Here is a 144,179-nt window from a genome sequence, read left to right on the forward strand (position 1 = left end):
GTGTCAGCCTGGATTTTTGTGCTCAAGTCCCTGGAGTGAGACTGGAACACACAACGTTCTCACTCAGAGGCAAGGGTGCTGCCCACTGAGCCATGGCTGACACTCCATGACCTAATTGTTGAATGAATGGCTGAGCAATCTGGAGGGGCTGAATGGCCTCCTCCTGTTGCTATAAATCAAACAGATTGTTTCTACATAACTCTCTCACCCGCTTTCAATCCAGTACGATAGCAAAATACTGCGGATGCTGGAAATCCGAAATAACAACAGAAAATGCTGGAAAAACTCAGCAGGTCAGGCAGCATCCGTGGAGAGAGAAATAGAATCAACGTTTCGGGTCGAAACCCTTCTACAGAACTGAGAGAAAAGGCAGGAAATGAAACAAAAGGCAGTTTGGGGGCTGGTAAATTGGGGAGGGGATGAAAGAAGAGACATTAAGAGATATTCAAGGTGAGACGAGATAGTAATAGGACAGGTAACGAAACAGACAATGGCTCTGGATGAAGTGTGAAATGCGCTGGCAGAGTGAAAGACAGCTACCATGTGGGAGAGAGAAAAAAAAGGAAAAGCCACCAGCCAAAAGTGTGGATAAAAAATATAAAAATATAATAGGGGCTGAGGTTATGGTCTGAAGTTGTTTAACTCGATATTGAGCCCGTAAGGCTGTAAAGTGCCTAATCGGAAGATGAGGTGCTGTTCCTCGAGTTTACGGTGAGCTTCCGTGGAACAATGCAAGAGGCCAAGGACGGTGAGGTCTGAGTGGGAATGGAGCGGTGAATTGAAATGACAGGCGATCGGATCCAGTATCCTTTTTCAATGCTACTGTGGGAGCACCTGCTGCATTGGTCATGAGGCCACGGGTTAAATTGCAGGTTTATTGGTGGTGCCCCTTTAAGAAGGGGACGGGGCACTTGCTGTCTACCAATTGGTCACGGCACCTGCCAATCAAGTGAAGGAATCAGCCAACGAGAAGTAGCCGCGAGGCCAGGTGGCGGTGAACCCCGCCCCCTTCCATTGTGTGCCACCGGTCACCAGGGAAACGGCCCCGCCCCGCCCACGGTTTTTTTTAAAACGCGTGACGTCAGCCCGCACAGCACTCAAACGTCTCGGGGAGGGGGGTGGGGAAAAAAAAACATGGCGCTCAACAGGAATCACTCGCAGAGCGGCGGCGTCGTCATTAACAACGGCGAGAGGTAAGAAGCTGGGCTCCCTTTCCCCCGCCTCACCTACCCCGGTCACCGCGGCTAGATTGCTACCGCCGGCGAATCTCGCACAGCGCCTGCGGCCTGCTCACTGTTCAAATACCCCGGGGCCTGCCTCCTTAACGCCCTTTTGGCGAACGTATGCCGCTTAAATTGGCGTTTAATACCCGAAGGTTTTAGCCCCCGACGGGCGGGGAGGAGGGGAAAGGGTTTCAATTCTGCGCCCGTGAACATTGTAATCTCCCTCCCACCGCCCGCCCCCATTTTAACCCGGTTTGCCCCCCCCGGGGCGGCGAGCTCGTCCCCGTCAATCAATCCTCCGCCGCGCCCCTCACCCTCTCTCGACTCCTGACTGGCCGCCTTCAGACCGGCCCGCGGCTCTATTGGCGGAGGCGGCTGTCCATCAGAACGCTGTCCCGCCCACCCTGCAAAGATGTAAACATCAGCTGGGGATGTTGTCATCAGGCTGGTGCTTACAAGAGACTTGCTTTTTGGGGGGGGCTGGGGTGCCTGTCCTAATCGGATTTTATTCTATTATTTGCCCAAGTATTTTGTTGCTGAATGAAAGGATTTTGATCTTTTTGACTTTAAATTAAATATTAGAGAATAATACGGTGGCATAGTGGTTAGCACTGTTGCCTCACAGCGCCAGGGACCCGGGTTCGAATCCGGCCTCGGGTGACTGTCTGTGTGGAGTTTGCACATTCTCCCCGTGTTTGCGTGGGTTTCCTCCGGGTGCTCCGGTTTCCTCCCACAGTCCAAAGATGTGCGAGTTAGGTTGATTGGCTATGATAAATTGACCCTTAGTGTTAGGGGGATTAAATACGTGGGGATAGGGTGGGATATGTGTTGGTGTAGGGGTTACGGGGATCGGGTGGGATATGTGCCGGTGCAGGCTCGATGGGCCGAAATGGCCTCTATCTGCACTGTGGGGTTTCTGTGATTCTGTGAATACAGTCAGCGTGACTTTGTGACTGTGATAAAGGTAAACTATCCCTCCTCGTCCTCCTTGACTTGTCTGCAGCCTTTGACACGGTTGACCGCTCCATCTTTCTCCAATGCCTATCCACCGTCGTCCAGCTGGGTGCTCTCGTCTGGCTCCATTCTTACCTATCTAATCTCAATGAGTACTTTGTATCGGTGTTTACTAAGGCGGTGGATGTTGACAAAATATCGGTAGAAGTGGAAAAGGTAGAAGCAATGGAAGGGCTGAAAATTGATACAGGCTGTACTGAAACGGCTGGGTATGCTTAGAGTGGATAAGTCGCCTGGACCAGATGGCTTGCATCCCAGGTTGCAAAGGGAATTGGGGGAGGAGATAGTGGAAGGGCTTGCCATAATTTTCCAATCTTCCCTAGATGCGGGGGAGGTGCCTGAGGATAGGAAAGTGGCAAATGTGACGCCATTGTTCAAGAAAGGGTGCAAGGACAATCCTAGTAACTACAGGCCGGTCAGTTTAACATCAGTGGTGGGTAAAGTTTTAGAAAAAATAATCAAGGAAAAAATTAACGGGTACTTGGAGAGGTTTAAGCTAATTAAGAGCCAACATGGATTTTTAAAAGGCAGATTGTGTTTGACTAATCTAATTGAATTTTCTGATGAAGTAATAGAGAGGATTGATGAAGGGAATGCAATGGATGTTGTCTACATGGATTTTTGGAAGGTGTTTGACAAAGTACCACATAAAAGGTTGGTTAACAAAATTGAGGCTAGTGGAATAGGTGAGTCAGTGGCAGCTTGGATAAGGAATTGGCTTAAGGATAGAAAACAGCGAGTTCTGGTAAATGGCTGTTTTTCAGACTGGAGGATGGTAGATAGCGGTGTTCCCCAAGGGTCAGTGTTGGGGCCACTGCTTTTTTTGATATATATAAATGACCTGGATATTGGAATACATAGTAGAATTTCTAAATTTGCCGATGACACCCAACTTGGGGGTGTGGCAAACAGTGATGATGATACCAATCGACTGCAACAGGACATAGAAAGGCTAGCAGAATGGGCAGACAAGTGGCAGATGGAATTTAATAGAGAAAAATGAGGTGATGCATTTTAGCAGAAGGAACAGGGAGAGGCAATATACACTTAATGGCACAGTTTGAAAGAGTGTGCAGGGACAGAGAGACCTGGGAGTTAATGTGCATAGGTCCCTGCAGGTGGCAGGACATATTGAGTGGTTAGCAAACCATATGGGATCTTGGGCTTCATAAATAGAGGTATTGAGTGCAAAAGTAGAGAAGTCTTGCTGAACCTTTATAAAGTGCTATTTAGGCCACAGCTGGAGTATTGCGTCCAGTTCTGGTCACCACACTTTAGGAAGAATGTGAAGGCCTTTGAGAGGGTGCAGAGGAGATTTATCAGAATGGTTCTGGGGATGGGGGGATTTTAGCTACAAGGACGGGTTGGAGAAGCTGCATTTGTTTTCATTAGAGCAAAGGAGGTTGAGGGGTGATTTGATCGAGGTGTACAAGATTATGACGGGTTTGGATAGGCTAGACTGGGAAAGGCTGTTCCCACTAGTTGATGGTACAAGGACTAGGGGACACAGATTTAATTTTTTGGGCAAGAGATACAGGGGGGATGTGAGGGAAAACTTTTTTACGCAGCGAGTGATGAGGACCTGGAACTCGCTGCCGATGGAAGTGGTGGAAGCGGAGACACTCAATGTTTTCAAGGGGAGACTGGATAGGCACTTGAGGGAAATAAACTTGCAGGGCTACAGGGATAGAGCGGGGGAATGGGACTGACTGGATTGCTCTACAGAGAGCCGGCACGGACTCGATGGGCCGAATGACCTCCTTCTGTGCCGTTATGACTAATCGTAGCCAGAGAATCACCTGCAATGGCTTTTCTTCCCACTCCCGCATCGTTACCTCTGGTGTCCCCCAAGGATCTATCCTTGGCCTCCTCCTCTTTCTCATCTACATGTTGCCCCTTGGCGAAATCATCTGAAAACACAGCGTCAGTTTCCACATGTACGCTGACAACACCCAGCTCGACCTCACCACCACTTCTCTCGATCCCTCCTTGGTCTCTGAATTGTGAGACTGCTGGTACGACATCCAGTTTTGGATGAGCAAAAATTTTCTCCAATTAAATATTGGGAAGACCGAAACCATTGTTTTCCATCCCTGCAACAAACTCCGTTCCCTAGCCACTGACTCCATCCCTCTCCCTAACATCTGTCTGAGGCTGAACCACACTGTTCGCAACCTTGGTGTCATATTTCACCCTGAAATGAGCTTCCAACCGCACATCTGCAGCATAACTAAAAACGCCTATTTCCACCTCCGTAACATTATCGTCTCCGCCCTTGCCTCAGCTCATCCGCTGCTGAAACCCTCATCCATGTCTTTGATACCTCTAGACTTGACTATTCCAACACATTCCTGGCTGGCCTCCCACATTCTACCCTCCGTAAACCTGAGGTCATCCAAAACTCGACTGCCCGTGTCCTAACCCGCACCAAGTCCCGTTCGCCCATCTCCCCTGTGCTCGCTGACCTACATAGGCTCCCGGTTAAGCAGCGCCTCGATTTCAAAGTTCTCATCCTTATTTTCAAATCCCTCCGTGGCCTCGCCCCTCCCTATCTCTGTAATCTCCTTCAGCCCCACAACCCCCCGAGATATCTGAGCTCCTCCAATTCTGCCCTCTTGAGCAATCCTGATTATAATCGCTCAACCATTGGTGGCCGTGCCTTCTGCTGCCTAGGCCCTATTCTTTAAGACGCTCCTTAAAACCGACCTCTTTGACCAAGCTTTTGGTCACCTGCCCTAATATCTACTTATGTGGCTCGGTGTCAAATCTTTTGTCTTTAATCCTCCTCTGAAGTGCCTTGGGATGTTTTACTATGTTAAAGGCACTACATAAATACAAGTTGTTGTTGATACAGAACGTTAGGAGGCCATTCAGCCCACCGTGCCTGTGCCTGCTCTCTGAAAGAGCTATCTAATCAGTTCCACTCCCCACAACCCTGCAAATTTACCCCCTCCAAGTGTTTATCCCATTCCCTTTTGAAAGTTATTATTGAATCTGCTTCCACCGCCCTTTCAGGCAGTGCATTCCAGATCACAACGACTCGCTGCGTTTATTAAAAAAAAACCACAAAAAAAACCTGTAAATACCAGAAACGTGAAAAAAAGACTCTGAACTTTTCGAAAATCTCTGGTGCTACATAGTTTGAAAACCGCTCCCCCTCATAGGTAGAAAGTGACTGCAATTGGTGGCTAGGAAGGAGTGTTTGGTGAACAATAATACTTGTGTTCATTATGATGTTTATGTCTCGTTGAATACCCCTGACCGGTTCTTGATTTTTACATTTATATTATGCGTGGCTGTTTTACTAGGTGCAGTAAAATATAACTTGACTCTAGGGGAATCGAGGGATGCGGGGATCAGGCGGGAAGGTGGAGTTGAGGTCGAAGATCAGCCATGATCTTGTTGAATGGCAGAGCAGGCTCGAGGGGCCGTATGCTGTATATTGGAGCAATCCTGTAAACCGAATTCAGAGTTTGTAATTGATACTGCAAGTAATGTTTTAGCCTCTGAAATAGCTCGTCCTTTCATTGCCTGTCAAACTGAATTGCAGTAGGTTGAACCGCCAATCCCCCATTGCCCAAGGGCTAGTTAACATGTTGAATGTAGACAATGAATGTCAGTGGGTTGTTTGAACATAGAGCAGGGATTCACGACCAAGCCCAATCCTATCCTCAACTGACATCTACACATGCTTTCTGACGGGGGCCACTGGATAGCGATTGGGATCAGGAACCATAGCTGCTGATTTTATATATACACGAACCTCCATTACCTGCCTTCATCTCCATTCTCCCTGTAGTTAATTGACCGATAGTTGAGAGTGCCCAGATTTTATATCTTGCACGTATGGGTTAACAATACCTAGATGTGGAATGACGCTAATACAATAGAAATAACATGAACTGAATTTAATCTCTCTGTGACTTTGAGGTTGATTTATTGTTGTATAAGAGGAGCTTGCTGTTAGCGGACTGTAAAATGAGGCTTTCACTTGTGCGAGGCTTTATTCTCCAGAAATTCTCGGAGGATAACTGGGGATAATGAACAGTTCCGCTGTACCATATTGTATAGGGTTGTTAAGTAGGCATTAGCTGGTTCTGGGGGAGGTGGGACCAGTTCAAACCGGACGGTTTGCACCTGGGCAGGGCTGGAACCGATGTCCTAGGGGGGAGTGTTTGCTAGTGCTGTGGGGGAGGGTTTAAACTAAAATGGCAGGGGGTTGGGACCCTGAGCAGGGAGACAGAGGAAAGGGAAACGAGGATAAAAGCAAAAGATAGGAAGGAGAAAAACAAAAGTGGCAGTCAGAGAAATCAACGGTTTAAATCAAACATGGCCACAGTAAATAATAATTCTAATAGGTCTAAGAGCATTTAAAAAAAACAAGCCTGAAGGCTTTGTGTCTTAATTCGGGGAGCATTTGTAATCAGGTGGATGAATTGGCTGCGCAAATAGAGGTAAACAAATACGATTTGGTTGGGATTACGGAAACGTGGCTCAAGGATGGCCAAGACTGGGAACTCAACATCCAGGGGTATTCGATATTCAGGAAAGATAGGCAAAAAGGAAAGGGAGGTGGGGTAGCATTACTGGTTAAAGAAGGGATTAACACAATTGTAATGAAGGATATTGGCTCTGATGATGTGGAATCTGTATGGGTAGAATTGAGAAATACTAAGGGGGGAAAAAAACGTTAGTGGGAGTGGTATATAGACCTCCAAACAGTAAGGCGGAGGTTGGGGATGGCATTAAAAGGGAAATTAAAGAAGCGTGCAATAAGGGCACAGCAGTCATCATGGGTGACTTTAATCTACATATAGATTGGGCCAACCAAATTAGTAACAATACTGTGGAGGAGGAATTCCTGGAGTGTTTGCGGGATGGTTTCCTGGACCAATATGTCGAGGAACCAACCAGAGATCAGGCCATCTTAGACTGGGTATTATGTAACGAGAAAGGATTAATTAGCAATCTTGTTGTACGAGGCCCCTTGGGTCGGAGCGATCATAATATGATCGAATTCTTCATTAAGATGGAGAATGAAGTCGTTGACTCCGAGACAAGGGTCCTCAATTTAAATAAAGGAAACTACGATGGTCTGAGGAGCGAGTTGGGTAGGATTGATTGGGGAATGGCACTCAAAGGGTTGACGGTGGATAGGCAATGGCAAACATTCAAAGACCGAATGGATGAGCTACAGAATTTGTTCATCCCAGTTTGGCATAAAAATAAAACAAAAAAGGTGACTCAACTGTGGCGAACAAGGGAAATTAGGGATACCATAAAATCCAAGGAGAGGACATATAAATTGGCCAGAAAAAGCAATAATCCTGAGGATTGGGAACAGTTTAGGATTCAACAAAGGAGGACAAAGGGATTAATTAAGAAAGGGAAAATAGAATATGAGAGTAAGCTTGCTGGGAACATAAAAACTGACTGTAAAAGCTTTTATAGATATGTGAAGAGAAAAAGATTGAAGTCAAGCGTAGGTCCCTTGCAGTCAGAATCAGGGGAATTTATAATGGGGAACAAAGAAATGGCAGACCAACTAAATACATATTTTGGTTCTGTCTTCACAAAGGAGGACACAAATAACCTCCCAGAGATGCCGGGGAACATAGGGTCTGATGAAAGGGTGGAACTGAAAGAAATCAGTATTTGTAGGGAAATGGTGTTAGGAAAATTGATGGGACTGAAGGCCGATAAATCCCCAGGGCCTGATAATCTACATCCCAGGGTACTTAAGGAAGTGGCCCTAGCAATAGTAGATGCATTGCTGGTCATCTTTCAGAACTCGATAGACTCTGGAACAGTACCCATGGATTGGAGGGTAGCTAATGTTACCCCACTTCAAAAAAGTTGGTAGAGAAAAAGCGGGGAATTATGGACCGGTAAGCCTGACATCGGTAGTGGGGAAAATGCTAGAGTCCATTATAAAAGATGTAATAGCAGAGCACTTGGAAAGCAGTGACAGGATAGGACAAAGCCAACCTGGATTTAGAAAAGGTAAATCATGCTTGACTAATCTACTGGCATTTTTTGAGGATGTAACTGGTAAAATAGTTAAGGGAGAACCAGTGGATGTGGTGTATTTGGACTTTCAGAAGGCTTTCGATAAGGTCCCACATAAGAGATTTGCATGCAAAATTAAGGCACATGGGATTGGGGGCAAGGTATTGACTTGGATAGAGAACTGGTTGGCGGACAGAAAGCAAAGAGTTGGAATAAACGGGTCATTTTCCGAGTGGCAGGTAGTGACTAGTGGGGTACCGCAGGGATCGGTCCTTGGACCCCAGCTATTCACAATATATATTAATGATCTAGACAAGGGAACTAGATGTAATATCTCCAAATTTGCAGATGACACAAAGCTGGGTGGGCGTGTGTGCTGTGAGGAGGATGCCGAGAAACTCCAGGATGATTTGGACATGTTGGGTGATTGGGCAGAAACATGGCAAATGCACTATAATGTGGATAAATGTGAGGTTATCCACTTTGGTGGCAAAAACAGGAAGGCAGATTATTATTTGAATGGCAATAGATTGGGAGAAGGGGAAGTGCAGAGAGACCTGGGTGTCCTTGTGCATCAGTCGCTGAAGGTAAGCATGCAAGTGCAGCAGGCGGTTAAGAAGACAAATGGTATGTTGGCCTTCGTAGCAAGAGGGTTCGAGTACAGGAACAAGGATGTCTTGCTACAGTTGTACAGGGCCTTGGTGAGACCACACCTTGAGTATTGTGTGCAGTTTTGGTCGCCTTACCTGAGGAAGGACGTTCTTGCCATGGAAGGAGTGCAGCGAAGATTCGCCAGACTGATACCTGGGATGGCAGGAATGACGTATGAGGAGAGATTGTGTCAATTGGGCTTATACTCACTGGAGTTTAGAAGATTGAGAGGGGATCTCATTGAAACCTATAAAATTCTGTCAGGCCTGGACAGACTAGATGCAGGAAGGATGTTCCCGATGGTCGGGGAGTCCAGAACCAGGGGTCGCAGTCTAAGGATAAGGGGTAAGCCATTTAGGACTGAAATGAGGAGGAATTTCTTCACCCAGAGAGTGGTGAACCTGTGGAATTCTCTGCCACAGAGGGCGGTGGTGGCCAGTTCATTAAATATATTCAAGACGGAGTTGGATATATTTCTTAAGGCTAAAGGGATATGGGGAGAAGGCAGGGACAGGGTACTGGGTTTGGATGATCAGCCATGATCTCATTGAATGGCGGAGCAGGCTCGAGGGGCCGAATGGCCTACTCCTGCTCCTATCTTCTATGTTTCTGAGAGTTTTGGATTTTTCATTTGATCTGCTGGGAGACCGGCGCGCAGAATCCTATTGCTATGCTTGAAAAGTCTCAACAAAAAAAAAAGCGAGTGAGAAATTTCAACGTGAGCCACTGTTTTCCCAATATGGAGTACACTTTGGCAAATCTGCATTTATTGCCCATCTCTAGTTGCCATAAGAAGGTGGTAGTAGTGAGCCTTCCTGAATCACATCAGTCCTTGTGCTGATGGTGTTCCGACAATGGCATTAGATAGGGAATTCCAGGATTTTGACCCAGTGGTGATTAAGGAATGGTGGTAGATGTCCAAGTGACGATGATGTGTGACTTGGAGGTGGTGGTGTTCTCATGGTCTTGCTGCTCTCGGCCTCTTCAGCGGTAGAGGTCAAGGGACTGGAGTGTACTGTATGGCATCCTGCAGATAGTACATATTGAAACCACAGTCTACTGTGGTGGAGGGGGTGGATATTGAGTCCAGTGGTGGGGCACCAGTCAATTGGACTACTCCATTCGGAGTGGTCGTGAGTGTTGTTGCAGCTGCTTCAATGGAGGCGAGTATTTCATCACACCTGACTTGAGCTTTGTAAATGGTGCAGGGAGGTGAGCCACTTGTTGCTTCTGCTCAGTGGTGAGCCCCCAGGCTGTTGGTAGTCATGTCTGACTAAACTAGTCTTTTTCTGAGGAGGTCACTAGCATAGTGGATAGAGCAGTGTCTGTGGATGTTGGCTATATGGACTTCCAGAAGGCATTTGATAAGGTTCCGTACACGAGATTATTAGCAAAAATGAAAGTGGTTAGCACTGTTGCCTCACAGTGCCAGGGACCCGGGTTTGAATCCGGCCTCGGGTGACTGTGTGGCGTTTGCACATTCTCCCCGTGTTTGCGTGGGTTTCCTCCGGGTGCTCCGGTTTCCTCCCACAGTCCAAAGATGTGCGGGTTAGGTTGATTGGCTATGATAAATTGACCCTTAGTGTTAGGGGGATTAAATACGTGGGGTTACGGGGATCGGGTGGGATATGTGTCGGTGCAGGCTCGATGAGCCGAAATGGCCTCTATCTGCACTGTGGGGTTTCTGTGGGTTTCTGTGGGAAAGCGCACTGCATTGGTGGTAACCTTGTGATATGGAATGGTAATTGGTTGGGAGGCAGTGATAGAGATTAGGGGCAAAGGGTTCATTCTCTGGTGGGATGTGACAAGTGGTGTTCCCCAGGGTCCTGTACCGGGGCCTCAGCTTTTCACTATATATTCATGACTTGGATGACAGAATAGAGCGTTGTATATCCAAGTTTGCAGATGACACTATGTTAGGAGGCACAGTCAATAATGTAGATGGGAGCAGGAAGTTATAAAGGGAGTGGGGAAAACTGTGGCGAAGTGGATGTTCATCCATTTTGGATCCGAGAAAGACAAATCGGAATATTTTCTTTAATGGTGAGAGACTCGGGGCTCTGGAGGAGCAAAGGGGTTTAGGTGTCCATGTACACAAATCACTAAAAGCGAGTACACAGATACAAAAAGTAATAAAAATAGGCTAATGGTATATTGGCCTTTATCCCAAGGGAGCTGGAATACAAAAGTGAGGAAGTGATTTGAGTTGCACAGAGCTTTGGTCAGACCCCATCTAGAATGCTGTGCTGCACCACAGGAAAGATATACAGGTAGACTATCCTTTATCCGAACTTCCGAAAACCTCTAAAAACCGAAAGTTTTTTCGTTCAGTGTAAGTCGTGCGCACGACCCCGACCCCCCGCCGACCCCCCCCCCCCCGCCGACGCCGACCCCCACCCCCGACAAATTTCCCAGTCTTATAAAATACCTTCTGAAATCCGAAATTTTCTGAAAACCGAAACACGGCTGGTCCTGAGGTTTTCGGATAAAGGATAGTCTACCTGTATTAACGATTTACTAGAATGATACTAGGACTTAAAGGTTAAATTATGAGGATAGGCTGTATAAACCTGCCTTGTATTCCCTTGAGTTTAGACGGTTACGGAGCGATCTAATTGAAGTCTTTTAAATGATAAAGGGATCTGATAGGATAGATGCAGTTAAAACTATTTCTTCTGGTGAGGGAATTGGAGCTAGGCTATAGGATTGAAATCAGAAAGCACTTTTTCACACACGGTAGTGGAAGTCTCGAACACTCTCCCCCAAAAGGCTGTGGATGCTGGAGCTTTCAAGACTGAGATTGACAGATTTTTGTAGGCTAGCAAGAGATTGTGGAGCAAAGGCAGGTAAATGAGTTGAGGTACAGATCAGCCATGATCGAATTGAATGATGGAACATTTAGGTGCAGGTTGACCATATCCATGGTTTCGGGACCCCCCCCCCCCCCCACATGTGCGCAGGAGTACTGCTGGAGTTTAATGGGCTTTTCTAAAAGCTTGTAAATCTACACAGTTTTTCCTTTTAGGCAACAAATCCACCTCGCAGCTTATCGTGTAGATAATGAGAAATGGAGTTCAGTTGATGTAATAAACAGAAAGCTTTGGTCAGTTTTGCAATGTCATCCGAACTGGAGCACGTTACTCAAAAAGCAAAGTACAGTTGGATTATGTCGGGCTGGTTTATTATGATTGTGGATGGCAGATATCAGCGTAGAGAGTGACGGTTGGAAGACTCTGTGTTTAGAACAGGCAATTTGCCCTACAGTAGTGATCTGACTTTGTTTCACTGCTTGCATATTTAGATTTATCACAATAATATAGGATGCTCTTTTTATCAGAAGTTGGAAAGGGGTGTGGTGTCTTTGGACCTCTAATGGTTTTGAATAGCCACGGCAGCTCTGCATTTTAATCCCAATTCCTTGCCCTTCTCCACATTCCTTAATACCCTTACTTTCCCAAGTGTGTATCTATTTCCCTCTTGAACACCTCCATTGACATTGCCGCTATACCCTGCTCGGTCAGTGCATTCCAAATTCGCAACGATTTGTGTGAATTTTGTTTCTGGATTTCCTTTTAACTGGCTGAGCTAGAAAGGTTATATCCCCTAGTAACAACAGAAAATGCTGGAAAAACTCAGCAGGTCAGGCAACATCCGTGGAGAGAAATTTGAGTTGACGTTTATATCCCCTAGTTCTGGATTCTCCTATTAGAAGTAAGAGGTTTTTTTCCTATGTATTGCTGTCAATCCTGTTCATTGTTTTAACAGTTTAAAAACTGTTAACCTCTAACATCTTCCAGTTCTGACGAAAGGTCATTGACCTGAAGTAGTAACTGTTTCTCTCTCCACAGATGCTGCCTGACCTGCTGAGTATTTTCCAGCATTTTCTGTTTTTATTTCAACATTTTAATACTTCAATTTGATCACCCCGTCTGTCTCCAGGAAATGTAACCCAAGTTTTCCGAGTCTCTCATTAGAATTCAGTCCCTCCATCCCCAATGTCACCCTGGTGAATCATCACTGGACCTTCTCCAAGGCCAGGATATCCTTCCTAATGTGGGGCACTCAGAACTGAACTCTAACACTCCCAATGTGGTTTAAATAACACACTGTATAATCATAACCATCTTAATTTTATATTTTAAACTGCGTGTGATGAAGCCCTGCATCACATTAGCCTTTTTTGGTTGCTTTTCGCACCTGTAAAATAGCTTTTGATGACTTGTATACCTGGACACACACACAACACACCGTCAGTCTCCATTAGCTTATATTCACAACTGCCAGTTTTGCTTGCAAAGTGTACTACATTGTTAAGTTAAACAGCGTCTGGCATAATTCTGCCCACTTAATCTATCCGTGTCCGTTTGCAGGTTCTGGGTAATTCTCCCTATGAACTGTATTTGCTATCTGGCTGCAAAGCCTTATTCCATATGTCAGAAATCAAAACCTGTGGCGTTGCTTAGGAGCTAAGGTGACAGCCACCCTTAGCGAGCATTTTAAATGAGGTGCACACTTGTTACCATTTCATGGGGTATTCGATATTCTGGAAAGATAGGCAAAAAGGAAAGGGAGGTGGGGTAGCATTACTGGTTAAAGAAGGGATTAATACAATTGTAATGAAGGATATTAGCTCTGATGTGGAATCTGTATGGGTAGAATTGAGAAATACTAAGGGGAAAAAAACATTAGTGGGAGTGGTATATAGACCTCCAAACAGTAAGGTGGAGGTTGGGGATGGCATTAAAAGGGAAATTAAAGAAGCGTGCAATAAGGGCACAGCAGTCATCATGGGTGACTTTAATCTACATATAGATTGGGCCAACCAAATTAGTAACAATACTGTGGAGGAGGAATTCCTGGAGTGTTTGCGGGATGGTTTCCTGGACCAATATGTCGAGGAACCAACCAGAGATCAGGCCATCTTAGACTGGGTATTATGTAACGAGAAAGGATTCATTAGCAATCTTGTTGTACGAGGCCCCTTGGGTCGGAGCGATCATAATATGATCGAATTCTTCATTAAGATGGAGAATAAAGTAGTTGACTCGGAGACAAGGGTCCTCAATTTAAATAAAGGAAACTACGATGGTCTGAGGAGCGAGTTGGGTAGGATTGATTGGGGAATGGCACTCAAAGGGTTGACGGTGGATAGGCAATGGCAAACATTCAAAGACCGAATGGATGAGCTACAGAATTTGTTCATCCCAGTTTGGCATAAAAATAAAACAAAAAGGTGACTCAACTGTGGCTAACAAGGGAAATTAGGGATACCATAAAATCCAAGGAGAGGACATATAAATTGGCCAGAAAAAGCAATAATCCTGAGGATTGGGAACAGTTTAGGATTCAACAAAGGAGGACAAAGGGATTAATTAAGAAAGGGAAAATAGAATATGAGAGTAAGCTTGCAGGGAACATAAAAACTGACTCAAAGCTTTTATAGATATGTGAAGAGAAAAAGATTAGTGAAGTCAAGCGTAGGTCCCTTACAGTCAGAATCAGGGGAATTTATAATGGGGAAACAAGGAAATGGCAGACCAACTAAATACATACTTTGGTTCCGTCTTCACAAAGGAGGACACAAATAACCTCCCAGAGATGCCGGGGAACATAGGGTCTGATGAAAGAGAGGAACTGAAAGAAATCAGTATTTGTAGGAAAATGGTGTTAGGAAAATTGATGGGACTGAAGGCTGATAAATCCCCAGGGCCTGATGGTCTACATCCCAGGGTACTTAAGGAAGTGGCCCTAGAGATAGTAGATGCATTACTGGTCATCTTCCAGAACTCGATAGACTCTGGAACGGTACCCATGGATTGGAGGGTAGCTAATGTTACCCCACTATTCAAAAAAGGTGGTAGAGAAAAAGCGGGGAATTATAGACCGGTAAGCCTGACATCGGTAGTGGGGAAAATGCTAGAGTCCATTATAAAAGATGTAATAGCAGAGCACTTGGAAAGCAGTGACAGGATCGGACAAAGTCAACATGGATTTACAAAAGGTAATCATGCTTGACTAATCTACTGGAATTTTTTGAGGATGTAACTGGTAAAACAGATAGGGGAGAACCAGTGGATGTGGTGTATTTGGACTTTCAGAAGGCTTTCGATAAGGTCCCACACAAGAGATTAGCGTGTAAAGTTAAGGCACATGGGATTGGGGGCAAGGTATTGACTTGGATAGAGAACTGGTTGGCGGACAGAAGGCAAAGAGTTGGAATAAATGGGTCGTTTTCCGAGTGGCAGGCAGTGACTAGTGGGGTACCGCAAGGATCGGTCCTAGGACCCCAGCTGTTCACAATATATATTAATGACCTGGACGAGGGAATTGGATGTAATCTCTCCAAATTTGCAGACGACACAAAGCTGGGCGGGAGGGTAAGCTGCGAGGAGGATGTCGGGGAAACTCCAGTACGATTTGGACAGGTTGGGTGATTGGGCAGAAACATGGCAAATGCACTATAATGTGGATAAATGTGAGGTTATCCACTTTGGTGGCAAAAACAGGAAGGATTATTATTTGAATGGCAATAGATTGGGAGAAGGGGAAGTGCAAAGAGACCTGGGTGTCCTTGTGCACCAGTCGCTGAAGGTAAGCATGCAGGTGCAGCAGGTGGTTAAGAAGGCAAATGGTATGTTGGCCTTCGTAGCAAGAGGGTTCGAGTACAGGAACAAGGATGTCTTGCTACAGTTGTACAGGGCCTTGGTAAGACCGCAGCTTGAGTATTGTGTGCAGTTTTGGTCACCTTACCTGAGGAAGGACGTTCTTGCCATGGAGGGAGTGCAGCGAAGATTCACCAGGCTGATACCTGGGATGGCAGGAATGACGTATGAGGAGAGATTGTGTCGATTGGGCTTATACTCACTGGGGTCTAGAAGATTGAGAGGGGATCTCATCGAAACCTATAAAATTCTGTCAGGTCTGGACAGACTAGATGCAGGAAGGATGTTTCTGATGGCCGGGGACTCCAGAACCAGGGGTCATAGTCTAAGGATAAGGGGTAAGCCATTTAGGACTGAAATGAGGAGGAATTTCTTCACCCAGAGAGTGGTGAACCTGTGGAATTCTCCGCCACAGAGGGTGGTGGAGGCTAGTTCATTAAATATATTCAAGAAAGAGTTGGATATATTTCTTGAGGCTAAAGGGATATGGGGAAAAGGCAGGGACAGGGTACTGAATTTGGATGATCAGCCATGATCACATTGAATGGCGGAGCAGGCTTGAAGGGCCGAATGACCTACTCCTGCTCCTATCTTCTATGTTTTATTGGAACTGTGTTTCCTGTAAATGGACTTGATCCCCTGTGATCTGCAAACTGACCTTACTGGAGATGCATGCCCTAAGGATTTACAATGATCCTACTTGCAGTAATCTGCTTACTGACTTTACTGTAGTCTCACACAATGCTATTCAATCGGTGGATATTAAAGACTAGTGGCTTACAGACAAAAGCAATTAGTATATTACAATTAAATAAAGATATGAATTACAAAAATTCAGCAAATACATGTAAATATTCAGCCACCTTCTGTACAAACATTTTGGATGGAATAGGAAGTTATTTATTTTCAAGATGAAGTTGAGATGGTTTTATAATTTTGGAAAACATTCTGTAATGATATGCATTGTAGCATAACCTATATGTCACTGGATCAGTCAGGCTAGGACAGGCATGGAGTTATTTGGTACAAACACATCAAAAATTTGGAAAGAAACATTGAACTAATATAATCTCCTGGTTGAAGTCATCCATTGTGAGAAATCTCAATTGCTGCCTTTCCCGCCCAGATTAATGTTCAAAGACTTGCATATTTACAATGCAAATAGTAATATCTTAATTGTAATGGAAGAATTATTTGATCTCAGTGGGAGACCTTCAATTGACTGAAAAGAGGGGAAAAAATCAGCCATGTTTCCTGCTCCTGATTACTAACTAGTGCATCGGCAGTTTCAGCCCCAGCTGTGATGTTCCCACTGTTTCTCTCACACACTTGAAATATGGCGACCAGCATTATTGAAAGGTGGTTCTGGCTCCAGTAAGAAGCCATGTTCCCGTGAGAGGAAGGGAGTAAAGGAAAGAAAGTCTTGCATTTATAGAGCAACTTACACAACCTCAGGCCGTCCCAAAGCACTTTACAACCAATTAAGTACTTTGAAGTACATTTACTGTTGCAATGTAGGAAACGCGGCAGCCAATTTCCACACCGCAATGAAATAAATGACCGGATAATCTAGTTTAAGTCTTGGTTGAGGGATAAATGTTAGCCAGGACGCTGGGAGAACTCCCCATCTCTTCAAATAGTGCCATGAGATCTTTTACATTAACCTGAGAAGGCAGACAGGACCTCGGTTTAACATCTCATCTGAAAGACGGCACCTCCGACAGTGCGGCACTCCCTCAGTACTGCACTGGAGTGCCATTCGAGATTTTGTGCTCTAGTCTCGAGAGTGGGACTTGAACCCACAACCTCTGACTCGGGCGAGAGTTCTACCAACTGAACCTAGGCTATTGGGAGCAATTGAAGAATTAGGAGAAATTGTAATGCAGGGAAGTCAGATTTGGCAGATGGAATACAATACTGGAAAGTGTGAGGTTATGCACTTTGGCAGGAAAAATCATAGAGCAAGTTATTATCTTAATGGCAAGAAACTGGAAAGTACTGTAGTACAAAGGGATCTGGGGGTCCTGGTGCACGAAACACAAAATGTTAGTATGCAGGTGCAGCAAGTGATCAGGAAGGCCAATGGAATGTTGGCTTTTATTGCTAGGGGGATAGAATATAAAAATAGGGAGGTATTGCTTCAGTTGTACAAGGTATTGGTGAGACCACACCTGGAATACTGCGTACAGTTTTGGTGTCCATACTTAAGAAAAGACATACTTGCTCTCGAGTCAGTACAAAGAAGGTTCACTTGGTTAATCCCGGGGATGAGGGGGTTGACATATGAGGAGAGGTTGAGTAGATTGGGACTCTACTCATTGGAGTTCAGAAGAATGAGAGGCGATCTTATTGAAACATATAAGATTGTGAAGGGGCTTGATCGGGTGGATGCGGTGAGGATGTTCCCAATGATGGGTGAAACTAGAACTAGGGGGCATAATCTTAGAATAAGGGGCTGCTCTTTCAAAACTGAGATGAGGAGAAACTTCTTCACTCAGAGGGTGGTAGGTCTGTGGAATTTGCTGCCCCAGAAAGCTGTGGAAGCTACATCATTAAATAAATTTAAAACAGAAATAGACAGTTTCCTAGAAGTAAGGGGAATTAGGGGTTACGGGGAGCGGGTAGGAAATCGGACATGAGGCTAGGTTCGGATTGGTCAAGGCCCTGTGGGTGGCGGAGTGGGCCCAGGGGCCGTGTAGCCTGGTCCTGCTCCTACTTCTTGTGTTCTAATTCTGTGTTAGATTTCAGGAGATGGTTCTATTCACAGGGATTAGTGGAGACCTTGAACAGGCTGCCAGCTAGGAGTCCTTCAAGAGTAAATTGGGCCTGTTCCTGGCTGGGGTGGAGATCATCTCTTACAGAAGGTAAATACTGTAGGAAATACAGGGACAGAGTGATCTCCTGGATGAGTTTCGATCGCCTAGATGGGTTGGAGAGGAATTTCCCAGATTTTTTTCTCCCAAATTGGCACATTGGGCTTTTTATCTGGTTTTTTGCCTCTCCCGGGAGATCACATGGGTTCGGGTGGGATGGAGAGTGAAAGTAGATTTGAAGTTAGGATCAGATCAGCCATGATCTTATTGAATGGCGGAGCAGGCTCAAGGGGCCGATTGGCCTACTCCTTCTTATGTTCTTATGTCAAGTGAGCAGAGTGGTAGCATGTAGACAGGAAAGTTTGGTGGATGTGGACTGGGGGTGAGATGGATCAGTCTTTGATACAGAAACATCCAGTAACTTGTATATGCGGAGCAATACTGTTTGATGTATATAAACTGGAAAGGGGATTGGTGTTGCAAGCAATGCGCTTCACTTACTACAAGGTTAAATTTGCTCTGATCTAATGGGAACTTAGAACTGAGTCTTTTCATTTTGGAGCTCAAAGGCAAACAAGGTCACTTAAAAAAAAAATATATTTTCTGTTGTGATATCTTGAGACACAGCATATATAAGAACATAAGAATTAAGAGCAGGAGTAGACCATACAGCCCCTCGAGCCTGCTCCACCATTCAATAAGATCATGGCTGATCTTCAACCTCAACTCCACTTTCCCGCCCGATCCCCATATCCCTTGATTCCCCTAGATTCCAAAAATCTTGTCTCTCAGCCTTGAATATACTCAAAGACTCAGCATTCACAGCCCTCTGGGGCAGAGAATTCCAAAGATTCACAACCCTCTGAGTGAAGAAATTCCTCCTCATCTCAGTCTTAAATGGCCAATCCCTTATCCTGAGACTGTGACCCCTAGTTCTAGACACTCCAGCCAGGGGAAACAACCTCTCAGCATCTACCCTGTCAATCCCCTTTCAGAATCTTGTATGTTTCAATGAGATCACACCTCATTCTTCTAAATTCCAGAGAATATAGGCCCATTCTGCACAATATATACAGCAGTACAACATGGCTTCCGGTAAGAACTGTACTGCACATGGCTTTATTATTATATACATCAGTAGTCCACCAGGTGGCTCTATTACACTTCTCCCTCCTTGTTGAAGAAGTTAATCACAGCAAATAATCACTGTACATGACTTGCATGGTATACACAGCTCTTGGTGTACATTTCTCAAATGGAACCCATTTTATATTTCCAAATTCTACTATAGAATTCTGTAACACAAACAAGATACAAATTAATTTTCCATATTTACAGATTAAACGTAACCACTGGTTTTCTGTTTTGAAGAGGATACCTTCTTTCTTGAATAGAACTTTCAGATCTTGTTGTAGGACTTTGACTCATTCTAGGCTGAGCCTGCGGAGAATTTTTCTCCAAGGGCTGACCTTGATCGACATTTGGATTCTCTACACTTTCAGACTGTTTGTCTGCCTGACTCGGGCTCAGACTTAAATTCTGACTTTGTCGTGGACTTGGTTTCTGGTACGTCTGATGTAGGATTTTCTACTGGTGCTCTACTTGTAACAAGACTATCTGACTCATCAGAATAAATTGAATCATCCCAGCTTTCAACTCCTTCCACATCTGTAGGTAAGATATGATTAACGTGAACAAACCTAACCTTTCCATGATCAAACATCTTGACCAAATATGTGCGAGGGCCACATATCTTCACTACTCTTCCTGGTAACCACTTTAACCATTTATGATGGTTCTTCACTCTAACCTTCTGGTTCAACTTCACACTTCTCTCTCTAACTCTATATCTTTATCATGACTCTCTCTTTCTGCCTTAATTGTTTCTCTTCTACGGATTGTGCCAAGTTTGGCTTTAACAACGAGAACCTGGTTCGTGGCTGTCGTTTGAGAAACAACTCTGCTTGTTTTCTACCACTAGTGGTATGAGGAGTATTCCGATAGGTAATCAGAAAATTTGCCAGATTGTGGTCCAACGACAACTGACGTTTCTTTGGATTTGGATCCAACATTTGCTTGATGAGGGCACGTTTGACAATTTGTACTGTGCGCTCTGCTGCACCATTTGAAGCAGGGTGGTACGGTGGAACTTTGGTATGCTTCACACCGTTTCTGCTCATGAACTGTGTGAACTCTTCTGAACAAAATTGCGGCCCATTCTTCCCAAATTGTCTAGTGTTTTGCTGGTTATTATCTGTGTCGGAAATACCTCTACCCACTTCGAGTGACTATCCCTATGAACAATTGCTGTCCTCCTAGCTCAGCTAAATCTACATGTAACCTTTGCAACACTCTGGGAGGCCATTTCCATGGCTGTAATGGTACTGATGGTGGTTTCTTGCTCACCGATTGACATGTTGTACACTGACTGACTGCGTACTCTATCTCTTTATCTAAGCCTGGCCACCATAAGTAACTGCGTGCAAAGGCCTTGGTCAAGCACATTCCCAGGTGCTGGTCATAAAGATCTCCTAACAATTTAGTCCTGAACCTATTTGGGATAACCACTCTTGCTCCCCACATGATACAATCTTTATCCACTGACAATTCATTCCTACAAACGAAGTATGGATGGATATCTTCCTCTGATACCCAATTTGGCCATCCATTTGCTATGTAATCATACACCTTTGACATAATTGGGTCACGTTTGGTTGCCCTAACAATCTCTTCAGCTGTGACTGGCAGCTCATCAATGTATGAGAAATAGAACACTTCTTCCTTATTGGGTGTAACTTGTGATGGGGATGGCAACCTGGACATAGCATCAGCATTATTGTGATCAGCTGATTGTCTGTACTCAATGCCATAGGTGTACGCTGACAAAATCAAAGCCCATCTCTGCATTTGGGCTGCAGCTAAGGTTGGAACTGGGGACTTTGGATGGAGGATTGCTGTCAGGGGCTTATAGTCAGTAATTATGGTAAACTTATGACCAAACAAGTATTTCTGAAACTTCTTGACCCCAAAAATCAATGACAAAGCTTCCCTTTTGATCTGCGTATAATTCCGCTCACTGGCACTGAACTGAGTGTGTGAAGCAAAAGCAATTGGTCTCTCCTCCCCACTATCTAGTACATGAGAGATCACTGCCCCAACTCCATACAGAGAGGTGTCACACGCTAGCTTGACCTCCTTAGATACATCATAGTGAACTAACATGGTACTCTCTACTAACTGGCTTTTACACTCTTTGAATGCTGCGTCACATTCTTTTGACCACTTCCAAGGGACCTGTTTTCTCAACAGCTCATTCAGTGTAGCCAAGTTTGGGAGGAACTTTCCGTAATAATTCAAAAGACCAAAAAATGATCGGAGTTCAGAGACATTCTCGGGAGTGGGTGCATTTCTGATTGCGTCCAGCTTTTCCTTGGTTGGATGTGAACCATCTTTGTCTACTCTGTGCCCTAAGTACTCCACTGAGTTTTGAAACAACTCGCTTGTGAGCTGTCACTTGTACTCTGTGCTTCTCTAGCCGTTTGAACACTTCATTCAACACCTCATCATGGATTTGCCTGTTTGGTGCTGAAATGAGTATGTCATCCAAATAATACACTTTAATCCCTTGCAAAATTTGGTTCATCATCCCCTGGAATATGTTGGGGGCAGTAGACACTCCAAATGGTAGCCTATTGAACTGATCTAGGCCTCGGTGAGTATTCATAGTCAAGCATGACTTGGACTCTTCGTCTAACTCAAGTTGTAGGTAGGCATTTGTTAGATCTAACTTCGAAAAGATTGGGCCACCTGTCAGCGTTGTGAACATATCTTCCACATTTGGCAACATATTGAGTAGATTACACTCTAGAACCTGGTTTGCGGTTACCTTATAATCACCACACAACCTTAGCTTACCATCTGACTTAGGTACAACAACAATGGGTGTAGCCCAATTACTCAGATCTACCTTAGCGATAATGTTCTCAGTTTCTAGTCTTTTGAGTTCTTGCTCAACTTTCTCCTTGAGTGCGTATGGTACGGGACGTGGCTTGCAGTAAGCTGGTCTTGTGTCCTTGTGCACTCTGACACTCACCTTGAAGTCTTGGATCGGACTGCCCGTTTCACTGAACACCTTCGGATACTGCTTGATGACATCATCTTTCGATGCAAATTTCGCTTCCACACAAGAAATCACATTCCAATCCAGCTTCAGTGATCCCAACCAATTTCTACCTATCAAGGCAGGCTGTCTCCTGCCACTAGTGAGAGGCAAGCTCGGACACTGATGCTTGTATTTCACTGGCATGGTGACACTTCCTACTACAGGGATTTACTCTCCTGAGTAGCCTCGCAGCTCTACCTTCGATTTCTCTAGTCGATAATCACGCAACTTGTCGCGATATAGTGATTATGCTCACGGATGCACCAGTGTCGATTTCCATGGGTATCCTGGTTCCTGCGACATCTACTTGGATGACGATACCTTGCGAATCACTGTTAGATACCTTCGTGCTCCTGGTGAGATAATCTCCAGAAACTCCTCGTCCTGCTGTTTCTCCAACGGTATGTAACGTCTGGCGATTTCTACTTCTAGCATTGCCAGTCGGTTTACTCTTCTGCCGGCATGCCTTCGCAAGATGTCCAGTTTTCTTGCAGTAGAAACACTCTGCCTTCACATATGGACAGCTTTGAGCGATGTGTTGTCCCAGGCACCGATAGCACGACTTCAATGCACTGTTACCGTGGCCAGTTGCCGAGGCCTTGAGGCCCAACTGCCTTTTACTTTTAGCCTGCAGCCGATTCACCTCGGTTGGCTGATGACTGGAAATGGCGGGGAACTCTCGGGAGTGTTGGTCGGCCATATCCATCGACATGACTTTTGCCTTAGATTGTCAGACAGCTAAGTTAGGAGTTGTCAACAATTGACTTCTGATGCGTTCATTTTTGAACCCATGAACAAAGCAGTCACGCAAAGCTCATTCCTGAAAGTTTTCGAAATGACAGTGAATGGGTAGCTTTTTTAAAGCTACAATGTACTCACTGATGCCCTCGTCATTTAATTGATCGCGTGTTCCAAAACAATAACTTTCAGCAATTTCCAGGGGCTCAGGACTGTACTGCTGTTCTAACTTGGTTAGCATGTCCTTCGGCTTGGCGGAAACGAGCACATTTTTCAGGATTTCATACACCTCGGGGCCTGCTTCAGTCAAAAAATAGCCCGTTTCATTTCTAAAACCGCCTGGTTACGATTTGCAACATCGGGGACTTCGACGATACTATTCGGTGAAAAACATTTCTAGCTGCTCCACATACGCTCTGAAAGTGCCTTGGTCGCAATGGAACTCCTCCAAGCGCCCTTTTATTCCCATAGGCGCGGCCATCTGGACTCTGGCAGCGCCGACAGTTCAGCCACGTGTGCTGGAAATTTACCTCCTGATTTTTACGTTTTTCCGCCAAACAAAGGACCTCTAACAGTCCCTCCGTCGGTTGGCAGGATTATCCTCCCAACAAAAATTTCAGCTAGGGAATCCGCAATCGCATCTTCATCGCCAATTCTGTGATATCTTGAGACACAGCATATATATACAACAGCACAACATAGCTTTCGGTAAGAACTGTACTGTACATGGCTTTATTATTATATACATCGGTAGTCCACCAGGTGGCTCTATTACATCTGTCTTTTACTGAATGTGGGAACTAGTCCAAAAAATCCACTTCTTTCAGAATATCTAACTGCTGGCAATTGGTATTACTGTGATGCCAGTAAGAAAATATGGCACTCTGAGTATCTCTAATTTAGATTGATATAATCCGTTGTTTCTCTTTTTGTTTAAATTGATATTTGCCAGTAAGCGTCTGGCAGTATAACCAGGAATGTAGACTAAATTCCGGGTCAGACCAAGTGAACCCCAGCCACTCTATAAACCTGTCAGTAGTTCCTTTTTGTGCCCACCTACTCCATTACTAACTAGGGAAATGTATAAAATACATAATAATTGGGGAGGGGGGGGGGTGCGGGGAAGTCTGCTGCTGCTGCAGATACAATATTTTGTATCTCTCATTTTGATTTTAAATGTTCCTCAGGGTAGGAAGGGGAGCTGTATAGGCGGGTGGGTAGATAATGGCAGTAATCCCTGTCAGAGTTTCTGCAATTTCTAAATGTGAAAGTAGCTCAATATAGAAGTTTAAAATAACGTAATTAAATAGTCAGATTGAACATTAAAAAAAAATCTGTTGGATGCATTATTTATCCGGTGAGTGGATCCAACAGAATGACGAGCTAATGGTTCAATGCACCACAGTCTTTCTGTGATGAACAATGACTCCTGTTTACTAGACGATACTTCATGTTGTCAATAATGAAGTTCTCGTATGGAATTGGGTGTTGCTTTTTAGATTTGTTGAAGTTGGAGCCATGGGAGACCTGGGGAGGGTGTCTTCTGACTAAACAATTAGGAATTTAGACCAGTTGTCTGAATGTATATATCTGTAGAGCCAAACAAGGGTATCATTGAACCAAGTTTTTCAAGATATTAGTTGGCTGAAATATAGCCCAAGTTATTTTCAATTGTCTGTCTTTGCAGGAGGCCCTGTCTTTTGCAGAGTTATCATTCCATGAGCACCAGCAGCCTTGCCAATGTGGTCATCCTTCATCAATGATCCTGAGCAATGGATCTCTGGAAGCTTTTTGACTGGAAGCTATCCAGGCTGAGCCCTGATGCTTTCTGTGTACACACTCTCTCCAGCAGTGGCCACTCGAGTGGGTACCATGGCTGATTTTCGTCCCACCCCCCAACTACCTTACCACCTCCTGCCTCTGTCACCGTTCTAGAGGGGGTGTTGAGGCCAACTGTAGTTCTTCTACTGCTGCTCTGTCTGACATCGGCTAACTTAGCACAGAATGGTAATCTAACAACGCTACACCGAATGGTTTCATCCATTAGGCTATTGGGAAAGAAAACCTGACCTGTATCTCTGTGTACTGAGGCAGTCGGTCCCTCTTGGAGTAACATTATCTGGTGCTGTGCCGTCACAGGGGAACGTCCCATCTTGCCCTTCCCACTAGGTGCATCTCCCAGTGGATGTCACCAAAAGCAGTTTTGGCAGAGGCCATGACCGGTTGGGAAGGGGTGGGTAGATCAGTTGAAAGTTTAAGAAAAGATTAAATCTCTCGCGTTACACGTGATATTTGTTGGGTCTTTGAAGTCAAATGTATGTTTGCTCATTCTTGTCTTGTTTTGCAGCTTTTTAAAGGAGTGTAAAGATGTGGAGCTCTCGTTCAGTGATTTGGCTGCTAAGTCTGATTTCTTTAAGGGGACCAAGAAGGGGACGCTGTATTTGACACCATACAGGGTAAGGTCCTTTTCACAGAGCAATAGTCTCTGTTGCAGTGCTCACAAATAACTGGTCTGACTGCGCAGTTTCCTTCACAAACTAATTTATTACAATTTTTGTCTCCAAAGCGAATGCCAGTGGTGCAGTGAGCATCTTATTCAGCTATTGCTCACTTCAGGTATATAATGCAATGTAAAGCAGAGTCAGCATGGTTTTATGAAAGGGAAATCATGTTTGACAATTCTGCTGGAGTTCTTTTGAGGATGTAACGAGCAGGGTGGATAAAGGGGAACCAGAGGATGTGGTGTATTTGGATTTGCATTTGATAAGGTGCCACATAAAAGGTTACTGCACAAGATAAGAGCTGACTGGGTTAGGGGTAATATATTAGCATGGCTAGAGGATTGGCTAACTAACAGAACAGGGACGGGGTACTGAATTTGGATGATCAGCCATGATCTCATTGAATGGCGGAGCAGGCTCGAGGGGCCGAATGGCCTACTCCTGCTCCTATCTTCTATGTTTCTATGTAAAACAGAGAGTCGGGATAAATGGGTCATTTTCCAGTTGCCACAGGGATCAGTGCTGGGGCCTCAACTATTTACAATCTATATTAATGACTTGGATGAAGGGACCGAGTGTAATGTAGCCAAATTTGCTGATGATACAAAGATAGATGGGAAAGCAAGTTGTGCAGAGGACTCAAAGAATCTGCAAAGGGATATTAGACAGGCTAAGTGAGTGGGCAAACATTTGGCAGATGGAGTATAATGTGGGAAAGTGTGAGGTTATCCACTTTGGTAAGAAAAATAAAAAAGCAAATTATTATTTAAATGGAGAGAGATTATAAAATGCTGCAGTACAGAGGGACCTGGGGGTCCTTGTGCATGAAACACAAAAAGTTAGCATGCAGGTACAGCAAGTAATCAAAAAGGCAAATGGAATGTTGGCCTTTATTGCAAGGGGGTTGGCGTATAAAAACAGGGAAGTCCTGTTACAACTGTACAGCGTATTGGTGAGACCACACCTGGAGTACTGCGTACAGTTTTGGTCTCCTTATTTAAGGAGGGATATACTTAGGCAGTTTAGAGAAGGTTCACGAGGTTGATTCCAGAGATGAAGGGGTTGACTTATGAAGAAAGGTTGAGCAGGTTGGGCCGATACTCATTGGAGTTTAGAAGAATGAGGGGTGATCTTATTGAAACATATAAGATACTGAGGGGGCTCGACAGGGTAGATGCAGAGAGGATGTTTCCCCTCGTGGGGGAATCTAGAACTAGGAGGCATAGTTTCAGAATAAGGGATTGCCCATTTAAAACTGGGATGAGGAGGAATTTCTTCTGAGGGTTGTAAATCTGTGGCATTCTCTGCCCCAGAGAGTTGTGGAGGCTGGGTCATTGAATATATTGAAGGTGGAGATAGACAGATTTTTGAACAATAAGGGAGTGATGGGTTATGGGGAGCGGGCTGGGAAATGGAGCTGAGCCCAAGATCAGATCGGCCATGATCTCATTAAATGGTGGAGCAGGCTCGAGGGGCCAAATGGCCGACTCCTGCTCCTATTTCTTATGTTACTCTGCCTAACATGCTCTTGAATATTTTTGCCCGGAAATGGCTTCACAACTCCCTGATTGGTTCTACAGTACCTTATTAGCCCATTTAGTTGTATTATTATTAACCAAAAGTAGAAGTTTTATTTTTCCTTCCTCAAAAATAACACACATAGCAAATATATCTCATAGATACTATATAATAGATAATATAGAAAGTTGAACGTTAACAACCCAACTGCTTAACTCAACTGATATGAAAAGGCTAGCCGCAGACTGGGTCCTTATGTATTACAATGTGTAGTTAGTTGCCAAGTGTTCTTTTTGTATGTGAAGGTGTAACAACAAAGGTTTCTCTTTCTCCCATCCCTTGTCCCTGGTGTAGGTGAAATGGTAGCTGGTTGTGCCATCTGATGACCAGGCTTGCAGCTTTCAGGTGCTCTAAGGTTAGGACTTGAATAGTCCTACAAACATACAAAAGAGAATAGAAAAGGACCAACTAGTCCATTTTAGCCTGTCCCATCCAGACATAATGCAATCTATCAAACCCTCCCCCCACCCACCCCCAAACCCAGTTATGTTTTTCTGCACCTGGCAGATGCAGAAAAACACTGGGCCAATTTAGGGACATTTAGTTCTGGGGAAATTCTCCTCTGACCCCCAAAAGCAATTAAGCAGGCTCCAGAGATTGCAGTAAATCATATAAATAGTTATAGCTACCCTTCACCTACCTTCTAGAACTCCCAGGTGTTTTTTGCTCTCTGAACTCATCCAGATTCCTTTTGAAATATTGTCAATGGATACATATCTTTGTGGCTGGCATAAAGACACGTGCTCTTTAAAAGAATTTCCCCACCTGGATCAGTTGGCCATGACTAAACTCCCTTTGTTCCTCAGATCTGTTGCATTTTATTTTGTTTAAACAGGGACTATTGTGTAACCGAGTCTGACAATTCAGCTTTGTTGCATGGCCATATCCTTGATGGTAAACTATCCTTGGGCAGTTGAGTTAAAAGCTTGGGACACAGAATCGTTGACCTGATTCTAATAATTCAATCTCAGTATGTTGTTTAAGCTAATCATTACTATTTATATAAAGTTAATTGTAATCCTTTGCAACTTATACTTGATTTAAAAAGATGGGTCTCGATGATGTTCCGCCCAAATTTTTGCTATGTTTTCAGACCAGATTCCTACTCGGATTGCAGTTCGTGATCTCTGCTGGAAGCACACATGTATAGACATGGAGGACAGGATCAGGCTCAGCTGTGATGCTCACCATCCATGTGGTTGAATAATCCACCAGCACTTGTGCTAAAAGTTATGCTGAGCCGATATAAAACACTAGTTCGGCCCCAGCTGGAGTATTGTGTCCAATTCTGCGCACCACATTTTAGGAGGGAAGTGAAGGCTCTGGAGAGGGTACAGAAGAGATTTACTAGAATGGTTCCAGGGATGAGGGATTACAGTTACGTGGATAGACTGGAGAAGCTGGGGTTGTTCTCCTTGGAGCAGAGAAGGTTGAGCGGAGATTTGACAAAGGTGTTAAAAATCATGAAGGGTTTAGATCGAGTAAATAAAGAGAAACTGTTCCCAATGGCTGAAGAGTCGATAACCAGAGGGCACAGAGTTAAGGTGATTGGCAAAAGAACCAGAGGTGACCTGAGGAAAAACTTTTTTACACATCGAGTGGTTCGGATTTGGAATGCACTGCTTGATAGGGCGGTGGAGGCAGATTCAATAGTAGTCTTCAAAAGGGAATTGGATAAATACTTGAAGGAGAAAAAATTGCAGGGATATGGGGAGAGAACGGGGGAGTGGGACTAACTGGATCGCTCTTCAAAAGAGCTAGCGCAGACTCGATGGGCCGATTGGCCTCCTTCTGTGCTGTACTATTCTATGATTCTACTTACTTGCTAGGGCTGCACTTGAAGAATGGGCACTTGGGCAAAGTACTGGCGAACTGCCAGCATCTTTGGTACTGAACCCAGCAACAACCTGTCTCCAGGAGAGGTGAGAAAATTGGATGTGGGAATTTTCTTTTTTAAATGTGAGACTTCTTGCTTTCACTGTTTGTATTCATTTGTGTAATGAGAACAAAGTAAAGGTGTAGGGGCTTAACATGGACACTGGAAGCTTGCAGTCAACTAGTACTGTGACCACTCTTGCAGTGTGCACTGAGGCAGTAACTGCTAGTAGATTATTCAACCACGGGGGTGAGGAGCATCACAGCTGTGCCTGACCCTGTCTCTGTGTCCTTACAGTGGAGCGCCTGCGTGGATCCTGAACAAGGACCTAAATGACAAGATGGACTCCACTCCATTTCTTTCCCTAACGTCCTCATGTTCTTTGTGTAAAGGCGCTGCTGAAAAGCTTAAGAGCATGGTCACGACCAGCAAGCCGTTGCTAAATCCCCCTCTTTGTTTCAGATGATCTTTCTGGCGAAAGGGAAGGACCCTATGCAGTCGTTCATGATGCCCTTCTACCTTGTGAAAGGATGTTCCATTGAGCAGCCTGTCTTCTCTGCTAATTATATCAAGGGAACTGTTCGGGCTGAACCTGGCGGTATGTAAAATAATTGAGAAGTTCAGCACTGGGAAGGATTGTGTTGCACAATGTTTTTTTGCTGAGAGAGGAGAAATTGCAGGACATTGAAGTTGAAGGCAAAGTAATCCATTTATGTAAGTTAATAAAATCTAAAGTTCAAACTGACTGTCAATTATCCATATTTCAGATTAACTGACTTGAAGAATAAACCCCCCTTCTCTCCCTCTTTCCCCCCTCCCCCCACATCTCAAAAGTAAAATTGTTATCTGAAACTTTAAAACACATATTTCCTATAAATATAAGATGGTCACTAATAAATCCAATAAAGAATTTGGGAGAAAATGCTTTACTCAGTGGTTAGAATGTGGAACTCACTTCCACATGGAGTCGTTGAGGTGACTAGCATCAATGCCTTTAAGGGGAAGCTAAATAAGCACATAAGGGGAAAAGGAATAGAAGGCTATGCTGATGGGGTTTCTGTGCTGTAAATTCTATACAGTTCTGTAGTTATGCTCGAGTCATGCATCGTATCCAGGATAAAAGAGTGAGTGGAAGGTGAGGTGTGCTAATGCCATGCTTGGGCTGGGCATGAGAAGGTACGTGAGTGACTTGATGGTGTTCCTTGTCTGTGGAGAAGCACGTGATCTGCATTTGGCACCTAGGTGGAGGGGTGGTGTTAGTGGGCAGAGATGGGCAATGTTGCAGAGATGAAAGTAAGCGGTCTTGTTGATGAATAGGATGTGGGGTTTAAAGGTCTGCTCCAGGTCAAACAAAACACAAGTTGTATACAATCTGACTCCGCCGAGAGTGGTTGGGAAGGCGGTGGGTTCAGCAGCAAAGCACATTTTGCCGGGGGCCGAAGATGCTGGCTTTGGAGAAAGTTGTCTGTTCTAGGACTTAGAAAAAAGACATTTTCTCCATTTATAAACTGTGGATGGTTCTTCCAGTGGTTCAGTAGGTAAATGCATTGGGCTAGATTTTCAGTTGCTTGCGCCAGCAGTTAGCGCCTTAAGAGAAGTGATTTCCGGGCGCTATGCGTGTAGCGCCCGGGCGCAGCGCAGTTTGCGCCCCGCCCCAAATTAAGTTGCCCGTTAGCGCCGGCGCAAAGTTTAGCGCCCGCCCGGATGCGCGCGCAGAAAATGACGTCACATCCTCGTGCAACGCCCTTTGGCCGCCCCGATTGCAAACTTCAGTCGGACCGCCCCATTGTGCGGCGGGCGGCCGGAGCGTTTGGAAAAAGGAACGCAACACAACCAGCGCGGGCCCCGGGGGGCGCTAATTAAAGGGAACGTCCTCTCCAGTATAAAGGCCATCCATTATTTCAGAAAACAGTCTTGTGCAACGCATTTCTGGAGACACAACAAGGAGGATAGCTAACTGGTTTCAAGCAGCAAGAGCCAGGTATTTTTGGACTCAGGCAACAGCGCTGCAAGTGGCCATTTGGAAATTAGAGTGTTTGCCAGGATTTGATGGGGGTTGCATGGGGTGCCAACGCGGAGCTGCAGCTCCATGTCCGTAGGGCTCGCAGACGCATTGTGAGAGGGGCAGCCCTGGCTAGAGGCAGAGGGGGCTACAGGCGTCGGCCACGTAGGCCTTACCCAGTCAGGCTATACCGCCAGCAGCGCTCCTACCTAAACATGAGTGCCGCGCGATGTGTTAAAAGGCTCCGATTCCGGAAGGGGGTGATTGCAGAGATCTGCCACCTGCTTCGCCGAGATCTGCGGCCAAAGCTCAGGTGCAGGACGTCTCTGTCGGTGGAAGTGAAGGTGACAGTGGCATTGAACTTCTATGCCACCGGCTCCTTCCAATACGCTGCTGGGGACATAGCAAACATCTCCCAGTACGGCGCGCATCGCTGCATCCGCCAGGTGACCGAAGCACTGTTCAGAAGGAGAAGCCAATTCATCTCCTTCCCCATGGCCCTGGAGAGCCAGCATCAGCGCGCATTGGGATTTTCCAGACTCGGGGAATTCCCCTTGGTGCAGGGCGCCATTGACTGTACGCATGTGGCTTTGCGGGCCCCTCTGGAGCATGGCGAGCAGTATCGCAACAGGAAGGGCTACCATTCTCTGAATGTGCAGCTGGTCTGTGACCACAAGCAGCGCATCATGGCAGTCAATGCCAGCTTCCCAGGCAGCAGCCACGATGCCTTTATCCTGCGGCAGAGTACTGTGCATGACATGTTCCAGGCACAGCCTCCCCCAAGAGGATGGCTACTCGGGGACAAAGGCTATCCTTTGTGCACCTGGCTCATGACCCCGCTCCGCGCGCCCAGGACCGCTGCTGAAGAGGCCTACAACGAGAGCCATCAAACCACCCGCAACATCATCGAGCTAACTATTGGGGTCCTCAAGCAGCGGTTCCGCTGCCTTGATCGCTCCGGAGGAGCTCTCCAGTATTCGCCGGACCGGGTCTCCCAATTTGTGGTGGTTTGCTGCATGCTACACAACCTGGCTATCCGCAGGACTCAGGCACTGCCACCTGACGTTGGACCAGCACCTCAGGAGGAGGAGCAGGAGGAGCATGAGGAGGAGGAGGAGGAGGAGGAGGAGCAGGAGTACGTTCCCAGGAGGGAGCGACCAGGGCCAAGGGCCGCACGACGCCACCTTATTACACGGTACTTCTAAGCCCCCTGTCAGGGAATGGCCAGGGGCCATGAGGGAAGATGAATGCAGCCGCTCCGCAAGCCCTCAGCCGGCGAAGCCAACAAACACTAAGAAGAACAACCATGGAGACTGCATGAATAAAGATAATTTTTTATTAAACAAAAATGAAAAGCCCTTCCCACATGAATCCCCAAAAACAATAAACGGGCCCCACAAAAAGCCCAACAAACGACTCACTCCCACAAACTGGGGAGGAGCCACTCCACCTTTATTGAAACCGGGCCTCAACGTCGGCCTAACGCAAAAAAAAAGCCCTCCAAAAGCACAACCATGGGCAAAATAAAGATGGCCACCGCCATATTAAAGGAAAGCTGGCCACACCCTCTACTGAGTGGCCCGCGAGGGCGAGACCTTGGCCAGCATTTTGCCTCCCCTGCCCTGCCTGCTGCTCCTTCGCAAGCTCTGCCCAGTGGCTGCTGCGAGGCTGGGGGAAGGCGCCTGAGGCTCAGATGCCCTTCCGCCAGATGCCGCTGGGGGGCGGCCTACACGGCGTTTGGGCCTCGAGGGGCCGTCTCCTGAGTGGCGCACCTGAGCCTGGTCACCATCAGCTGCAGCCGCTTGCCCTTGACGGCCCAGAGGGGGAATGGCGGCGACGGATGGCGCAATGTGGGCCAGCAGGCGTCTGGGATGCGCTGGCTGGTGCTGTGGCGCGGTGGCACTCGGCCGGGCCCGCACTGCAGGATCCGCAGCAATCAGCCGACGGCCGGCTTGCTGGGATGGTCCAGCGCGGCGCCTGCCCTGGCGATGCCTGCCTGAGACAGCGCGTGTGGCAGCAGTGAGTGGCCCTGTGGTCCTGGTGTGCGCGCGCATCACATCCGCCAGGGTCTTGACGGCATCAGTTAGCATGCGGCCAGTCGCGGCAGTTGCTGCCCCGAACTCGCGCACACTGGTCGCCAGCGACTCGATGGCCTCAGGCATGCGCCCCACCACGCTCATGAGCTCCGTGTGGCGCCGGTCCGAGTCGTCGGCCATCTGATCGAGCTTCCGCACCTCCTCCGAAGTGAAGGTGTCCGGACTGGAGTCGCGACTCTCCCGCTGGGGAGGAGGGGGCCGAACTAGGGGACCCTTGCCGCGTTGGTGACGGCGAGTGTGCCGAGCAGCAGCACTCCCCTCTGATCCTTCCCCCCTTTGGGGGGAAGGCCGCGGGCCACGCGCACGGCTGCTGGGTGGCTGGACGCCACTGGTCCCAGAAGCTGCATTGCCCTGCGACAGTTCCTCCAGGCACTCGTCCAGTGAGGAGGTGTCGAGCATTTCCTCCTCTCCTGCGGGACGTGACTGTTCCCCCGAAGGTCCGGCTTGCTCCTCCTCCTCCTCCTGGTTGGAGGTGCTGTCACTGGCAGCCTCAGGGTCCTGGTCGTCACCAGCTGAAAGCAGGAATGCACAAGAGTAGCTTCAGAGTGAGGAGACGGCGTCAGCGAGGGAGTTAGGACTGGTGGGATTCAGCGCATTGGTGGGACAGTGGCAAAGGAGGTAGCTCGGATGGGCCAGTGCGACGCGAGAGGGCCAAAAGGCGAGGTCCTTACCATTGCCGGGCAGTGGAGGGTCGGATACACCGCACGCTGTGGGGACAATCACACGTGCTCCCATGAGCACACACACGCGCTCCTCCAGCTGAGTGAGCTTCTGCAGCTTGGCGCGGCCACCCCTGGCACGGGCCTGGCGATTAAACGCTACTTTAGCCTGCAAGAGAAAGGACGGGCTGTAAGTGCGCAGTGAAGCCCTGATGTAGTGTGCACTGCCTCCCATGGTGGAATAGCTTGGACAGAGTGAAGCCCTGATGTAGTGTGCACTGCCTCCCATGGTGGAATAGCTTGGACAGAGTGAAGCCCTGATGTAGTGAGCACTGCCTCCCATGGTGGAATAGCTTGGACAGAGTGAAGCCCTGATGTAGTGAGCACTGCCTCCCATGGTGGAATAGCTTGGACAGAGTGAAGCCCTGATGTACTGTCCACTGCCTCCCATGGTGGAATAGCTTGGCCAAAGTGTAGAGTGCCGAATGGCCATTTGATGCTCATGACTGTCCCAATGCTGCTGGCTGAGGGCTGGCCAAAAGGACTTTCAGGTCCCTTTGCCCATCATGTCAGGTGTACATGCAAGAATGAGGAGGAGACTGGAAAGGCTACTCACCCTCACAATCCTGGTCAGATCGTTGTATTTCTTACGGCATTGTGTGTGGGTCCTGGGGGCCTCGCCGGTGAACGTCACCCTCTGGGCGATCTGCTTCCAGGCTTTGGTGTAGTCGTGGTGGGTTGGATTCCTCCCACTGTCTGGAAACAAGATCTTGCGCCTCACCTCCAGAGCTGTGACCATGATGTCCAGATCACCCTCTGAGAAGCGCAGGGCACGCTGACGGGCCTTCTCTGGCGTTGCCATGACTCCCTGGGGCTGAGCAGTAGTGTTGAGGCCTCTTTGCAAGGCTGCAGTGTGCAGGGCGTGGCAGCAGACCAATTCGTCCCCTCCCCCTTTAAGAGCTGGTCGGCACCACGGGGTCTGCTGTCAGTGCAAAAATGACCGCACCCGTGCTGCGCCCCGCCTGGGCGCTATCCCTCTGGACCGCCGGCTTAGCGCCTAAAGAGAGTAGTGGAACGCCTCTTTTAGCGCTCCACCAACCTCTTAGGGCGAAGCCACTGAATTCCCGGCAACGGGGCGCTACTTTGGGGCGGGCGCTAACTTCGGGCGGGCGCTAAGGTTAGCGCCCCAAAACTGCCTATACTGAAAATCTAGCCCATTGTGTGGTATTAAGGCATACAAAACAACAACTTGCATTTATATAGCACCTTTAACATAGTAAACCGTACCAAGGTGCTTCACAGGTGCAACTATCAAACACAATTTAACACCAAGCCATAAAGAGAGATTAGGACAAGTCAGAGGTATGTTTTAAGGAGTGTCTTAAAGGAGGAGAGCGAATTCTAGAGTTTAGGAGCCAGGCAGCTAAAGGCACTACCGCCAGTGATGGAGCAAAGAAAATCGGGGATGTGCAAGAGGCCAGAATTGGAGGAGCGCAGAGATCTCAGCGGGCGATAGGGCTGGAGGAGGTTACAGAGATAGAGGGACGAGGCCATAGAGGTATTTGAAAATAAGGATGAGAATTTTTAAATCAATGAGTTGCTGGACCGGGAGACAGTATAGGTCAGCGACCACAGGGGTGATGAGTAGACGGGATTTGGTGCAAGTTAAGATATGGGCAGCAGATTTTTGCATGAGCTCAACTAGAAGGTCCCAGGTTCGTGTACTGAGTTAGATGATTTCCATTGGGGTGCCATTAAGCACAGTGATGCTCATTTTATTTTGCAGTAGCAGTGCTATCGAAGGCAAAAAAAAACCCTACCTTTTTTATTGGGGGGGAAAAAACCAAATGTTATACGTTGATCTAAGCACCAAGTAAAATATGTGTCCTTGTCATAATTTAATCTGTGTTTGACTTCCAGGTGGTTGGGAAGGACAGGCTTCATTCAAATTAGTTTTTAACAGTGGTGGAGCCATTGAGTTCGGACAACTGATGTTCAAAGTGGCTCAGCAAGGTAAGTTAGAGATGGCATCACTAAATCCCGTCCATTAAGCACTAATCATGAGGGAGGATGTTAACTTGGATACTGGAATTATCTTCTGGACATTAATATCCAAATACAGCCCGAGCTCCTCCAGTGGAAATAGTTCTGTAAATTGGGTATAGCATATAGGACCTCTTCAAACTAAAACCAATGTCTCTGACGATAAAAGTAACGGGGAAAATTCAGACATGTTTTAATATACAGAATTTAAATACATTTTATGTCCCACCTAATGATCTTGTAAGGTTCTAAGTAGAAATCCTTTTGCTTGTCAAGATGTCAGTACAGGAAACTTTCTGGTATCCGGCACCGACGGGACCGAGCTGGTGCCGTACCATCAAAACTGCCGGACAAACCAGCGCTAATGTTGAAACATACGGAGCTTTTCAGCTCCGTGTGAATCAACAAACCCTGTTGCTTAGCAACAGCTTCAAAACAGTCGGCTGCAGCTTAAAAGCGTCTCTAGCTGAAGCTGTTGCATAGCTACAGACCTTGCAGAGCCTGACTTTGGGGGGGGGGGGGGGGGGAAAAAAAGCAACGAGAAGTTTAAAAAAAAACTTATAGGAAACGGCTCCTGAATTTTGCCGGTAGATAGAGCTTTCTGGACTTTTAACCTCCGGATAAACCAAAGTTTCCTGTACTGGTTAATTAATTTTTTTTTTTTAAATCACTACTTGTGGCCACCTGCTTGTTGTTGTCCTGATAGGATTGGGTACTGTGGGGAAAATAGTATATTTCACTAGTTGGCAACAGGTTGGACATTTCCAGGTGGGGGTACCATGACCCAGACGCACAATAAAGTCTCCTCAGCTCTGCCCTGCCCTAACAGTGAGAAATGTGACATGTCTCTTTTATCACAGCAGCTGGTCTCCTTACCTAAGGAAGGATATACTTGGCTTAGAGGGGGTGCAACAAAGGTCCACTAGATTGATTCCTGGGATGAGGGGGCTGTCCTATGAGGAGCAATTGAGTAGAATGGGCCTATACTGTCTGGAGTTCAGAAGAATGAGAGGTGATCCCATTTTTAGAGGACTTGTCAGGGTAGATGCTGAGAGGCTGTTTCCCCTGGCTGGAGAGTCTAGAACTAGGGGGCACAGTCTCCGGATAAGGGGTCAGCCATTTAGGACTGTTATGAGGAGTAATTTCTTCACTTGGAGGGTTGTGAATCTTTAGAATTCTCTACCCCAGAGGGCGGATACTCAGACGATGAGTATATTCAAGAGAGAGATCGATAGATTTTTGGGCACTAAGGGAATCCAGGGATATTGCAGGAAAGTGGAGTTGATGTAGAAGTTCAGCCGTGATCTTACTGAATGGTGGAGCAGGCTCGAGGGGCCAAATGGCCTACTCCTGCTCCTAATTCTTATCTTCTTAACTGCGCCTAAGATCCCCTCTAAATGATACTTGCCGGTCAGGCTTGAAATTGAAACTCCAGTGTTGTCACTAGGATTTTGGTAAAGTGTAACTGAGCATGTGAAATTTTCATTGTACATCCACTTGAACTGAAAATGCCTAGCAGTGCAGTTATAGATTTTGCCCTTGCATTCTTGGATTATGTCTGGAGAGAGCATTTTGATGGTAGAGTGAAGTCCTCGTGGCGGACGCAGTTTGAGGTAATGAATTAATAAGAATCGCACACAAACACAGCACGTAATATTATAGGGAGTTGGCGGGAGTAATGAGTTTATATAATGTATTGGTACAGATATACTAGTGACAACATAATGTCATGTGGGGATATTCCACCGCTGCAACATTTTTTTTAAAATGGTGCTCCTTCAGTGTAAAAGAACTCTATATAAGTAAGCGCTTTGTGTTCCTGCACGAGAGATTTCCTGTTTGTGAGGCTTTTGTGTACACCGCAGTGTTGGAATACAACGCTAACCTGTTGGAACCAGTCATACTGTGTGTCCAGGGCACATCAGCTACATTGAGGCATGCTTGGTTCTATGCTACAATAACTCGCGTGTTGTCGTTGCAAAATCTAATTCAGTCTTGTTTTTCCTGTTAGCCTCCAGGGGTACTCCTGTGCAGAACACTGCTTATGGATACGAGCCAATGGCTGATATGGCTTTTGGATTTGCCCCAGCGACTGGCCCGTACGCAGCGAATGGCCCATACACCGCGAATGGTCCTTACGCAGCAAATGGCCCCTACGCATATCAACCGCCTCCCATGAATGGAGGTTATGGCCCTCCACCTGCACCAATGGGATACCATTACGGAACACCTGCACCACAGCCAGGTAAAGGAAAAGAGCTTCCTAACTTGCTAGTAATAAAATATTGGCAGCACTAAAGGGCAATCAACTTCTTATTCAGTAGTAGTAGCTTTATCGAGCACATTCTTTCCACTTGACAAAATTTAAATCACAGGAATGTAGGAATTGCTAGATGATAAAAGACCCAGGGCCCTTCTAGTTCACCACCTACCATCCTGGTAGTCGCATGATACAATGATAATGGAGTTGTTGACTAACCATGGGAATTAATCTTTATCATTTAGTCTACAACAGACCCAGACCTGAGGTATGGAAAACCACTAGTGATGGAGAGCTTTGGGAACCATAAGTCCAAAGTCACCTATTCCTCCCAAGAATGCTACACTTACCACATGCCATGTCTCCAATTGCACATATACTGGATCCCAATGTATTATTTTTTGAAGGGAATTTAGCTAATTTGCATTTGAGTGAATCAACGCTATCTGCATCCACTATCTCCCTAGGAAGCCTCTTCCACTCGCTCATTGAAATAATGGCCCCTCTATTTGTGGGGAGGAGTGGGGACACATGTTTGTGGGGGAGGAAACCTGGAAATACCGGGAATGCAGCGGTCCTGCTGAATTTAACGGCAGGACCTTATTATCATTCTTTTTAAACCCTGTTTCCCGCCTGGCAGCTGGCTAGATTGAGAGGCTGGCTGGCTGCCGGGCGGGAAAGCCATCAGTCGAAGGCCGCAGCCTCTTGGCCCATGAGCAGTGCTGTAAAAGGCACCTATCTGCTGGATCCCACCTCCCTTTAGCTGCCGGGTTTCCCGAGCTCTGGGTTAAATTCAAATGGCTGGCAAAATCTGCGGAACGGTGCCTCAGTAACATATTATAATCACGACCCGCCTCTCCAGAGCAGGTTACTCGGAAGCCCCCGAACCCGCCGTGGTTAAACTGGAAATAGGTGCGTTCGTGGCGGGTTGTGGTCGACCATGTTTGCCGTTTTTGGTCACCTGTCCTAATCTTTCCTTATGTAGCTTGGTGTCAGATTTTGTTTGATAATTGCTCCTTGGGACATTTTACTACATTAAAAGCACTATATAAATGCAAGATGTTGTTGTTCTGCTCAGCTTCCTCAACAGCACGGTGAGATCAGAAAACAAACTGTTTACTCTGGAGAATTGATGCCAGCCACCTTCTAGCACTCCATGTCACACTGCGTTAAAGCTCCTGCCTCAAGAAAATTACTGTTTGTATTCAATTGATAAAGATTGCTTTAAATTACTTTTAAGAAGTTTTGTCAATAGAACCCATTATAAAAGTTAATCAACTCTAACATCCTTGTGCCTATATTTTTAATTAGAAACACTGAGTGCTAATAACCTCATGGGGAGGAACTGGTTGAGAGTTCCTGAACCCATTCATGTGAGGAGAATTGATGAACATTAGTAGAGATGCAAGGCATTGACTTGGGGTATTTCAAATGCATGGTGTCAGTCTTTTTGCATTGTCTCCCTGGGTAACTCTTCACAGATAGCCCCCGTTGATGTCGGCACAGTCTATTGGAACAATATTCTTTTTTACCGAGTTAGTTTTTGTAATGGTTGCTGCCATTGATACCCCTCAAGCAGAATAAGTAATATTAGAAGTGATTTGTAATCTGTATATATGATGATGTATAATTTCAGGAGCCTATCCATCTGCCCCTACAATGGACATGTACATGCCTCCCCCACCTCCCTATCCTGGACCTCCTCCAGTCAGTGTGGTAGAACCTGGATTGCCTGGTAGGTACACTGTATACCTTTAACAAGATCAGAATATAGTTCATTTAGATGGCAATGATCATTAACGTGTCAGTATGTGTTACTGAAACCCAGGGAGAGCCTAAATTTTCTTTGGGAACCATCTGGGGAGTTCAGAACTAGGGGCCATCAATATAAGATAGTCACCATTAAATCATAGGGCATTCAGGAGAAACCTCTTTACCCAGAGTGGTTAGAATGTGGAACTCACTACCACAAAGTAGTTGAGGCAAATAGCATGGATGCATTTAAGGGGAAGCTAGATAAGTACATGAGGGAGAAAGGAACAGAAGGATATGCTGGTAGGATGACATGAAGAGGGGTGGGAGCAGAAACACTGGCATAGACCAGTTGGACCGAATGGCCTGTTTCTGTGCTGTAAATTCTATGTAATCTCACTGTTCAATTGTGAGGAGGTTTTATAGAAAGGGCTTTGTATGTACTACCATTGAGGGGGCTGTAAGCAGTTTTGTAATGTATTGAGAGGGTTCTGATTCTCCCTTCAGCACCAATACTGCCTGCGTTCTATGAATGGAAGGGGTTCCAGCTACTGCCTGCCATATGCAGTGGCCAGAATCACTTCAAACAGCAGTAGCCTCTAGTATAGTATTGGGGGAGAAGTCGGGAATGGTGCTTTACAGGGAACAGGGGTGAATTTAGGAGCGTTTCTTTGGGCAGGGGGAGGAAGGAGAGTGTCTGCTTGAATGGGGGAGGGGTTTGAAGAAAAATGCCAGTGTGAATTGTGTTGTAACTTTTCTGTCTCATCTTTCAGGTGGAGCTAAAGCAGCAGAAGCAGCTTCTAGTGCTTACTACAACCCGTGCAATCCTCACAGTGTCTACATGCCAATGGTAAGAGTTCATTGCTGCTATCTTAAAGGTTGAGTCTGTGCTATAACTTCTGTTTCTTGCATCCGTCAAAGCTCCTTTCCCCAAGCTGGGTTATGGAAGAATCTTCCTCCGATCATAAGCAATGTACAGCTACAGTACCCCGTACTGTGTCTGCAATCTTGTCTTGTAAAAGTTGTCTGTCCTTATTTAAATTGGTGTTAAATGACATCTTATCTTGACAAGATTCAATGTGGGGGAAGTTAAACATTTGCCCACACTTTGCATTTAATGATGCCCTCAAGCACTCCCAGGTCAGTTATAAAGGATGAAGAGCATGGCCTAGAAATTCGATGGCACCACGCCTCTCTTTCAGGTGATAATTGGGTGCCTAAGTTTCCAGTATGGCAGGCAGAAAGCCCTTTGTAAATAAGGGGCCTAACTCCCGTTTGAGGCCTCCCTCTGCAATATTGGTTTGTCATAAGGCAGTCAATGTCGGCTACATTCAGGAAAACCAGGTCTACATGTGGCCTAACAGGTGGTCCTTAAAGGGATCATTGTAGGCCAGCTCTAAAAAGGTACATTTGTTAAAGATACTTGCCTGTACGTGGATCCAGGAGGAGCACTTTCCCTCCAGTGAAGTCTTTGTCCACTGCACAGATCCTCCCCTTTCAAGTTCACAGTACCTGACCCTAGAATGGCATTTCCTCTGTGTGAGGACACTTGCCTTTTTAACTGGGAAGTACATCTTCTCCTCCCCCCCCCCCCCCCCCCCAAAACCCCAGAATAAAGAGTTTATCATGTTGGGAATTGCAGGTGTGATCACGCAAGCTATCATTGTATGACATGTTAATATAACCAGAGAATACCAATTGACTGCAACAGGACATGGATAGGCTAGCAGAATGGGCAGACAAGTGGCAGATGGAATTTAATACAAGTGTGAGGTGATGCATTTTGGTAGAAGGAACAGGGAGAGGCAAAATACACTTAATGACACAGTTTTAAAGAGTGTGCAGGAACAGGGGGACCTGGGAGTTAATGTGCATGGGTCCCTGAAGGTGGCAGGACATATTGAGAGAGTGGTTAACAAAGCATTTGGGATCTTGGGTTTCATAAATAGAGGTTTTGAGTACAAAAGTAGAGAAGTTATGCTGAATCTTTATAAAGCGCTGGTTAGGCCACAACTGGAGTATTGCGTCCAGTTCTGGTCACCACACTTTAGGAAGGATGTGAAGGCCTTTGAGAGGGTGCAGAGGAGATTTACCAGAATGGTTCTGGGGATGGGGGATCTTAGCTACAAGGACAGGTTGGAGAAGCTGGATTTGTTTTCATTAGAGCAAAGGAGGTTGAGGGGTGATTTGATCGAGGTGTACAAGATTATGACGGGTTTGGATAGGCTAGACGGGGAAAGGCTGTTCCCACTAGTTGATGGTACAAGGACTAGGGGACATAGATTTAAGGTTTTGGGCAAGAGATACAGGGGGGATGTGAGGAAAAACTGTTTTACACAGCGAGTGGTGAGGACCTGGAACTCACTGCTGACGGAAGTGGTGGAAGTGGAGACACTCAATGTTTTCAAGGGGAGACTGGATAGGCACTTGAGGGAAATAAACCTGCAGGGCTACGGGGATAGAGCGGGGGAATGGGACTGACTGGATTGCTCTACAGAGAGCCGGCACGGACTCGATGGGCTGAATGGCCTCCTGTGCCGTTATGACTTGTACATCTGCCTCAATATTCAAATGCAGCAATAAAACAAGTAAGGGATTGTATTTTCTGTTGTAGGATCAGCCCCCACCGTACACACCAGCAGAAGAGAAGAAGAACAACTGAACCTGTTTGAAGTGCTGATTCTTCCAATTGTTTGTGAATGGTTTACTTTCTAAAAATTCTGTTGTTAGAAGCTGCATTTTTTATTAGACTTCAGCCACTTCATAGTCTCTTTCCACCATCTGTGTCCTCCAGCAAAGGAAATGGGTCTTGGACTGTAGGCTCCTTCGCTCTATCCTGATGGTGTCCTTGCACAGGCAATGGGAATGATCACCTGTGCACTGAAACAGATGAGATGTCGTTTACCATTGAGCCAATGTACGCTGTCTCCTCTCTTTCCCCACCCCCCCCCCCCCCCCCCCGAAAAATAGTCTGTCTGGAAACATCGCTGAACTCCACACATTGTCACCATCGCCTGCAAGGGTTGAAAAAAATGACCCTACTCCACTCTCGCGTTCCAGCTTGAGCCATGCCTGCCTAAACCCGACCGCATCTTTTCCATTCGAAAACTGAGAATTCCTGACCACCTTAGGAGAAAAAGTATTGGCCTAGTCTGACCGGTCCCCCATTTTGAGAGATTTTCAGTGTGCTGTAGCTGTCTGGATCCAGCAGCCAGTAAGTGTTGATGATTAACATCCTTTTTAATAATGCAAAAATGCAGCCTGTAACTACAATATTATAGTATATAATATACTAGAAAAGAGTTTATAGAAATTACTTTGTGTGATACAAGCGGACGAACACAACGCATTCCTACAAAATCGCTTTGCTATTTTAAATGCTGCCTCTGTGACGATCGAGTAATTTCATAGTGATGCTCATTGGCCTGTAATCCTGCAGTGTCATTTCTAGGCTTTAAGGTTTTTGAGTACGGGAAGGCTGGAATGATTCAAATCTGATTTTTTTTTTGATGTTCTCTATATTAAATAAAACACTTTTTTCTAGCAGAAAATAAATGAGACTAGCATTGTTCGGAACATTACTGAGAAATACTTTGAAAGTTTAGCAGGAGGGGAAGATGGAAATCATTTCTGTAATGTTTGGTAAAAAGATTGTTTTATAATTTATTTCTTATGGGGATGGGGAAAATCAGATTTGCATGTTTCTAAACACCAACCCAGTCTGGGTTTGGTCCAGTATGGTAAATTTTGTATTAAAATACCCACCTGACACCACTCTGGTCTGATCCAGTGCAATCTAAAGGTATGATCAAAACGGATAAATAACACGGTGTACAGGCATTTGAAAACTGTGTGCCAGGGCTACAGTATTGTGACTGGGTTATTTAGTTGGAGAATACCGACACACTGTAAACATACACTTAAACTAATACGCTTACTGTTCATCACCTAGGATTGCCCCACCGCAACCAACATTTATCCATTAATACTTTAATCCAGTGTTAATAAACAGCTTTAAATGCTCCCTTTAGACATGCCCAAGATTGGAAAGACAAAAGACAATAATTTTTCTGCTGATATTCTACCACAGTTCAAGTGATATAGCTTAAATATTTGTGCTTTACTGAACTCCTAGTTGACAGTATTAGGCTGCCCCTGCGACTCTTGCTGGTACCAGTGGGCACATGGTCCATTATTGTCCGGGTCTTGTATTCTTCATTTTAGAAAACTTCCCTTGCCGTGTGATATGATGACTTCTTCTTTGATTTGTGTGTTAAATTATTTTTTTAAGGATGCTGTGCTGTGCAGTGTTTGGATTGGGTTGTTCCAGAAGCATACTGGAACTTGCAAGGAGCTAGAAACAGCATTTGGCCCTTTTTAGGAGTGAACTAGCCTCTAACTTGTAGTTTTCCATATTTCTTGCAGGAGAACTGCATCTCTTGACTGACCCACAATCTAACATGTTAGAAAGGAAAATAGCTGTGCACTTACTGATATCTCAGTCCCTGCAATGTTGTTATACTTGAAGCTTTTAAACTACTGGTCAAGACAGCCAGGGCACAGACATGATGTGTAGTTTTCTAAGAAAATGCATTGAATAAATTAAAAAAGTCACCTGCTGAGTCTGATCCAGGGATAATGGAGTTGCCTCCTTTTTTATTTCATTCTGTCTTCCCTGCTCTGCTGTGTAACCTAATCTTTCTTCTGCTTCAACCTTGTGATTCTTCAATAGAGAGGACTGGTGGAAAAAATGCTGCTGGCTTCAGAAGCTAGACTCTTTGAAATGACAGCCTGGAGCTATTGGGATGCTTCACTCCCACTCGGATTGCAGGACTGCTTGACTGTCTTGACTCCTTTGCCTTCAGTTGAGCAGGAGGATTTTATTTCTCTTCTGCGCTCACCTGGCAACACGTTGCATCGTAGTGAGGCCTCCTGGTGAAAGGAGAGCTTTCGCTTGTCCACATTGCCCTGCTGGCCAATTATAGACCAATCCTGAAGGTGGTTGTATAGAAATTGGCACCAAATCAACTGGTCATGCTGGTAGTTAACCAGCTCCGATTATTCCCTCATTTCCAAGCCGCCATTTCAACCCCACTTCATAGGCAGAGGTTTAGTGACCAGATGGCCCCCTTGGTTTGCAATAGTGTACGGGAGGCAGTGGAGGAACATGAGGGAGAAAGCCTGCGAAATGGATGGAGGATGGGGATTGAATTCAACTAATTAATGCAATGACACTAATGATACTCGGAACAAAGTGGTTAAAGGAGATTAATTGTTAATTAACTGTTAATCCTTCACTGCCATAAACCAAGAATATATCAACTGTTTGTGGCTGTATGGCAAAAGACCCTCGGGTATGGCTTTATCCTTCTCTCTGGCTTTTACTGAGCTGCAAGTGATGATCACTTCTTAAAAGCAGTGTGTCTTCATAGCAGCATGTTCTTTAATCTGATTTTTATAATACTGGAGGGAAATCACCTAAAAATACCTTGACATTCAACATAAAATTGAACTTTTTTTCATTATACATTCTACTGAGAGAGTGTGTCAAGTGGCGGTGAACAAAGTCTCACCTCTTTAAAATGCATTGCACTCCTTCCAAGGTCTATACTGCTTTTGGCACGCTGTGCATTTTCTGATTTTTACTGTCATTCTGTGAATAAAGAAAGCAGGACTGAATTAATAAGCAACTGGAGATGTTTGAAGAGCTTCAGTTTGATTATTGTTAAACTTTTGTGTTGGTGTTGAGTGAAAGCAAAGCATCAGATGTCCAATCAAATCCGAGTTCAGTGCTGGACTGATTGCCAAAAGCAACGCTGTTAGCAACGGGCTGCGGAGCAGGAGACGATGTGATTATTTTTTTACATCGACCAATATTAACTCGATTGATTTAATATTGGTCAATGTAAAATTTTAAAAAAATCACTGTCTCTGTTCAAAATTAATGAAGGGTCTTTTTTTAATGGTGATGTTGTGCCCTGGTGTATTGACAAGTTATTTACTATAATAAAAACATAGTCTGCCACACAAAGCCAGTTCAGCAGCTCCTCTCTAACACACCAGTACGGAGCACAACCACTAATCTAAACACGTGATTGCACTCTCTTAACTAGAGAAGGTATGTAAAGCACCTCTGTAGATACAATGGGGAGTTTGCAAAAGGACTCATTCTAATAGTTGGTGAGTGATCATAGCAACATGTAACTTCAACGAGTTGGACCAGCCTAATGAATTCACACACACACGTTTTTACTAGAATTTAGGAAAGGTTTCTGCTGTGTTCTGTGCTCTTTCAGCAGTTGCAATTAATTGGGCTGGGGGAGCAGAGCAGAGACGGGAAGGGCAGTCACTGTAAAATGTCTGAATTCTGCAGGAGCTTAATGAGTTCCTAAGTTTGTAGGCCTCCGTGGATCCTCGTGGCCATTAAAGGGGATGTTGGTTTAAAAGGATCTGACTGTACCTAGTTTATAAAAATATAAATAGTTCACTCATTTTCCTTGCATGCGTTGCAAGTAACAGTATAAGAGGAAATTTGCACGATGCATGTTTTAGCTGCTCTGCCTTGTATCCCGTTTACACTGGTTTTGGAATCAGTCTGGTTGGCACTAACACAATATTGAGGTCTGTTCTCAACATGGGACAGGAAAGTTGATGGCAATGATGTACTGTTGCCTCGGAAACCAGCGCTGCAGATCAAGCGCAGACACTCTGTGCCGACACCAGAATAGCAATGTCGCTCTTGGGCGAGGAGTGAACAGCCACAACTATTCGCTGCCAGAGTTCACGGAGACCAAAAATTGTGTAAATGGGGATTTCTGGGGGACTGTTTAAAAATTGTCAGCAATTCTAATGCGTATAAACAAAACGACCTGGCTTAGAAAGGTTGGAGTAGGGGGAAATTCCAGCAGCTGTTTTAAACTTTTGACAAGTTGTTTGCTTCCAACAATCTGTTTCACCCATATTGCATTTGGTTTCCTCCAGATTTTTTGAGGGGCCGGGGTTAAAGAAAGCAAACTACTTTATAAAAATTGTCAATTTTTTTTTTTTTTTAATGTCTCTCAATTTTAATAAGTCACTCTTTGGGAATGTTAATGAAGATGTGTAAAATATAATGTAAAATAGTCAATGGTACTAAGTAATATTATAGGAAAGGAAAAATATTCTAAAATTCAGTAATGCTTAGTAACATAGGAAAAATATTGTAGAAGACAAGGCGATACTCTACTCTCCTTCCTTGTATCTCTTGGAATACAGAATTTCTGTGAACTTCAACTGGTTTGGGGAGGAAGCTCATCAATATGTTTTTCAACCTGCCGATGATTTTTATACAAATTGGCCAGCTGTTTACTTGGCCTGATCTCTGGGCTGTCCGCGTGTTGATTAGTGGAACAAAATGGAAAAAGTATTAAAATTATTGAGGATGTCTAGACCGTGGAGTATACATCCCTTGAATCCAAGTGCAGGTTGAGATGAAGCACATTGGAGGCACTACAGCTTTTAAAACAACCCGCTTTCTTACATTTGAACTGGGGAAAGATGGGCCAATGAAATGGGATTCTGGGAGAATAATAATGCATTGCTTTTTATTTAATCTGTACTTTTGTATTAACAGGAGAATTGACTGATAACTGCTAGATTTATAAAATTAATGTGTTCACTCATTAATGTGTATAAGTCTGTATGTATGCTTCAGTAAAGCTTTACACATTGTTAATAAATGCTTTCATAAGCACCTAAATAAAGACATTTGTGCAAAGTACGTGTGCAGCTTTTTTTTTGTAGTAAATGACTGATGTAGAGTGGATATTATAAAATATTCTTTAACAGGAAAGTCTCTACCGTGGGATCTATGGGAGCGTGAAACATCCTGTGCTGTCACTGAATGGTGTGTTTGTCTTCATTTTGGATCACCAGGTAGTCTGTATAATTTAGGGGGGAGGCGGCGAGGGAAGAAACTGAAGAGATGGCTGAAGAAAGAGTTTTGTTGAAGCCAGGAATGAGATTGTGGGGCAAGATGATTGTCGAAGAGAATTCCAGAGACATGAGCATAGTGGCGGAAAGATTGACCTTGTAGCACAAGGGAGTGAGGAACAAGCGCTAGTGAAGAGTCACCAGTATCTTCTAATTGTCCCAGACACACCAACAGCTGGTAACTGTTTCAGGAGAATTCCTTTAATCTCGGTTCAGAATTTTGGCATGCTGATACCTGCTGGGAAGTGTGTAGATGTGGATAACAGGTGAGGGCAGGATCCGACTAAGCTGCCATTACCTTCATGGTCTGATGGCCTGCTTACACTGATAGGGTCACAGATGAAGACTGCTGAGGAATGAGGTATTGGAAAGCTGCCATAGAGCTGTACCCCATGTGGGATAGTGTGCAATATAATAGGTTAACCCTAACTTGGCTTTAGTAAAAGGGTATGAAGGGATAGTTAGCATAGAGGGCTACAGTAACGAAGGAATGTGTAGAGACGGCAGATATACATTGGGCATGATTAGGTAGAAAGTTTAGAACATCTGGTGAGAAATTATGAGGAAAAATAGCTCCGTAATATAGAAGGCAGTATTAATATCTGTTATGAGAACGTGTGGCTCAGCTGCACGGGGGGGGGGAAGGAAGAAGAATGGAAAAGCAATAGTGGTAGGGGATTCGACTGGAGCAGACAGGTGTTTCTGTGGCCGCAGACGTGACTCCAGGATGGTATATTGCCTCCCTGGTGCCAGGGTCAAGGATGCCACCGAGCAGCTGCAATGCATTCTGGGGGGAAAAGGGTAAACAGCCAGAGGTCGTGGTCCATATCAGTACCAATGCCATAGGTAGAAAGAGGGATGAGGTCCTGCAGGCAGAGTTTAGGGAGCTAGGAAAGATTAAAAAGCAGGACCTCAAAGGTAGTAATCTCTGGATTATTCCCAGTGCCACGTGCTAGTGAGTACAGAAATAGAACAGAGCAGATGAATGCGTGGCTGGAGAGATGGTGCAGGTGGGAGGGCTTTAGATTCCTGAGGCATTGAGACCATTTCTAGGGGAGGTGGGACCTGTACAAGCCAGACGGGTTGCACCTCAACAGAGCCGGCACCAAGAGAAGGGGATAAAAAAGGAGGGGGCAGGGGGGGGGTCGCAGTATTGATTAAAGAAACAATTACAACTGTGAGGAGGGATGATATGTTGGAAGGATCATCAAATAAGGCCATATGGGTTGAATTGAACAAAAAGGGGGCAATCACACTGCTGGGAGTGTACTACAGACCCCCAAACAGTCGGAGATAGAAGAGCAAATATGTAGGCAAATTTCTGAGAAGTGCAAAAACTACAGGGCAGTAATAATAGGGGATTTCAACTACCCTAATATAAACTGGGATAAAATTAGTGTGAAAGGTATAGAGGGTGCAAAATTCTTAAAATGCATTCAGGAGAACTTTTTTAGCCAGTATGCATCAGTGGGAGAGCATTACATAGAAACAGAAGATAGGAGCAGGAGTAGGCCATTCGGCCCCTCAAGCCTGCTCCGCCATTCAATGAGATCATGGCTGATCGTCCAAATTCAGTACCCTGCTCCTGCCTTCTCTCCATATCCCTTGATCCCTTTAGCCTTAAGAAATATATCCAACTCCTTCTTGAATATATTTAATGAATTGGCCTCAACTGCCTTCTGTGGTAGAGAATTCCACAGGTTCACCACTCTCTGGGTGAAGAAATTCCTCCTCATCTCTGTCCTAAATGGCTTACCCCTTATCCTTAGACTGTGACCCCTGGTTCTGGACTCCCCGACCATCGGGAACATCCTTACAGCATCTAGTCTGTCCAGTCCTGTTAGAATTTTATAGGTTTCGATGAGATCCCCTCTCATTCTTCTAAACTCCAGCGAGTACAAGCCCAATCGACCCAATCTTTCCTCATACGTCATTCCTGCCATCCCAGGTATCAGTCTGGTGAATCTTCGCTGCACTCCCTCCATGGCAAGAACATCCTTCCTCAGATATGGCGACCAAAACTGCACACAATACTCCAGATGTGGTCTCACCAAGGCCCTGTACAACTGCAGCAAGACATCCTTGTTCCTGTACTCTAGTCCTCTTGCTATGAAGGCCAACATACCATTTGCCGCCTTAACCGCCTGCTGCACCTGCATGCTTACCTTCAGCGACTGGTGCACAAGGACACCCAGGTCTTGTTGCACTTCCCCTTCTCTCAATCTATTGCCATTCAGATAATAATCTGCCTTCCTGTTTTTGCCACCAAAGTGGATAACCTCACATTTATCCACGTTATATTGCATCTGCCATGCTTCTGCCCAATCACCCAACCTGTCCAAATCATACTGGAGTTTCTCGGTATCCTCCTCACAGCACACACGCCCACCCAGCTTTGTGTTGTCTGCAAACTTGGAGATATTACATCTAGTTCCCTCATCCAGATCATTAATATATATTGTGAATAGCTGGGGCCCAAGGACCGATCCCTGCGGTACCCCACTAGTCACTGCCTGCCACTCAGAAAAAGAGCCGTTTATTCCAACTCTTTGCTTTCTGTCTGCCAACCAGTTCTCTATCCAAGTCAATACCTTGCCCCCAATCCCATGTGCCTTAATTTTACACGCTAATCTCTTATGCGGGACCTTATTGAAAGCCTTTTGGTGCTAGTGATCATAATTCAGTTAGGTTTAGGGTAGGTATGGAAAAGGACAAAGATAGACCAGGAATAAAAGTTCTCAATTGGGGAAAAGCCTATTTTGCTAAGCTGAGATGGGATTTAGCCAAGTGGACTGGGAACAGTTACTTGAAGGTAAATCAGTGTCCGAGCAGTGGGAGGCATTCAAGGAGGCGATCCTGAGGGTTCAGAGCGAGTATATTCCCTTAAAGAAAAAGGGTGGGACTAACAAATCTAGAGCCCCCTGGATGTCAAGGGACATACAGGGTAGGATAAAGAAAAAAAGGGAAGCTTATGACAGATACCAAGGGCTCAATACTGCAGAAACTCTAGAGGAATATAGAAAATGCAATTAAAAAGGAAATTAGGAAAGCAAAGAGAGAGCTTGAAAAAAATTTGGCAAGTAAAATCAAAGAAAACCCAAAGATGTTTCATAAATACATTCAGAGCAAGAGGATAACTAAAGAAAGGGTAGGGCCTATTAGAGACCATAAAGGTCATCTGTGTGTGGAGGCGGAAGACATGGGTATGGTTCTTAATGAATACTTTGCGCCTGTTTTCATAAAAGAGAGGGACAATGCAGACATTGCAATCGGAGGAGGAGTGTGAAATATTAGATGAACATAGTGAGAGAGGAAGTAATAAGGGGCTTAGCAGCTTTGAAAGTGGGTAAATCCCCAGGCCAGGATGAAATGTATCCCAGGCTGTTAAGAGAAGCAAAAGAGGAAATAGCAGAGGCTCTGACCATCATTTTCCAATCCTCTCTGGCTACAGGTGTGGTGCTGGAGGCCTGCTAACGTTGTACCTTTGTTTAAAAAGGGAGAAAGGGATAGACTGAGTAATTACAGGTCAGTCAGCCTAACATCGGTGGTGGGAAAATTATTGGAAAAATCTTAATTTAGAAAGACACGGATTAATCAAGGACAGTCAGCATGGATTTGTTAAGGGAAGGTCGTGTCTGACTAACTTGATTGAATTTTTTGAGGCGGTAACGAGGTTCGAAGAGGGTAGTGCGTTTGATGTAGTGTATATGAATTTTAGCAAGGCTTTTGATAAGGTCCTGTATGGCAGACTGGTCACGAAAGTAAAACCCCTTGGGATCCAAGGCAAAGTGGCAAGTTGAATCCAAAATTGGCTCAGAGGCAGGAAACAAAGGGTAATGGTTGATGGGTGTTTTTGTGACTGGAAGGCTGTTTCCAGTGGGGTTCCGCAGGGCTCAGTACTAGGTCCCTTGCTTTTTGTGGTATATATCAGTCCAAAGATGTGCGGGTTAGGTTGATTGGCTATGATAAATTGACCCTTAGTGTTAGGGGGATTAAATACGTGGGGTTACGGGGATAGGGTGGGATATGTGTCGGTGCAGGCTCGATGGGCCGAAATGGCCTCTATCTGCACTGTGGGGTTTCTGTGATTTCTGTGATATCAATGATTTAGACTTGAATGTAGGGGGCATGATTAAGAAGTTTGCAGATGATACTAAAATCGGCTGTGTGGTTGATAATGAAGAAGAAAGCTGTAGACTGCAGGAAGATATCAATGGACTGGTCTGGTGGGCAGAACAGTAGCAAATGGAATTCAATCAGGAGAAGTGTGAGATAATGCATTTGGGGAGGGCTAACAAGGCAAGGGAATACACATTAAATGGTAGGACACTGAGAAGTGTAGAGGAACAAACAGACCTTCGAGTGCATGTCCACAGATCCCTGAAGGTAGCAGGACAGGTAGATAAGGTGGTTAAGAAGGCCTACGGGATACTTTTCTTTATTAGCCGAGGCATAGAATATAAGAGCAGGGAGGTTATGCTTGAACTGTATAAAACACTAGTTAGGCCACAGCTAGAGTACTGCATGCAGTTCTGGTCACCACATTACAGGAAGGATGTGATTGCACTGGAGAGGGTGCAGAGGAGATTTACAAGGATGTTGGCTGGACTGGGGAATTTTAGTTATGAGGAAAGACTGGATAGGCTGGGGTTGTTTTCTTTGGAACAGAGGAGGCTGAGGGGAGACCTTATTGAGATGTATAAAATTATGAGGGGCCCAGATAGAGTGGACAGGAAGGACCTATTTCCCTTAGCAGAAAGGTCAATAAGCAGGGGGCACAGATTTAAAATAATTGGTAGGAAGTTTTGAGGGGATTTGAAGGGAAATGTCTTCACCCAGAGGGTTGTGGGGGTCTGGAACTCACTGCCTGAAAGGGTGGTAGAGGCAGAAACCCTCGCCACATTTAAAAAGTGCTTGGATATGCACTTGAAGTGCCGTAACCTACAGGGCTACGGACCAAGAGCTGGAAAGTGGGATTAGGGAGGATAGCTCTTTGTCGGCTGGCACAGACACGATGGGCCGAATGGCCTCCTTCCGTGCTGTAACTTTCTATGATCCTATGAACGTATTCCGTGTGACAGAGGTTAACACATGGTTTAGATTAGGTCATTAGAATTCTACAGGCAAAGCTAAGCAAGCAAGATGTGTTGTTGGTTTTAAGGCAATTTAGGAAGTATCAAAGGGTTTCTGTAAAGAATTATGGCTAGTTTGGAGACAAAATGTCTGGTTTAAGTTACTATTCTGATAAGGTGTGATGTTTATAACCATGCAAAATTGTCCTTTCTTTTGCTGATCAGAAATGAAACACTTTCCATATTTATGTGAGAATGAAGTAGATGTGGTGCAACATTGCACCACCTTCTGGTGTAGAAACATATGACATAAGGATCACAGACAAGAATCTGAGAATGGATAGGTTTCGAGCAAGTCATCTGACTTTGTTTACAAAGTGTCTTTAAGGTGTATAAATATGCATTGCTTTCAGTAAATCTTTGGTATTCTGTACTGAGAAGTCACCTGTAATTCGCAGACCCTGATGGATAACCTAGTTTTTTTTTATACGTTGGTGCATAGAAACATAGAAGATAGGAGCAGGAGTAGGCCATTCGGCCCCTCGAGCCTGCTCCGCCATTTAATGAGATCATGGCTGATCATCCAAGTTCAGTACCCTGTCCCTGCTTTCTCCCCATACCCCTTGATCCCTTTAGCCTTAAGAAATATATCCAACTCCTTCTTGAATATATTTAATGAATTGGCCTCTACTGCCTTCTGTGGTAGAGAATTCCACAGGCTCACCACTCTCTGGGTGAAGAAATTTCTCCTAATTTCTGTCCTAAAAGGCCTACCCCTTATCCTTAGACTGTGACCCCTGGTTCTGGACTCCCCGACCATCGGGAACATCCTCCCTGCATCTAGTCTGTCCAGTCCTGACAGAATTTTATAAGTTTCAATGAGTTCCCCTCTCATTCTTCTAAACTCCAGCGAGTACAAGCCCAATCGACCCAATCTCTCCTCATACGTCATTCCTGCCATCCCAGGTATCAGCCTGGTGAATCTTCGCTGAACTCCTTCCATGACAAGAATATCCTTCCTCAGATAAGGCGACCAAAACTGCACACAATACTCAAGGTGCGGTCTCACCAAGGCCCTGTACAACTGCAGCAAGACATCCTTGTTCCTGTACTCAAACCCTCTCGCTATGAAGGCCAACATACCATTTGCCTTCTTAACCGCCTGCTGCACCTGCATACTTACCTTCAGCGACTGGTGCACAAGGACACCCAGGTCTCGTTGCACTTCCCCTTCTGCGATCTGGGCATCGCTGGCAAGGCCGGCATTTATTGCCCGCCCCTAATTGCCCTTGAGAAGGTGGTGGTGAGCCGCCTTTTTGAACCGCTGCAAGTCTGTGATACTTCTTTGCTAGGCCATTTCAGAGGGCAGTTAAGAGTCATCCACATTGCTGTGGGTCCAGAGTCACATATAGACCAGACCCAAAAGGACATTAGTGAATCAGAGGGGTTTTTACGAGAATCCAATAGTTTCGTGGTCACCATTACTGATTTTATTCCAGATTTATTTAATTAACTGAATTTAAATGTCCCCAGCTGCCGTGGTGGGATTCTGAACTCACGGAAATATTAGTCCAGGCCTCTGGACTACTAGACCAGTAACATAACCACTGTGCTACCGTACCCTAGTTGTTGGTATGTAGACATATAATCTTACTTGTACTTTCTGTGGATATTAGTAAAACCAACAAGTTGATTTATCACTGGCATCCGAACCTATATAATTTAGGTTATTCTACTTAGTTGATGTAACACACCAACGCCTTGAGGGGAAAACTAGGAAGAAGTGTGTTTTGGTGAATTGCAAGGCTGACAGCCCGTTATCCTGTGTTCTGTTGGCATAAATTTGAAATGTCTTATTTCTGAGCAATGGAGAAAGTCCTATTGGAAATTTATGGCCTTGTTGAAAGGATGTTAAATTATCGGCCCTCTAGTAATCACTAGTCCCTTACATCACGGAAGACCTCTTCTGGTCCCTCAATACCTCCTCTTTGGTGAAGAAGGCCCAGCAGCGCCTATATTTCCTAAGGAGGCTGAAGGGATGCAACCTGTCACCCCGGATCCTCTCTAACTTTTACCGCTGCACAATAGAGAGCATCCTGACGAACTGTATCACAGTGTGGTATAGCAGCTGTAGCTCCTATGACCGGAAAGTCCTGCAGCGGGTAGTCAAAACTGCCCAACGCATTACCGGCACCCGGCTACCGACCATTGAGAACATTTACCAGAAACACTGTCTACGGAGGCCACTGACCATCATCAAAGACCCTACCCACCCCAGTCACAGTTTGTTCGCCCTCCTGCCATCTGGGAGACGCTACAGATGCATTCGCACCCGTACGACCAGATTTAGGAACAGCTTCTTTCCTAGGGCTGTCATCCTACTGAACTCTGCTAATAAACTCTAAAGCCTGCACATCTGTCAATGCATTTTATTATGTTTATGTTTATGTTACAAGCCAAATGTATGTTAAATGTTTTAATCAAAATGTACACTCTCGGGAGCCGCAAGCTTACATTTCGTTGTACTGCACTTGTGCACTAACAATGACAATAAAGTTGATTATTACACCTCCATCCTTTAATGATAGCAGGTCAGTGGTGAAGGATCATGTGGTAAGTTTCATGCAGTGCAAACTGTCATCCATATTTGCAATAAGTTACCATTGCTGATCTAATCCAAGGACCTACTAATAAGTAGGCCAGGATAGTCGAGTGCGTGTGCCTATTGCACACAGTTAACCAGGTGTAATTATCCAGCCAGTGAATCCACACAACCTACATTCCTCAGTTGGTCAACTAACTTTCACTGCCAAATCCGTCTCTTTGCTGAGGAAGTTGTGAAGAGTTGTTAACTAAATTCAGGACCCTTTACTCCAACCCCCAAGTAAATCATCAGCTGTGAAAGCATGACTGGCTGTAGAGATTGCATTAACTTAGAATTTCTTAAAGGTGTTCACACACGCTCAAAACAAAGAGGCAGTGCTGTCTAGTATTACAGTGTAATCCGGTCGCCTGATTTATGGCACCTGGTTGGAAAGCCCTGAAGGGTTTTTGAATATCCCAGCAGATTATCTAAAACATGGACGATGCTTACATTACAACAGTGACTACACTTCAAAAGTACTTCATTGGCTGTAAAGCGCTTTGGGACATCCTGAGGTCGTGAAAGGCACTATATAAATGCAAGTCTTTCTTTTCTTATTTCACCTCATAAAATCATAGAAGGAGGCCATCATGGCTGTGCCGGCTTTTGGCAGAGCGATCCAATTAATCGTGCTACCATGCTCTTTCCTCATTGCCCTGTACAATTTTTCCCTTCAAGTATTTATCCAATTCCCTTTTGAAAGTTACTATTGAATCTGCTTCCACCGCCCTTCCAGGCAGCGCGTTCCAGATCACAACAACTCGCTGCGTAAAAGAACAAGTTTCCTTCTGTCACCTCTGGTTCTTTTGCAAATCACCTTCAATCTGTGTCCTCTGGTTACCGACCCTTCTGCCATTGGAAACAGTTTCTCCTTATTTACTCTATCAAAACCAGACATGATTTTGAACACCTCTATCAGATCTCCTCTTAACCTCTGCTCTAAGGAGAAACCCCCCCAGCTTCTCCACATAGCTGAATTCCCTCATCCCTGGTACCATTCTAATAAATCTCTTCTCCAAGGCCTTGACATCCTTCCTAAAGTGCAGTGCCCAGAATTGAACACAATACTCCAGCTGGGGCCTAACCAGTGTTTTATGAATGTTGAGCATAACTTCCTTGCTTTTGTACTCAATTCCTCTATTAATAAAGCCAAGGATCCCATGTTTTTTTAACAGCCTCCTCAACTTGTCCTGCCACCTTCAAAGATTTGTGTACATACACCCCCGGGTATCTCTGTTCCAGCACCCTGCACTTGCTTAAAAACCTGTTCCATCTCCAACTTTTTCCAGTTCTGACGAAGGGTCATCGGCCTGAAACATTGACTCTGTTTCTCTCTCCACAGATGCTGCCTGACCTGCGGAGTGTTTCCAGCATTTTCTGTTTTTATTTAAAATTTTACCCTTTAGTTTCTATTGCCTCTCCTAATTCTTCCTACTAAAATGTATCACTTCACACTTCTCTGCGTTAAATTTCATCTGCCACGTGTCTGCCCATTTCACCAGTCTGCCTCTGTCCTCCTGAAGTCTGTTACTATTCTCCTCACTGTTTACTACATTTCCCAGTTTCGAGTCATCTGCAGACTTTGAAGTTATGCCCTGTATACCCAAGTCCAGGTCATTAATATACATCAAAAAGAGCAGTGGTCCCAAAACCGATCCCTGGAGGACACCACTGTACACTTCCCTCCAGTCTGAAAAACAACCTGCTTTCTGTCCCTTTGCCAATTTTGTATCCACGCTGCCACTGTCCCTTTAATCCCATGGGCTTTAATTTTGTTAACAAGGCTAGTATGTGGTACCGTGTCAGACACCTTTTGAAAGTCCATATACAGAACATCAACCGCACGACCCTCATCAACCCTCTCCGTTACTTTATCAAAGAACTCAATCACGTTAATCAAACACGATCCGCCTTTAACAAATCCGTGCTGACTGACTTTCATTTATTCGCCCATACTTTTCCAAATGTCTCATGCTTGTAGTTTGCACATTTAATAAAAAAATTAATTCTCGGGATGTCGGCGTCGCTGGCAAGGCTGACCTTTATTGCCCCTCCCTAGTCCCCCTTAACTGAGTGGCTTGCTGGGCCACTTCAGAGGGCTGTTAAGAATCAACCAAGTTGGTGTGGGACTGGAGTCACGTATAGGCCCAGACTGGGCAAGGGCGGTAGGTTTCCTTTCCCGAAGGACATTAGTGAACCAGTTGGGTTTTTACGACAACCTGACAGCTTCATGGTCACCATAGTTGGTGTTAACGCGATTTGCCTGCTACACAAGGAGGATGATAAAACCAAAAAAGGTAAGTGACCAACATTTTTTTTAAACAGGAAATCTCACTGAGCAACGACCTCTCCTAATTGTTAGAAACTGCTTGAAAAGCTGACGTTGCCTGAAATCAGCAGAGATTTTTTAAATGGGTAAGTGTAAGGTAAGTATTTATCGAACTGCGTGAAATAGTCGGCGCGCTTAATAAGCCTTTGGAATTGACTCCTGTGGAAATGATTGCTGTTATTTGCCTGATATAGGCAGCTGCCCGTGCTAACTGTGAACGGTGTCAGTGGTGGGGATTACATCAGTTTCTTATTTCCAGATTGTTTAAAAACTGAATTAAAATTGTCAAACTGCCATGGTGGGATTGTAACTTGCATTCCTTGGATTACCAGTCCAGTAATATGACCACGACACTCACACGTAGGTAATCCTTGAATTTATCTGTTACTTTTAAAATAATAATTGTAAGTACATTAAAAAAATTTGACTTTCTCCAAAGAAATGAGGGAAATTTCAGATCACTGCTCACATTGCGAAATTGCAGCTCCCTTCAACAGATCGCCGTGTGTGCTGACGGACCGCCTGCGGTTCCACAGAGGCATCGATCAACATGCCAGTATCAGGGGAGAATTAAGCTGCCTGTAAGAGCCCTGAATTGAATTAATTAAAAAATAAATAAAATTCAGCAACATCAGTGTAAATAACCAGCCATAACCTTAATGCTGTTTGCAATTCATGGGGTGAAACGATCTGCACACTCGGCAGAACATTACACCTTCCTGCGAGGGCTCTCTACGCAGGAGTCCTCCCTTTATCTATTGGGGACTTGGCATGGAGGGTGTTGCGCGGAGCAGTCCCGTGCAATAAGGTTTTTAGTAGGTTCACGGACTCCCAGGCCGCCTGCCTTTTCTGCGGCCTGGAGGAGTCTGTGTTCCACCTTTATAGTGAATGTGAACGGTTGCAGCCCCTCTTCCATTATTTGAAGGGGCTCCTCCTCGATTTTTGGCTGCACTTCAGTCCTGATCCATGCTTCTGATCTTTGGTCACCCGGTGCAGGGGGGCGGGGGGGGGGAGCGGGCAGGTCGGGGGGACCTCCTCGTGGGACTGCTCCTGGGCCTGGCCAAAGTGGCCATTAACTGGTCCAGGCAGCGGGCGGTCGAGGAGGTCGTTCGGCCCGACTGCCTGCCTCTCTTCCGCAGCCATGTTCGCGTCCGGGTGGCCCTGGAGATGGAGCATGCGGTGTCCGCCGGCACGCTCGAGGCTTTCCGCGACCGGTGGGCGCCGCGGGGACTGGAGTGCATCATCACCCCCTGGGAACCAAATTTTAATTTAATTTATTAAGTTTCCTTTAATGTTTTAAGTTAAGTTACAGTTTCTTTGTTTTAGCCAGAAGAGTACACCTTCCTGCCACTTGCCCCTTGCAGAGTTTGGGACATTGCACCGATCAGCAGAGGGGAGACCCGGTTAGCTGGGAAATCCCAATCAGTTGCATGGCCAATATGATTGTCACCCCAGTTGGACTGATGTGTACGGATTCTTGGTTTATTAAATAGTTGCAGTTTGTACTGTAAACATTATTGATTTACCTGTGAAATGTATTGTTGTATTTATATTGTTGACCATAATTGGTCAATGAATGTAATGGATTCACTATGTAACTGTTGAGTTGTATAAGTACTGTTGTACTTTAATGTTAACATTTAAAAAAAAGGACAACAGGTTATACCAAGCAAAAATGAAGAGTTACTAGATTGCCAGTAGGACTGGTATGTATTTTTTTTACTATGGGTACCTGTATTGTTGACATTGGTTTTGTCTGGAAACATTTATTATTGTATTTGTACTGTTAATCCTAAAGCTGTTTCTTCTAAGGCTTAGCCTTATTGTGGTTAATGAATATAATGGATTTATCATGTAAATTGATGAATTGTAACAAAAAAAAATGATTGTCACCTTATTAGCCAATCAGCAACTTCGATTTAAACTTCCTACGCAACCTCTGACGTAAGGGGTGGACAGATACAAACCCCCAGGTGATTGGTGAATCGCTGGAAATATGCAAATATACAGTACATAAATGGAAGGCGATAAAGAAACAACTGATCCACTGCTCGAGCTAGATATCCCAGCAAAGCTACTGTAATAAGTGAAACTTCCTACTCAGTAAATGAAGTTAATATACATACATACATTAATATATATTATATAATATGCATTAAACCCGTCAGCCTGACTTAAAAGTGGGAGAGCGACCGAGACCTGAGCTCGGCTGGGGCGTTTACCTCATTCGCTTTTGCATCTTTAAAGCGAGGGTTTTTCCGCGATGGATGAGTTCAGTTCTGGGTTGGACTTTACTTCGGCTGCGGGCGCCTCCGAGCAGGCGGAGCTGTCGCGGATGATCGCCGTGGAGCAGCAGAAGGCCCAGTTCCAGCTGAAAGTGCACAACTTTACTGAGGTGTGCTGGGAGAAGTGCGTGGAGAAAGCCGGCTCCAGGCTGGACTCGCGGACCGAGGCTTGTCTGGTCAGCTGCGTGGAGCGCTTTGTGGACACCACGCTGGCCATCACCAACCGCTTCGCCCAGATGGTGCAGAAGGGAGGACATTGAGGAGATCTGCTCAACATTGGGGTCCCGGTGTTTCCCGAGGGGGTAACCCGACCCCCTCATTGAATGCCAAAAGAAAGAAAAAGGTATTTTGTGGGCGATTTCGAGCCAACTTGCTGGAATATTGCAGCCGCCCCTGGGTTTACACCGAGTGCCACTCTGACAACTGCCTGGAAGTTGATGCATTCTTTGAGCATGCTCATTGTAATAGGGAATGAATGTCCTGGTCCCCAAGGTCATTCCACCAACTCTGTTTCGTTACTTCCTGTCCCACTGTCTGTATATTTACAATGCACGCAGATCTTGTGTAAATTAAGAAAATCGGATTAAAGACTTTTTTTCATGAATACCATCGCGTGATCTCCTCAATTGGTGTTGGATGGCAATGAAATATTACTGGTGTGTCTGTCAGCCGTGGCTCCGCACCCTCGCCTCTGAGTCAGAGGGTTGTGGGTTCGAGTCCCGCTCCAGAGACTTGAGCACAGAAATCTAGGCTGACAGTCCAGTGCTGATACTGAGGGAACGCTGCACTGTCGGAGGTGCCGCCTTTCTGACGAGACGTTACACCGAGGCCTAGTCTGCCCCCTCAGGTGGACGTAAATGATCCCATGGCACTATTTCGAAGAGCAGGGGAGTTCTCCCCGGTGTCCTGGGGCCAACATTTATCCCTCAATCAACATCACTAAAACAGACTATCTGGTCATTATCACATTGCTGTTTGTGGGAGCTTGCTGTGTGCAAATTGGCTGCTGCGTTTCCTACATTACAACAGTGACAGTATTTCATTGGCTGTAAAGCGCTTTGGGACGTCCGGTGGGCGTGAAAGGTGCTATATAAATGCAAGTCTTTCTTTTCTATTTTTTTAATGTAGATGAATAAAAGAACTTTCATTTATACAGTGTCTTTCACCCCAGGATGTTTCAAAGACATTTACAGCCAATGAAATACATTTAAAGTGTAGTTACTGTTTGATACAGCAACTTTACGTCCACCTGAGAGAGCAGACGGGGCCTCGGTTTAATGTCTCATCCAAAAGCAGTGCAGCACTCCCTCTGCACTGCACTGCACTGTCAGTCTCTGCAGTGGGACTTGAACCCACAAACCTTCTGACTTGGAAACGAGAGTCTACCACTGACCCAAAGCTGACTACCCTTAATGATAATGTGCCTTTGGCGCCATCTCTGTGACCCATTGAGTATGAAGTCCCACCCCCACCCCCAGCATTCCCTGCAGAACCAGAAGACCTGCAGCAGTAATTAAGTCTGCAAGGCAAGCATCATCAAGCTTTTTGCCAATCTTACCGATCACGTCTCCATGGGCTGCCCCTGGGCTTCAGTGCTGTTCCAGCAATGAAGCACTCGCCTCCATCCCTCCACTGACCATCTGGTAGTATTGCCGTTGTTTCAGTAATGTCCATGATCCTGCACCAAGTCCTGTTCACCCATCACCCCGTGCTCGCTACCCTACATTGACTCCCAGTTCACCAATGCCTTGAATTTAATATTCTCATCCTTATGTTTAAATCCCTTCATGGCCTCGCCCTCCCTATCTCTGTAATCTCCTCCAGCCCTGCGACCCTCGGAGAAATCTGCGACCCTCGGAGGAATCTGCATTCCTCCAATTCTGGCCGCTTGTCCTTCCCCTGCTCTCTTCGCCCCACCATTGGCATCCGTGCTTTCAGCCATCTAGGCCCTAAGTTCTAGAATTTCCTCCATAAACCTCTGTAACACTCTCCTTTTAAGTTGCTTCTTAAAACCTACCTCTTTGACCAAGCTTTTGGTCATCTCTACTAATTTCTTAATTGGCTCGGTGTCAATTTTTGTCTGGTAACGCTCCTGTGAAGCGCCTTGGGATGTTTTAATACATTAAACGCGCTAACTAGTGATTTGTAAAGGTTTAGCATAACTTCCTTATTTTGGTATTCAATGCCCCTATTTACAAAGCCAGGTATCCCAGATGCTTTCATAACCGCCTTATCAATTTGCCCAGCACAAGTATTTGGGAATATGCACCCCCAGGCCCCGCTGCTCTTGTAGCCCCTCAAACTAGTACCATTTAGATTATCCTGCCTCTCACTTAACACTTTCAATTATGCATTAAATTGCATCTGCCATGTGTCTGCCGATTTCATCAGTCAGTCTATGTCCTCCAAAGGTCTGCTACTATCCTGCTCACTATTTTCTACATTGCCAAGTTTTGGATCATCTGCAAACTTCAAAATTATGCTCCCTATACCCACGTCCAAGTCATTTATATATAACAAGAAAAGCAATGGTCCTAATATTGCCCCATGGGGACCACACTGTGTACTTCTCCCCAGTCAGTGAAACATCCGTTCACCGCTACTCTCTGCCTCCTATCCCTTAGCCAATTACGTGCCCAAGTTACCACTGCCCCTTTAATACCAAGTGCTATAGTTTCTGAATAAGTCTGTTGTGGTACTTTATCAAACGCCTTTTGAAAGTCCGTGAGCCGGATTTTTCAATACCCACAAGGTGTGTACGCACCCATAAGGACCTTGCAAGTTCCGGTTTCAGACATGCGAAGTGCATGCGCTAATACCCGGCATTCCGATCTGTTAAGAATCCTCTTGACAGATCATCCGCCTGCCCGGGAAAAGGGCCTCCGCGGGCAGAGAGTTCCGCTTTCTGCAAACTCCCGCCCGCTGAAAACCTTTAAAAATCTTGCGCCTGCTTTTACCAACATAGGAGTTTAAAAAAATTAAAAAATTTCACTTAAAATACTTTTAAAAAAGGTAAGTTTATTTTTAGCCCCGTAAAAAATCTTAAATTTTTTTCCAAAAATTAAATTTTTGTTAAAATTACATTAAATTAAATATTTTAAACTCATTTTAAATGTGATTTTTAAAAAATATTTAATGTTTAACTTTTTTAAGTGATCCCCATTCATACTTTTGACAGATCTGTCCGTACGGACCTGTCAAAAGTGTGAATGGGGATTCCCTTCTTTGATTGGTTCCCCATGGCCCACGTGATCCCTGGGACGCTCGCGAACCGCCTGCGCCCCGGCATACCTGGGTCTCTGCGCATTTCGTAGAGCATAGGCCCAGGATCGGAAGCCTCGGCACCTGCGGAGCCAGCAGGTAAGTGCGTAGATTTTTTCCAATCGGAGGCATCTGCCCGCAGGAAGCCTCCGATCGGAAATTCAGGGCCATGCATGTATACATCTTACTGCACAACCTTCATCAACGCTCTGTTACTTCATCAATGAACTCAATCAGGTTAGTCAGACACAATGGCCTAGAAATTCAGTATAGCCACGTTTGGGGCGCTACAGCCGGGCGGCCGCTAAAGTTTGCGCCCGGCGCAACTTCGCGCCACCTTCGCCGATATTCAGTGGCATCGCCCAAGAGGTTGCTGCTGCGCTAAAACAGGCGATGCACGACTATCATTAGGCGCTAAGCCGGCGGCCCGGGGCGAAACCCCCGAGGGCGGGCGCAGCGCATGTGCGGTGAGTTGCTGATTGACGGCAGACTTATTAACTTTGAGTGATTTCAACCTTTTAGTACCTCCTTTCTACAGGAAACTTTGTGTTATCCGGAGGCTAACTGTCTGGAATGCTCGAGCCACTGGCAAAAATCAGGTGCCGTTTTCGTTAGGTTTTTTTTTCTCGTTGCTTTTTTCCTCAACAGTCAAGGTCTGCTGAAGCTGTTGCTAAGCTACAGAGAGGCTTGGACTGTTTAGAAACTGTTGCTAAGCAACAGGGTTTGTTGACAGATACGGAGCTCAGAAGCTTCCATATCTTTCAACATCAGCGCTGGTGTGTCCGGCAGTTTTGAGGGAACTGCAACAGCTCGGTCCCGTCGGTGCCGGATAGCACAAAGTTTCCTGTATCTATTTTTATCCTATTCAAAATCTCTACTCCCCCTCCTTTACTGCAACATTAACTTTACCCTTATATAGAAACAGAAAATGCTGGAAATACTCAGCAGGTCGGGCAGCATCTGTGGAGGGAGAAACAGAGTTAACGTTTCAGGTCAATGACCTTTTGTCAGAACTGGGAAAAGTTAGAGATGTAACAGATTTGAAGCAGGTGTAGGGGCCGGGAGAGGGGGGAGGGGAGGAAAGAACAAAAGGGAAGGTCTGTGATAGGGTGGAAGGCAGGAGAGATTAAAAGACAAAAGGGATGATGGTGCAAGGCAAAAGGAGATGGTAATGGGACAAGTAAAGAAACAAAAGATGGGTCTAGGTGAAAATGGGAATGGCAGAAACACCAACAGCTGCCATGGGACTCTATTCCATTCTCCCAGATTCTCTGTCTCTTTCGTATCTGTTCTGACGACGCCACCTTCCATACTAGTGCTTCCAATGTCTTCCTTTTTCCTCAACCGAGGATTCCTCTCTACCGTGGTTGACATGGCCCTCGAACGTGTCCATTCCATTTCCCAAACTCTGCTCTCACCCCTTCCCCTCCCTTCTAGAACCACGATAGGGTTCCCCTTGTCCTCACCATAGAGAAAAAGCACTAGAGAAACTAATAGGACTAAAAGCCGACAAATCCCCTGGACCTGACTGCCTACATCCTAGGGTTCAAAAAGAGGTGGCTGAAGAGATAGTGGATGCATTGGTTTTGATCTTCCAAAATTCCCTATATTCTAGAATGGTCCCAGCGGGTTGGAAGGTTGCAAATATAACACCGCTATTCAAGAAAGGAGGGAGAGAAAAAAACAGGGAACTACAGGCCAGTTAGCCCGACATCAGTCGTCGGGGAAAATGCTGGAATCCATTGTTAAGGAAGTGGTGTCAAGTCACTTAGAAAATCATAACCTGATTAGGCAGAGTCAACATGGTTTTATGAAAGGGAAATCGTGTTTGACAAATTTATTACAGTTTTTTGAGGATGTAACTAGCAGTGTAGATAAAGGGGTACCAGTGGATGTAGTATATTTGGATTCCCAAAAGGCATTCGATAAGGAGCCACATAAAAGGTTATTACAAAAGATTAGGGCTCATGGGGTTGGGGGTAATATAGTAGCATGGATAGAGGATTGGTTAACGGACAGAAAACAGAGAGTAGGGATAAACGGATCTTTTTCAGGTTGGCAGTCTGTAACTAGTGAGGTGCCGCAAGGATCAGTGTTGGGGCCTCAGCTATTTACAATCTATATTAATGACCTAGATGAAGGGACCGAGTGTAATGTATCCAAGTTTCCTGATGATACAAAGCTAGGTGGGACAGTAAGCTGTGAGAACACAGAGTCTGCAAAGGGATATAGATAGACTGAGTGAGTGGGCAGTAAGGTGGCAGATGGAGTATAATGTAGGGAAATGTGAGGTTATTCACTTTGGTAGGAAGAATAGAAAAACAGAATATTTTTTAAATGGTAAGAAACTTTCAAATGTTGGTGTTCAGAGAGATTTGGGTGTCCTCGTGCAAGAAACACAGAAAGCTAGCATGTAGGTACAGCAAGCAATAAGGAAGGCAAATGGCATGTTGACCTTTATTGCAAGGGGCTTGGAGTATAAGAGTAAGGAAGTCTTGCTACAATTGTACAGGGCCTTGGTGAGACCACACCTGGAGTACTGTGCACAGTTCTGGTCTCCTTATCTAAGGAAGGATATACTTGCCTTGGAGGCGGTGCAACGAAGGTTCACTAGATTGATTCCTGGGATGAGAGGGTTGTCCTATGATGAGAGATTGAGTAGATTGGGCCGATACTCTCTGGAGTTTGGAAGAATGAGAGGTGGTCTCATTGAAACATACAAGATTCTGAAGGGGAATGACAGGGTAGATGCTGAGAGGTTGTTTCCCTGGCTGGAGAGTCTAGAACTAGGGGGCACAGTCTCAGGATAAGGGGTCGGCCATTTAAGACTGAGAGGAGGAGGAATTTCTTCACTCAGCGGGTTGGGAATCTTTGGAATTCTTTGCCCCAGAGGGCTGTGAATGCTGAGCCGTTGAGTGTATTCAAGGCTGAGATAGATAGATTTTTGGACTCTAGGGGAATCGAGGGATATGGAGATCGGGCGAGAAAGTGGAGTTGAGGTCGATGATCAGCCATGATCTTATTGAATGGCAGAGCAGGCTCGAGGGGCCGTATGACCTTCTCCTGCTCATATTTCTTATGTTCGTATGAAAGATAGGAGGTGGTGTGGCAGTATTGGTTAAGGAGAATGTTACAGTGCTGGAGCGGGAGGATGCCCTGGAGGGGTCAAGGACAGAATCTATATGGCTGGAGTTAAGAAATAATAGAGGTGCCATTACACTACTAGGTGTATTCGATAGACCACCAACTAGTGGGTAAGAAATAGAGGAGCAAATTTGCAGAGAAATTACAGAGAGGTACAAGAACTATTGTACTGGCCGCGCTAGACGTGCTCCTATCTAGCTATCCAGCAAGTTAAACACTCATTCAAAAATAATTCTTCTGAAGCGGTTGTTGTTTTGAAGCTTTTACTTGAACAAATTTGTGAAACTGTAAACAAAGACAAAGTATGTTTTGTACATAAACTGAGTACTATACATTCGATATTACATAAGATATAAACATATTTACAACAGTAGAATAGACTAATTGTATAACTAACTAACATTTGAACTAACTTCTGTAACTATTAAATGTTAACCTTTTATAAACATAGTATTATCAAAATATTACTCTGACAACATTGCTATTATGCTAAGAACCAAAGATACTCACAGATATTGCGCTTGGCCTAACATATGAAATCAGATTACATTGGATTGTAAATGGAACCTCTCATGGCAGATTCTCCATTACTCAAGTCAGGTTCTTCCTAGCAAAACTGCTTCCTGGGGTCAACAGGAAGAAAGGTAGGAAGGTCAAATGACCTCTCACAGGAAGAAAGAAACAAAGGTCAAATGACCTCACACAGGAAGAAAGATCAGATGACCTATCCAGCATACAAACTGTTAACACAATAACCGCCACCAGAGGGTGCTATTGCATGTAAAAATGTCCAGAATGTCACATAATGTCCATCGGTCCAGAACACTCCCCGTCTGGGGTCATTAACGACTCCACATAGTCCGAACTCTACTTGTCACTGGAGTCCTCTGGCGACAAAAGAAGAACCACCTCGGAGACGGTCCGTTGGTGTCGATGATAGGATGCAGCTTCCGTAGACTGCTGTGAGGGGGTAGGTTGCGTTCTGCTATGTACAGTTCCAACCTGGGTATGGTGAGGTCTGGCTGGGGCGCCAGCTTGCCTCTATCAAAGACGAAGCCGATTTTGCTTTGTCCTTGAGTGGTGACCTTCAGATAAGCCACACTTGCAATGGCCTTAGCGGATGCGTCTGCAAAGACACAAAGCTCTTTGAATTGGGCATTTAACGGAGAGAAAGACGAATAGCAGCGAGGTATTCGGATCTCCTGTAAGTCTTGGAGTGAGTCTCTCCATCTGTCCCACTCTGCTTCCATCTCTTCAGGGAGAGGTGAATCCCACTCTTCAGCGCGTGTGGAGAGTTCCCTGAGGAGCAGCCTGCCTTGTATGGTGACGGGCTAAGAAGCCGAGAGGGTCGTATAGGCTGTTGACTGTAGAGAGCACTCCTCTACGTGTGAAGGGTTTCTTGGCGCCTAGGACTTGAAACGTGAACGTGTCTGTTGCTATGTTCCACGACACCCCTAGGCTACGCTGTAGGGGGAGGTCATCAGTGAAGAGGTCTAGGTCCTTGACGTCCTTAGCACGATCTTCAGGGGGGAATGCCTCCATCACTGCTGGTCTGTTAGAGGCTATCTTATGCAGCCTGAGGTTGGATAGTGCAAGTAGTTCCTGGGCTCGTCCAAGGGTACTGATGGCCTCTGCTTCGGTCGGGAATGACGTAGAACTCTCGTTCGATGAACCCTCTCACATCACTGCCAAAGTCATCGTCTTCTTCCTTGGCAGCCCTCCTTAGTCCGTATATGGCGACAGCAGGGGATGGGCTATTCCCAAAGACATGGACACGCATTCTGTAGTCCACAATGTCTCTATTAGGGTCATTGTCCCGATACCACAGGAAGCGGAGGAAGTCTCTGTGGTCTTCTCTCACCACGAAGCAATGAAACATGTGCTGGATATCGGCAGTGATGGCGACGGGCTCTTTCCTGAATCTCATGAGCACTCCCAAGAGGCTGTTGTTAAGATCAGGCCCTGTGAGGAGTACGTCGTTGAGAGAGATGCCCTGATATGGTGCACTGGAGTCAAACACCACGCGGATCTGTTCCGGCTTTTTGGGGTGATAGACTCCGAAGGAAGGGAGGTACCAACACTCTTGGCCTTCCTGGAGTGGAGGAGCTATTTCTGCATGATCGTTGACAAGCATTTTCTTGACAAATTCTAGGAAGTGTGCTTTCATCTCTGGCTTCTTCTCTAGTGTGCGACGGAGTGAGTTAAGACGATTATAGGCATAACCCCTGTTGTTCGGCAGCCGTCGTCTGGGGTTCCGGAAGGGTAAGGGTGCAACCCAGCTGTTAGAGCTGTCACGAGAGACCTCATTGTCCATAATCTGGAGGAACCTCATGTCGTCGATCGATGGAGCAAGTTTGTGGTCGTTGGCGGTGCGACAGAAGACTGACTGACCCGGGCTCTCTCCAGTGAGCATCATCTGTGTGCTGTCTGTGGAGATCAGCACTGGGGGGTTCTGAGGCTGAGCCGTTTGACTGAACTTCTCTGTCACTCGGATCTGACTACTGCATGGGGTAAGGTAACTTGGACGACCATTCTCCAAGATGGAAGTCTTGAGTGTGCTCACCTGAGATGGCTTGTGAGCGCCCTTGAGGCACACGTCTCCAACAACGACCCAGCCAAGGTCTAGCCTTTGGGCGAAAGGGGCGTCATGTGGACCGCTGACCTGCTCCCTTATCTTATGTACCCTCAGGATGTCTCTTCCCAACAACAGAAGTATGCTTGCATCTGGGTCAAGAGGTGGGATCTCGTCTGCAATGCGTCTCAGATGACGGTGATGACGAGCTGCATTCGGAGTGGGAATCTCAGAACGGTTGTCAGGGACTTGATTACATTCGATGAGTGTAGGAAGGGGGAGACTAATCTTCCCGTCGACTGACTCAACAATGTAACCGCAGGCCCTCCTGCCGGCTGTTTCTGAAAGTCCAGCACACGTCTTCAGCATGTAAGGCGACGGACTTCCTTTGATCTTGAAGATGTTGAAGAACTCGGATCTTGCTAGAGTAGTATGGCATACATCTTCTCAGATTCTTGGCGACGTCCTACAGGGTACACATTAACGAGGCATATCTTGGAGCATGCTCTTGCGCTCACTCCTTCTCCACACACCTCGGTGCACTTGGATGTAATCTCCGGATAGGCGGCTCCCTCTCTCTCCCCGCCGTGCTCTGAGGCAGGAGGAGACGACTCTGACTTCCAAGGAGCTGGGCCTGGATGTAGTGCTGAAATGTGCCGATCACTTTCACATTCAGTGCATTTTGCATCTACCTTGCAGTTCTTGGCGAGATGGCTCGTGGACGAGCAGCACCTGAAACATATAGAGTTCTCTTTAAGATATTGTTTCCGATCTTCCAGGGACATCTCCCTGAAGCCTCTGCACTTCTTTAAAGGATGGGGCTTGTTGTGGATAGGGCATTGTTTGCTCATATCCTCAGGTTTCTTCTGAATCTTTGTGTGCTCAGTTGAGGACACTTGCATTCTGTGGACAGATATTGGTGTCTTTCCATGTCTGTTGAACTTGTCTCTTCTGGCAAGTGCTGGGTGGGAGGAGAAGTTGTTGAAGCTGGGGTCGTTCCTGGCTTTGGCTTCTTTACGGATGAATTTAACGAACGCAGAGAATGGTGGGAAGGCCACGTTGTGCTTTAGCTTGAACTTTGATCCAAACGTTATCCACTTCTCCTGCAAGTTAAATGGAAGCTTCTCAATGATGGGACTTACCCCTCTGGAAGTGTCTAAGTACGATAGACTGGGTAGGTAGCCGTCCTGCTTTGCGGCTTCGAGTTCCGACAGCAGATCTCCAAGGTCGCGGAGCTTCCGGGGTTCCTTACTCGTCAACCTCGGAAAGTTCTCCAACCTGTCAAAGAGAGCCCTTTCAATGGCTTCGGGCGAGCCGTAGCTTTCTTCCAGCCTCACCCAAGCCTTCTTCAACCCCTCTGGCAGCTGCCCCACATTGGCCGCTTTTATCCTGCAGGCCTGTCCGGCGGACTCTGGGCCGAGCCATTTGATAAGGAGGCCGAGCTTTTCTCCTGCCGACAGGTCTAAGCTCGATATGGCATCGTGGAAGCAGGGCTTCCAGGCCCAATAATTCTCTGGCCTGTCATCAAACTTGATTAACCCCGAAGTCACCAGCTGGGTGCGTGCAAGGTATTTGGCGAGGTCGTAGGTGCTGGGACCTGTGCCAGGGTTGCCTTGGCTGGGGGCTCTGTTGGGGGTCTCAAGGGACCGAGAGGGGATTTGCCTCTGACTTTCTCTATTCGGCGTCCTATTCCTTTGCACCGTGTCTTCCGTTCTGCTGGGGGAGACTCTGTGGCTTGAGGTTTGCCGTCTGCTTTGACCTTGGTTGGCAACTTGTGGCATGTTATACGGAGTGCTTGCGTCTGTAGAGATGTGCGGGCTTCCATCCCTTTCTCCTGTAAACTGTATGTCGGCATGGTCGCTCACGTAATCTATGGTGCGCAGTCGTGGACTCTGCCACGGAACGGGAATTAAAGGTTTGTAAGCTGTCTCGGGATCAGCTCCCTCCAAAATTGCCTCGAATACTTGTGTCTCGGCTAATGCAGCATCTATCTCTTTTTGTTGCTGCAGAGCCTCTAATGTGGCTTGGAGACGGGCCTGTTCAGCCTGGCGTTCCACTTGGTGATGGGCCTGTGCCGCTTGGAATTCAGCTTGGAGCCGGGCCTGTTCTGCTTGGAGCCGGGCCTGTTCTGCTTGGAGCCGGGCCTGTTCCGCTTGGAATTCAGCTTGGAGCCGGGCCTGTTCTGCTTGGAGCCGGGCCTGTTCTGCTTGGAATTCAGCTTGGAGCCGGGCCTGTTCTGCTTGGGGTTCAGCTTGGAGACGGGCCTGTCTTACTTTTATTTCTATTTCACTGTCCATATGCGCAGCTCTGGCTTGAGCTGCTACTAGTTTAGCCCGTGCTTTGGCGAGGGCTATGCTTACTCTAGAACCACCCGATGACCGTGAGCCAACTTGCGATCTGTAGTAACCGGTGCTTATAGACCGATTGTCACGTTCTACAGTTTTGTCTGCCTGTTTAAGGTCTTCTACTTGCTGCAAAGCATTTTCGTTATTATCTTCTGACATGTTGATGTGAGGTAGATGTGCTCTACGAGGTTAAGACTTACTCTGGGCTCCTCCTGCTCCGCTCTTCACAGCTAGCCGTATTGCTATCTTTTCACTGTACTGGCCGCGCTAGACATGCTCCTATCTAGCTATCCAGCAAGTTAAACACTCATTCAAAAATAATTCTTCTGAAGCGGTTGCTGTTTTGAAGCTTTTACTTGAACAAATTTGTGAAACTGTAAACAAAGACAAAGTATGTTTTGTACATAAACTGAGTACTATACATTCGATATTACACAAGATATAAACATATTTACAACAGTAGAATAGACTAATTGTATAACTAACTAACATTTGAACTAACTTCTGTAACTATTAAATATTAACCTTTTATAAACATAGTATTATCAAAATATTACTCTGACAACATTGCTATTATGCTAAGAACCAAAGATACTCACAGATATTGCGCTTGGCCTAACACATGAAATCAGATTACATTGGCTTGTAAATGGAACCTCTCGTGGCAGATTCTCCATTACTCAAGTCAGGTTCTTCCTAGCAAAACTGCTTCCTGGGGTCAACAGGAAGAAAGGTAGGAAGGTCAAATGACCTCTCACAGGAAGAAAGATCAGATGACCTTTCCAACATATAAACTGTTAACACAATAACTGCCACCAGAGGGTGCTATTGCATGTAAAAATGTCCAGAATGTCACATAATGTCCATCGGTCCAGAACAACTATAGAGTAGTGATAATGGGGGACTTCAACTATCCTAATATAGACTGGGATCGTAATAGTATTAGGGGCAGAGAAGGGGAAGAATTTCTGAAGTGTTTTCAGGCGAACTTTCTTAATCAGTATGTTTCCGGCCCGACGAGGGAGGAGGCATTGCTGGATCTGGTTCTGGGGAATGAGGTAGGTCAAGTGAAGCAAGTGTCAGTAGGTGAACATTTAGGGAACAGAGATCATCGTATCATGAGATTTAGATTAGCTATGGAAAAGGACAGGGAGCAATCTAGAGTAAAAATGTTTAACTGGGGGAAGGCCAATTTCAGTGGGATGAGAATGGATCTGGCCCGGGTAAACTGGAATCAAAGATTGGCAGGCAAAACTGTAACGGAACAATGGGCTGCCTTTAAAGAGGAAATAGTTCAGGTACAGTTCAGGTACATTCCCACCAGGGGTAAAGTCAGGGCAACTAAAGCCTGGGCTCCCTGGATGATGAAAGAGATAGAGAGTATGATAAAGCAGAAAGAGCGCATATGACAGATGTCAGGTTGCAAATACATCTGAGATTCAGGCTATATATAGAAAGGTCAGAGCAGAAGTGAAAAAGAAATTAAGAGGGGCAAAGAGAGGGTATGAGAATAGAATGGCAGCCATAATAAAAGGTAATCTGACAGTCTGCTATAGGCATATAACTAGTGAAAGGGTAGTAAGAGGAGGGGTGGGGCTGATTAGGGACCAAAAAGGAGACCTATGCATGGAGGCAGAGGACATGGTTGAGGTACTAAACGAGTACTTTGCATCTGTCTTCACCAAGGAAGAGGATGCTGCATTAAACATAGTCAAGGAGGAGGTTCTGGAGATACTTGATAGGATAAAAATTGATAAAGAGGAGGTATTAGAAAGGCTGGCTGTACTTAAAGTAGATAAATCACCAGGAGCGGATGGGATGCATCCTAGGATGCTGAGGGAATTGAGGGAGGAAATCGCAGAGGTACTGGCCATACTATTCCAATCCTCCATAGATATGGGGTTGGTGCCAGAGGGCTGGAGAATTGCAAGTGTTACACCATTGTTCAAAAAAGGGTTTAAAGATAAACCCAACAATTACAGGCCAGTCAATTTGACCTCAGTAGTGGGGAAGCTTTTAGAAACAGTAATCAGGGACAAAATTAACAATCACTTGGACAAGTGTGGATTAATTATGGAAAGCCAGCACGGATTTGTTAAAGGCAAATCGACTTTAACTAACTTGATTGAGTTCTTTGATGAGGTACCAGAGAGGGTTGAAGAGGGCAATGCAATTGACGTAGTGTACATGGATTTCCAAAAGGCATTCGACAAAGTGCCACATAATAGTCTCGCCGGCAAAGTTGAAGCCCATGGAATAAAAGGGACAGTGGCAGCCTGGATACGGAATTAGCTAAGTGACAGGAAACAGAGAGTAGTGGTGAACGGTTGTTTTTCGGACTGGAGGAAGGTATACAGTGGTGTTCCCCAGGGGTCGGTTCTAGGACCACTGCTTTTTTTGATACATATTAATGACTTGGATGTGGGTGTACAGGGCACAACTTCAAAATTTGCAGATGACACAAAACTTGGAAGTATAGTGAACAGTGAGGAGGAGAGTGATAGACTTCAGGAAGACACAGACAGGCTGGTGAAATGGGCGGACATGTGGCAGATGAAATTTAACGCAGAAAAGTGTGAAGTGATACATTTTGGTAGAAAGAATGAGGAGCGCACATATAAACTAAAGGGTACAATCCTGAGCAGAGAGACTAGGGGGTTTATGTGCACAAATCGTTGAAGGTGGCAGGGCAGGTTGAGAAAGCAGTTAAAAAGGCTTACGGGATCCTGGGCTTCATAAATAGAGGTATAGAGTACAAAAGTGTGCAAATTATGATGAACCTGTATAAAACACTGGTTCGGCCCCAACTGGAGTATTGTGTCCAATTCTGGGCACCACACTTTAGGAAGGATGTGAAGGCCTTAGAGAGGGTGCAGAATAGATTTACAAGAATGATTCCAGAGATGAGGGACTTCAGTTACATTGATAGACTGGAGAAGCTGTTCTCCTTGGAGCAGTGAAGGTTGAGAGGAGATTTGATAGAGGTGTTCAAAATCATGAGGGGTCTGGGCAGAGTAGATAGAGAGAAACTGTTCCCATTGGCGGAAGGGTCGAAAACCAGAGGACACAGATTTAAGGTGATTGCAAATGAACCAAAGACGACATGAGGAAAAACCTTTTTACACAGCGAGTAGTGAAGATCTGGAATGCACTGCCTGAAAGGGTGGTGGAGGCAGATTCAATCACAGCTTTCAAAAGGGTGTTGGATAAGTATTTGAAGGAAAGAAATTTGCAGGGCTACGGGGAAAGGGCGGGGGAGTGGGACTAGCTGAAGTGCTCTTGCAGAGAGCCGGCACGGACTCGACAGGCCGAATTGCCGCCTTCCGTGCTGTAACTATGATATACTAATGAGTTTTAGGCACTTCACTATGTTAAATTTGATTCATCACTTATCCGCCAACACTGCAAGTCTGTTTACGTCTTCCTGTATTTTGGTGCAGGCCTCCTATACCCCCAATTTGGTGTGATCTGCAAATTTCAATACCAAACATCCAATTTCTGAGTCAAAATCAGTTATGTATATGCAGAACAGTGGACCAGCACAGATCCCTGTGAGACATCACTTCCCACTTTCTGCCAGTCCGAGAAACCTCCCTTAATTCCTACCCTTTGTTTTCTGTTTTGTGGCCATCTTTTAATCCTTTCTGCTGCCTGACCCCTGACTACTCACGCCCTGACCTTTCTCATGAGTCTCTTGTGTGGTACCTTATCAAAGGCCTTCTGAAAGTCCATGCATACCGCATCCACTGCATAGTTCTTTCTGTTATTTCTTCAAAAAATTCAATAATGCTGGTTAAGCATGAACGTTCTTTTAGAATTGCTTGCTTTTTTAAAAATTATATTCTCTGACTCTAGATTGTTATATGGGCCCAGAAATTCGGGTCGGGAGCTTCCCGCGGGTGCAAGCCCCCGACCTGCACTTACCTAGCGCGCTGGCCGTCGTGCTGTGGGCCCCCGTGGGATTCCGATCCTGGGCCTTCTCCAACTGCCGGCGCGCAGCGCTTGCGTATCCCAGGGGCGCAGTTAGTTCGATGCGTCCCTTGGGATCACATGGGCCATGGAGAGCCAATGGTAGCAGGGAATGCTTCATTCATAAGTTTGACAGGAAGAGCTGTCAAACCTATAAATACTATAAGCCCCAAAACATCACTAAAACCTCAAATAAATTTTTTAAAAATCACCTTTTTAAAATAAACTATAAATGACATAAAATGGCTATTTTAAACAATAATTTAAATTTTTGAAAGAATTAATTACTTTTTCTAACGGGGCTAAAAATAAACTTATCTTTCTTTAAAGTATTTAAAAATAATAAAACTGTGGAAAAAATGTTTTAATTTGAATTAATTCACCACTTACCTTGTAAAAAGCAGGCTTTGCGCCTGCTTTTTAATAGTGTAACTTTTGGAGACTTACCCTCCCGGGAAAACCTGCAAAAATAAAAACCTAAGTTCGATGCGCACGCGCTGCCTCTTCCGCGCACGCGTTCGACCTCTGAACCCCTTCGTTCAGGGGAACGGAAGTGCCGGTTTCCCGCGCATGCGCAGTGCATGCACGAAACCAGCACTTCCATTGGGCCTACGGGTGAGTACCCCGTGCGTACTCACGCGTTGGGACCCGAAGTTCTGGGCCATGGAAATATTCTAGTATCTTTCCTACCACTGGCATTAACGTAACTGGGAGAACATCCAGTTCCACTTTTTAACCAGCAGGTGTTATATCACCTCAATGGTGCATGGAATTTGTCCTCTTCTCCTCACAAGTAAGTGTATCTTGCAGTTTCACATTGTACCAACAGACGTCCTCTTCACCTCATTGGTCAGTACATCTTGCAGTTCCATTTCTGACGAAAGGTCGTTGCCCTGAAAAGTTAACGCTGTTTCTCGCTACACAGATGCTGCCTGACCTGCTGAGTATTTCCAGCATTTTTTGTTGTTTCAGATTTCCAGCATCCGCAGTATTTTGCTTTTATTTTAGTGTATCTTGCAGTTCCACATTGTACCAACTGACGTCCTCACACCTCATTCGTCAGTGTACCTTGCAGTTCCACATTGTACCAACAGATGTCCCCTCACCTCATTCGTCAGTGTACCTTGCAGTTCCACATTGTACCAACAGATGTCCTCACACCTCATTCGTCAGTGTACCTTGCAGTTCCACATTGTACCAACAGATGTCCTCACACCTCATTCGTCAGTGTACCTTGCAGTTCCACATTGTACCAACAGATGTCCTCACACCTCATTCGTCAGTGTACCTTGCAGTTCCACATTGTACCAATAGATGTCCTCTTCACTTCAGTAAGTGCATCGTGCAGTTCCACTTTGCATCAACAGATGTCCTCATCACATCACAGGCAGGAAACTTTATGCAACCCCCCAAGGCTGTTCCAAAGGTAAGGAGTGTGGTAAACCACTGTATTGTATATTGCCACCTCTGGGTGGCGCTGTGTATGGAGGCATGCCTCAGCTGACTCCACCCACCACTGTGTGGGTTTCGTTCAGACTTGTTCAGTCACTCACGAAGAAGCATGGTCTCTTCTTAGCTAATAAAAGCCTTATTCATCTCTTCTTTCGACTCATCATCTCTTCTTCGACTCATCACCTTTTATGAAGTAAGTGATAAGCGTATCAATTTTATTAGCTAAAAGTTAAATGGCGACACCTGAGGAGCAACAACAGCAACGGATACAGCAGACATTGCTGAGAGCCCTCAGACCACCACGCCTGGACCTCGACCCTCAAGATGTGGGTGCATCAGCCAAGTTTGAACACTGGCTGAGCTGCTTTGAATCCTTCCTCGCAATCTCACAGGTTACAGAGGAGGATCACAAACTGAAAATTTTGACCGCCCAGGTGAGCCATCAAGTATATATGCTAATCCGGGACTCTAATACGTACGTGGCGGCCCTCGAGCTACTAAAAGGGCAATATACGCGCCCAGTGAACACAATTTACGCCCGACACCTCTTGGGATCCCGCAGGCAGCAACCGGGAGAATCGGTAGGGGCATTTGCACGGGCGCTACTGGCACTCTGCAGAGACTGCGATTGTAAAGCGGTAACGGCTGTGGAGCACGCGCAGGGACTCGCCTGTGATGCCTTCGTCAGGGGCCTCCAGTCAGACCACACCCGGCAGAGACTGCTAGAAAGCAAGGAACCCGACCTGAAGACGGCCATTGCCCTTGCGCTCTCGTTAGAGGAGGCCCACCGAAACCTCGAGGCATACCCCCGTAACGGCGCCGAGACATGGCAATCGAAACCGTGGGACACGGGACCGCCGCCCCCGGCACCAACCGCTGCAGCGACCCAACCGAGACAGCAGCCTCCGGTAAGAACTGCTTCGATGCCCAGTAACCAGGCCCAAAAATGCTATTTCTGTGGCCAGTTAAAACATCCCAGAGCGCACTGCCCAGCTAAGACAGCTACCTGCTCGGGCTGCGGGAAGAAAGGCCATTACGCTAACGCCTGCAAGGGGAAGCCAGCCAGCAGCGCAGCGTGCGGGCCGTGGGAGCAGCCATCTTATCCGCCATTTTGTGTACCCCCGGCCGCATGGCATCCGCCGCCATCGTATCCAACGCACTCAACCGCCATTTCGTCACCGGAACCGACCACCGTCTCGGCGGATGACTATAGTGACTCACTAAGCCACATACTGGCCTCCGTGACGCTGGATCAAGCCCTCCCTCACCATCTATCCAGCTCCATGATGGATATCGCGGTAAACGGCCGCGCCACCAGTTGCCTGATCGACAGCGGGAGCACAGAGTTTCGTCCACCCCGACACGGTACGTAGCCACTCCCTCACGATTCTGCCAACGCACCATCGCATTTCTATAGCGTCCAAGTCCCAGTCAATGGACATCAGCGGCTACTGTGTGGTGACCCTGTCAGTAGGGGGCACTGAATATCAAAAATTTAAACTGCTAGTCCTGCCCCGTCTTTGCGCTGCCGTCCTGCTAGGGTTGGATTTTCAGTGCCACCTTAAGAGTGTCACACTAGCATACGGTGGACCCCTCCCCCCACTCACAGTCTGCAACCAACAACTTTTAAATCGCCCGCTGCAAACCACCTGCAGCCTTTCCACATTAAAAGTCCCCCCCCCTCCCCTGTTCGCTAACCTCACCCGCGACTGTAAACCCATCGCTACCAAAAGCAGGCGGTACAGTGCCGGGGACAGAGCTTTTATCAGCTCTGAGGTGGAGCGGCTCTTGAAGGAGGGCATTATCGAAGGTAGCACTAGCCCCTGGCGAGCCCAGGTTGTAGTCGTTAAAACCACTGCAAAACGCCGCATGGTAATCGACTACAGCCAAACCATAAACCGGTACACCCAGCTGGACGCGTACCCCCTCCCTCGCATATCTGATATGGTCAATCAGATTGCGCAATACAAAGTATTCTCCACCATCGACCTTAAGTCAGCGTACCACCAGCTGCCCATCCGCCATGAGGACCGCCAGTATACTGCCTTCGAGGCAAACAGCCGCCTCTACCACTTCCTTAGGGTCCCCTTCGGCGTCACCAACGGGGTTTCGGTCTTCCAAAGGGAGATGGACCGAATGGTTGACCAGAACGCGCTGCGGGCAACCTTCCCCTATTTGGATAACGTCACCATCTGCGGCCACGACCAGCAGGACCACAACGTTAATCTAGCAAATTTCCTCCGTACGGCCCAACGGCTGAACCTAACGTACAATAAGGAAAAATGTATGTTTCACACCAAGCGCCTGGCCATCCTCGGCTGCGTGGTGGAGAACGGAGTCATCGGGCCCGACCCCGACAGAATGCGCCCCCTAATGGAGCTACCCCTTCCCCACTGCCAAAAAGCACTGAAGAGATGCCTGGGGTTTTTCTCCTACTACGCCCAGTGGGTGCCCCTCTATGCAGACAAAGCCAGGCCCCTCATCAAAGCCACCTCCTTCCCCCTGACACCAGAGGCGTGTGCAGCCTTCACTCTTATCAAGAACGATATCGCGAAGGCCGCAATGCACGCGGTGGATGAGTCCATCCCCTTCCAAGTGGAGAGCGATGCCTCCGACTTCGCCCTAGCCGCGACCCTTAACCAGGCGGGCAGACCCGTGGCCTTTTTCTCAAGGACCCTCCAGGGCCCCGAGACGAGACACTCCTCCGTCGAAAAGGAGGCCCAGGCTATTGTAGAAGCGGTGCGTCACTGGAGGCATTACCTGGCCGGGAAACGATTTACCCTGCTCACTGACCAGCGTTCAGTAGCTTTTATGTTTAATAATAAGCAGAGGGGTAAAATCAAGAACGACAAGATCTTGAGGTGGAGAATCGAACTCTCCACCTACAATTATGATATCTTGTATCGGCCAGGGAAACTCAATGAGCCCCCAGATGCCCTATCACGTGGTACATGCGCCAACGCGCAGAGTGATAGGCTGCAGTCCCTCCACAATGACCTCTGCCACCCGGGGGTCACCAGGTTTTTCCATTTTATCAAATCCCGTAACCTGCCCTACTCCATCGAGGAGGTCAGGACCATGACCAAGAGCTGCCAAATCTGCGCCGAGTGCAAACCGCACTTCTATAGGCCGGACAGAGCAAGCCTGATCAAGGCCACCCGCCCCTTCGAACGCCTGAGCGTCGATTTTAAAGGGCCCCTCCCCTCCGCTGACCGCAATGTGTACTTCCTCAACATAGTTGATGAGTACTCCCGTTTCCCCTTTGCCATCCCTTGCCCAGACATGACCAGTACCACGGTCATCAAGTGTCTGAATGACATCTTCGCTCTGTTCGGGTTCCCCAGCTATATACATAGCGACAGGGGCTCATCGTTCATGAGCGACGAACTTCGGCAGTACCTGCTAACAAGAGGTATCGCCACGAGCAGGACCACCAGTTACAACCCCCGGGGGAACGGCCAGGTGGAAAGGGAGAACGCGACGGTTTGGAAGGCAGTCCTCTTAGCACTAAAATCTAAGGGCCTTCCGACCTCCCGCTGGCAGGAGGTCCTCCCTGCAGCGCTTCACTCCATTCGGTCACTGCTTTGTACTGCCACTAATGCGACCCCTCATGAGAAAATGTTCATTTTCCCCCGGAAGTCTACATCGGGAACCTCGCTACCGGCATGGTTGACTTCTCCTGGGCCCGTCCTACTGCGGAGGCACGTGAGGACGCATAAAACGGACCCCCTGGTCGAGCGGGTGCACCTCCTACACGCCAACCCCCAGTATGCCTGGGTGACATACCCAGACGGGCGGGAGGACACGGTCTCCATACGAGATCTCGCACCCTCGGGTACCCCTGAATTACCACCGTTATCCCCCTTACCACCGTTATCCCCCTTACCACTGTTATCCCCCACCACCCCTCCCAACCCAACCCCTGCAGACGGCATGCCAAAGCCCCAGGAATCTTCGCCAACCACCCAGACACCAGACCCGACGTCGGATGCTGCAACACCACCGCCGCCACCACGACGATCAGGACGTCAGACAAGGCCTCCTGATAGACTTAACTTGTAGTACCCTTCACCCCGCCGGACTTCACATTAAACAAGGGGTGAATGTGGTAAACCACTGTATTGTATATTGCCACCTCTGGGTGGCGCTGTGTATGGAGGCATGCCTCAGCTGACTCCACCCACCACTGTGTGGGTTTCGTTCAGACTTGTTCAGTCACTCACGAAGAAGCATGGTCTCTTCTTAGCTAATAAAAGCCTTATTCATCTCTTCTTTCGACTCATCATCTCTTCTTCGACTCATCACCTTTTATGAAGTAAGTGATAAGCGTATCAAGGAGCTAATATTTTGTTTGTTCATGACTGCCGTTGTCAAATGGCTGGAAAAAAAAGTTCCAGAGCTATGGGGAAAGAGCAGGCGACTGAGGTTAGTTGGATTGCTCTACCAAAGAGCTGGCACAGGCACAATGGGCTGAATGGCCTCTTTCTGTGCTGCACTCATTCTATGAAATGTTCTTGGTTCTAGTGCAATGTTCTTAAATGCAGTGAAGATAGGGAGTGAATGTAAAAAGCCCCCATTTCATCTTCCCTGTTCCAAAATCAATTTAATATAGAAACATAGAAGATAGGAGCAGGAGTAGGCCATTCGGCCCCTCGAGCCTGCTCCGCCATTCAATGCGATCATGGCTGATCATCCAAGTTCAGTACCCTGTCCCTGCTTTCTCCCCATATCCCTTGATCCCTTTAGCCTTAAGAAATATGTCCAACTCCTTCTGGAATATATTTAATGTATTGGCCTCAACTGCCTTCTGTGGTAGAGAATTCCACAGGTTCACCACTCTCTGGGTGAAGAAATTCCTCCTCATCTCTGTCCTAAATGGCTTACCCCTTATCCTTAGACTGTGACCCCTGGTTCTGGACTCCCCGACCATCGGGCATCCTTCCAGCATCTAGTCTGTCCAGTCCTGTCAGAATTTTATAAGTTTCAATGAGATCCCATCTCATTCTTCTAAACTCCAGCGAGTACAAGCCCAATCGACCCAATCTCTCCTCATACGTCATTCCTGCCATCCCAGGTATCAGCCTGGTGAATCTTCGCTGAACTCCTTACATGGCAAGAACATCCTTCCTCAGATAAGGCGACTAAAACTGCGCACAATACTCAAGATGTGGTCTCACCAAGGCCCTGTACAACTGCAGCAAGACATCCTTGTTCCTGTACTCGAACCCTCTCACTAGGAAGGCCAACATACCATTTGCCTTCTTAACCACCTGCTGCACCTGCATGCTTACCTTCAGCGACTGGTGCACAAGGACACCCAGGTCTCGTTGCACTTCCCCTTCTCCCAATCTATTGCCATTCAGATAATAATCTGCCTTCCTGTTTTTGCCACCAAAGTGGATAACCTCACATTTATCCACGTTATATTGCATCTGCCATGCTTTTGCCCAATCACCCAACCTGTCCAAATCATCCTGGAGTTTCTCAGCATCCTCCTCACAGCACACACGCCCACCCAGCTTTGTGTCATCTGCAAATTTGGAGATATTACATCTAGTTCCCTTGTCTAGATCATTAATATATATTGTGAATAGCTGGGGTCCAAGGACCGATCCCTGCGGTACCCCACTAGTCACTGCCTGTCACTCGGGAAAAAGACCCGTTTATTCCAACTCTTTGCTTTCTGTCTGCCAACCAGTTTTCTATCCAAGTCAGTACCTTGCCCCCAGTCCCATGTGCCTTAACTTTACACGCTAATCTCTTATGCGGGACCTTATCGAAAGCCTTCTGAAAGTCCAAATACACCACATCCACTGGTTCTCCCTTATCTATTTTACCAGTTACATCCTCAAAAAATTCCAGTAGATTAGTCAAGCACGATTTACCTTTTGTGAATCCATGTTGGCTTTGTCCGATCCTGTCACTGTTTTCCAAGTGCTCTGCTGTTACATCTTTTATAATGGACTCTAGCATTTTCCCCACTACCGATGTCAGGCTTACCAGTCTATAATTCCCATTTTCTCTCTATCACCTTTTTTGAATAGTGGGGTAACATTAGCTACCCTCCAATCCATGGATACTGTTCCAGATTCCATCGAATGTTGGAAGATGATCAGCAATGCGTCTACTATTTCTAGGGCCACTTCCTTAAGTACCCTAGGATGTAGATTATCAGGCCCTGGGGATTTATCGGCCTTCAATCCCATCAATTTCCCTAACACCATTTCCCTACAAATACTGATTTCTTTCAGTTCCTCCCTCTCATTAGACCCTATGTTACCCGACATCTCTGGGAGGTTATTTGTGTCCTCCTTTGTGAAGACAGAACCAAAATATGTATTTAATTGGTCTGCCATTTCTTTGTTCCCCATTATAAATTCCCCTGATTCTGATTGCAAGGGACCTACGCTTGACTTCACCAATCTTTTTCTCTTCACATATCTATAAAAGCTTTTACAGTCAGTTTTTATGTTCCCTGCAAGCTTACTCTCATATTCTATTTTCCCTTTCTTAATTAATCCCTTTGTCCTCCTTTGTTGAATCCTAAACTACCCCCAATCCTCAGGTTTACTGCTTTTTCTGGCCAATTTATATGTCCTCTCCTTGGATCTTATGCTATCCCTAAATTCCCTTGTTAGCCATGGTTGAGTCACCTTTTTTGTTTTATTTTTATGCCAAACTGGGATGAACAAATTCTGTAGTTCATCCATGCGGTCTTTGAATGTTTGCCATTGCCTATCCACCGTCAACCCTTTGAGTGACATTCCCCAATCAATCCATATGTCCAGCATCTGCAGTATTTTCTTTTTGTGTCAATTTATTATGTACTGCGCAGATTGGGGAATGTGTCAGATATTAAACTAATTGATTTTGTTTTTCCAAAATTGACTTTATTCATTATTTATGCCTCACAGGACTGTTTTCCTCAATCATGTTTGTAGAGATTTGTTTATATTCATGCCATTAGCTGCAAGGCAGTTCTTGAGGGAGCCTCATTCAGGTATTAGAAGAAACTAATACAAAAGCAAAATACCGTGGATGCTGGAAATCTGAAATAAAAGCAGAAAATGCTGGAAATACTCAGCAAGTCAGGCAGCGTCTGTGGTGAGAGAAGCAGACTTAACGTACCAATATCCTCGCGGTGAGGTTTGCTAGTGCTGTTGGGGAGGGTTTAAACTAAGTTGGCAGGAGTCATAGTCTTAACGTAACAGGAGGAGACCATTCAGCCCATCGAGTCCGTGCCGGCTCTCTGTAGAACATTCCAGTCAGTCCCATTCCCCCGCTCTATCCCCGTAGCCCTGCAAGTCTATTTCCCTCAAGTGCCTATCCAGTCTCCCCTTGAAAACACTGAGTGTCTCCGCTTCCACCACTTCCGTCAGCAGCGAGTTCCAGGTCCTCACCACTCGCTGCGTAAAAAAGTTTTTTAGGTGGGTGGGCACCAGGATGTAGCATTAGAAAGGAGAAACAAAGGGCACAAAGGATTGGGAAAGACGGAGAGCACTAAAGCAAGAAATAGTAAGGTTTTAGGTGGGGTCAGACTAAGAGAGAACACAGGCTGGTCTAAGATAGGTTTACAGTGTATGTATGTGAATGCACAAAGCATAGTAAACAAGGTTGGTGAGCTGCAGCGCAAATAACCACATGGGAATATGATGTTGTGGCAATAACAGAGACCTGGCTCAAAAAAGGGCAGGATTGGGTATTACATATTCCTGGATATAGGGTGTTCAGGAAAGATAGGAGGTGGGGTGGCAGTATTGGTCAAGGAGAATGTTACAGTGCTGGAGAGAGAGGATGTCCTGGAGGGGTCAAGGACAGAAACTATATGGCTAGGGTTGAGAAATAATAGAGGTGCCATTACACTGCTAGGTGTATTCTATAAGTCACCAACGAGTAGTAAAATTATGGAGGAGCAAATTTTCAGGGAAATTACAGAGAGATGCAAGAACTATAGAGTAGTATTGCCGTTCCTTCACTGTCGCTGGGCCAAAATCCTGGAACTCCCTTCCTAACAGCATTGTGGGTGTACCTACACCATATGGACTGCAGCGGTTCAAGAAGGCGGCTCACCACCATCTTCTCAAGGGCAATTAGGGATGGGCACTAAATGCAGGCCTAGCCAGCGACACCCACATCCCATCAATGAATAAAAAAAATAATGGGGGACTTCAACTATCCTAATACAGACTGGGATAATAATAGTGTAAAAGGCAGGAGGGGGAGAATTTCTGAAGTGCTTTCAGGAGAACTTTCTTGATCAGTACGTTTCCAGCCCAACGAGGAAAGAGGCATTGCTGGATCTGGTTCTGGGTCAAGTGGAGCAAGTGTCAGTAGGGGAACAGTTAAGGAATGGTGATCATAGTATCATGAGGTTTAGATTAGCTATGGAAAAGGACAATCTAGAGTAAAATCACTTAATTGGAGGAAGAAACATTTCAGTGGAATGAGAACAGATCTGGCCCGGGTAAATTGGAATCAAAGATTGGCAGGCAAAACTGTAGTGAAACAATGGGCTGCCTTTAAAGAGGAAATAGTTCGGGTACAGTCGAGGTACATTCCCACCAGGGGGAAAGGCCGGGCAACTAAAGCCTGGGCTCCCTGGATGACGAAAGAGATAGAGAATAAGATGAAGCAGAAAAAGAGCACGTATGACGGATGTCAGGTCGAGAATACATCCGAGAATCAGGCTAAATATAGAAAAAGGTCAGAGGAGAAGTGAAAAAGAAAATGAGAGGCACAGAGAGGGTATGAGAATAGAATGGCAGCTAACATAAAAGGTAATCCAAAAGTCTTCTATAGGCATATAAATAGTAAACAGGTAGTAAGAGGAGGGGTGGGGCCGATTAGGGACCAAAAAGGAGACCTATGCATGGAGGCAGAGGGTATGGCTGAGGTACTAAATGAGTACTTTGCATCTGTTTTCACCAAGGAAGAAGATGCTGCCATAGACATAGTAAAGGAGGAGGTAGAGGAGATACTGGATGGGATAAGAATTGATCATACTGATCAAGAAAGATGAGGTACGAGAAAGGCTGGCTGTACTTAAAGTAGATCAGTCACCTGGACCGGATAGGATGCATCCTAGGATACTGAGGGAAGTGAAGGAAGAAATCGCAGAGGTACTGGCCATACTATTCCAATCCTCCTTGGATACGGGGGTGGTGCCAGAGGACTGGCGAATTGCAAATGTTACACCATTGTTCAAAAAAGGGTGTAAAGATAAACCCAGCAACTACAGGCCAGTCAGTTTAACCTCGGTAGTGGGGAAGCTTTTAGAAACAATAATCAGGGACAAAATTAACCGTCACTTGGGCAAGTGTGAATTAATTAGGGAAAGCCAGCACTGATTTGTTAAAGGCAAATCGTGTTTAACTAACTTAATTGAGTTTTTTGATGAGGTAACAGAGAGGGTTGATGAGGGCAATGCGGTTGACGTGGTGTACATGGATTTCCAAAAGGCGTTCAACAAAGTGTCACAGAATAGGTTTGCCAGCAAAGTTGAAGCCCATGGAATAAAAGGGACAGTGGCAGCCTGGATACGGAATTGGCTAAGTGACAGGAAACAGAGAGTAGTGGTGAACAGTTGTTTTTCAGACTGGAGGAAAGTACACAGTGGTGTTCCCCAGGGGTCGGTTCTAGGACCACTGCTTTTCTTGATATATAATGACTTGGATGTGGGTGTACAAGGCACAATTTCAAAATTTGCAGATGACACAAAACTTGGAAGTATAGTGAACAGTGAGGAGGACCGTGAGAGGTCACGGAAGACCTCTCCTGGTCCCTCAACACCTCCTCTCTGGTGAAGAAGGCCCAGCAGCGCCTATATTTCTTGAGGAGGCTGAAGGGATGTAATCTGTCACCCCCGATCCTCTCTAACTTCTACCGCTGCACTATAGAGAGCATCCTGACAAACTGTATCACGGTATGGTACGGCAGCTGTAGCTCCCATGACCGGAAAGCCCTGCAGCGGGTAGTCAAAACTGCCCAACGCATTACCGGCACCCGGCTACCGACCATAGAACATATATATCAGAAACGCTGCCTACGGAGGGCACGGTCCATCATCAAAGACCCTACCCACCCCAGCCACAGTCTGTTCGCCCTCCTACCATCTGGAAGACGCTACAGATGCATTCACAACCGTACGACCAGATTTAGGAACAGCTTCTTTCCCAGGGCTGTCATCCTACTGAACTCCACAAATAAACACGAAAGCCTGCACATCTGCCGATGCACTTTATTATGGTCATATTTATGCTAATATATATGTACAAATGTATGTTGAAATGTTTAAGTGTCCAACCCAAATTGTACACTCTCGGGAGCCACAAGCCTACATTTCGTTGTACTGCACTTGTGCACTAACAATGACAATAAAAGTTGATTTGATTTTGATTTGATTTTGATTTGATAGACTTCAAGAGGACATAGCCAGGCTGGTGAAAACATGGCAAATGAAATTTAATGCAGAAAAGTGTGAAGTGATACATTTTGGTAGAAAGAGGGTGCATGAATAGAGAGACCTGGGGGTATGTGCGCATAAATCATTGAAGGTGGTAGGGCAGGTTGAGAAAGCGGTTAAAAAGGCTTACGGGATCCTGGGCTTCATAAATAGAGGGAAAGAGTACAAAAGTGTGCAAATTATGATGAACCTGGTTCGGCCCCAACTGCAGTATTGTGTCCAATTCTGGGCACCGCACTTTAGGAAGGATGTGAAGGCCTTAGAGAGGGTGCAGAAAAGATTTACGAGAATGATTCCAGGGATGAGGGACTTCAGTTACATGGATAGACTGGAGAAGCTGGGGTTGTTCTCCTTAGAACAGAGAAGATTGAGAGGAGATTTGATAGAGGTGTTCAAAATCATGAGGGGTCTGGACAGAGTAGATAGAGAGAAACTGTTCCCATTGGCGGAAGGGCCGAGAACCAGAGGACACAGATTTAAGATGATTGGCAAAAGAACCAAAGGCGACATAAGAAAAAATGTTTTTATTCAGCAAGTGGTTAGGATCTGGAATGAAAGGGTGGTGGAGGCAGACTCAATCACGGCTTTCAAAAGGGAGTTGGATAAGTACCTGAAAGAAAAACATTTGCAGGGCTACGGGGAAAGGGCAGGGGAGTGGGACTAGCTGAGTTGCTCTTGTAGAGAGCCAGCATGGGCTCGATGGGCCGAATGGCCTTCTTCCATGCTGTAACCATTCTATGATTCTATTCTATGATTCCAACGTTTCATCACCTCACCGGTAATGTGAAAACCACATCCAAGTGGTACTGCCGTACAAGCAGCAGGGAGCAGTCACAGCACTGAACACTGTAAGGCTAGCCCCTTTCTACCGACTGTAATAGAAAATGGGCATTGCCAGCTAAACCAGCATTGCAATTGGGTGAACTGCCCTCTTTTCAGGAAGATGCACTGGAGGCGCAGTAGTAACGCATGGCACTCTTTGAGCAGTCATCGTTCAGTGAAAGCAAATGTTCAAGCTGCATTTAGTGGAGTATCGCAGGGTTGACGACAAGCAAGAAAATGTTTGATGGAATCGGGAAGACTTCCAAAGTGTACACATCTCTACATACTTTATTATCAGGGGCAGCATGGTGGCATAGTGGTTAGCACTGCTGCCTCACAGCGCCAGGGACCCTGGTTCAAATCCGGCCTCGGGTGACTGTCTGTGTGGAGTTTGCACATTCTCCCCGTGTTTGCGTGGGTTTCCTCTGGGTGCTCCGGTTTCCTCCCACAGTCCAAAGATGTGCGGGTTAGGTTGATTGGCCATGATAAAAAATTGGCCCTTTGTGTTAGGGGGGATTAAATACATGGGGTTACGGGGTTATGGGGATAGGGCTTGGGTGGGATAGCTGTCGGTGTAGGGACTGGGTGCTAGGGTTTGGATGATCAGCCATGATCTCGTTGAATGGCGGAGCAGGCTCGAAGGGCCGAATGGCCTACTCCTGCTCCTATCTTCTATGTATCTATGATAGTAGGCATGGCACAAATCAATGTGGTACACGTAGGGATGTACCTTGTAAAACATACAAACAAGCTTTCTCTTTCGTACACAATTGCTGAAAAACTGTTCCTCACAATTTTCAGACCAATAGCTTCGGAATATCAGAATGCTGAACCCCTTGAGCCTGTTCCACCATTCAATTAGATCACGGCTGATCTGTACCTCAACTCCATTTACACCCCCCCCACCTTTGATCCATATCCCTTGATGCCCCTGTCTAACAAAAATCTATCAACTTCAGTCTTGAAAGTTTCAACTGACGCAGCATCCACAGCCTTTTCGAGGAGAGTGTCAGATTTCCACTACTCTTTGTCTGAAGAAATGCTTTCTGATTTCACTCCTGCGTGACCTAGCTCTAATTTTAAAATGATGCCCTCTTGTTCTGGATTCTCCCATCAGAGGAAATAGTGGCCTAGAAATTGGCCCACTTACCACCACGAGTCACTGCCGCGATCCGGTCTAAAGATGGCAATAGCCCCTGGCACAGGGCTCGGCAGCTGCTATTTCAGTGAGGACCTTGAGAGTGACATCAGTCGGCGTGCGTCCCCTCAGCGAACTTCGACCTTTGCACTGAGTCCTAAGCTCGCCATCAAAACCCAGCCTTCAGCGGACTGACAGAGGTGCTGTTGAGAGGTCCAGATGCTGCCTGACCTGTTGAGTATTTCCAGCATTTCATGCTTTTATTTCAGATTTACAGCATCCGCTCGCAGAGGGAAAGATGAAGATGCAGAAGAGGAGAATTCAGAAGGAAGGATGCAATCCAGACTGCCCCTTTCTGAGCGGGATATCCGGGATGGAATCATCCGCCTACGGTACCAGTGACCGCAACCCCAATTCCCCTTTCAACATTTGTCCCACACCTTACCTTCCCTCTGTTACTGACTATCACAGTGTCCTCTTGGCCACAATGCTGAAATAAAAGACACCACAAAGCAAACTTTCCAATCCAACTTTATGCATTTATCCATCCAATGTGACATCAACTCATCACCCTTATCTATTCCATTAGTGACTGTCTTGTGTGTGCCTTTGCTACTGATGTCACGCAGTGCTACCCCAGTGCCTGCAGCATGACTGGTGGAAGGCTGCTGACTTTCAGTGGCCTTGCTGGTGGACCTTGAGGAGCTGGTGGCTAGAAGTGTCAAATTGAGTGACGGTGTTTCTCCTTCTTCACACCCTATTCTTGTTCAACTGGGGGGTGGGGGGTCATGCATTGAGAAGTGTGTGAGGCTAGTGATGCAGTTGGTAGGAGACAGCAGCGTAGTGGGAATGTCACTGGACTAATAGTCCAGAGACGGGAGTTCAAGCCTCACCAGGGCAGCTGGGGAATTTAAATTCAGTTAATTAAATAAACCTGGAATAAAAAGCTAGTATCAGTAATGGTGACCATGAAACTAACGGATTGTTGTAAATACCCATCTGGTTCACTAATGTCCTTTAGGGAAGCAAATCTGCCGTCCTTACCTGGTCTGGCCTATATGTGACTCCAGACCCACAGCAATGTGGTTGACTCTTAACTGCCCTCTGAAATGGCCTAGCAAGTCACTCAGTTATAACTAACTGCTACAAAATATAAGAATGAAAGCGGACGAACCACCCGGTATCGACCTCAGCACCGGCTACGGACACAGCAACGGCTCACCCAGCTCAGTCGATCCTGCAAAGTCCTCCTCACCAACATCTGGGATTTTGTGCCAAAATTGGGAGAGCTGTCCCACAGACTCGTCAAGCAACAGCCTGACATAGTCATACTCACAGAATCATACCTTTCAGCCAATGTCCCGAACTCCTCCATCGCCATCCCTGGGTATCTCCTGTCCCACCGGCAGGACAGACCCATCAGGGCTGGTGGCACAGCGGTATACAGTCGGGAAGGAGTGGCCCTGGGAGTCCTCAACATTGACTCCAGACCCCATGAAGTCTCATGGCTTCAGGTCAAGCATGGGCAAGGAAACCTCCTGCTGATTACCACCTACCGCCCTCCCTCAGCTGATGAATCAGTACTCCTCCATGTTAAACACCAATTGGAAGAAGCACTGAGAGTAGCAAGGGCACAGAATGTCCTCTGGGTGGGGGACTTCAATGTCCATCACCAAGAGTGGCTCGGTAGCACCACTACTGACCGAGCAGGCCGAGTCCTGAAGGACATAACTGCCAGACTGGGCCTGCGGCAGGTGGTGAGAGAACCAACACGAGGGAAACACCTACCTGACCTCGTCCTCGCCAATCTACCTGTCGCAGATGCATCTGTCCATAACAGCATTGGTAGCAGTGACCACCGCACAGTCATTGTGGAGGTGAAGTCCCGCCTTCACACTGAGGACACCCACCATCGTGTTGTGTGGCACTACCACCGTGCTAAATAAGATAGATTCAGAACAGATCTAGCAGCTCAAAACTGGGCATTCATGAGGCGCTGTGGGCCATCAGCAGCAGCAGAATTGTATTCCACCACAATCTGTCACCTCATGGCCTGGCATAGCCCTCACTCTACCATTACCATCAAGCCAGGCGACCAACCCTGGTTCAATATGGAGTGTAGAAGAGCATGCCAGGAGCAGCACCAGGCGTACCTAAAAATGAGGTGCCAACCTGGGGAAGCTGCAACACAGGACTACATGCATGCTAAACAGTGGAAGCAGCATGCTATAGACAGGACTAAGCGATCCCACAATCAACGGATCAGATCAAAGCTCTGCAGTCCTGCCACATCCAGTCGTGAATGGTGGTGGACCATTAAACCACTAACAGGAGGAGGAGGCTCCATGAATATCCCCATCCTCAATGATGGTGGAGCCCAGCATGTGAGAGCAAAAGACAAGGCTGAAGCATTTGCAACCATCTTCAGCCAGAAGTGCTGAGTGGATGATCCATATTGACCTACTCTTGAGGTCCCCACCATCACAGAAGCCAGTCTTCAGCCAATTCGATTCACTCCACGTGATATCAAGGAACGGCTGAGTGCACTGGATACAGCAAAGGCTATGGGCCCTGACAACATCCCGGCTATTGTGCTGAAGACTTGTGCTCCAGAACTAGCCGCGCTTTTAGCCAAGCTGTTCCAGTACAGCTACAACACTGGCATCTATCCGACAATGTGGAAAACTGCCCAGGCATGTCCTGTCCACAGAAAGCAGGACAAATCCAACCCGGCCAATTACCGCCCCATCAGTCTACTCTCAATCATCAGCAAAGTGATGGAAGGTGTCATCAACAGTGCTATCAAGCGGCACTCACCAAAAACCTGCTCACTGATGCCCAGTTTGGGTTCCGCCAAGACCACTCAGCTCCCAACCTCATTACAGCCTTGGTCCAAACATGGACAAAGGAGCTGAATTCCAGAGGTGACGTGAGCGTGACTGCCCTTGACATCAAGGCAACATTTGACAGAGTGTGGTATCAAGGAGCCTTAGTAAAACTGAAGTCAATGGGAATCAGGGGGAAAACTCTCCACTGGCTGGAGTCATACCTAGCACAAAGGAAGATGGTTGTGGTGGCTGAAGGTCAATCATCACAGCTCCAGGACATCGCTGCAGGAGTTCCTCAGGGCAGTGTTATAGGCCCAACCATCTTCAGCTGCTTCATCAATGACCTTCCCTCCAACATAAGGTCAGAAATGGGGATTGTAATGATATCAGCAAATAGTGATGGTATTTGCCTGTTTGATTATTTATGCCTTACCAGCATATTTGCCTGTTTGATTATTTATGGCTTACCAGCAGAGGGCATGTGAGACAGAGAGAGAGAGTTTAGTTTTAGTTTCACTTTAGATGGATCTCTAAGATGGTGTCTCCTGTAATGCTGTTAACTGAGTTGAACATACTTTAGATAAAAAGACATTCTCTTTCATGAATGCGTCGTCATTGAACCCACATACAAATCGATACATGGTGTCAGAAGTGATTGAAAGAGATGAAGAGGAAAAATCTGAAGTTAAATCAGCTCTCCACATATTAGCAAGCCAAAAGAGAACATCGTTACTTACCATTGGAGAATAGCTAACGAAGTGAAAAAATGGAAGGTTTACACCCACCGGCGAAGCTTCAGTTGACAGGTAATGTGGCTGAAAATTGGAGGAGGTTCAAACAACGTTTGGAGTTGTATTTAGCGGCAATCGGAGCTGACGAGAAAAGTGATAAAATGAAAGTGTCAGTGTTCTTGCATGTCATGGGTGATGAAGCGCTGGAGGTGTATAATAACTTCACATTCGCTGCTGATGGAGACAAAATGAAGCTAGATAAAATAATGGAACAGTTTGAGGCCTACTGCATACCTAAACATAACGTGACGTTTGAGAGGCACAGATTTTTCACATGTGTACAGAAAACGGGAGAGACTATTGATCAGTATGTGACTGAACTGAAAAACCGAAGCAAAACATGTGAATTTGGGGGACTGACAGACTCGCTGATAAAAGACAGACTGGTGTGTGGTATTCCAGATAATGGTCTAAGGGAAAGACTGCTAAGAGAGCAAAATCTAGACCTGGGAAAAGCCATAGCACTGTGTAGGGCTACAGAGACTGTGAAGTCGCAGGCGAAGGAGCTGTTCAGTGAAAGTAGCTGCAACGTGGATGCAGTGAGAATGAACGGACACAAACCGTTTAACAAAAAGAGCGCCAATGTGAAAAAAGAGGCGTGGCCAGCGAACAAAAATGAAAGGGGCAATCGAAAGTCATGTAGTCGATGCGGTACACAGCATCCACCAAAAAAGTGTCCAGCATATGGTAAAACATGCAATAGTTGCAACAAAAACAACCATTATGCCCGTTGCTGTAAGAACCAAGCGCAACAAAGCAAGGTCCATGCAGTAGATGAAAGCAAGATCGAGGAGTTCTATGTAGATGTTGTGTCTGAAAACAAAGAAGAAAAAAGAGACTGGATGTTGACACTAAAATTGAATGACATACACATTCCATTTAAATTGGATACTGGAGCACAAGTTAATGTGATATCAGAGACTGATTTTATGAAAATTAGACCCAGACCAAAGATACATGGGATAAAAGTGAAAGTGACAGGATACTCAGGTGCTGATATACCAGTGAAAGGAAGATGCATTGTCAAAGTGACACACAAGGACAGAGAGCACACGCTAGCATTAATCGTGGTGCCAAAGGATGTGCAAGCCATACTAGGTTTAATAGCCTGTGAGAGACTGAACCTGGTAAAGAGAGTCCTCGTTGTGGAAAGCAAAGGAGAGACAGTCTATGATGAACTCATGAAAGAGTACAATGACCTATTTAAAGGTCTAGGCTGCCTTCCAGGAGAACACACGATCAGAGTAGATAAAAGTATGCCAACGGTCATACATCCATGCAGAAAAGTTCCGTTTGCTCTTCAAAAGCAACTGAAGGCAGAGTTGGACAGGATGGAAAGCCTGAACGTGATTCAGAAGATAGATGAGCCAACTGAGTGGGTGAGTTCCCTCGTCATTGTGGACAAAAAGAATGGAAAGCTCAGAATTTGCCTGGATCCAAGAGATCTAAACAGAGCAATAAAGAGAGAGCACTTCAAGCTTCCTACACGTGAGGAAATCATGTCACAGTTTGCAAATGCAAAGTATTTCAGCAAGTTAGATGCATCATCAGGATTTTGGCAGATGAAACTGGATGAGGCAAGTTCAAGACTGTGCACGTTCAACAGTCCATTTGGCAGATACAGATTCCTAAGGTTACCATTTGGCATTGCCTCAGCTCCTGAAGTGTATCACAAAACTATCCATATGATCTATGAGCACCTGGAAGGAGTTGATACATCGATGGATGACATCATAGTATGGGGAACCACGAGAACTGAGCATGACGAGAGACTGAAAAAAGTGCTGGAAGCAACAAGGAAAACAAACCTGAAGCTGAATAGAGAGAAATGCCAGCTCGGGGTGACAGAACTGACATTCGTGGGAGATATCCTTAGCAGTGAGGGCATCAGACCAGATCCCAGAAAGGTGTCCACCATTGAGAATATGCCAAAGCCACAATGCAAAAAGGACATACAGAGGTTTAATGGAATGATCAACTACATGGGTAAATTCATATCCAACCTCTCAGAAAAGATGGCGCCACTGAGACGACTAACTGAAAAGAACATAGAATGGGAATGGAATCATGAGCATGAAAAGTCATGGAGCGATCTAAAGAAACTGCTCACAGAGGAACCAGTTCTGAGGTTTTATGACCCAGCGAGACCCATCAAGATATCATCAGATGCATCACAGAGTGGGCTCGGTGCCATTCTTCTGCAAAAATATGACTACTGGCAACCTATTGCATATGCATCGCTCTCAATGACAGACGCGGAGACGCAATATGCTCAAATAGAAAAGGAGCTGCTCAGCATCACATACGCCTGTGAAAGATTTCACCAGTTTGTGGCAGGACAAGCAATCAGTGTAGAGACTGACCATAAGCCCTTGATTGCATTGTTCCAAAAGCCACTAAATAGCTGTCCGCTTAGAATACAAAGAATGATGATCAGGCTGCAACGCTATACACTGAATGTTGCGTACACATCGGGTAAGCTGATGTATACAGCAGACACGTTGTCCAGAGCTGTTGACCCAAGTGAGCCCGCAAACACCAAAATGGATGAAAAAGTGAACGCCTACATGGACATGATCACAAGTGCACTGCACATAGCAGATGCAAAAATGGAGCTCATAAAGACTGAGACAAACAAAGATGAAACAATGAGACGACTGAGGAAAAGTATCTTGGATGGATGGCCCAACATGAAGCAAGACTGCTCACCTGACATGGCAGAGTACTGGAACTGCAGGGCGGAACTATCAGTGGTCGAAGACATCATCTACAAAGGAAGTAAAATAGTTATCCCAAAGAGTCTAAGAAAAGAGATGCTAAAAAGGATCCATGGAGGACATCTGGGAATCGAAAAGTGTAAGAAAAGAGCACGAGAGGTGATGTACTGGCCACGAATCAACCAAGATGTGACAAATGAGGTGTCAAACTGCACAATATGCCTGAAATATCGAGCAAGCAATCCGGTAGAACCACTAAAGCCACACCCAGCGCCAGACAGACCTTACCAGAAGGTAGGCGCTGACCTATTCGTATGTCAAGGGAAGGACTATCTTGTAGTCACAGACTATTACTCCCTGTATCCAGAGGTTTGTAGACTGTACACCACCACTGCAGATGCTGTGATAACATGTATGAAAGCCATATTCTCCAGACATGGCGTGGCAAGCGAGGTCTTCACAGACAACGGACCCCAGTTTTACAATGCAAGTTTCTGACACTTTGCCAAAGAGTGGGACTTTGTCCACACAACGTCAAGTCCTCACTTTCCACAGTCCAATGGACTAGTGGAGAAATTGGTCCAGACAGTGAAAAGACTGATGTACAAGGCAAAAGAGAGTGGAACTGACTTCTACCAGAGCATGCTTGTATACCACACAACGCCGCTCGAGTGTGGTATGTCACCAGCCCAACTCCTTATGGGACATCGGCTAAGGTCAAACCTACCCATCCCAGAGAACCTCCTGAAAACGAAAGAGGGGGAGAAAGTGAGGAAGTTCAAAGAGCAACAGAAAGAAAAGCAAAAGTATTACTATGACAGAGGAACACAAAACCTACCTGAACTCCACACTGGTGACCAAGTAAGGTTCAAAGACAAAACAAACATATGGACTCAGAAGGGAACTGTCCTGAGTGAAGTTCAACCAAGATCATACACCATTCAGACAGACGAGGGTGCTGTTCTGCGAAGAAATCGTCGGGATCTTCTCATGGGACCAGCCACAGCAAGTCAAAAGACTGATACTGTTGAACAACCTGATCACACAGCAGGTCAAAAGACTGATACTGTTGAACAACCTGATCACACAGCTGAGAAAACATCATCTGAGGCAACAACTCAGATTCAAGGACAATCAATCAGAAAATCCTCAAGACACGTGAAGCCTCCTGAGAGACTCATTGAGCAAGTTTAAGGACTCTTGTTATAGAAGGAAGTAATGTTATCTTATTCTTTCTTCAAGTTCTAGTGTATTTACATATTTCATGTGAACACACAAAACAAGGTTAAAAAACCTTGATCATGATAATGATAATGTAAGTTCATTAAGTGTTACAGTTAAAATGCAGATTAATACAAAGAAAACATGTTGTTAGATAAAAGTAAAATACTTTTGTTTTAAGAAAGGGAGATGTAATGATATCAGCAAATAGTGATGGTATTTGCCTGTTTGATTATTTATGCCTTACCAGCATATTTGCCTGTTTGATTATTTATGCCTTACCAGCAGAGGGCATGTGAGACAGAGAGAGAGAATTTAGTTTTAGTTTCGCTTTAGATGGATCTCTAAGATGGTGTCTCCTGTAATGCTGTTAACTGAGTTGAACATACTTTAGATAAAAAGACATCCTCTTTCATGAATGTGTCGTCATTGAACCCACATACAAATCGATACAGGGATGTTCGCTTATGACTGCACAGTGTTCAGCGCCATTCACAACTCCTCAGATAATGAAGCAGTCCATGCCCGCATGCAACAAGACCTGGATGACGTTCAGGCTTGGGCTGAAAAGTGGCAGGTAACATTCACGCTGCAGAAGTACCAGGCAATGACTATCTCCAACAAGAGAGAGTCTAACCACCTCCCCTTGACATTCAACAGCATTACCATCGCTGAATCCTCCACCATCAACATCCTGGGGGTCACCATTGACCAGAAACTTAACTGGACCAGGCACATAAATACTGTGGCAACAAGAGCAGATCAGAGGCTAGGTATTCTGCGGTGAGTGTCTCGCCTCACCTTAAACATTCACACCCTCCACCACCGGCGTACCGTGGCTGCAGTGTGTACCGTCTACAAGATGCACTGCAGCAACTCGCCAAGGCTTCTTCGGCAACACCTCCCAAACCCGTGACCTCTTCCACCTAGAAGGACAAGGGTAGCATGCACATGGGAACACCACCACCTCCAAGTTCCCCTCCAAGTCACACACCATCCCGACTTAGAAGTATATCGTCGCTGCGTCAAAATCCTGGAACTCCCTCCCTAACAGCACTGTGGGAGTACCTGCACCACACGGACTGCAGCAGTTCAAGAAGGCGGCTCACCACCACCTTCTCAAGGGCGATTAGGGATGGGCAATAAATGCTGGCCTTCCCAGCGACGCCCACATCCCATAAATTAATTTAAAAAAAACAGCTTTTGAAGATGCATTCTCTGACCTTGACACCACTGGCCTGAGGTCGTGAAGCTTCTTTGAGTACTGGAACCAGGTGGTGGAGGCGACACTTTGGCAGTGACGGCCTCGGTGATCTGTTCCCACATCGTTCCTTCTGGAGAGCCTCCTGGCCCCTGTGGGTAGAGGATCTCTCTTGCAGTGTTAACCCCCTGCACAAAGCTGGAGTGCTGCGTGCGAGACCCTGGGTGCCCCTTTGCTGGCTTGCTCAGCCACTTGTTAGTGTTGAAGCACTTTTCCCTTTTTTTTTTAGGTGCGGAAGGCAATTCAACTTGAAGAGATAAAGACTCACTTTGGGAGTTCTTTTTAATGTTAATTTTTTTTCAGAAGGCAGTTGAGCTGTAAGGGCTGAAAACTGCATGTTTTTACATAATTTTTATCATTTAGGAAGGCATTGCCCTTTTAAGAAAATGACAATGCATTGCCCTTTTAATACCCCACAATGCTTTGCGAATACACAGCCTCGCTTTCAGAAGCTGTGCAAAGCTGCAACGCTCCTTGTGGACGCCACATTGGGTAACGACGCCGGGACGAACGCGACCAGGAGGGCGTTACCATTTTTGGCGGCCGTTAACCCCCGGCCGCGGTGGCACTGGCAGCTTTCGTGGCGGCCACGAATTTCTAGGCCAGTTTCTCTATCTACCCTATCGAATCCTTTTATCATTTTAAACACTTTAATTAGATCACCCTCAATCTTCTATACTCAAAGGCATGCAAACCAAGTGGAGCAAATTGTCATCATAATTGAACCCCATTAGCCCATTATCATTCTGATCCCTGTGGGACTCCATTTTCACTGCAACACATAAATGTTGAAATTCTGAACCTACACAGCCAGCAGAACTCTTAGACATGTTCCCCTAAACTCTACTCACCCAAGGAGGTATGTGTACTGGTCACAGGGGTGGTTGGCTGGGTTCTCTGCCACTTTCTAATATCTGAATGTCTTGTGTAAACTTCCTGACCTTTGCCCACAACCATATGAGCAAAGGACAGGAAAAGGCCAACTGGTTTACCGAACCTGCCCCATCCTGACATGCACCATCAACCTCCACTTTCCCACACACACAGCCATGTAATCTCCCAGGAGAGGCTGTCGATTTGTCATGAGCCCATTTTGCACTACTGGTGAAGACCAATTTCACCCCCTCTGTCAACTACAGACCAGTGACTTTAACCTCAGTGGTGGGGAAATTAATATAAAGCATCAGTCGGGATGATAATGATCACCTAGAAGGCTGGGGCGTGATAGGAGATACTCAAATCGTCTTCAGAAAAGAGAGGTCACGTTTGACAAACCTGATCCAGCTACTTGAAGAAGCCAGTAGAATCATAGATCAGGGAAATTTGGTAGATGTCATTGACTTGGATTTCAAAAAAGTTTTCGATAAAGTGTGACATTAGGGACTCTGTGCTAAAATGATGTCCCATGGTGTCAAATGTGTTATTACAAAATGGATTGCAAATTGGCTCAAGGATGATAGATGGTGAGCGGTTTTAGATAAGGCTGCTGCCCAACATAAGAAATAGAAGCAGGAATAGGCCATATGGCCCATGGAACCTGCTCCGCCATTCAATAAGATCATGGCTGAACTTCTACATCAACTCCACTTTCCCGCCCTATTCCCATATCGATTGATTCCCTTAGTGCCCCAAAAAATCTATCGATCTCAGCCTTGAATATACTCAACGACTGAGCATCCACAGCCCTCTGGGGCAGAGAATTCCAAAGATTCACAGCCCTCTGTGAAGAAATTACTCCTCATCTCAATCCTAAATGGCTGACCCCTTATCCTGAGACTATGACCCCTAGTTTTAGACCCTACAGCCAGGGGCCTCTCAGCATCTACCCTGTCGAGCCCTCGAAGAATTTTATGTTTCAATGAAATCACCTCATTCTTCTAAACGTCAGAGAATATAGGCCCATTCTACTCAATCTCTCCTCATAGGACAGTCCACTCATCCCAGGAATCAATCTAGTGAACCTTTGTTGCATCCCTTCAAGACAAGTATCCATCCTCAGATAAAGAGACCAGAACTGTACACAGTACTCCAGGTGTGATCTCACCAAAGCCCTATATAATTGCAGCAAGACTTCCTCTTAGCCTCTATTGCAAAGGTGTTGGAGTATAATGTACCATTTGCCTTCCTAATTGCTTGCTGTACCTGCATGTTAACTTTCTGTGATTCACATATAAGGATCCCCCAAATCCTTCTGAATGCCAATGTTTACTAGTCTCTTACCTTCTAAAAAAATATTCTGCTGTTCCATTCTTCCGACTGAAGGATAATTTCACACTTCCCCACATTATACCCTGGACCCGATGGCCTGCATCCTAGAGTCTTAAAAGAGGTGGCTGCAGAGATAGTGGATGCATTGGTTGTAATCTACCAAAATGCCCTGGATTCTGGAGAGGTCCCAGCGGACTTGAAAACCGCAAATGTAACGCTCCTATTTAAGAAAGGAGGGAGACAGAAAGCAGGCAACTATCGACCAGTTAGCCTAACATCTGTCATTGGGAAAATGCTGGAGTCCATCATTAAGGAAGTGATAGCAGGACATTTAGAAAATCATAATATAGTCCAGCAGAGTCAGCATGGTTTTATGAAAGGGAAATCATGTTTGACAAATTTGCTGGCGTTCTTTGAGGATGTAACGAACAGGGTGGATAAAGGGGAACCAGTAGATGTCGTGTATTTGGATTTCCAGAAGGCATTCGATAAGGTGTCACATAAAAGGTTACTGCATAAGATAAAAGCTCACGGGGTTGGGGGTAATATATTAGCATGGATAGAGGATTGGCTAACTAACAGAAAACAGAGAGTCGTGATAAATGGGTCATTTTCAGGTTGGCAAACTGTAACTAGTGGGGTGCCACAGGGATCGGTGCTGGGGCCTCAACTATTTACAATCTATATTAATGACTTAGATGAAGGGACTGAGTGTAATGTAGCCAAATTTGCTGATGATACAAAGATAGGTGGGAAAGCAAATTGTGTGGAGGATGTAAAGAATCTCAAAAGGGATATAGATAGGCTAAGTGAGTGGGCAACAATCTGACAGATGGAGTTTAATGTGGGAAAATGCAAGGTTATCCACTTTGGTAGGAAAAATTTAAAAGCAAATGATTTAAATGGGGAGAGATTACAAAATGCTGAGGTAGAGGGATCTGGGGGTCCTTGTACATGAATCACAAAAAGTTAGCATGCAGGTACAGCAAGTAATTAGGAAGGCAAATGGAATGTCGGCCTTTATTGCAAAGGGAATGGAGTATAAAAGTAGGGATGTCCTGTTACAACTGTACAGGGTGTTGGTGAGACCACACCTGGAGTACTGCGGACAGTTTTGGATATACTTGCATTGGAGGCAGTTCAGAGAAGGTTCACGAGGTTGATTCCGGAGATGAAGGGGTTGACTTATGAGGAAAGGTTGAGCAGGTTGGGCCTATACTCATTGGAGTTTAGAAGAATGAGAGGGGATCTTATTGAAACATAAGATTCTGAAGGGGCTCGACAGGGTGGATGCTGAGAGGATGTTTCCCCTCGTGGGGGAATCTAGAACTAGGGGGCATAATTTCAGAATAAGGGGGCACCCATTTAAATCGGAAATGAGGAGGAATTTCTTCTCTCAGAGGGTCGTGAATCTTTGGAATTCTCTGCCCGAGAGCTGTGGAGGCGGAGTCACTGAATATATTTAAGGTGGAGATCGACAGATTTTTGAGCTACAGGAGAGTCAAGGGTTATGGGGAGCGGGCAGGGAAGTTGGGTCGAGGCCAAGATCAGATCAGCCATGATCTTATTGAATGGTGGAGCGGGCTCGAGGGGCCAAGTGACCGACTCCTGCGTCTTATGTTCTTATACTCCATCTGCTACCTTCTTGCCCAATCACTTAACCGGTCTATATCCCTTTGCAGCCTCTTTGCGTCCTCCTCACAGCTTAACTTCCCTCCTAGATTTGTATCGTCAACGAACTTGGATACATTACACTCGGTTCCCTCATCTAAGTCATTAATATAGATTGTAAGTAGCTGAGGGCCAAGCACTGATCCTAATGGCACTCCACTAGTTACACTCTGCCATCCCGAAAATTACCCGTTTATTCCTATTGTTTTCTGTCCGCTAACCAATCCTTAATCCATGCTGATATATTACCCCCAATCCCATGAGCCCTAATCTTGTGTAACAACCTCCTGTGTGGCACATTATCAAATGCCTTCTGAAAATCCAAATATACTACATCCACTGGTTCCTCCTTATCTACCCTGCTAGTTACCAGACAACAGTATACCACGCATGAAGCACAAATATTTCATGAATAAATTTGTCATATTTGATGTTGGGAGTTCCTTCATGGTGATGGAGAGGTAGCTGTGAGGACTGACTTCATGCAGTCCTTCAAGAAGGCGATGGATGCATTTTGGAAAAGTGTAAGATCAAGTCAGAAGGAATGTAAGATTTTGCGTAATAACCATGCACTTATGGCCTCCTGACGTTTGACCGATCGCCATTGAGCAGTCAAGAGAGGAATTCTTGACAGATGTTTCATGGATTGGCTGTGGAGGGGAGTCCATTAACGTGGGGTGAGCACATGTGAGCCCAATGGCCTTTTCTCAGCCTGAGCGCAGAGCAACATTATGGCTATTGACTGCGTGTTACAAACACAGTTTACTTTCTCACTAAGCTTCTCAGAATTACCACCTTAAGTCTGTGAGATGATGTCTCTGATCACTGAGCTGTCAATCACAACGGGCTCCACAGATTCAGGGACCTGCTCCTTTCCTCAAAGGGCACAGAAATATCTGTCGACCACGATCACTACCCCTGGGTTGAGGGCGACCCAGCTGCAAAAGGTGAATGGGGTTCTCCAGAGATAACGTCAGCTCGTCTGCCAAAGACGAGGAGCAAGAAAAGCCAGCATCGGTCCAACGGCTCGACCAAACCAGCACAAATTTGCTGGAGCAGTCTGAGAGTGTCCCTGTGAAGTGCAAGGGGTGGGAGTGGGCACGGGTCGTCTGTGGAGAAATTCGGGCAAAATAAGATCTTTGCCGTCAAGTGAGATGAGACTGACACCTATCGGTCAAGGGTAGAACTGCAAGAGAGGTCTGTGCCAGGGGGAACAGGTAGAAGGAGAGTGGTACTCAACCAGCCCAGGAGAAACAAATATCATTGAGCAAGCAGCTGATACATCAATATATGCAATCCATAAATCTGTTTATCATTTTTTAAATCTCCCCAAAGTGAAGTCCACCGTTCCCAGATGAACTGCAATACCGGGTCGATGTGTGAAGTGGAGAGAACAAACCCCTATTCCATCTCCCTGTTCCAAAAATCAATTTAATATACCGACCACGGATAGGGGACGTATCAGATAAGAACAGATTTTTTTTAATTTCAAAAATATATTTTCATAAAATTTGCAAAGGTACATACAGCTCAATCCAGGTATCACAGTTCAGCTAGTAAAATACAGCTCATACAGGTTTTTACATTTACATCTGGAATACATTGCATAAAAGCATTTTCCTTATACGTTTAGACCGAGGGGGCTTTACACTGGTTCCAGCCCCTCGGTGTACAATGGTCGGAGGGCTCTACACTGTGGCCTTTCCCCATTGGGCCTTTGCGGCGGCGGCACCAACCTTTAGTGCGTCCCTCAGCATGTAGTCCTGGACCTTGGAATGTGCCAGTCTGCAACACTCGGTCGTGGACAACTCCTTGCTCTGGAAGACCAGCAAGTTTCGGGCAGACCAAAGGGCGTCTTTCACCGAGTTGATGATCTTCCAGCAGCAGTTGATGTTTGTCTCGGTGTGCGTCCCTGGGAACAGTCCGTAGAGCACAGAGTCCTGTGTTACCGAGCTGCTCGGGATGAACCTCGACAAAGACCACTGCATCTCTTTCCAGACCTTCTTTGCAAACATACATTCCAGAAGGAGACGGATGACGGTCTTGGCCCCATCGCAGCCGCTTCGAGGATAGCGTGCGGTGGCGCTGAGACCCCGGGTGTGCATGAAGGGAAGGATCTGACAGGAAGAGCCCTTCTCACCACCAGCCAAGCTACGTCTTGGTGCTTGTTTGAAAGTTCTGCCAAATGACTTCGAGAGTCTGCTCGGGGAACTATCCGACAGGATCCACCATCTCCAGTATCAAAATCCAGCCCCTAGAATCTGTGCACAGCTTGATGCAACTGGACACAAAGGTGGCCATCAGGATGAGGAAGATATTGGATACATTTCCCCCCGCCTTTAACTGGAGATTTGTACATCGTGTCCCTGTGCACACGATCAATTTTCGATCTCTAGATAAAGAGAAAGATGACTCGGGTGACTGTCTTGGGGCTGGGACAGGGGCGGGGTATGGGCCAGACCTGTGCCACATTCAGCTGCACCGAGAGCACCTCACATCTGATGACCAGGTTCTTATCCACGATCGAGAGGGAGCGTCGACCCCATATTCCCAGTTTCTGCTAAACTTTAGCTATACGCTCCTCCCAGGTTTTGGTGCACACCTGGGCCCTTCTGAACCATATTCCCATCACCTTCAGGTAATCTGACCTGACAGTGCAGGCGGACAAAGGATTGGTCCCAAAGAACATGGCCTCGCTTTTGCTGCAATTAACTTTGGGATCCCCCCCCCCCCAAGGCTAGTTCGACCTGGTCACAGATGCTCATCAACCTGCGGACCGACAGCGGATCCGAGCAGAAGATGGCGATGTCGTCCATGTACAGGGAGGCTTTGACCTGACCGCCTCCACTGCCTGTGATCATCACCCCTCTTATGCCTGTAGCCTTTCCGATGGACTCGGCAAAAGGATCAATGCAACACATGAACAAGATAGCCTTGCCTGACTCCAGATTTGATCGGAAAGCTTTCCAATTCCCACCTGTTGATTAAAACTGCGCTACTGATGTCAGTGTAGAGCAGTTGAATCCAATTGCAGATTCCTTCCCCAAACTACATTTTGGAGAGCACGTCCATCATGTACGTGTGCGATATTCAATCAAAGGCCTTCTCCTGGTTAAGCAGGTGTCTACCCTCCTATCCCGTACGTAGGCGATCGTATCTCTGAGTAGCGCGAGGCCATCAGAATCATCCTGCCAGGTACAGCACAAGTCTGATCCGGGTGGATCACCAGCTGCAGAGCAGACTTGACCCGATTGGCAATGACCGTGGACAGAATCTTGTCGTCAACGTTAAGCAGCGAAATGGGCCACCAATTTCTGATCTCTTCCCTCTCCCCCTTCTGCTTGTAAATGAGGGGGATGATGGCTTTTCTCATGGGTTCTGACATGCTGACGGCCAGAAGCATATCCCCGTACACTTCCAGCAGGTCTTGGCCAATTCAGTCCTACAGAGTCGAATACAGCTCGACCAGTAAACCATTGCTTCCGTGAGTTTTACTTGTCTTGAAGGACCGGACAGCCTTTGTCAGTTTGTCCAGAGACAGCGGGTGATCCAGACTCTCCCACTTACTGTCATCTAGCACCTCCAAAATGAAGGACAGGAAGGATTGAGAGGCTGTGCTGTCTGTGGGCTTCACATCGTACAGCCCGGCATAAAAGGATTTGCTAATCCTTAGTATGTCAGGCTGTGAGGACGACACCGAGCCGTCTTCTTCCTTCAGGCTGTCGATCACAGAGCTCCCTCTGTGTACCTTTTGGAAGAAGAAACGCGAGCACGTCTCGTCCTGCTCCCCGGAGCGGACTCTGGAGCGGAAGATGATCTTGGAGGACAGTGAGGCAAAGAGCGAGGCTTGCTGGCCCTTCACCTCCCCGACATCGACCCCATCGACTGCAGCAGGAGCAGATTCTGCATGCTTTTCTGGAGTCGGGACATTTCCCTCTGTCTCTCTCTCACCTTCTGAACACCTGAGGATGAAGAACCTCTTGATGTTCACCTTGATCGTTTCCCACCAGTGCGCCGGGGAATCAAAGAGGGGTTTCACGGTTCTCCAACCTTTGTAATCCCTTTTGCGTTCCTCAATGTTTTCTGGGGTCAGCAGGTTCAAGTTCAGCTTCTATATCCCACTGGCAACCTTATGGTCTTCCTGTGGGTGAGAGTCAGCCAGTAGGAGGCATTGGTCAGAGAATCATAGAATCATAGAATATTTACAGCACAGAAGGAGGCCATTCGGGCCGTCGAGCCCGTGCCAGCTTCCTGCAAGAACATTTCAGCTAGTCCCACTCCCCTGCCCTTTCTCCGCAGCCCTGCAAATGTTTTTCTTTCAGCTACTTATCCAATTCTCTTTTGAAAGCCACGATTGAATCTGCCTCCACCACCCTTTCAGGCAGTGCATTTCAGATCCTAACCACTTGCTGCGTAAAAAAGTTTTTCCTCATGTCGCCTTTGGTTCTTCTGCCAATCACCTTAAGTCTGTGTCCTCTGGTTCTCGACCCTTCCGCCAATGGGAACAGTTTCTCTCTATCTACTCTGTCTAGACCCCTCATGATTTTGAACACCTCGATCAAATCTCCTCTCAACCTTCTCTGCTCTAAGGAGAACAACCCCAGCTTCTCCTGTCTATCCACGTAACTGAAGTCCCTCATCCCTGGAACCATTCTTGTAAATCTTTTCTGCACCCTCTCTAAGGCCTTCGCATCCTTCCTAAAGTTCAGTGCCCAGAATTGGACATAATACTCCAGTTGAGGCCGAACCAGTGTTTTATACAGATTCATCATAACTTCCTTGCTTTTGTACGCTATGCCTCTGAACATTGGTGTGACGTTGGTGAATCTGTCTGTGACTATCTGGTACACAAACAGGAAGTCTATCCTGGAACGGACGGATCGGTCTGGTATTGACCAAGTATTGGTAACAGTGACCACTGCACAGTCCTTGTGGAGACGAAGTCCCGTCTTCACACAGAGGACACCCTCAATCGTGTTGTGTGGCACTACCACGGTGCTAAATGGGATAGATTCAGAAAAGATCTAGCAGCTCAAAATGGGCATCCATGGGGCGCTGTGGGCCATCAGCAGCAGCAGAATTGTATTCCACCACAATCTGTAATCTCATGGCCCGGCATATCCCTCACTCTACCATTAACATCAAGCCAGGCGACCAACCCCGGGTCAATGAGGAATGTAGAAGAGCATGCTAGGAGCAGCACCAGGCATACCTAAAAATGAGGTGCCAACTTGGGGAAGCTGCAACACAGGACTAAATACATGCTAAACAACTCAGTTTGGGTTCCGCCAGGACCACTCAGCTCCAGACTTGATTACAGCCTTGGTCCAAACATTGACAAAAAAGCTGAATTCCAGAGGTGAGGTGAGAGTGACTGACCTTGACATCAAGGCAGCATTTGACCGAGTGTGGCATCAAGGAGCCCTAGTGAAATAGAAGTCAATGGAAATCAGGGGAAAGACTCTCCACTGGCTGGAGTCATACCTAGCACCAAAGAAGATGATTGTGGTGGTTGGAGGCCAATCATCTCAGCCCCAGGACATCGCTGCAGGAGTTCCTCAGGGCAGAGTCCTAGGCCCAACCATCTTCAGCTGCTTCATCAATGACCTTCCCTGCATCATAAGGTCAGAAGTGGGGATGTTCGCTGCTGATTACACAGTGTTCAGTTCCATACGCAACTCCTCAGATAATGAAGCAGTCTGTGCCTGCATGCAGAAAGACCTGGACAACATTCAGGCTTGGGCTGATAAAGTGGCAAGTAACATTCGCGCGACACAGGCAATGACTATCTCCAACAAGAGAGTGTCTAATCACCGCCCCTTGACATTCAACGGCATTACCATCGCTGAATCGCCAAACATCAATATCCTGGGGGGTTCACCATTGACCAGAAACATAACTGGACCAGCCACATAATTACTGTGGCTACAAGAACAGGTCAGAGGCTGGATATTCTGTGATGAGTGTCTCACCTTCTGACTCCCCAAAGCCTTTCCACCATCTACAAGGCACAAGTCAGGAGTATGATGGAACACACTCCACTTGCCTGGATGAGTGCAGCTCCAACAACACTCAAGACGCTCAACACCATCCAGGACAAAGCAGCCGCTTGATTGGCACCCCAGCCACCACCTTAAACATTCACTCCCTCCACCACCGGCGCACCGTGGCTGCAGTGTGTACCATCTACAAGATGCACTGCAGCAACTCGCCAAGGCTTCTTCGACAGCACCTCCAAAACCCGCGACCTCTACCACCTAGAAGGACAAGGGCAGCAGGCGCATGGGAACACCACCACCTCCAAGTTCCCCTCCAAGTCACACACCATCCTCACTTGGAAATATATCACCGTTCCTTCATAGTCGCTGGGTCAAAATCCTGGAACTCACTCTCTAACAGCACTGTGGGAGCACCTTTACCACGCGGACTGCAGCGGTTCAAGAAGACAGCTCACCACCACCTTCTCAAGGGCAATTTGGGGTGGGCAATGGCCTGACATGAGTCATAGGGAAAATGCCCGAATCCATTGTTAAGGAAGTGGTATCAGGGCACTTAGAAAATCCTAACATGATTGGGCAGAGTCAACATGGTTTTCTGAAAGGGAAATTGTGTTTGACAAATTTATTAGAGTTTTTTGAGGATGTAACTAGCAGGGTAGATAAAGGGGAACCAGTGCATGTAGTATATTTGGATTGGATTTCCAAAAGGCATTCGATAAGGTGCCACATAAAAGGTCATTACACAAGATTAGGGCTCATGGGGTTGGGGTAATAAGAACATAAGAAATAAGAGCAGGAGTAGATCATACGGCCCCTCGAGCCTGCTCCGCCATTCAGTAAGATCATGGCTGATCATCGACCTCAACTCCACTTTCCCGCCCGCTCTCCATATCCCTTGATTCCCCTAGAGTCCAAAAATCTATCGATCTCAGTCTTGAATATACTCAAAGACTCAGCATTCACAGCCTTCTGGGGCAGAGAATTCTGAAGATTCACAACCCTCTGAGTGAAGAAATTCCTCCTCATCTTGGTCTTAAATGGCCGACCCCTTATCCTGAGACGATGCCCCCTAGTTCTAGACACTCCAGCCAGGGGAAACAACCTCTCAGCATCTACCCTGTCAATCCCCTTCAGGATCTTGTATGTTTCAATGAGATCACCTCTCATTCTTCTAAACTCCAGAGAGTATCGGCCCATTCTACACAATCTCTCATCATAGGACAGCCCTCCCATCCCAGGAATCAATCTAGTGAACATTAGCAGAGAAGTCAATAGCCAGGGGGCATAGATTTAAAGCAATTGGTAGAAGGATTAGAGAGGTATTGAGGAGAACTTTTTTCACCCAGAGGGTGGTGGGGGTCTGGAACTCACTGCCTAAAAGGGTGGTAGAGGCAGAAACCCTCATCACATTTAAAAAGTACTTGGATATGCACTTGAAGTGCTGTAACCTACAGGGCTATGGACCAAGAGGGATTAGACTGGATAGCTCTTTCGGCTGGCGCTGATGCAATGGGCCGAATAGCCTCCTTCTGTGCCGTAAATTTCTATTGCTATGATTCTAGTATTTAAAAAGAAAATTTTTGTACAGGATTAAGGGCAGTAATCTAATTTCAAGACTCGGGTGATGATTAAACCACTTTCATAGTTGGATGTCATGTGCCTCTCTTAACTGCAATACTGTCTCTTAACCCCATGTCCAATATCCTCTCTTGTGTTGTCCAAGTCAAAGAGTACTGTTGAAGAATCTGTCGCAGCTCTGTAACCCAAGGGGAAGTGAATTGTCTTTGTAGTCTAAAAAACTACCACAATTATTTTATTAACAAAGGAAGAAAAACTCATTCATATGGCACCTTGTCCTGCATCTGAATGTTTCACACGACTAATTGTTTGGGAGCGCGGTGAGTGTTTGTAATGGAAAACGCGGCAAGCTTCGGGAGGGAGGGAGGGAGGGAGGGAGGAAGGAAGGAAGAAAGAAAGAAAGAAAGAAAGAAAGAAAGAAAGAAGAGCAGGAGTAGGCCATACGACCCCTCGAGCCTGCTCCGCCATTCAATAAGATCATGGCTGATCATCGACCTCAACTCCACTTTCCCACCCAATCCCCATAGAAAACTGGTTGGCAGACAGGAAGCAAAGAGTTGGAATAAACGGGTCTTTTTCCAAGTAGAAGGTAGTGATTAGTGGGGTACCGCAGGGATCGGTGCTAGGACCCCAGTTCTTCACAATATATATTAATGATCTAGAAGAGGGAGCTAGATGTAATATCTCCAAGTTTGCAGACGACACAAAGCTGGGTGGGCGTGTGTGCTGTGAGGAGGATGCAGAGAAACTCCAGTATGATTTGGACAGGTTGGGCGATTGGGCAGATGCATGGCAGATGCAGTATAATGTGGATAAATGTGAGGTTATTCACTTTGGTGGGAAAAACAGGAAGGCAGATTATTATCTGAACGGCAATAGATTGGAAAAAGGGGAATTGCAACGAGACCTGGGTGTCCTTGTGCACCAGTCGCTGAAGGTAAGCATGCAGGCAGTTAAGAAGGCAAATGGTATGCTGGCCTTCATAGTGAGAGGATTCGAGTACAGGAGCAAGGATGTCTTGCTGCAGTTGTACAGGGCCTTGGTGAGACCACACCTTGAGTATTGTGTGCAGTTTTGGTCGCCTTATCTGAGGAAGAATGTTCTTGCCATAGAGGGAGTGCAGCGAAGATTCACCAGGCTGATACCTGGGATGGCAGGAATGATGTATGTAGAGAGATTGGGTTGATTAGGCTTATATTCGCTAGAGTTTAGAAGAATGAGAGGGGATCTCATTGAAACTTATAAAATTCTAACAGGACTAGACAGACTAGATGCAGGAAGGCTGTCCCAATGGCAGGGGAGTCCAGAACCAGGGGTCACAGTCTAAGGATAAGGGGTAAGCCATTTAGGACTGAGATGAGGAGGGATTTCTTCACCCAGAGAATGGTGAACCTGTGGAATTCTCTACCACAGAGGGCGGTGGAGGCCAATTCATTAAATATATTCAAGAAGGAGTTAGATATATTTCTTAAGGCTAAAGGGATCAAGGGATATGGGGAGAAAGCAGCGACGGGGTACTGAATTTGGATGATCAGCCATGATCGCATTAAATGGCGGAGCAGGCTCGAGGGGCCGAATGGCCTACTCCTGCTCCTATCTTCTATGTTTCTATGATCTGCATATACTGGTGTAAAATAGGAGTAATGTGCAGGTGTGCATGGACATTAGAGTGCAGCTTCTAAAAAGCCAGTTCTGACTGAAGAGGGAGGAGGTGGCACTGATTGACTCACCCCCAGAATTTGCAGAGCAATGGGGAAAGAGCAGGGGAGTGGGACTAATTGGATAGCGCTTTCAAAGAGCCGGCATAGGCACGATGGGCTGAATGAACACCTCCTGTGCGGTATCATTCTATGACTGCAAAAAATTAGGGGGTCTGAGATTATTAATCGATTTGTAAAATGGTCCGTCAACCAAAAACGGTTGAGACCCATGGCCGTAAAAGATGCAAAAATAATATTTTTGTCAGATTGATTCTCTGCTCCGATTAGAGACAAGGGGCTAGAAATTCAATATCGCCACAGTTGGGGCGCTAACTTTTGAAAAGTAGTAGAAGTGGCGCCAGGCGCTAATGATTCTCTCCTGCCGCGTAATTCAGCCTTAGCGTTCCAAGAGGGAAGTGGAGCGCTAAATCAAGCGTAAACCCCTTCTCCTAGGGCGCTAATGTCCGAGAGCGGGGCGGGAGTGACAGAGCGCTGAACAATGCGGAGTGAACAGATACCGGCATCGCAGGCTGCTTCCCTCGCTTAAAGGGAAGGGCCATTGATGATGCACAACATACTTCTGCTCAGTTCTGTGTTGCCAGGTGACCTGCGCAACTGCCATTGCAGTCTCAAACACTCTCAGAGAGTGGAGGGCTTGGACCTTTCACAGCAATAAAGCATCGGAAACTTTCAGCAGGCGCCGGACGGGTGCAAAGAATAAAGTTTGGCCCACCGGAAATAGCGCTCCCCAAGCGACCAGTCATGTCAGCCGTGGCTCAGTGGGCAGCACTCTCGCCTCTGAGTCAGAAAGTTGTGGGTTCAAGTCCCACTCCAGAGACTAGAGCACAAAAATCTAGGCTGACACTCCGAGATGCTAACTTTCGGAGGAGATGTTAAATCGAGGCCCCGTCTGCCCTCTCAGGTGGCCATAGTCCTATGGCACTATTTTGAAAAAGTGTAGCTGAGTTATCCCCAGTGTCCTAATCAATATTTATCCCTCAATCAACATCAATAAAACAGATTACCTGGTTATTATCACATTGCTGTTTGTGTGAGCTTGCTGTGCACAATTTGGCTGCCGTGTTTCCTACATTAAACAGTGAGTACAGTTCAAAAGTTCTTCATTGGCTGTAAAGTGCTTTGGGATGTATATAAATGCAAGTCTTTCTTTCTTTCACTCACTGGCACACTTCCTTCTCTCTCGCGGGATAAGGTGATGGACAACCAGAGGCAGCAGGAGTTAACCGGAGGGAGACAGGCGCGCCTCCATATTCTAACCCCCGTGGAGGAGAAGCTACTGGAGTATATGTGGTTAGAACAAATGAAGGATAGCACAGGGACCAGCTCGCTGGAGGGAGAGGTCACACACGGCAATGCTCCCTTTAAGCTGCGCGGCATTTGAATGGGCCGCTCAGCCCATTAAAGGGGCTGTGCAGTCCAAAAAAATGATGGGGAACATTGGCGCACGGGTTCCACTGCAGAGGACGCAGATGAGAACATAAGAACATAAGAAATAGGAGCAGGAGTAGGCCAATCGGCCCCTCGAGCCTGCTCCGCCATTCAATAAGATCATGGCTGATCTGATTGTGAACGCCAATCCACGATCACAGGACTATCTCCTGAATCTAACAGAATTAGACACACGAAACAGGAGCAGGATCAGGCTACACGGCCCCTGGGCCCGCTCCGCTACCCACAGGGCCATGACCGATCCGAACCTAGACTCATGTCCAAATTCCTGCCCGCTCCCCGTAACCCTTAATTCCCTTTTCTTCTAGGAAACTGTCTATTTCTGTTTTAAATTTATGTAATGATGTAGCTTCGACAGCTTTTTGGGGCAGCATATTCCATGGACCTACCACCCTCTGAGTGAAGTAGTTCCTCCTCATCTCAGTTTTGAAAGAGCAGCCCCTTATTCTAAGACTATGCCCCCTAGTTCTAGTTTCACCCATCATCGGGAACATCCTCCCCGCATTCACCCGATCCAACCCCTTCACAATCTTATATGTTTCAATAAGATCGCCTCTCATTCTTCTGAACTCCAATGAATAGAGTCCCAATCTACTCAACCTCTCCTCATATGTCCATCCCCTCATCCCCGGGATTAACCAAGTGAACCTTCTTTGTACTGACTCGAGAGCAAGTATGTCTTTTCTTAAGTATGGACACCAAAACTGTATGCAGTATTCCAGGTGCGGTCTCACCAATACCTTGTACAACTGAAGCAATACCTCCCTATTTTTATATTCTATCCCCCTAGCAATGAAAGCCAACATTCCATTGGCCTTCTTAATCACTTGCTGCACCTGCATACTAACCTTTTGAGTTTCGTGCACCAGGACCCCGAGATCCCTTTGTACTTCAATACTTTCCAGTTTCTTGCCATTAAGATAATAACTTGCTCTACGATTTTTCCTGCCAAAGTGCATAACCTCACACTTTCCAGTATTGTATTCCATCTGCCAAATCTCTGCCCACTTACTTAGCCTGTCGATGTCCCCTTGCAGGTTTTTTATGTCCTCCTCACTCACTACTTTCCCTCCCATCTTAGTATCATCTGCAAACTTTGATATGTTACACTCGGTCCCCTCCTCCAAATCGTTAATATAGATTGTAAAGAGTTGGGGACCCAGCACTGACCCCTGCGGAACACCACTGGCTACTGATTGCCAGTCTGAGAATGAACCATTTATCCCAACTCTCTGCCTTCTGTTAGATAGCCAATCCTCTATCCATGCCAGAATATTACCCCCGATCCTGTGATTTTTTATCTTAAGCAATAATCTTTTGTGTGGCACCTTGTCAAATGCCTTTTGGAAGTCTAAATACACTACGTCCACTGGTTTACCTTTATCCACCCTATATGTTACTTCCTCAAAGAACTCCAGCAAATTTGTCAAACATGACTTCCCCTTCATAAAACCATGCTGACTTTGTCTTATTAAATTATGATTATCCAAATGTCCTGTTACTGTCTCCTTAATAATGGACTCCAAAATTTTACCTACCACAGATGTTAGGCTAACCGGTCTATAGTTTCCAGCCTTCTGTCTACTGCCCTTTTTAAATAAGGGTATTACATTAGCAGTTTTCCAGTCTGCCGGGATCATTGCTGAGTCCAGGGAGTTTTGGAAGATTATTACCAATGCATCCACAATCCCTACCGCCACTTCCCTCAAGACCCTAGGATGTAAGCCATCAGGTCCAGGTGATTTATCCACCTTGAGTCCCATTATTTTATCGAGTACCACTTCCTTAGTGATTTTGATCGTGTTTATCTCCTCCCCCCCTATAGCCCCCTGTTTATCCAGTGTTGGGATATTCTTAGTGTCCTCTACTGTAAAGACTGATACAAAATATTCATTCAGTGTTTTTGCCATCTCCATATTTCCCACCATTAATTTCCCAGTCTCATCCTCTAAGGGACCAACATTTACTTTAGCCACCCTTTTTCTTTTTATATAACTATAAAAACTCTTACTATCTGTTTTTATATTTTTTGCTAATTTACTTTCATAATCTATCTTCCCTTTCTTAATCAATCTTTTTGTTATTTTTTGCTGTCTTTTAAAGTTTTCCCAATCCTCTATCCTCCCACTAGATTTGGCTACCTTATATGCCCTTGTTTTTAGTCGAATACTATCCTTAATTTCTTTACTTAGCCACGGATGGCTGTCTTTTCTTTTACACCCTTTTCTTCTCAGTGGAATATATATTTTTTGGAAGTTGTAAAATAAATCCTTAAATGTACACCACTGATCATGTATCGTCTTACCCTTTAATCTATTTTCCCAATCCACTCTACTCAATTCTGCTCTCATACCTTCATAGTCTCCTTTATTCAAGCTTAGCACGCTTGTTTGAGATCCAACCTCCTCACCCTCTAATTGAATATGGAATTCAACCATGTTATGGTCACTCATTCCAAGGGGATCCTTTACTGGGACATTTTTAATTAATCCTGTCTCGTTACACAGGACCAGATCTAAGGTTGCTTGCCCCCTGGTCGGTTCAGTTACATACTGCTCAAGAAACCCATCCCTAATACACTCAATGAACTCATCCTCAAGGCAGCCCTGCCCAATTTGATTTGTCCAATTAATATGATAGTTAAAATCCCCCATAATTATAGATGTTCCCTTATTACAAGCCTCAACTATTTCCTGATTGATACTCCGTCCAACCGAGTTGCAACTGTTCGGAGGCCTATAGACTACGCCCACTAGTGTTTTTTTCCCCTTATTGTTCCTTATCTCCACCCAAACTGTTTCATTATCCTGATCTTTTGACCCAATATCATTTCTCTGTATTACAGTGATTCCTTCCTTTATTAACATAGCCACCCCACCTCCCCTTCCTTCCTGCCTGTCCTTCCTGATTGTTAAATAACCTGGTATGTTTAATTCCCAGGCATTGTCACCCTGCAGCCATGTTTCTGTAATGGCCACAAGATCATACCCATATGTAGCTATTTGTGCCATTAACTCGTCTATTTTGTTATAAATGCTACGTGCATTCAGATAGAGAACTTTCAAATGTGTTTTGTGACACTTAGTTCCTGCTTTTGCCCTTTTTATTACTTTACCTTTTACTCCATGCCTTCTGCCCCTTCCTGACATGCTCTGGTTTTTAATTTCCCCACTGCTACCTAAGTCTATGACCTTCTCTGTTGTCATTTTTATTATTTGCTCTCTAGGAACCTCCCCCCCACTAGTTAGTTTAAAGCCCTCTCTACAGCCCTAGTTATATGATCCGCCAGGACTCTAGTCCCAGCACTGGCCAAGTGAAGCCCGTCCCAATGGAACAGCTCCCTCCTGCCCCAGTACTGGTGCCAGTGTCCCAGGAAGCAAAACCCATTTCTCCCACACCAGTCTTTGAGCCACGCATTTAACTCTCTTATTTTATTTGTCCTAGCCAAATTCGCTCGTGGCTCAGGCACTTTGATGGGTCAGCCTATGGAAAGTCGCTGATGAGTATACACAACAAAACGTTTGGTGCATTGGCAGGCTGGCCAGAAAGACTGCCATCAATGTCAAGGAGTATGGAGGAGCCCGGCAGCAACTTTTCACATGGCTTTGCACAGAGCTTGGAGCCCATCCTCTCCAGCATGGACATGGTGGCTAACTCCATTCGCACACTTGTGGACCCAACATGATGCAGCGTTTGATGGCCAATCTCACGGCTTCCATTGCACCACGAGCAGCAGTCGCCCAATGCCGGAGTGCTGCACTGGAAGCTCAGACTGCTGCCTTCATGGCTGTGAATTACAGTGTCCAAAGGAGCTTGCAGGGTGTTCCAGCAGTCCAGCAATCTGTCCTCCAACAGACCGAACTTGAGCACAGAGCTTGGAGACACTGTAGGGGGTGGCGTGTGCCCAGTCAGCTCTGCCCCTGACTGTCTCTGAGCGGTTCGAATCGCTCCCACACCCCTGGGTTCTAGACACCAGACATAGGTACAGGCGGCGATATAGAAAATCGAGTAGACAAGTGGTTTGGTTCAAGAAAACCGCAATTTTTATTAAAGACACAATAAAACACAATCTTACTGAGGATTACTGATATAATTACAGGTATATAAAATTACACTTATTTGGGAATGGGGAACACACGGCACATCGAGGGAACAAACACATTAAAAATCCCCTTATCCTAATCCCACCCCCAATACCTAACTAGATTAAGCTACGAGGGGCCAGGAATTCATGCTCACCAATTTGAAACCTGTTGGTATAACTGGTTGTGGGCTTTGAGGTTCACTCTTGTTGTCCTTTGGGGTTTGTCGTCGTCACGTGCTCGCAGGGCGCGGCGATGGGGTTGTTTGTGCGAAGCACCCTCCTTTTCCTCCGCTAACGTCTTCGTTGAGTACTTTGTCGCGATGGGTCTTCTTCTTCTTCGGGCAGTTCGGTCGCCAACGGTTTTGTTGCGGTTGGGGCTCGGTTGGTGGTTTTTGCCGTTCGACAGATTTTTCTACCCAAGCTTCAAACGCCAACTTATTCTTAATTGACCTTGCTATCCATGCTTTGAACGCCAACTTATTCATCAAAAGCCAGCTTATAACTAGGCCGTTTGTCTCGATTTCACTGTCCATGCATCAAACGCCAGCTTATAACTAGGCCGTTTGTCCCCCAACGCGTCTTTCCGCTGCCCTTCTCTGCCTTTACCGGTTTTACCATTTTTCTCATCTCATCTCGTCTCGTCTGTTCGTGGCCCCGTATGCCCTGTGCGTTTTCGATTCGGGTCTCGTTCTCCCGCGTTTGGCCCCCGTTGTGGTAATGGGCGTCCTTGGTGTCGAGCGGCGCGGGAAGGGAGAAGAGAGCCGGCATTGTACCGGAGAGAACACAGGTAAACAGGTAAACAGGCTGCGCTGGCTCTAGTCAGGGCTGTGGGTTGGATGGGGCTGATGGGGTCAGAGCACCGGTAGCGGCTGCTACTCTCCCGTGGCCAGTCAATAAGGAACTGGCCAGTCAATAAGGAACAATATGGTGTTCAAGAATGACTCGACCGTTGCGGGAGGGATTCCCGCCTCCGCCTTTTGGGCTGGGGCGGTGGAATTCTTTCCCTTGTTATCTGTCCAAGGGTTTTTGCACTCCTCCCGCCAATGACCATCCTTCCCACACCCGCAACAATTCGTCTTCGTGCTGCGGGGGTTATTCCCTTCCTGATGCCACTCTTTCCTACACTGTCTGGGTTTTACCTCATGCACCTTCCCCTTGGGTGGGTGTGCATCGGTTCCCCTACCATTCTTATAGGCTAGGGTCAACTGTCTGATCACCGTAAGTTCGGGGGTCAGGGGATTCTTGGGGTCGGACCAGACTTTCGCCTTGGCCCGGACCTGTGGCAAGCTGTTTGCCAGCAGGCAGCGGAGTCAATGGGCCAGTGGATCCCCGTTCAGGAACGCCCAGTTAGGTTTCCCCGGACAGGCACTCCGGTACACCAGCCATAACCGGTCCGCGAAAGCCTGCGGGGTTTCCCCTGCGAGCTGCACCGTCTTCTCCACACGGGAGAAAGAATTTCCCTCATTCATTCCCGTGGCTCAGATCTTCATCCCTGAGCTCCTCATACCTGCACTGCCCCTTCTTACACTCATCAGAGAGGGATTGGAGGAACCTACTCTCCAGGGGAAATAGCAGCATTTTGGCCTGCTCAGCGCCATCGCAGTCGTTGACACTGGCTGCCTGCTCTGCTTCCCTGAAGTGAATCGAGGGGTCCCCTTTATCGGAGAGCTTTGGGATATGGCTCACCATAGCCCTAAGCTGCTGGGTGCTAGAGGGTAATATCTGCTCTTTGCAGGGGCCATGATCTGTATCTTCAAACCCCTGTTCGCTCGCTAGCTTGTAAGCTGCCTTTACCTCTTTTACTTTCTCCTCCTGTTCCCTAACTTGCCTTGCCAGGTGTAGTGTCCGTGTGTAGATAAAGACACTGAAGACAGGAGTTGGTTCATAGGTATTTACTAAGCAAGTCTGGAGGGGTTTCTAAAGGATATACACAATACACAGGCTTATATAGCCCAAGTGGCAATTACCGGCATTACGCACACCTGGGGCTCTAAAAGGCACATACACCACAATTCCTCCCCTTCTAGCTAACTAGTACATCATATTTTAAGTAATTATTAATTACATGTTATATGCAAAATAATATACATTGCTGTATTAATTAATTATAAGTTAGTCTCTCAGGAGGCTTCCTGACTCGGTCCGGATAACGCCTCGGGGGTGTAGTAGTTTCTGGTGGTGTAGTAGGTTCTTCTGGCAAGGCTGATTCGGCTTGAAGGCCAGTGTCGGGTTCATCGGGTTCCAGTATCACCGGATCGGAGGTAGATATGGGTATCTCTACTTCATCGTTAGATGTATAGCGTGGTGGTGTAGGTTGTCCCTTTTCGGATGACTTGATGATTTGGTCAGCATGGCGCCTTATTATGCTTTCTCCGATGTCCACGGTATACATCAGTGGTCCTAGTCGTGTGCAGATAGTTCCAGGCTGCCATTTCTCGGTACGGTAGTCCCGGGCCAAAACCGGTTGGCCTATCTGGAAGGCCCTAGTTGGCCTTTCATTCATGCCCTGAAACTGCCGGTTCTCCACGTCCCTTCGGATGTTGGGCTTGACCAAATCCAGCCGGCATCTTAGGTTTCTATTGTAGAACATCATGGCGGGAGTTTGGTTTGTAACCATATGTGTTGCATTCCTATATGCAAATAAGAAGTTATCCACCTTGTGCTGAAGTTTTATGTCTTCATTACCCGTGGCCTTTATGGCCTTCTTAAAGGTCTGGACAAACCTTTCAGCCAATCCATTGGTGGCGGGATGGTATGAGGCGGACGTGTAGTGCTTTACCCCATTGTTCTTTAAGAACTTTCTGAATTCTTCAGACACAAATTGCGGTCCATTATCAGAACATATCTGTTCCGGCAGCCCATTCCTGGCAAATATGGTCCTTAATACTGTGATGGTTTTTTCCGTGGTGGTGGAGGACATCTTTATTACCTCCGGCCACTTGGAGTGTGCATCAACTGCGATTAAGAACATTGAGTCCATAAATGGACCAGCAAAGTCGATGTGCACCCTTTGCCAGGGAGATGAGGGCCACTCCCATGGATGTAGAGGGGCCTGTGGCGGAGCATTTTGGACCTTCTGGCATCCTAGGCAGCTCTTGGTCATGTCTTCGATGTCTCCATCGATACCTGGCCACCATACAAACGCCCTAGCTAGGTTCTTCATTTTCACTCCACCCAGATGCCCCTCGTGAAGCTCCTTTAGCACTTTATCCTGGAGTTTGGGTGGAATCACCACTCTGGATCCACACATCAAGGTTCCTCGGCACACTGACAGCTGTTCTCTTCTTTGCGAGAATGCTGGCAACAGTGGTTCGCCATGTGCTGGCCATCCCTTCATTGTTAAATTGTAGACCCGTGAGAGAGTAGGGTCATTTCTGGTCTCCCTTTCAATGGCAGAATTTGTCACCGGTAGACATTCCACTATGGTAGAGTGGAATATCTCTACTGGGTCTACTGTAGGTGCCTCTTCTATCGTTGGCAACGGCAGGCGCGATAAACCGTCAGCATTCCCATGCTGTTTTGACCCTTTGTATTCAATGTTGTATTGGTGTGCCCCTAGAAAAAGGGACCACCTCTGTAGTCTTTGTGCTGTCATAATGGGGACACCTTTCTTAGGGTTGAATATGGAGATGAGGGGTTGATGGTCAGTCAGCAAGGTAAATTTTTGTCCGTGTAGGTAATGGTTGAATTTCTTCACTCCCCATACCAGGCTGAGTGCTTCCCTGTCTATCTGGGAATAGTTACGCTCAGCTGAGTTCAATGAACGTGACGCAAAAGCTATCGGCCGTTCCGAGCCATCAGGGAATCTATGGGACAATACCGCTCCTATGCCGTAAGGGGATGCATCGCACGCCAGTCTGATTGGCAGTGATGGGTTGTAATGAGCCAAAACTTTCTCGGATGTGATTAAGTCTTTACATTTATGGAAGGCACGTTTACAGTCTTCGTTCCATTTCCAAATCACTCCTGTGTGTAGAAGATCATTAAGAGGGTGTAGAATAGTTGATAAGTTTGGTAAAAATTTATGATAGTAATTTATTAATCCCAGGAATGACCTCAATTGTGAAACATTTTCAGGTGCTGGGGCTTTTATAACTGCTTCAATTTTTTCAGGTGACTTATGCAACCCTTCCTTATTAATTATGTGGCCACAATATGATATCTGATTTTGGAAAAATTCGCACTTGGGGCGATTTGCTCGTAGGCCCCGTTCTTTCAGCCTAGTGAGCACCTGCTCCAAATTGGCAAGGTGCTCGTTGTCGTTTTCTCCTGTTATAAGGATGTCGTCTAGGTAACACTGAGTCCCCGGAATCCCTTGCAGGACTTGCTCCATAGCTCTTTGCCAGATAGCTGGAGCTGATGCTACTCCAAAAACCAGTCGATTGTACTGGTACAGGCCTTTGTGTGTGTTTATTGTGAGATACTTTTTAGAGGTCTCCTCAACCTCCATCTGTAGATATGCCTGTGCCAAGTCAATTTTTGTGAAACGTTTTCCTCCGGATAGTGAGGCGAAAATATCTTCTATCCTCGGAAGAGGATACTGTACCGTGTGAAGGACCGGGTTTACAGTCACCTTAAAGTCCCCACAGATGCGAATTTTTCTCTGTTCCTCAGAGTTATTTTTCAATGCTTTTTTCATGACTGGAACGATGGGTGTTGCCCATTCGCTCCAATCTATTTTGGATAATACGCCTGCCTTTTCCAAATTCTCCAGCTCTGCCTCGACTGCCGGATGTATTGCGTATGGCACCGGTCTTGCCTTAAAAAATTTTGGAATTGCTGCATCTTCCACTTTTATTGAGGCGGTGATGCCTTTCAAGGTTCCTAATTTCTCTTGAAACACTTCTTTGGCGTTGGCCAAGATGTCTTTTAATCGTTCAGGTATGATGTCATCATTGTTTTTTTCCTTACTGGTCACCGTCAGTGCCTGAATGGAGTGCCAGTCTAAACGTATCTTCCTTATCCATTCACGTCCCAACAACGGTGGACCACCATCTTGTAGAATGTATAAATACAACTTTTGTATTTCTTTGCCGTTGTATACCACAGGCACCTTTATTTTTCCTTTGGGGTATACTTTCTGCCCCGTATATGTTTTTAAGATAATGGATGTGTCTTTTAGAGGTATATGCAAAAATAGCCTCTCGTAATCTCGTCGATTTATTACGGTTAGAGCTGATCCTGTATCTAGCTCCACTTTAACTGGGGACCCTGCTATTATGAGGGTAACCCAAATGGTCTGGTAATCTTCATTGGCAATTACATTATGTAATTTGAGAGAGCTTAGTCTCTTATTCCCGGAGTCGCTATCGCTCTTCTGGTCTTTGGAGCTACTGTCCGTCATCATTTGTACCTTTCTGTGCTTTTCCTTATTGATTCTTTTCCCGTTAGTGGATTTTTTATTTTCAGATCGGCATACACGTGGAATGTGTCCCACCTTTCCGCATCGCCTGCATGCTTTTTCTTTGAACCAGCAATCCCTCTGGTCATGGTTGGATCTGCCGCAGCGATAACATCTCTTGAAACCCCGTGTCATTTCATGGGTGCCGAAGTCCTGTGGCCTTTGCTGTATCTTTGCCGCTCCTATTGCACTGAAAGCCTTGTCCAGTGTTAAATCTTTTCCAGAAGATACCTTTTTTTGTGTTTCTACACTTAGGGGATCGCAGATGAATTTGTCTTGCAGAGAATCTGCCAGTCCTGCCTCGAATTGGCAGTGTAGGGTATCAACAATCTCCTCAAAATTCTTGTCCATCGGTTTGGCTGGAGTGATTAAGTTGCGTAACAGCTTGTATGTCTCTGCGCCCATTAGATCCAGAAGCACTGAAGCTTTTTTTTCATCTTCTATTCCATTTGCGGTGCAAAACACCTCCACTCTTTCTACATATGTGGTCCAATCCTCTATCTTGTTATCAAAAACATCAATATTGCCAAAGTTAGGCTCTGTTTCATTATCAAAAGCATCAATATTGCCAGACTTAGGCATTTCAAAAAAGATATGGCGCTTCCCGCGCTTTTTTTTTTTCTCTCTGTAGCAACGATATGGCGCTTCCTGCGCTTTCCCGCCGCTGCTACCGATAACAACGCTGTTTTACTGTGGTTTCCGTTTATTCACTGTTGGAGACTCGTTCCCGACGGAGGTCTAAACGCTGACCTGCTTGCCGTGCCGGCCATCTCCCGAGTGCACCCTCCCAGTCCGTTATTGCTTGCCTCCGATTTTGCTGCCTGTCTCAGCTGTAGAGCCCCAGCCTGACGCCCAGGAAGGATTAGCGCAGTACCTGCCACCAGCTTGGCCAGCTGGTGAAACCACAGTTTCTATTACTTCCTTGAGTCTTCTGGACGCTGGAGGAATCGATGTCCTTGAGGTGCTGCCGAATTGCAGGTAAGTCCGATCCCATCCTCGTCGCCACTGTAGTGTCCGTGTGTAGATAAAGACACTGAAGACAGGAGTTGGTTCATAGGTATTTACTAAGCAAGTCTGGGGGGGGTTCTAAAGGATATACACAATACACAGGCTTATATAGCCCGAGTGGCAATTACCGGCATTACGCACACCTGGTGCTCTTAAAGGCTCATACACCACAATTGCTCTTAAAGGCACATACACCACACCAGGCGGGCGTTCTTTTCCCGCAACCTTAACTCATTACCCTTGGCTTCGGTGACTTGGCACTGTAGGTATTCCAACTTGGCCTTGTGTTCTCCCATTAAATACAACCTCTCCTGATTCAGGGCCTGCAATGCTACCAGTAACTTCTCCCCTGCTAGAGCCTTATCCTGGATTTCCAGGGCTGACTCCTTTAACTCGGCTGCCTGTGCTGCAATGAGCCTGTCCAAAAGCTGGACTTGCTTTTTGAAACACATCAGCCAGACTGCCTTCTCTAAGGACTTCTTGTGGTCCTTCCCCTCTGTCCACTTAGCTGCTACATCTACCGGATGCCCAGCCCTTAACAGAGTGGTGATCCACTTCTTTGTGATATTCACCTTGCTAAACACATAATCAGAAATCCTTTCCTCCATCATGGTTTGCTCATCCAAACCATTGTCTACTGTACCGCACCCCTGTTGCCGGAGTCCTGCCGCGGTCGCCATTTCTGTAGAGTGGTTGGCGTGTGCGCCCAGTCAGCTTCACCTCTGACTGTCCCTTGAGTGGTTCAAATCGCTCCCACACCCCTGGGTTCTAGACACCGGACTTAGGTACAAGCGGTGATACAGAAAATCGAGTAGACAAGTGGTTTGGTGTAAGAAAACCAAAATTTTATTAAAGCAGAATAAAACACAATCTTAGGAGAATTACTGGTATGAAAATACAGGCATAAACAATTACACTTATATGGGAATGGGGAACACACGGCACATCGAGGGAAAAACAACTACATTAACAATCCCCTTATCTTTATCCCACCCCCTATACCTAACTAGATTAAGCTATGAGGGGCCAGGAAATCATGCTCACCAATACAAAACCTGTTGCTTTAACGGTTGTGAGTTTTGAGGTCTGTTCTCCCTGTCCTTTGGGGAACCCCATCGCCACGTGGTCTCAGGATGCGGCGCTGAAGTTGTTGATGCGAAGCACCCTCCCTTTTCCTCAGCTGCCATTGTCGTCTCGTCGCGATGGGTTTTCTTCTTCTTCTCCCTCGGGCGGTCGTTGGCGGTAATGTTACGGTCAGGGGTCAGTTGGCGGGTTTTACCGCTCAGACGATTTCACTACCCAAGCTTCGAACGCCAGTTTATTCGTCGTGGGCGCCGCCACCCATGTTTAATGCCAGCTTATTCGCAATGTTCATGTGACAAACGCCAACTTATTCTCACTGTCCATACATGCACTGCCAATTTCTTCACCAAACACCAGCTTATAACTAGGCATTTGGTTTTTACCAATGCGTCTTTCGCTGCCCTTCTCTGCTTTTATCGGTTTACCTTCATCTTCGTCTCATCTTGTTTCGTCTGCCCCTTTGTGGCCTGTGTGTCCTGTGTGGCTTTGAACTCGGGTCTCGTTCTCCTCCCACACTTGGCTCCAGTGTAATGGGCGTCCTTGGTTGTTGAGTGGTGCGGGGAGCAAGAAGAGAACCCGCCGCGTGGCCAGGGCGCGAGTACGAATGGCAGCAGGCCAAGGCCACAGGCCAGAGGTCAGAGTCAAGAGAGCGATTGCTACTGATGGGTCTACAATTATACCTGTTCTTCAACTCCTTATCTGCGCGCCAAATCAGGTTAGTCCATTGTCTAACTTTTGGCGGGCTTGTTTAAATGATTATAACCATTTATTTAAATGACTTTTGGAATGGTTGTCTCCGGGTCTAATGGCCCTGATGCCCTGGTTGTTTGTCATGGATAAGACCTAATTGTCCCCATCCTGACTCGATGGCTACTGTGAGCTGTTACCGATTAAACATGCAGAAACTTAATGGCCCATTCTAGCTTGATTGGATTCAAGTCGAATGAATGCATATTCTGTGTTTACTTTGTCTGGCTGGCTCCAGAGAGTCCTGTTTCACAGATTCCTGCATTTTAAGTTTCGTCTCCGGGCCTGTTTGTCTGCAGAGCCTTGCTTTTAAAAATCCTGTCAATTTTGGTCACGAGGTTTACAGAAGCCATATTGGGTACCCTGCTTTTAATAACTTGTCCTAAACAGGGTCCCTTGATCCATAATTTGGGGAGTGCAGGAATTTTGAGAACCCTGCAACTTACAGTTTCAGACCCACCGCTGGCCACGGCATCAGCAATGGGCGCCCCAATAATGGCCAGAAGTGTCTCCTCCGCGGGGGTTAGAATATGGAGACGCGCCTGACTCCCTCCGGTTAGCGCCTGCTGCCTCTGGTTGTCCATCACCTTATCCCGCGAGAGAGAAGGAAATGCGTCAGTGAGTGAAAGAAAGAAAGACTTGCATTTATATACGTCCCAAAGCGCTTTACAGCCAATGAAGAACTTTTGAAGTGTACTCACTGTTTAATGTAGGAAACACGGCAGCCAATTTGTGCACAGCAAGCTCCCACAAACAGCAATGTGATAATGACCAGATAATCTGTTTTAGTGTTGTTGATTGAGGGATAAATATTGGCCAGCACACCGGGCATAACTCCCCTACTCTTTTTCAAAATAATGCCATGGGACTACCTGAGAGGGACAACAGGGCCTCGATTTAACATCTCCTCCAAAAGTTAGCATCTCGGAGCGTCAGCCTAGATTTTTGTGCTCAAGTCTCTGGAGTGGGTCACAACCTGAATCAGAGGCGAGAGTGCCACCCACTGAGCCACAGCTGAGTGTTGAGCAATGTGTTTGGTTGATGATCCTGTCATGGTTGAACAGCTGGCAGTGTGTGCAAGCTGTGAGATGTGGGTGTGAGGCTTGCAGCAGTTCTTGTCATATATAAACTACCTGGACTTGGGTGTAGGGAGTGCAATTTTGAAGTTTGCGGGCGATCCAAAACTTGGCAACGTAGTAAATAGTGAACAAGATAGCAGCAGATTTCAGGAGGACACAGACAGACTGGTGAAATCGCAGACACATGGCAGATGAAATGTGGATAAGTGTGAAGTGATGCACTTTGGGAGAAACAGCACGGAGAGGCAGTATAATCTAAATGGGACTATTTTGAGGGGGTGCAAGAGCAGAGGGACCTGGGGGTGCATATTCCCAAATCCTTGAAGGTGGCAGGGCAAGTTGATAAGGCAGTTAAGAAAGCGTATGGGATACTTTGCTTTGTAAATAGAGGCATTGAATACAAAAACAAGATAGTTATGCTAAACCTTTACTGGTTAGGCCTCAGCTGGAGTATTGTGTCCAGTTCTGGGCACCACACTTTAGGAAAGATGTCAAGGCCCTGGAGAGGGTGCAGAGGAGATTTACCAGGATGATACCAGGGATGAGGGACTTCAGTTATGTGGAGAGATTGGAGAAGCTGGGCTTGTTCTCCTTAGAGCAGAGAAGGTTCAGGGAGACCTAATAGAGGTATTCAAAATTATCGGGGGTTTTGATAGAGCAAGTAGGAAGTAACTGTTTCCTCTGGCAAGTGGGTCGATAACCAGAGGTCAGAGATAAGAACTAGAGGGGAAATGGGGAGACAATTCTTCACACAGAGGGTTGTTATGATCTGGAACGCACTTGCTGAAAGTGTGGTGGAATCAGATTCCATTGTAACTTTCAAAGGGCAATTGGACATGTACTTGAAGAGGAAAAATCTGCAGGGTTATAGGGAAAGCGCTGGGGAGTGGGATTAATTGGACAGCTCATTCACAGGCGTGACAGGCCGCATGGCCTCTTCTGTGCTGCAGGGTTCTAGGTTTCAAATTTCCAGCATCGACAATTAGCTGCTTTTCACTTGCACATTTGAAGCATAAAATGCTGTAACCCTGCCCAAAGTCGAGGAATGGAGAGAAAATAAAATAAAAGTTGAACACAAGCTGAACCAACAGCTCAGCTCCCCAGAGTAGGTCCAAGCAATGGGGACCCACAACTCACATGTGAACCTCATACAGACCAAGGAAAGATCCACCATCGCTTCTCACTAAATGACTGAGGTTTACCCCCGCCTTTAAATGGTTAAATGGTTTTCAATCAGGGTCACCCTGTGCTGAGCTTGTAATTGCTCCGTACTTTATTCTTACACCTTCTGAACACCTTGGGGAAGAAATTCGGCTGCTTTGCGCCTCCTGTTAGCGCCTGGGGAAGGCGGTAACGGGGGCGCTGAGGGGTTGGCGACCGGGCGCGACGAATTCAGCAACGCCCGCAAACTTCCCTGCCGATCTAGCGCTGCCGCTAACACTTACCGCCTCCCCCTCTAGCACCTGGCAGATCATGACGTAATAAAAAATCCTCCCATGAATTGTGTATTCCCTTGCCTTGTTGCCCCTCCCCAAATGCATTACCTCACACTTTTCCAGACTGAATTCCATTTGCCACTTTTCTGCCCAACTGACCAGTTCATCGATATCTTCCTGCAGTCTGAAGCTTTCCTCCTCACTGTCAACCACACAGCCAATTTTTGTATCATTTGCAAATTTCCTTATCATGCTCCCTACATTGAAGTCTAAATCATTAATATATACCACATAAAGTAAGGGACCGAGTACTGAGCCCTGTGGAACCCCACTGGAAACAGCCTTCCAGTCGCAAAAACTCCCCTCAACCGTCACCCTCTGCTTCCTGCCACTGAGCCAATTTTGGATCCACTTTGCCACTTTCCCTTGGATCCCATGGGCTTTTACTTTTTTGATCAGCCTGCCATGTGGGACCTTGTCAAAAGCCTTGCTAAAATCCATGTAGACTACATCAAACGCACTGCCCTCATCGACCCTCCTTGTTACCTCCTCAAAGAATTCAATCATGTTAGTCAGACACAACCTTCCCTTAACAACACCATGCTGACTGTCCCTGATTAATCTGTGTCTTTCTAAATGAAGGTTTATATTATCCCTCAGAATTGATTCCAGTAATTTGTCCACCACCGAGGTTAAACTAACAGGCCTGCCATTGCTCGGTTTAACCTTCCTCTCTTTTTAAACAATCTTCTTCTTAGGCAGTCCCTCGGAACCGAGGATGACTTGCTTCCACATTAAAAATGAGTTCTCAGGTGACTGATGAGTCCAATGCGGGACCTACAGTCTCTGTCACAGGTGGGGCAGACGGTGGTTGAAGGGGCGGGTGGGTGGGGTGCTTGGGTTGACGTGCGCTCCTTGCGCTGCCTGCGCTTGGTTTCTGCTTGCTCCCGGCAAAGAGACTCGAGGTGTTCGGCGCCTTCCCGGATGCTTCTCCTCCACTTTGTGCGGTCTTGGGCCAGGGATTCCCAGGTGTCGGTGGGGATGTTACACTTTTTCAAGGAGGCTTTGAGGGTGTCCTTGAAGCGTTTCCTCTGCCCACCTGGGGCTCTCTTGCCGTGCCGGAGCTCCGAGTAGAGCGCTTGTTTTGGGAGTCTCGTATCGGGCATGCGGACAATGTGACCCATCCATCGGAGCTGATTGAGCATGGCCAAAGCTTCGATGCTGGGGATGTTGGCCTGAGCAAGAACACTGATATTGGTGCGCCTATCCTGCCAATGGATTTGCAGGATCTTGCGGAGGCAGCATTGGTGCTACCTTTCCCATGCTTTGAGGTGCCTGCTGTACATGGTCCATGTCTCTGAGGCATACAGCAGGGCGGGGTATCACTGCTGCTCTGTAGACCATGAGCTTAGTGCAGGGTTTGAGGTCCTGGTTGTCAAACACTCTCTTCCTCAGGCGACCGAAGGCTGCACTGGCACACTGAAGGCGGTGTTGGACTTCGCCGTCGACGTCTGCCCTTGTTGACAGTAGGCTCCCGAGGTATGGAAAGTGGTCCACGTGGTCCAAGGCCTTGTCGTGGATTTTGATAATCGGGGGGCAGCACTGAGTGGCGGGGGCAGGTTGGTAGGGGACCTTTGAACAGTTTCCCATTTGTTCTGTAAATTAGCTCCACTCCAGTGGGGAGCTTACTGAGAGTGAGATGGAGCATTGCAGCAAGGAAGATTGAGAAGAGCGTTGGTGCGATAACACAGCCTTGCTTGACCCCGGTTCGTATGTGAATTGGGTCGGTGGTGGAACCGTTAGTCAGGATCACGGCTTGCATGTCGTCGTGAAGCAGGCGGAGGATGGTGACAAACCTTTGAGGGCAGCCGAATTTGAGGAGGACACTCCATAATCCTCAACGGTTGACAGTGTCGAAGGCCTTTGTGAGATCAAAGAAGGCCATGTACAGCGGTTGGTGCTGTTCCCTGCATTTTTCTGGTAATTGGGTAAAGAGGATCATGTCCGTTGTGCCCTAGTGGGCGTAATCCGCATTGCGACTCTGGGAGGAGCTCTTCGGCCACTGGGAGAAGGTGATTGAGGAGGATTCTTGCGATGACTTTCCCTGTGGCAGACAGCAGGGAAACTCCTCTGTAATTACCGCAATCGGACTTGTCACCTTTCTTGAAGATGGTCACAATTACGGCGTCTCTGAGATCCCCTGGCATGCTCTCCTCCTTCTGGATAAGAGAAATTAGTTCATGAATTCGCGCCAGTAGTGCTTCTCCGCTATGCTTTAGTGCCTCGGCGGGGATTCCATCTGCTCCCGATGCCTTGTTGTTCTTCAGTTGACCGATGGCCTTTTCAACCTCATGGGGTTGTGCTGAGACGGTGGCGGGTAGAATGTGCGGGATGGAGTTGAGGAAACTTTTTAAACAATGGTACAACGTTAGCAGTTCTCCAATCCTCCTGGCACCACTGGTGCAGCCAGAGAGGATTGGAACCACTTGATCGGCACCCCAGCTACCACCTAAAAGATTAACGATTTCCTCCTTTTGATGACCTAGAAGACTGGTGTTGTCCAGTCTGCTAACCTCTAACCGTCACCCCAAACCTGAAATCTGGCATTGGCAATAACCATTATGACGGCAGCGATACCATATAGCAACGGTGATTAAATAGTGACAAAAATTCCACGCTAATGGGCAGCGGCGCTTGTCGCACAGGTGATTCTGCTTTTTGTTCATGTTCCCCCAGAGGAGAAGGGAGACGCAGCAAAAGAAACCAACACTTGGTCTCCCTCTATCACATGGAGCAGAGGGAGCCCCCACCATCTCCCCAGGCCAAAAATTACTAAATACGACAAAACCGCAAAGTTGGCCACAAAGAATTTTCAAAAAATTAATCCACCTCCCGCTCATGTCTCTCAGGTCTTGCCTCTTTTACATCACACCGACTGCATACTGCTCATGAGCCATCACCTATTCATATGGACTTTTCTTTCTAACTAAGGCTTTGCCTGCATTTTTAATCAGAGCCCAAAATAAATAAAGAACTATCTCTCCTTTCTCTTTTTGGTGATGCGTTTAATTTGTTTACTTATTTGCATATCTACTGACATTCGCCAATCGGGCAGCGGATTCCTCATCGTCCCCACGTGGGAGACCCAGGACTGCTTTATAGTCGCTGATGATTGGCTCAGCACAATGCCAATCAGATTAGTACCCCACCTTTTCCATTTTGTTTATTGGTTGTTCGCAATGCCAGTCAACCCTATCCGAGCCATGGGATTGGTGATGCGGTGTGTGGGGGCGGGCCTGTTGGTTATGTGCCGCCTCCCACAGTTGGCAAGCCCTGTGGGGAAGTGTTGACAGCAGCAACTCCCAGAGTGGGACTGACTGAACTTTTCCTTCCTCCTTCCCCCTGCTCGGTTCCCCCTCGCTCAGACCTGTCAACTTTCCCTCCTCTGGAGCCAGACTCACTCATTTAGCTTCAAAATGTGATCTGTTCTTTATTCATTCTCGGGATGTTGGCGTCACAGGCAATGTTCCCTCTAAATTTTTTGGGTGCACGGCCCCTTTAACGGGTCGCGCGACCCTTTCAAATTGCTGCGCCAGCTCGGTTTTTCCATTCAAAAGCTGGTGAGCAGCCTGCGCGATACCTGTGGACCGCAGCATGACTGCGCAACTTCACGGGAACATTGGTCGCTGGCGAGCCCACCGTCTGTTGCCCTCCCTTTCTTGCCCTTGAGAAGGTGGTGATGGGTCTTCTTGAACCGCTGCAGCCCGAGTGGTGAAGATGTTTCCACGGTGCTATTGGGTAGGGAGTTCCATGTTTTTGACTCAGTGACGATAAACGAACAGCGTTATATGTCCAAGTGCTGAAGACCAGGGGAGTGCAGTCTAGAGAAAATCCACGGCACCGTGGAGCAAATGAATGCACAGGAGTCACTGCAAAGTGTAGAAATGCAGTGGTCTCCTCCACCCTCACCTCCAACAACAAGTGCGAGGAGCTCATGGACTCTCTAAGATTGAGACCATCCGATCAGCTGCCTCTGCCACTTCCCTCTCTTCCCCGAGCTTACCGGGTCAAACTTCCTCTAAGGTTCCCCCCATGCCCCAGCCCTGAACTCGCATCTTTCTCCAGTTTCTCTCCTATTTCCCCTCACGCCCTCTCCAAGCTCATCTTGTCCATGGACCCACTTCCTGCCCCCTCGACCCAATTCCCACTAAACTGCTGACCACCCAAGTTCCCTTCCTGGCCCCCATGTTAGCTGACATTGTTAACGGTTCTCTCTCCTCAGGTACTGTCCCCCTCTCCCTCAAATCTGCCGTCATCACCCCTTTCCTCAAAAAACAACCCTTGACCCCTCCATCCTTCCAAACTACCGCCCCATTTCCAACCTCCCTTTCCTCTGCAAAATCCTTGAACATGTTGTCGCCTCTCAAATCCGTGCCCATCTTTCCCGGAACTCCATGTTTGAATCCCTCCAATCAAGTTTCCGCCCTTGCCACAGTACCAAAACAGCTCTCATCAAAGTCACAAATGACATCCTATGTGACTGTGACAAAGGTAAACTGTCCCTCTTCGTCCTTCTTGACTTGTCTGCATCCTTTGACACGGTTGACCACTCCATCCTTCTCCAACACCTCTCCACCATCGTCCAGCTGGGTGTGACTGCACTCGCCTGGTTCCATTCTTATCTATCTAATCGTAGCCAGAGAATCACCTGCAATGGCTTCTCTTCCCGCTCCCGCACCGTTACCTCTGCTGTCCCCCAAGGATCTATACTTGGCCCCCTCATCTCATTTCTCATCTACATGCTGTCCCTTGGCGATATCAACAACAGCAACAACTTGTATTTATATAGCTCCTTTAATGTAGTAAAACGTCTCAAGAACATAAGAACATAAGAAGTAGGAGCAGGAGTAGGCCATACGGCCCCTCGGGCCTGCTCCGCCATTCAATAGGATCATGGCTGATCCGAATCTAGACTCACGTCCACTTCCCTGCCCTCTCCCCGTAACCCCTAATTCCCTTATCTGCTAGGAAACTGTCTACCTCCATTTTAAATTTATTTAATGTTGCAGCTTCCACAGCTCTCTGGGGTAGCAAATTCCATAGCTTTACTACCCTCTGAGTGAAGAAGTTTCTCCTCATCTCAGTTTTGAAAGCGCAGCCCCTTATTCTTAGATTATGCCCCCTAGTTCTAGTCTCACCCATCAGTGGAAACATCCTCCCCGCATCCACCCGATCATGCCCCCTCACAATCTTATATGTTTCGATAAGATCGCCTCTCATTCTTCTGAACTCCAATGAGTAGAGTCCCAACCTACTCAACCTTTCCTCATACGTCAACCCCCTCATCTCCGGAATCAACCGAGTGAACCTTCTCTGAACCGCCTCGAGAGCAAGTATATCTTTTCTTAAATATGGAAACCAAAACTGCATGCAGTATTCCAGGTGTGGCCTCACCAATACCCTGTATAACTGCAGCAAGACTTCCCTGTTTTTATACTCCATCCCCCTTGCAATAAAAGCCAAGATTCCATTGGCCTTCCTGATCACCTGCTGCACCTGCATACTAACTTTTTGTGTTTCATGCACCAGGACCCCCAGATCCCTTTGTACTGTAGCACTTTGCAGTTTCTCTCCATTTAGATAATAACTTGCTCTTTGATTTTTTCTGCCAAAGTGCATAACCTCACACTTTCCAACATTATATTGCATCTGCCAAATCTCTGCCCACTCACTTAGCCTCTCTATGTCCTTTTGCAGGCTTTTTATGTCCTCCTCACTCATTGCTTTCCCTCCCATCTTTGTATTGTCGGCAAACTTGGATATGTTGCACTCGGTCCCTTCCTCCAAATCGTTAATATAGATTGTAAAGAGTTGGGGTCCCAGCACTGACCCCTGCGGAACACCACTAGTTACTGATTGCCAGCCCGAGAATGAACCATTTATCCCAACTCTTTGTTTTCTGTTAGATAGCCAATCTTCCACCCATGCCAGTATATTACCCCCAATCCCGTGATTTCTTATCTTGATCAGTAATCTTTTGTGTGGAACCTTGTCAAATGCCTTTTGGAAGTCCAAATACACTACATCCACTGGTTCCCCTTTATCCACCCTGTATGTTACATCCTCAAAGAATTCGAGCAAATTTGTCAAACATGACTTCCCCTTCATAAAACCATGCTGACTCTGTCCTATTAAATTATGTTTATCCAAATGCTCTGTTACTGTTTCCTTAATAATGGACTCCAACATTTTGCCAACCACAGATGTTAGGCTAACTGGTCTATAGTTTCCAGCTTTTTGTCTACTTCCCTTCTTATATAAGGGTGTTACATTAGCAGTTTTCCAATCTGCCGGGACCTTTCCTGAGTCCAGGGAGTTCTGGAAAATAATCACCAATGCATCCACAATCCCTGCTGCCACTTCTCCCAAGACCCTAGGATGTAGGCCATCAGGTCCGGGGGATTTATCCGCCTTAAGTCCCATTATTTTACTGAGTACCATCTCCTTAGTGATTTTAATCGTCTTTAGCTCCTCCCCCCCCCCATTGCCCCCTCTTTGTCCAGTGTTGGGATATTTTTAGTGTCCTCTACTGTAAAGACTGATACAAAATATTTGTTCAGCATCTTTGCCATCTCCATGTTCCCCACCACCAGTTTCCCGGTCCCATCATCTAAGGGACCAACGTTCACTTTAGCCACCCTTTTTCTTTTTATATAGCTGTAGAAACTCTTGCTATCTGTTTTAATATTTTTTGCTAGTTTACTTTCATAATCTATCTTCCCTTTCTTAATTAATCTTTTAGTTCTTGTTTGCTGGCTTTTAAATGCTTCCCAATCTTCTATCCTCCCACTAGATTTGGCTACTTTATATGCCCTTGTTTTCAGTCGGATACTATCCTTTATTACTTTACTAAGCCACGGATGGCTGACTTTTCTTTTACTCCCCTTTTTCCTCAGTGGAATATATTTATCTTGAAAGATGTGAAATATCTCCTTGAATGTAGACCACTGCTCTTGTACCGTCTTACACTTTAATCTGTTTTCCCAGTCCACTTTAGTCAATTCTACTCTCTTACCTTCATAGTCTCCTTTATTTAAGCTCAGTATGCTGGTTTGAGATCCAACTCTCTCACCCTCAAACTGAATTTGGAATTCAACCATATTATGGTCACTCATTCCAAGGGGATCCTTTACCAGGACATTTTTTATTAATCCTGTTTCATTACACAGGACCAGATCTAAGATTGCCTGCCCCCTGGTTGGCTCAGTTACATACTGCTCAAGGGACCCGTCCCTAATACACTCTATGAGTCCAAAGATGTGCGGGTTAGGTTGATTGGCCATGATAAAAAAATTGGCCCTTAGTGTTATGGGGGATTAAATACGTGGGGTTACGGGGATAGGGCTTGTGTGGGATGGCTGTCGGTGTAGGGACCGGGTGCTAGGGTTTGGATGATCAGCCATGATCTCGTTGAATGGCGGAGCAGGCTCGAAGGGCCGAATGGCCTACTCCTGCTCCTATCTTCTATGTTTCTATGTTTCCTAAAGGCTGCCATGCCCAATTTGATTGGTCCAGTCAATATGAAAGTTAAAATCCCCCATGATTATAGCTGTTCCCTTATTACAAGCCCCAACTACTTCCTGATTTATACTCTGACCAATGGAGTTGCCACTGTTAGGAGGCCTATACACTACGCCCACTAGTGACTTCTTCCCCTTCTTATTCCTTATCTCCACCCAAACTATTTCACTATCCTGGTCCTTTGACCCAATATCATTTCTGACTATTGCAGTGATTCCATTCTTGATTAACATAGCAACCCCACCTCCCTTTCCTTCTTGTCTGTCCTTCCTAATTGTCAAATACCCTTGTATGTTTAGTTCCCAGTCATGATTATCTTGCAGCCATGTTTCCGTAATGGCCACCAGATCATATCCATGTGTAGTTATTTGTACCGTCAGGTGCTTCACAGGAGTATTATAAGACAAAAAATTTGACACCGAGCCACATAAGGAGAAATTAGGGCAGGTGACCAAAAGCTTGGACAAAGAGGTAAGTTTAAAGGAGCTTCTTAAAGGAGGAAAGAGAGGTAGCGAGGCGGAGAGGTGTAGGGAGGGAATTCCAGAGCTTGGGACCCAGGCAACAGAAGGCACGGCCATCATTGGTTGAGTGATTATAAACAGGGATGCTCAGGAGGGCAGAATTAGAGGAGCGCAGATATCTCGGTGGGGGGGGGGGTTGTAGGGATGAAGGAGATTACAGAGATAGGGAGGGGCGAGGCCATGGAGGGATTTGAAAACAAGGATGAGAATTTTGAAATTGAGGTGCTGCTTAACCAGGAGCCAATGTAGGTCAGCGAGCACAGGGGTGATGGGTGAACGGGACTTGGTGCGAGTTAGGACACGGGCAGCCGAGTTTTGGATGACTTCAAGTTTACGTAGGGTGGAATGTGGGAGGCCGGCCAGGAGTGTGTTGGAATAGTCAAGTCTGGAGGTAACAAAGGCATGGATGAGGGTTTCAGCAGCGGATGAGCTGACGCAAGGGGCGGAGACGGGCGGTGGAAGCAGGCGGTCTTTGTTATGCTGCGGATATGTGGTCGGAAGCTCGACTGCCCGTGTCCTAACTCACACCAAGTCCCGTTCACCCATCACCCCTGTGTTCGCTGAACTACATTGGCTCCTGGTTAAACAACACCTTGATTTTAAAATTCTCATTCTTGTTACAACCAACCTCTTTGACTATGCTTTTGGTCACCTGTCCTAATGTCTCCTTATGTGACTCGGTGTCAAATCTTGTTTTATAGCCTTCCTGTGAAGCACCTTGGGATGTTTTACTACTTTAAAGGTGCTAGACATGTTGTTGTTGTCAGGGTGATAGACAGGCGTTTCTGCAACTGATGACGTGAGTTACACATGGTGTGTTGCCTCCCTGGTGTCAGGGTGAAGGACATCACTGAATGGGTGCAGAACATTCTGCGGGGGAAGGGGAACAGCCAGAAGTCGTGGTCCATGTGGGAACCAATGACATAGGAAGGAAAAGGGTTGAGGTTCTGCAGTCAGATTTTCAGGAGCTTGGGAGGAGGTTATAGAGCAGGATCTCAAAGACAGCAAACTCGGGATTACTTCCAGTGCCACGCGCCAGTGAGTATAGGAATAGTCGGATAAGACAGGTTAATGCATGGCTGGAGAAATGGTGCAGGAGGGAGGGTTTCAGATTCCTGGGGCATTGGGACCAGTTCTGGGGCAGGAGGGACCTGTTCAAGGTGGACGGGTTGCACCTCAACAGAGCTGGGACCAATGTCCTCGCGGGGAGGTTAACTAGTGCTGTGGGGGAGGGTTTAAACTAATTTGGCGGGTAGAGGGGAACCAGAATGAAACATTAGAGACGAGAAACCAGGCGTACAGAGAACTGGGAGAGGCAAATAGCCCTAGAGTAAAGAATAGTTCAGAAGTAGGAGGGATCAGACAGGGGGCAAATGCAGGCGGACTAAGATGGGTTTGGAATGCATGTGCGTAAATGCTGCTTTTATTTCAGATTTCCAGCATCCGCAGTACTTTGCTGCTGTATGAGAGGACTCTGGGTAGTGGACACCTTTACTCGTTTAAGAAGCAATCAGATGCAGTAATGGGGAGTATAGGGGTGTTGGGGAGGGATGAATTAATAAGGGCAAATGGCCTTTCCCATCACCACGTGTCTGGTGATCTGAAGTCCAGGCAGACTCCACACCTCTGTTGGATTAATCTGGAACTGGGAGTTTGTTGGCAAAGGAGTGCGAGGACATCTGTTGGAAGAGCGCGGAACTGCAACACATCCGCGCTGCTGCAAAGCTCGCTGCAATTTCTTGGCAAAAAAAAATCTATATTTTCCTTACTTTATTTACAAAATTGTTCTTAAAAATATAATCCATATCTTCAGGGTGTAAACAGGAAACAGTCAATGTACAATAAACTATTGTGGAGCAAAAATAAGAGGCTTTTAATCAGGAAATGTCCGATTGTTCAGCATTTGGAGCAGTTTTCATCTCTTGCTGAATTGAAATTGATTGAAACCACTGATTAATCTTAACAATTAAGATGGAATAAAAAGCTAGTATCAGTAATGGTGACCATGAAGTTATCGGACTGCTGTAAAAACCCCAAAACAAAATGCAAACACACAACTCGTGCGTCACTAGAATCATTAGTCCAGGTCTCCAGATTACCAGTAACATCAACCACTACACTACCAGACCTACTCTCCGCTAAGGAAAACAACCCCAGTTTCTTTATTCGCTCCCTAAAGTCCCTCATCCCTGGTACCATTCCAGTAAATCTTTCTGCACCTTCTCCGAGGCCTTGACAACCTTCCTGGATTCATTTATATTCGCTGGAGTTTAGAAGAATGAGAGGGGACCTCATTGAAACTTATAAAATTCTAACAGGACTAGACAGACTAGATGCAGGAAGGATGTTCCCGATGGTGGGGGAGTCCAGAACCAGGGGTCACAGTCGAAAGATAAGGGGTAAGCCATTTAGGACAGAGATGAGGAGGAATTTCTTCACCCAGAGAGTGGTGAACCTGTGCAATTCTCTACCACACAAGGCAGTTGAGGCCAATTCAGTAAATATATTCAAGAAGGAGTTAGATATATTTCTTAAGGCTAAAGGGATCAAGGGATATGGGGAGAAAGCAGGGACAGGGTACTGAATTTGGATGATCAGCCATGATCTCATTAAATGGCGGAGCAGGCTCGAGGGGCCGAATGGCCTACTCCTGCTCCTATCTTCTATATTTCTATGTTTCTATGTTTCCTAAAGTGTGGTGCCCAGAACTGAACACAATACTCCAGCTGAGGCCTAACCACTGTTTTATAAAGGTTTAGCAGAATTTCCTTGCTTTTGTACTCTATTCCTCTATTAATAAAGCCAAGGATCACATATGCTTTTTAACAGCCTTCTCAACTTGTCCTGCCACCTTCAAATTGTTGTGTTCATACACCCCCAGGTTTCCCTGTTCCTGCATCCCTCTTTAAAATTGTGCCATTCGGTTCATTTTGAATCTCCTCATTCTTCCTACCAAAATGCATCACTTCACACTTCTCTGCGTTAAATTTCATCTGCCATGTGTCTGCCCATTTCACCAGTCTGCCTCTGTCCTCCTGAAGTCTGTTACTATCATCCTCATTGTTTACTACATTTCCGAGTTTTGTGTCACCTGCACACTTTGAAATTATGCCCTGTATACCCAAGCCCAGGTCATTAATATATATCAAAAAGAGCAGTGGTCCTAAAACCGATCCCTGGAGGACACCACTGTACACTTCCCTCCAGTCTGAAAAACAACCATTCACCACGACTCTCTGCTTTCTGTCCTTTAGCCAATTTCGTACCCACGCTGCCACTGTCCCTTTAATCCCATGGGCTTTAATTTTGCCAACAAGTCTATTATGTGGCACTTTGTCAAACACCCTTTGAAAGTCCATATACACAACATCAACTGCACTACCCTCATCAATCCTCTCTGTTACTTCATCAAAGAACTCAATTAAGTTAGTCAAACATGATTTGCCTTTAACTAATCCATGCTGGCTTTCATTTATTAGCCCATACTTTTCTAAATGCCAATTAATTTTGTCCCGGATTATTGTCTCTAAAAGATTCCCCACCACTGATGTTAGGCTGACTGACCTGTAGTTGCTGGGTTTATGCCTCCCCACTTTTTTAAACAGGGGTGTAACATTTGCAATCCTCCAGTCCTCTGGCACCACCCCCATATCTAAGGAGGATTGGAAGATTGTGGCCAGAGCCTCTGCAATTTCCACCCTTACTTCCCTTGGTAACCTAGAGACATCCCATCCGGACCGGGTGATTTTTCTACTTTGAGGTTTCATGTAAACCTCAACCTTTTATGTACATCCTCTTTATCTATTTTTATCCTATCCAAGATCGCTACTGTCTCTTCCCTTACTGCTACATTGGCAGCATCCTCTTCTTTAGTGAAGACAGATGCAAAGTACTCACTTAGTACCTCAGCCAAGCCCCCTGCCTCTATTAGAAGATTTCCTTTTCCCTAATTTCCTTTGACTAGCCTTGTACTATTTATGTCTTTATAAAAATACTTTTGGGTTCCCTTTTATGTTAGTCGCTAATCTATTCTCATACTCTCGCTTTGCCCCTCTTATTCCCCTTTATAGATCTCCTCTGTACTTGCTATATTCAGTTTGGTTCGCTATTGTATTATGAACCTTACATTTGTCATATGCCTCCTTTTTCTGTCCCATTTTAACCTCTATATCTTTAGTCATCCAGGGAGCTCGAGCTTTGGATGTCTTTCCTTTCCCCTCATGGGAATGTGTCTACTCTGTACCCAAACTATCTCCTCTCTGAAGACCTCCCATTGTTCAATGACTGTTTTGTCTACCAGTTGTTGATTCCAATCCACCAGGACCAGATTCCGTTTCGACTCCCTGAAATTAGCCCTCCTCCAGTTGAATATTTTCATGTTTAATTATTCATTGTCCTTTTCCATAACTATTCTAAACCTAATGATATTGTGATCACTGTTTCCCAAATGCTCCCACACTGAGTCATGCTCCACTTGCCCCACTTCATTCCCCAGAACTAGATCCAGCGCTGATACCTTCTTCATTGGGCGGGAAACACACTGATCAAGAAAGTTCTCTTGTACATATTTCAGGAATTCCTCCCCCTCTTTTCTCTTTACACTGTTACTATCCCAGTCTATATTAGGAGAATTCAAGCCCCCCGTTATCACTACTCTATAGATCTTGCATCTTTCTGTAATTTGCCTGCAACTGTGCTCCTCTATCTCTTTCCCACTATTCGGTGGCCTATAGTATACACCCAGTAGTGTAATAACTCCTCTATTGTTCCTTAATTCTCAACAAATAGATTTTGTCTTTGACCGTTCAACTACATCATCCCACTCTAGTGCTATAAAAGTTTCTTTGATCAATACTGCCAGCCTTCTCCTTTTTTCCCTCCCCTATCTTTCCTGAATACCTGTTGCCAGGAATATTAAGTTCCCAATCCCTCCCTTCTTCGAGCCAGGTCTCTGTTATTGTCACAATATCATAGTCCCATGTGGTGCCTTGTGCCTGCAGCTCGCCAGCCTTATTGACCACGCTCCAGGCATTTACACTCATGCACTCCAAATCCATCTTAGTCTGCCTCGCATTTGCCCCCTGTCTGATCCCTCCTACTTCTGAACTATTCTTTACTCTCGGGCTATTTGCTCTCCATGTTCTCTGTGCACCTGGTTTCTCCTCTCTAATGTTTCATCCTGGTGCCCACCCCTCTGCCAAATTAGTTTAAACCCTCCCCCACAGCACTAGTTAACCTCCCCACGAGGACACTGATCCCTGCTCTGTTGAGGTGCAACCCGTCCACCTTGAACAGGCCCCTCCTGCCCCAGAACTGGTCCCAATGCCCCAGGAATCTGAAGCCCTGCACCATTTCTCCAGCCATGCATTAACCTGCCTTATCTTACTATTTCTATATTTACTAGGACCACAAGAACTGGCTGTTCCCCTTCCCCCTTCAAAATATTCTTCACCCTTTCAGGGAGGCAGCACTCCATGTGCGACTCATATCAGCAGTTGCATAAATGCCTGTCTATCCCCGACCAATGTTCCCAGTAAGCTCCAGGGATCCCGCACAGCCGGCTTGCTGGCCTTTCAATACAAAAACCGCGCATGTGCAAAAAAAGATTAGAGGAAACATTGCCCCTCGACTGTCAAATCCCCTACGGCTATGACCACTGCATTTCTACACTTTGCTGTGTCCCCCTGTGCAGTCATTTGCCCTACAGTGCAGTGGATGTGCTCTAGACTGCACTCCCCCGAGGTGTTGTCACCCTCAACACTTGGAAATATATCACCGTTCCTTCATCGTCGCTAGGTCAAAATCTTAGAACTCCCTCCTTAACAGCACTGTGGAAACAGCAGTTCAAGAAGACCCATCACCAGCTTCTCAAGGGCAAGTAGGGACGGGCAATAAATGCTGGCCTTGCCTGTGACGCCAACATTCCGAGAATGAATAAAGAACAGATCACATTTTGAAGCTAAATGAGTGAGTCTGGCTCCAGAGGAGTGAAAGTTGACAGGTCTGAGCAAGGGGGAACCGAGCAGGGGGAAGGAGGAATGAAAAGTTCAGTCAGTCCCACTCTGGGAGTTGCTGCTGTCAACACTTCCCCACAGGGCTTGCCAACTGTGGGAGGCTCCTCCACCTTTCGAAAGATGGAGGAGCCTTGTGGAGAAGACTAACTCCACTCACTCCAGCAGGAAAGCAGGGCGCCATTGCATCCCACTTGATACAAACATCAAAGGCTCCGGTGGACAAAGAATTGAGACACCAGGTGAAGCGGCAGCTTTCGACAAACTTGATGGCGGCACCAAGATCGTCAACTGCATCTGACCCATTCACCTTGGATAAACTAAACGCAGCCCTGTCGACAACCAAACCTGGAAAAGCTGCTGGTCCAGATGGTGCTTTCCCAGAATTCCTAAAAGCACTGGAACCCAAAACGAAGCGATGGTTGACCTCCTTCTTCTCCGAGGTACTGGCAACCGGTAAAATTCCACCTACCTGGAGGGAGACTAAAATAATTGCCCTCCTGAAACAGGGGAAGAATGCTCGTGAAGCCATGGGCTGCTTTTCAAGCTCATCACCATTTTACCCTGCAGAACAACGATCCATCTTCTCAACTCCATGCTTAGCAACCGACGCTCCAGTGTGTACACTGGCACCCAGAAGAGCAGATATAGGACATTGAACAACGGACTCCCACAGGGTTCTGTCCTGGCACCCATGTTATTCATCGTTTACACCAGTGACCTGCCGGAAACAGAGTCCCACAAGTTCGTATGCACTGATGAGATTGCCTTCACAGAATCACAGAATCACAGCAACCCCACAGTGCAGGTAGAGGCCATTTCGGCCCATCGAGCCTGCACCGACACATATCCCACCCGATCCCCGTAAACCCTACACCAACACATATCCCACCCTATCCCCGTAACCCCACGTATTTAATCCCCCTACCACTAAGGGTCAATTTATCATAGCCAATCAACCTAACCCGCACATCTTTGGACTGTGGGAGGAAACCGGAGCACCCGGAGAAAACCCACGCAAACACGGGGAGAATGTGCAAACTCCACACAGACAGTCACCCGAGGCCGGATTCGAACCCGGGTCCCTGGCGCTGTGAGGCAACAGCGCTAACCACTATGCCACCGTGCTGCCCTGGCCACGCAAAACATGAATCTGTCCGTCACCGAGGAGACCCTGACCAGTGGTTTACCGAGGATGGAGGCCTACTTCCACCGATGGCAACTTCGGCCAAACCCGCAAAAGACCGTCAGCTCGACATTCCACCTCAACACCCTCAAGCAAACCAAGCTTTGAAAGTCTCCTTTTGTGACGCAGAGATGAACCATTCCAAAAACCCTCCTATTTAGGAGTCACGCTCGATCGCACCCTGTCATTTAGACAGCATCTCCAGAACCTTGGGAAGAAACTAAAGAGTAGGGTCAACTTGAGCCAGAAACTGGACGGATCCACATGGGGAGCAGACACTCAAACCCCCCATACGGCAGCACTCGCCCTGGTGTACTCTACAGCGGAGTACTGCTCTCCGGCATGGCTATCAAGTCCGTGTGTCAAATCCATTGATGTCCAGCTGAATTCTACTATGAGAATTATCACCGGTACGCTTTTATCGACACCAACACCTTGGCTGTCCGTGCTTGTAAAACACCGCTCCACCACACCTACACCGCGAATGTGCAGTCTCCAGAGGAAGTATTAAGGGGTTTAGCATTCTTGAAAGTAGATAAATTGACAGGGCCGGATGAAATATATCCGAGGCTATTAAAAGAAGCAAGGGAGGAAATTGCGGAGGCTCTGACCATCATTTTCCAATCCTCCCTGGCTACAGGAGTGGTGCCAGAGGATTGGAGAACTGCTAACATTGCACCATTGTTTAAAAAGGGAGGAAGAGATAAACCGAGCAATTACAGGCCAGTTAGTTTCACCTCGGTGGTGGGCAAATTACTGGAATCAATTCTGAGGGTCAGTATAAACCTTCATTTAGAAAGACACAGATTAATCAGAGACAGTCAGCATGGTTTTGTTAAGGGAAGGTTGTGTCTGACTAACTTGATTGAATTCTTTGAGGAGGTAACAAGGAGGGTCGATGAGGGCAGTGCGTTTGATGTAGTCTATATTGGATTTTAGCAAGGCTTTTGACAACGTCCCACATGGCAGGCTGATCAAAAAAGTAAAAGCCCATGGGATCCAAGGGAAAGTGGCAAATTGGATCCAAAATTGGCTCAGTGGCAGGAAGCAGAGGGTGACGGTTGAGGGGAGTTTTTGCGACTGGAAGGTTGTT

General features: G+C 46.4%; 2 protein-coding genes and 1 pseudogene across 2 annotated transcripts; 2 read left to right on the forward strand and 1 right to left on the reverse strand.

The window, feature by feature from the left end:
• The first annotated feature begins 1,085 nt into the window (after positions 1-1,085).
• On the forward strand, positions 1,086-47,798 carry LOC147099036 (WW domain-binding protein 2-like). Its single transcript, XM_085969579.1, has 8 exons — positions 1,086-1,193; positions 25,620-25,728; positions 29,690-29,825; positions 35,905-35,997; positions 38,039-38,272; positions 39,924-40,022; positions 40,813-40,889; positions 42,654-47,798. The coding sequence occupies exons 1-8, from the start codon at positions 1,135-1,137 to the stop codon at positions 42,699-42,701; spliced, it is 855 nt and encodes a 284-aa protein (XP_085825705.1). The 5' UTR covers positions 1,086-1,134; the 3' UTR covers positions 42,702-47,798.
• Positions 47,799-60,270: 12,472 nt separating this feature from the next.
• On the forward strand, positions 60,271-60,944 carry timm8b (translocase of inner mitochondrial membrane 8 homolog B (yeast)). Its single transcript, XM_085969269.1, has one exon. It carries the CDS (start codon positions 60,319-60,321, stop codon positions 60,598-60,600), a length of 282 nt encoding a protein of 93 aa, XP_085825395.1. The 5' UTR covers positions 60,271-60,318; the 3' UTR covers positions 60,601-60,944.
• Positions 60,945-103,536: 42,592 nt separating this feature from the next.
• LOC147099038 (U2 spliceosomal RNA) lies at positions 103,537-103,702 on the reverse strand (annotated as a pseudogene).
• Positions 103,703-144,179: the final 40,477 nt, after the last annotated feature.

This window comes from Somniosus microcephalus, chromosome 28 (genome assembly GCF_052327205.1).
Source record: "Somniosus microcephalus isolate GS21.2 chromosome 28, FLI_Smic_1.0, whole genome shotgun sequence".
Taxonomy (NCBI): domain Eukaryota; kingdom Metazoa; phylum Chordata; class Chondrichthyes; order Squaliformes; family Somniosidae; genus Somniosus; species Somniosus microcephalus.

Excerpts from the sequence above, each read along its gene's own strand:
- LOC147099036 (XM_085969579.1), top strand. The coding sequence starts at position 1,135 with ATGGCGCTCAACAGGAATCACTCGCAGAGCGGCGGCGTCGTCATTAAC. Across the intron at positions 25,729-29,689 it reads TGTATTTGACACCATACAGG|ATGATCTTTCTGGCGAAAGG; the intron begins GTAAGGTCCTTT and ends TCTTTGTTTCAG. Across the intron at positions 35,998-38,038 it reads GTTCAAAGTGGCTCAGCAAG|CCTCCAGGGGTACTCCTGTG; the intron begins GTAAGTTAGAGA and ends TTTTCCTGTTAG.
- timm8b (XM_085969269.1), top strand. The coding sequence starts at position 60,319 with ATGGATGAGTTCAGTTCTGGGTTGGACTTTACTTCGGCTGCGGGCGCC.